A 143,210-nucleotide genomic window follows, 5' to 3' on the forward strand; every position below is an offset into this window, starting at 1 on the left:
ATGAGCTCCATGTCATTATTTGTGAGCTGGCAGCCCAAAGAAAAGTCGGACTACACTCCTTCCCCAGCAGCCCGGTGTTTCCAAAGAGGTTTCAGAACCAGGGAGAGAGGCTGTGCTTATCCACATACTATGGCTCTTACCCCGGCAAGGCTGGCTCCTTGCCACTTAGTGAATCTCAACCCCGGAAGTGACCAGGTGGGACACTACTGAAATGGCCAGAAGGGGATTCAGCTACAGATCAGCTGGGAGAAGCCAGCTTGAGGACAGAGTGCAGCCTTGTAGGACAGGCTGTGCAAGGGGTCTCTGCGGCCACCATGGCCAGTAGAGTAACGATCTGCAGGAGGCAAGAAGGTAATTTGTTCCAGCACAACTAAGTAGCCAGTGTTGGTTCCAACTTCAGGAGTCTGACCCTCAAATAGTTTATTTTAGGCATATTTAAGCACACTACAATTTGGTGTCAATTAACTTTATCCCATATGCACAATGACGCTTAAGACATGATGACATCAAAACTCTTTCTGTACATGTGACATTTTTCATAAAGGTGGATTCTACAGATGGACAAATTCACAGTAAGGGTCTGAGGGAGAATCCAGTGTGGTGTTGTCCTCAAAGACAGCACAAAAGGTCACCAAGCTATTAACCATGTCTGCTCCAAGTCTTCTGAGTGGGTAACAGGTTATATATCCCTTCCTTCGAAGGAATAACCTTGTTAGCATTCCTGCTTCCCTAGTGCTTCTCTGTGAGCACACGGGCCTCTGTGCCTCCTGAAGGCTGTGCTCTGCGCCTGAACTGAGTGCACTGCCTTACAGAAGGGGCTGTGGATCTAGCAGTTAGGTGGCTAGGATAAGGATGGATGCTCTGCGATCACACACCCTGTGCCATGTTCCAATGTTCTGTTTTCCTTGCATATGATTTTGGGACCTGCAGGCTGGGATGCTCCACTTTGCTAGAATCACTGGTTAATATTCACTGAACTAAAGACTGTAGAAAACAAGATGGAAGAGAAAGATGAAGAGAGAGGTGGCCTTATCCACTACCCCCACCCAACCCCCATTCCTGATGAAGCTGTGGCTCATCTCTTGACCACAAGCTGGCTGCTCTCAACATACCACAAAGTCTCTTGACCTGCCACTCTGATCCATGTCATTCCCCAGCACTGCTCTCTAGGGCACCCTGGCCCCTTGGCAACTGATGTGCTCCCTCTGGTGTGACCGCCATCCTTGTCACCACCACCACTGTCATCCTAGGAAGTCACTGAGGCTCCTCCACATACAGAACTCTCCCTCTGGCTTTCCCCCATTCCCAGCTTGTCAGTTTCCCTGCCTCCTCACAGCCCTCCCTATCCAAGCCCCCAAAGTGTTCTTTACTAGCACACTCTCTAGACCCCTCTGGCCCCTTGTTTCAGGCTCCCACTGCTTTCTCTTTGCTCCATTAGCTACCTGCACTTATCTTGCAGTGCTCAGACACAGAAATGACAAACCCTGGCTGGAAAAGGTGCCTCAGCAGTTAAGAGTACTGGCTACCTTTCAGAGAACAGGAATTAAGTTCCCAGTACCTATATTAGGTAGTTCACAACCTCCTGTAACTCTAGCTCCAGGAGATCTGGTGCCTTCTTCTGGCCTCTGAATGCACCTACACCCACATGCTCAGATACACACACATACATATACAACAAAATTTTTGAAAAGATGTCTAAATCCTGAACAGCCTGCTAGAGGGGCTTGATTTCCTCTAACAACATGTCCCTGTCTGTGCTCCGAACACCTCCCAAGACTTCTGCACTGCTTTGGGGGAGGAAGCATGTTACTGAGTTGAACCTGACTGCAAACTGTCATGGATCTGGATAAGCACCTTCAATTTCTCCTCCAGCTCCTGTGCCTGCTTCCTCAACTCCTCAGCTGACTTCACCTTTGCCCCTTTGTGCAAACGCTTGGATTCTTTCACAAGTCCAATCACATCCCCAGTGAGGGACACACCTGTGGTGGCTACATTCATGACCCAGTCTCTTCTGCTCATTGCCAGGGCAGTGCCCCTATAGGCTTTCTTCACCTGATTGTCTCTTTGGGCAGAGATGCCCCCTATGGTCAAGAGGTGCTTGGCACTGGATGCTAATGCAGGGTTGGCTTTGGTGAGCTTGATGACATAGATGTTCTGTTGAAGGCATCGCAGGACTCGGCAACAATTCTCAGATAACTCATAGACTTGGGGCTCTGAATGAACCACAGCTTCTGCAACTTTCTTCACTTTGACCATGCTGGTTGCCACCAGGTGGCTGGCTCTCATTTTGGCTGATGACTCACTTGTGTAGTCCACAATACCAGTGGAGACACTAGTCACAGCCGCCGCTGCTCCCAATCCCATCCCTGTTGCCAAGAGCACCAGACTGGCCCCAGCTGTCACAGGTACCAGAGTAAGGCCAAGGAGGGTGAGGACTCCAGAAACAGTGCTGGTGGAGCTGGCCACCACCTTGGAGATGGTGCAATCCCTGTGAACCTTGTCAACTTTATCTGCAAGGATCTGGAGCTTCTTAATGTGCCCCTCGAGTTCCAGTTGCACCTGAGGAAACATATCCACAAAACTCTCCATGTCCTGCAAGTCACGTTGAAACTTGTCTTTGTCTTCCTCAGCCATGTTTTCTGTGAGGGCATTGAGAGCATCACGCAATGTGTCTGCATCAGCTCTGTAACAGGCATCAAGGGATTAAGAGAGAGAGTTTACTTATGGATTTAGGTCAAGGGTAGAGTGCTTGTCTAACATGCATGGGGCCTGGGTTCCATGCCCAGTGCTATAAAATAATAAAACAGATGGTTTGCTACAGGCTCCATAACACATGACCTGTGCAAATGACAGCATGCTTTCTGTGGCTCAGGAAGGATTTTATAGACACACAGATTCTTTCTTTTGATGGTGAAGGCTTGGTAATCATAAATTGTCCTTTGTAAATGAGGATAATTAGTAAAAGACATGTTAAGATTCTCTTGGAGAATGGAGAATGGGTTCTGCAATTAAGACTGCTTGTTGAACTTGTACAGGCCTGGAATTTGGATCTCAGCACTCAGAATTTGGTTAAAAGGCTGGCAATCATCTATTAACTCCAATCCAAAGGATCTGACATCCTTTGTGGCCTCCACAGGTATGTGCATGTACACATTCACACAAACACACACACACACACGCACACGCACACGCACACGCACACGCACACACGCACGCACATACGTAAATAAATTGCCAGCCATTGTGGCACTAGCCTTTAATTCCAGCACTCAGGAGGTGGAGATAGGCAGATCTCTGTGAGTTTGAGGTCAGCCTGATCTACATAGTGAATTCTAGGACAACCAGAGCTATATAGAAAGACCTTGTCTCAAAAATTAATGAATAAATTAATAAATAAATAAATTTGTTTGTTTGTTTAAGATGCTCTTGAGATTAGAGGGATGACTGAGCAGCTAAGAGCACTGTTTGCTCTTCCAGAGTTCCCAGGTTTGATTCTAGTACCCACATGGGAGCATACAAATGCCTGTTCTAGGGGTTCCAATGCCCTCTTCTGGCTTCTGTGGGCACCAGGCACACACATATACATGCAGGCAAAGACTCATACATATAAAGTAGAAATAAGGTTTTAAAAACCTTTTAAAAGATGTTCTTTAGGGGCTGGGGACTAGCATAGTAGGTAAAGAGCTTGCCTAGCATGTGTGAGGCCTTGGTGTCTACCGCTGTATAAAATCAGGCATGGTGTTACAAGCCAGTAATTCCAGTACTTGGGAGTCAGAGGCGGGAAGTTCAGAAGTTCAAGGTCATCTTTGCTTATGTCTGAGTTCAAGGCTAATATGGGATATATCAAACCTTGTCAAAAAAAATAAAAGATGTTCTTAGTGTCAGGCATTTGATAAAGATGTTTTCTTACTCAAGGGTAACACTGTGGCCATCAGCACATGCCAGGGGTGAGGATGAAGTGACGAGGAGGGGAATGGGGACTGTGCTGATGAACACAAGGAGGCAAGGTTGGAGCATAAGTCATCCTTAATTCATAGAATGTTTGCTAGTGTTGTGAAATGCCTTCCTTTTGCCCTCAGCTGCTGAAACACAAGCAGTAGGCCAGGTCATGTCCTCCCAGCCAAGACTATCTGCATCTGGCTAGGACTTTGGCAGGAAACTCATCCAAACTGAGCAATTCTGTCTGAACATTCCAAGTGTGAAAGGCTTCAAATGATGCCGCATGGAAAACTCCACAGTTGTCTTTAGGGGACCGGTCACACTCAAACACAAGGGTGCTAACAAGAGCATAGAACATTAAGATGTTCACTAGGTATAAAAAGTATAGAAGTGTGTTTCGCTTTGAGACTTGGATCTCATTCCCACAATGTAGCATATTGAAAATATTTTAAAATCAGGAAAATTCAGGATCCAAACCACTTCTGTTCCCAGGCATGTCCTCTTTAGGGTGCTCAGGTTTAACCAAGCAGTGTGTGGTGGGGGCTTTGGTCTCATTTCTGACCTCCAGGGAACTGGAGACTAAAGGCATTGACCTCTGAAATGAAAGATCTGGGGTCAGCCTCGAAGATAGTGTATGGTACAACCTTTTGGTGGCTCTCAAGTTCACTGAGAGACAATGGGACATTCCCAAAGCACAGTTATGGGTGTATCAAAGATGCTTTGGAGAGAATTAGCACATGAACAAGGGCACTAGGTCAGGGAGGCACATAGTGAATGAGGCTGCACCGTCCATAGGCAGGGAAGAGAAACCAAAAAAGGGAAGAAGTGCCTAACAGCAGGAGACCTGGACAACTCAGCCTCGGCCACAAAGGCCTTCCAGGCTCCATCTTCAGTCAACAGCAAGCGCAGATCTTCCCTACTGGCTCTGTGCTGGAGGTACTCAGTGACTTCCTCAATGAAGTTTCTGCCCCCTAGTTGGAAAGGAAAGTGAAGTTAGAGGACAGAATGGAAGAGCTTGAGTGACAGTAACCACAGAGTCAGCTTTCCACCCTGAGCTGGTCCACCTGAGGAGGCAGGACAGGGAGGAGGTGAGTCCTGGCTTTATTCCCCAGGAAGGGCACTGGCATTGGAAGAGTTTCTGAAGTCCCCCTTGGGTCTCCCCTTCTCTGTTCTCAACTTCTCTTGAAGGAACCAGATCCTCACCCAGCCCCCTGTTTTAGCAGCCATGACAGGCTGCAGAAAAGACCCAGCAAGACAAAGGCCCCTGACTCAGCACATGTTGCTTAGTTTCCAGCCTCCTGACCTTGCAGGGGCTGCCCTAGTCACTAGGAGGTCAGACACCCTCCACGCGGCAAGGAACCAATCAGAAGTTAGTTGGTGGGCTCTGGATGTGCTTTAAGGAAAAAGTGGCCTAACAGTGACATGTAGAGCTTAACAACTGCTCTGGGAGGGCCTATAGACCATAGCAACCAGTTAACCAATCAACACAGGACAGGTTGCCCAAGCTTGGAAGCACACCAATCCTGAGACTGTTGCATACCCCTAGACACTTCCCATACGCTGCCCAATAAACTCCCCCCACCCACAGTTTATCCGGGTCCTTCTCACTCCACCTGCCATGTAGAACGGATGGAGGGTCTGAATTAATGGAGTTAACTCATTAAATAATAAAAGACTCTTCGCTTTTGCATCAGAATGGGTCTCTTGGTGGTTTGGGGGTTCAGAATTTGGGCACAATACTCTACACTCAGTAATGGGGGTCTAGGCCACAAATGAGAAGAAGCCAGACAAATGTAATACCTGAGGAGCCCTCGCAGGTTGATGGGTCCATGGTGTCAACTGCACGGTCTCTGGTCCAAGCTGCAAGGAGGAAAAACCTAGCCATGCAATGAAAGGGGAACAACTGTTAGAAGACAAGCAACTAAGGACTGTGCCCCTCAGGTCCCTTCCAGTGTCTGGCAATTATCAGTATAAGGATTCAGGCATTATGCTGCCTGCTCCTGTAACCTGGCAGAATGCACTCAGGCAGTACCCTGGTCAGCCCAGGTACAAAGGACCCCTTTAAAAGAAATACCCCTGCCCACTTGTGCTCTCTGTCTTGCTGTTCTCCTGGGACAGACAGGACTTCTTCTGTCTCCTTCTTCTCTTCTGTCTTCTCTCTGTCTCTGTGTCTCTTTACACCTTTTTTCTTTCCTTTCCCCTCAATTCCTCTTTCTAATAAAACTTTCCACTTAAGCTCTGTCTGCCTGGCATGTTTGTCCTTCTGCCTCGGTCAACCTCCCCACCATGGAATCCACCAAGGTTCCCCTTGCGCTTTATCGTAACACTCAGACTTTATCAAAAGTGTTTCTCTTCCATGGGTTCCACAGAAAGCAACGAGTCATCTGGCTCTAACTGCTCATCCCAAGGCCCCTGCTCCATCCTCCCACTCTAGTAAGATCAGGTGATGACGAACCTATGGGAGATAACTGAATTTGTACACAGAAGATAAGATGAGAAGGGTTGCTCTGGCAGCAATCCGAGAGCGGTAACACATATGTGAGTTAATGATAGGGACTGATGTTTATTGTCTGGGACACACAAGGCTCCCTAGACATACACTTCATTAGACGACCACACACGTGCCATGAGATGAGAAGCATTGTGACCCCATCGTAATGGAGAAGGAAGACCATGAGGTTAGCTCCCATCCCCAGTCTTCATAATAATGTTAGAGCTAGCCCATGAACCCAAACCATTCTGAGCCATATCTCACCCTCTGGGGCCCTGCCCTCGGGTTCCTTAAACATCCAGCAGGATGCCTTCCTGCCCATGTACAGTCTATTGTGAGCACTTCCCATCCACGGCAATGCCTGTGCCCTGCAGGGTACAAATTCACCAGTGCCCCTGGGCTCCCCCAAGGCCCACCCACACATTCCTTGCTTCTGCAGGATCCTGCATCCAATCAAGCCTCAGAATCCTGCCACATCCCGTCTCTGTTTCTGTACTTGCTCTGGGCTGTCCAAACCCATCTGCCATCTTCCCTAACGATTGGACCTCATATCATAGCCAACCCTTTGTGTAAACAGTAGTGAAAAGAATGAGCTCCTTGCATAGCACTTGGCCTGCATTTCAGAATATTTCCCTCAGAGCTATGTGGAGGGCTGGCAAGATGGTACAGCAGACAAGAGTGCTTGCAGCTAAGCCTGAGGAACAGAGTTCAATGCCGGGTCCCACAGAGTAAAAAGAGGGAGCTGACTCCTATAAGTTGTCCTCTGGCTTCCACATATATGTGTGTGTGGATGTATATATGCATATATGAATATAGATACTTGAAAAATCTAGGCTGGTGTGGTGACCCAGCACTCTAGAAGCAGAGGCAAGTGGATCACTGTAAATTTAAAGCCAACCTGGTCTACACCAAATGCCAGGCCAGCCAGGGCTACACAATGAGACCCTATTTCTAAAAACAAACAAGACAAAATCTAAAAAACAAACAAACAAACAAAAAATACTTTTAAAAGGTAAAAAGAAACGGACTTCCTTCCTAGGCAGAAAAGAAAGCTAAAAGTTAAAAGCAGTTGTATTCCACTGGGATGGCCTAAGCCAGTGCTCAGTAAGAACTGTTTCTTATGGTATTTCCCAGGCTCAGAGAGGCCTGGCAGAAGCAGTGACAGGCCTGGAGATGTCCCACAAGTAACGCCATGAGATGAAATGGCACCTCCCTTCACAGTCCGAGTGTTCCTTTGCGACCTTTATCTTCAGATTTGATCCTTCTCGGCTCTGCAGGTTCACTGAGGCACATTTGGTTCAGCACGCCATTATAAAGTTCCACCAGGTACATTTAACCAAGACTTGCCTAGCTCCTCACACCTCTTCGGGGCTCAGTCAAGGCACTGACCAGCTGCCACAACAGAGCACCCCAGTTCCTCAACAAGCAACAAAAGGAGGATGCCCCAGAGCTCCTAGAACCTCTCAATCTGTTCTCAGCAGGTTCATTAATATTCTTTCCCCTCATAACCAGAGAAAGTCTTCTCTGTTCTTTGTTACGCTTTTTTGTAATTATTCACTCCCTGCAAGGCAGAGAAGCTTACACACAAGGAAAGTCCCCCTTCTTCAGCGTTTGGCCCCTCAGTAAAGCTCTGCACTGACCTGGGCGTGGGCCGAAGCTGGGTGCTAACGTGGACACGGTGAACCTCTTGAAGGGGCCTGTGGCTCAGTTCATAGGAAGGCTGTTCCAGGAAGAACAGAGGCCACACTAGGGGAAGTGGAGCCAGTGTTGGCCCTGCCCTACTCCTGGCCAGCTGTGTGGCCCTGATAGGAGCCCGCTTTTCCCCTAGCTGGGGCCAAACCATGTTCAGCAAATCTTCCCCTGGCCAGTTAGCTTGGGCCATCTTCCTTGGGCAGGGAAGGAAGGAGTGAAGACAGCTTGCTCCTTCTAAGGAGTCCTTGATGACCTCTCAGGGTCAAGTGGAAGCCCTTTTAGTCAGCACACCAGTCCTTGAGCCTGCTGTGGCCCCTCCCTCCCTCCCTCCCTCCCTCCCAACTATGCCCCACTTCCACCATAGACCTTCAAGACCTCAGTGACCAAGACACATCCATGTCTTTGCTTTGGCTGACCCTCCCTCTCTAGTGTTTCCCCAAATACATAGTGAGACACCTCCATTCTGTTCTTGCTGCTCCCTCACTTTCCCACAGTCTCCATGGCACCAGACTCCCAAAGACTGCTGTCTCCTGCTCCCACTACAGAGACTCCAGACCCATCCCACTGGTGGGCAGTGGCCTCCAGGGGACAGTTGCATAGGTGATCTATCCACCAGTTTAAAACATAAGGTCTTGATGGATAGGGTGGAGACCACTGACCCATTTGCTGTGAGACTGAAGCACCAAGTGTAACCATTAAAAGCCGCATTAGTGGCAGAAACCTAGAATTCCAGCGCGTGGGAAGCTGAGATGAAAAGATGGTGGATTTGAAGCCAGACTAACGGGGAGCTCCAGGCCAGCCTGGGGTTCCTAGGGAGATGCTGTCTCAACAAAGTTCTGAGTTAGCCTGGGCCTCTTCACACTCAGTCTCTCTCTCCATGCCCATGATCTGTCTACCCAATGAGCTTATGATGACAGAGCTGGGATGGATCTGTGGTTAATGTTTGGCAATGTGCCCTCTCTCGGTCCCCACACCTGATCCTCTTGCCCACCGAGGCACCCAGAACAGCTTCTGCTTTCTGCCTCCATCACCCACAAACTGACACCAGAAGTCAGGGGAGATGCAGGCCTGTGTGTCCAGCTAGCCAGTCTGGACCCCTTGGCAAAGCACCTGGGACCTCAGTTTCCCCCACAGGACCTGAAACAGAATAGATGTTCAAAGGAGGACTGGATAACAGCCCTCTGGGCCCTTGTATCTCAGGAGCCAGACTTTGTCCCCATCAGATGAGCAGGGGCAGAGCTAAGACTCAAACTGATAGAGACAGGCATTCTGACATGTAATCCCTGACAGCCCCCCTTTTGCTTATGCTTATTTGTTTTATTTTCTGTATTACACTTCCATCAAGTCTTTCCCCTTTATCAGGATTGACAAAACTACTGCAAGGGGCAGAACCAGGTAAATGTCTATTTGAGCAGCTAGTCTGCAGTGATGATCAGAGTATGGAATAGACCAGAACAGGTCTCTCAAGCAGTCTTAGACAGACTCACTTGGTGGGATAGGGCATAGATGTCTTGAGCTCCAGAAGCACCCAGAAATCTGAAGATCTACTACATAACAGCTCAGCTTGACTAGTGCCATCCAAAACAGTCTCCCAGATGTCTGCCTACAGCACAGGGCTTGTCATCTCATCCCATGAAATAACCCTAAAACTGTGGTGCGAGTCAGGCAGAATGCCAGCACCACCTAGTGGATGGTGCTGGGGCCAGCAGTCAAAGCACCTGGCCACCATGGTTACCCTGATACCTGCACACACTAACGAGGACAAGCTGAACACTACATTGGATGGCCCAGAACAGGCACCCACCTCTGCGCTGGTCTCTTTCTCTAAAGAATGCAGAAAGGGACAGGGATCTTACAACTAAGCATGTGACATGGGGCTTCTGAAGTACCTAAGCAGTCAGCATAGACAAACCTGTCAGGACTGCAAAAGACAGAGAAGGGAACCATATCCCTCACCAACAGCCCTAGATGATGGCCTGGGAATGGAAAGGACAGCCATTGCTCTCAGCCACCACAGCCTGGCCACTAGCGTTATTCAGGAACTGTCCTGTCTTTGCTCGGATAGAACATCATATCTCCAAATGTGTCAGCTTCAAGGTTGAAAACTAAGTATAAAGATGACAGGGTCTAGACCATGTGTGGTGGTTTGACTGAAAAATGGCACTATTAGGATTGGCCCTGTTGAAGGAAGTGTGTCACTGTGGGAGTGGGCCCTGAGGTCTTCCATGCTTAAGCTATGCCCAGTGTTACAGCTGACTTCCTATTACCTGTGGATCAAGATGTAGAACCCTCAGCTCCTTCTCTAGCACCATGCCTGTCTCCATGCTGCCATGTTTCCCACTGTGGAGATAAACTAAACCCCTGAACTGTAAACCAACCTCAATGAAATGTTTTTCTTTTTAAGAGTTGCCATGGTGATGGTTCTCTTCACAGCCAAAGAAACCCTAAGACACCACGATTACCAAACTTTTGTGTTGCGACGCAGAGAACGCTGCCCTCAGTTTGGTGCACATACCGTCATCAGGAGCATCAGGCACTCCCAGTCAGTGCCATAGACTCCTTCCTCCTGGGAGAAAGGTGACCCCAGCATGCTGAAGAAGAGGCACACCTGAATGAGCCCTGGGCCCATGACAGCCCAGCTTCTTTGCCTGCATGGAGGTTGAAGGCTCTTCACTTCTCAGGCTGTAAGCCCCTAGTGCTGCCTGAGACTTCTCAGCTGGCCCAGACATTCCAGGGCACCTTCTGCTATGGACAGACACACAGACACCCAGACACCCAGACACCAAAGAGTAGGACACAGTTCTCTTTATTGTGACGCTCAGTGGAAACATCTGTAAACCAGCTTACTGTAGTGGTGACAGCTGCGACACATGCTAAGGCACTTATATTATATATATATAAAAAAAAGGGGGGTGCGGGTCCCACTCACTCCTATGTGACAGCAACTGGGACTTGAATTCAGAGCTTTTCCGGCATACGTAGCTTCACGATTTGACTTTGTTTGGTTCTAGGGAGTTTGTTCCCTTTTAAAAAAAAAAAAAAAAAAAAAAAAAAAAGCCTTCTTGACTTAAGGGAGTCTAAACACACCAATTACAAAACAGTGAGGTGCACAGAGAAATTCAGCAACCAGTGTAGACCATTGTAGAACAGGCTACTTTCTTCTAAACACAGTTCCAGGAAAAAGCAGTGAAAACACCTAGAACTGTAGCCCTTATTCCAAGAAAGGAAAAGAGGAAAAACCTTTTTTTTTTCTCTCAAAAACATCCATGTGGAAGGCAGATCTGAAGCTATAGCATTGGCGGTGCAGCTCAGCCACCCTTGGCCCTGGTCCTAGGAGAGGCACAAGAGTGCATGGTAGGTCCCAGCTCTTGGATATTCTGGCTGCAAGTCCCTTAACCATTAAATATATTTGGTCCCCTAGAGTGCTGGGAGAAGCCACCGGAAGGCTGTTGGCCTTTCCAGTGTGGCCCTGATGCCCTGTCTGGTTGCCCCGGTGCCGGGATAGTCTGCCCTCGGCAAGGGAGGGAAGGGGCATTGCACTTGACACATTTTACAATCGGAAGGGGCAGAGGCACCAGTGCTACCCGGAAGGGAATGGGGAGAGTTCCCCGAGTGCCCCTGTTCTGCACCCAGCACAGAGGTGGAAGCCCTGGACTGCTCCTTCTGGATCAGGAAGGGCCCAGGAAAGGGGCCAGAGGGCAGGTGTGAGGTCACCATGTGTGATTGCCAACAGCAGAGGAAGGAGTGGGGAGGAGCTGGCAGCAAAGGTGGGGGAAAGGTGACAACACTTCTAGAGGGCCTGAGCTATTAAAACCTTTATCTAAAGAAAAAATAGATTCATAGAAAACTCTTGTGCCCACTCCCAGGGCTGCCCTCCTTGCCCACCACCTGTGCTTTCAGGCAACTGGGGCAAAACCTTGCTGGTCACTGGGCCTGGGCCAGCCTGGACTCTTTGGTATCGGATTCTTGAAAGGTATGGAGGACTATGCAGCAGAGGAAGCCAATGCCCTCAGTAAGGCCTGGGGGTCGGGGGTTGTCAGGGTCAGAGCAGTCTCAAGGCAGGGGTGTGGAGGGGAGGCGGAGCCGTCTGTCTGTTGTCTCAGGCAGCAGAAGATCCTATTCAGCTGGCTTGGCCTCAGCCCCGTCTGCTTTGCCATCAACCTCCTCATCTGAGCAGTCGCCAGTGCCTTTCCGGACAAGTCGGCGGGTCACCACAAACGGCAAGTCTCCACGCCTGTGGAAGGGGCAGAAGCAGTGTCAGCGGGGCCCAGCTAAGGAGTGATGGATGGGCAGCCCGGTGTGCAGATCTCAAAGTGGATCTTCAGAGGAACTCCTGCCAGGGGAAGTGAGCCAGGCAGCACTCTCAGGAGAGTGGACCATCAGAACCATCACCAGCCTTTTCCTGCAGGTGTCTTTACCACAGAACACCAGCACAGGGAGGTTGAGTGGAGGCAGGTGGCACTGTTGCAGGGTGAGTGCTGAGTGGCAGAACACATGCCTAACACAAGTTGGACCCCAAGTTCCATCACAGCACCACAAAACAAAAAGATGTAAGTAGACCCGGAACCTCAGGGAACAGCTGTTCACACAGGAGTCGGGGCATCCTCTGATCACATTAGAAAACACAGATGAAATTCTCATGAGAGTCTTATTTTCATACTTTAAAAAACATTCCCTCTGATTGGAGGAAGAATGGAGACTCCCCGAGATCTGCTGCAGCCCAGCAAAGTTCTAACACTGACAGAAGCCTTGCTTTCCTTCCCGCTGCATCGTGATGCCAGCATTCACTCTACAGAAAGTACAGACCCTGGGCCAGAAGGCCTCCAGCAGCCAACTCAAAAAACCCAGCATGGAAACACCCCCATTAGGCTTTGAGTTGCAAGAGCATGGACTGTTAAAATAGGCTTGGAAAAGCCAGGTGGTAGTGGCACACGCCTTTAATCCCATCAGAGACAGGGGCAGGTGGATCTCTGTGACTTTGAGGCCAGCCTGGTCTACAAAGCAAGTTCCAGGACAGCCAGAGCTGTTACACTGAGAAACCCTGTCTTGAAAAAACAACAACAAAACAAAAGGCATGAAATGAACTGCCAAGAATATGCAGTTGATTCAACAGCCTGGCTAAGCCCCAAAGGCAAGAAGACCCCGGCAGGACACACTAGGGTGGGTACCCTCTACATCGGTCACTACGCACCTCTTCCTTGTACACTGGCTCTGGAAGGAGATGACTCTCTGAAATGCACTCAGAACAAACTACTTGAGAAAGAGTAAGGTCTAGGACAGGAGACTGACTCACCTCAATTTGTTCTTCAGGGAGCTGACTTCCCGGTTCATGGCATCGGCTGTCTCTGTGGCATCTTCCAGCTCACGCTGCAGCTTTCTGCGTGAGGCATTGGCCCGCTGGGCTTCCTCTTCGGCCTCCTCTAGCTGCCGCTTAAGCTGCTTCAAGCGGGTGGACGCCTTGTCGGCCTGCAGAGACACGTGGCTAAGGTAAGGGGCCCTGAAAGAGCGGCCCACCTAGAGCCAAGGCTCTGTCTGAGCACAAACCTGGTCCTTGAACTGCTCGGCATTCCTCCGCTCGTCTTCCACCTGCAGCAGCACATCCTTCAGCTTCTTCTCGGTCCGGCGCACCTGTTTGGAGGCTGCCTGGCGCTCCCTGGGCACGACAGACATGGTGACTGAAAGGGGACACTCTACCAGATGACACAGCCAACTCCACTTCCTGGGGCCACACGGAGGCCTGGAGACCGATGCCCTAATCTTTTCTGGACACCTCTGGAGGTGTCTTTTCCGGACACCCAGTAGCTGCCATCTCAGGATGGGACCTGGGCTGACCCATGAGACCAGTGAAGGAGCCAGCCTATGGAGAATCTGAGGCTTGGGACCCAGCATGGTCCTCATTACTTCCAAGTCTCAGTTCTGAGCCCCAAGACAGCTAGGCAGGGTCTCTCACTAGAACAGCCCACAAAGCTCCCAGTTCTGGGTGTGGGCTATGGGTTCCCACCCAAACTCCATACTTCTCAGAACAAATGAAGACTGCTTGTGAAGCCTGGAAGACAGAGCTCATTCCTGACCCGACCGGCACTGACTGCCCTCAGTTTGGGTGGGGTACCTACTTGGTCTCATTGTCCAGCTGTTCCTCCAGCTGTGCAATCTTGGCCTCCAAGGCAGCAATGGAGGCCTTGTATTTGGACTTGACAGCACTCTCCATCTCCTGCAGCTTGGCCTTGAGCTCCTTGTTCTGGCGTTCGAGCTGCTGCCGCGCATTCTCGTTCTTCTGAGCATGACTGCGCTCCAGGTTCAGGTCGGTGTTTATCTGGTCAATCTGCAAGAAGGCAGTACGGTGACCTCAAGGGAGGGCTGGGGCCCAGCTGCATGGACCCTCTCCTCAGACATCAGAACCAAAGAACACCCCAGCTCTCTCAGAGAGGAATCTACTCATGAACAGGACCCAGAAACTTCTGAAGCCTGGTCTTGAAGCCACGGGTCAGAGGCATTGTGAGAACAGTGGACACTCATCCATCCTATTTCTGCCCGCCATGGTCTGCTGGACCACAGGGAGCTCAGGCAAAGAGTCTTGATCCCAGTATGCAGGGTCAGCGGCCACCACGATGCTCACCTGCAGGTTGGCCTTCTTCAGCCGGTCGTTGATCAGCTCTGTGTTACCCTGCTCCTCCTCCAGCTCCTCCTCCAGCTGGGCAATGCGGGCCTCTAGGCGCCGCTTCTCCTCCAACGCGAGTGCCCTGGAGAGGACCCAGAGACGTGAGGGCTTGGGTAACTGGGGAGGCCCTCAGACACCCTTGCTTGTGCTTCCTCCCTCTGGCTCACCCTTTGCCACTGCTGTTGGCGATCTCGTCAGCCAGCTCGTCCCGTTCCTGTTGGGCCTGGCGCTTAGCACGCTCAGCAGCTGCCAATTCCTGCCACAAGGACCAAGAACATAAATGACTGGGACCAACACAGCCTTCAGCGCCGCATGTCCTCTCTGGCCCTCAGCACATACCTCTGTTCCTCTAGCTCACAGGGTCAATTCCAGCCCGAGGCACCTTTAGGCATGTGTTTATAAAGCCCCTATGCCTAAGTACTTGGAGCCAAGCCAGGAGCCAGGGCTATAAACAGGAACCACCCAGGCCTAACAGGGACAGCTTGTGTGGACAGACCTGCAGTACTGGTCCCCTGCATATGGTCAGACCAGATACTGAGATGATTAATGAAGCAGGCTTGAGTGCAGGTTAGAGTCCAGGACTCTGCCACTAAGGGCAGCAGACAGACTGTAGAAACCTCCAGAGCACCACGCATGACGGTGACAATGGAGGGAGTTATCCTACACCCAGTAGAAGAGAAGAACCATGCCAGAGCAGAGGGTCTGACCAAGCATTTCATAAGCCGGCGGTGGCACTTTGTGGGAAGTCCACCACCCCACCTGTCCCCACCATGTGCTTCATGTGTCACCAAAGCAGCAGCCCAGGGGGCACTCAGGACCCTCCTTGCCATGTGCAATCGCTGTAAGCTTATAATCAACACACCGCTTCATGGGATGGACTGGGGACTAAGCAGTCACATTTTCTTTTAAAAGGTGGGGAGTACTGAGTCTCATCCTTGTCCCCATTACACATGTTCATGAGCATGAACGCATACACCATGCCATGCCAACTGTGTGGCTAGGGCATGAGCCCTGGAAGGACCCCTCCCATTAACTCCTGCCAGGAGGTAGCTCAGCTTTTCTGCCCTTCCCTTCTGGGCTGAGGCCTACTAACAGGAAAAGGCCCCAGGCTGCCCCCTGCTGGCCAGGAGGCAGAAGCCCCGTGCCCCACAGCTGGCCCACCTCCTGCAGCTGAATCATCTCAGCCTCCATGCTCTTGAACTTCTTCTCATTCTCCTTGGCCTGCGCCAGGATCTCCTCTCGGGAGGCGCGCGTGTCATCCAGCTCCCGCATGCAGTCCTTCATCTGGGCCTGTGTGCAGCAAGAGAGTCTGGCGTCTCCACCTACTTCACACCCGTGGGGACCTCTCTGAGCCTGGGACCATTTTGGCCAACCTCTTTATAAACAGGCAGAAAAGTAACCAAAGGCAAGTGGCTCTGCACCTGGATCCTCCTCCAAGGACTTACACAGCATTTCTTAACAGCAATGACCCCTGGATACAGTGCAAACTGTCCTCCTTACTTCTTATACTTTCTTTTGACTGTGGCAGCCATGACACACAGTCACTGACCAGGTGGTCTCAGGGACAAGACAGTAGGCATGCTTCAAGCCAGGTTAAAGAACTACAAGGCAGAAAACTCAGTCCCCTCTGTCATCCTCCTGACATCTGTTCCCAATCTGAAGATGCTTTTCCTTCTGCAGACAAATCTCACAATGGCATTCTCAGAGGCAGAGTGTGACTTCTATTATAGGTGGCTCTTAAAAATGCCACCGAACTGGCCCATGTGATATCTAATCTTTCCTACTGCTGACATGCTAGGCATGGTGGACCACTCAAGAGCTGTTTTGATTAATGTTATCTTTAATCACTGGTGAGTGCCCCAGGCTCTAGGTACCTGGTTTCTTCTGGAAGCCTGCTTTTAAGTGGCCACCATCCCCGACTCTTCAGCATGTCCAGTTACCTTCTCCTTGGTTTAATGTACCCAGGCCCTCTTATTACATTTCCATTCTGAGTCTGAACCTCACCTCTGAGAAAAGCTAGGAGCTCCCACAGACAGGCTCACAAGGGGGCTGGCCCTGACTCCCAGCCTCTACCCAACTCCCCCATTTGTGGTCAACCCAGGTCTGCCTCACCTGGAGCTTCCTCAGCTGTTTGATGGCCTCCTCCCGGTTCTTATTGGCTGTGTCAATGTGAGCCTCCAGATCCTTCAGATCCATCTCCAGTTTCTTCCGGGCCGCCATGGCCATTGAGCGCTGTTTCCTCTCGTCCTCCAGCTCTGCCTCCATCTCCCGTACCTGAAGGACACCAGCAGCTCAGGAGGCAAGGCTCATGCTTGAAGCACTGAGCTCAGATGAGCCAGTTTTGAGAGATCCAGGGGACCATGGGGGCCATCAAAGCATAAAGTAAGTCACTGAGCCCTGGGACATCGGACTGAGAAATGAGGCAGCAGGAGGGTGGTCCAGGAGTCCCTCCCAGGCCCTGATGTTACATGAGGAAAAAGGAGGCAGTTCTTGGTGTCTTTTCCAGAGGTGGGGGGGGCCACACATACCTGTCTGACCAGCTGCTTTTTCTTCTCCTCGTTCTGTTCATCTCGGCCCTGCAGATCCCGCTCAAACTGGGCCTTCATGGCCTGCAGGTTCACCTCCAGACGGAGCTTGGCATCCTCAGTGGCCTGAAGCTCATCTTCCAGCTCCTCTAGTTGGGTCTTCATTTCCTCTACCTGCTGCTCCAAGGCCCTCTTGGACTTCTCCAGCTCATGGACCTAGCAGAGAGCCCGAGTTACTTAGAGGCACAGATAGCAAGGAATCCTAACTAAACTCATACCACACACATCCTAGCTCTCCTGAGCTCAGAACCCTAGCCCAGTACTCACACTCTTGCCCACGTCATCCTTGGAGCTCATGAGGTCCTCCATCTCTGTGCGGAACTGCTTGTTGACCCGTTCCAGCTCTGCCTTCTGCTCCATGGCCTCCTCGAGGGCCCGGGCCAACGACAGTGCCTTTGTTTCCTTCTCACGGGCCTCAGCCTCAGCTTGGTCACGCTCCTCTGCATACTTGGCAGAGATGGTCTTCTCCTCAGCTAGGAGCTGGGGAAAGAGGTTGTACTGTGAGGCTAAGACTGCAGAGCACTGGGTCCTACAGCCAGATACACAGCAAACAGGCCCAAGGCTGCTGCCCAAGGACTGGCTGGCTCCCAGTGTCCTGGCAGAATGAGAGCAAGGATTCCTCTAGCACTATATTAGATCTCTGCTTAGGTTTTTTTGTTATTGGTGGTGGTGGTTTTTTTAAATTTTTTTTTAAAGATTTTATTTATTTATTATGTATACAACATTCTGCTTCCATGTATATCTGCATACCAGAAGAGGGCACCAGATCTCATAACAGATGGTTGGGAGCCACCATGTGGTTACTGGGAATTGAACTCAGGACCTCTGGAAGAGCAGTCAGTGCTCTTAACCTCTGAGCCATCTCTCCAGCCCCCAGTGGTTTTTTAAAAAAAAATTTTAAGATTTATTATTATGTATACAGTGTTCTGCCTGCATGTATGCCTGCCAAAAGAGGACTCTCACCACAAATGGTTGAGAGCCACCATGTGGTTGCTGGGAATTAAACTCAGGACCTCTGAGCCATGTCTCCAGCCTCTGCTTAGGTTTTAAAGACTTATTTTCATCTCCCTCCCTCCCTTCTCTCTCTCTCTCTCTCCCTCTCTCTCTCTCCCTCTCTCTTTCTCTCTCCCCTCTCTTTCTCTCTTTCTCTCTCTCTGTCTCTGTCTCTCTCTCTGTCTCTCTCTCTGTCTCTCTCTCTCTCTCTGTGTGTGTGTGTGTGTGTGTGTGTGTGTGTGTGTGTGTGTGTACAGGTGCCAGCAGAAGCCAGAAGAGTGTGTCAGATTCCATAGAGCTATAGTTACAGGTGGTTGTGAGCTGTCTGGCATGGGTGCTAAGAACTGAACTCAGATCCTCTAGAAAAGCAGTAACTACTCCTCTAACTGCTGACCACCTCTGCAACCTCTCTGCTTAATTCTGATTTATGTTGCCAGGTGCCCCTTTGAAGGGAGCCCACAAACAAAATCACCACCCACCCTGAACCTGGCAAATACTTGGTTCTCAAAATGAACAGGCTCATGGCATTCTTAAAAAGATGCCATCCTGGCTGCTTAAAACCATAAATCCCAGATAGGGCCATCCTCCAAAGATGGCCGCAACCTTTATGCCTGTTCTGTGTGGACCCAACCTTGCTATCCCTTATCCTCCTGCCCTCCTTGTCCTTTTGGCTCATCCTTTACCTGCTCCATGGGTTGGGGGACCTTTTCACAAAGGGCAAGAAAGGCAAAGTACAGTAGAGGCCACTGTGCACAGCCTTTTGTAGCAGCCATTCATTCAGCTCTGCCACTGTATCACACAAAAAGCCAGTGGCAGCATATAAATAAATGTGGCCAGGCATTATATAATGAAACTTTATCTAGAAACACATGAGGCTCAGCAGGTAACTGTCAAGCCTGATGAGAGAAGACAGACTTCTGCTAGCTGTCCTCTGACCTCGACACATGCACTGTGGAACATGCATACACGCAGCCATACCAAAAGGGACCCTGGTGTTTTTAGTCTGTTATACCATCTGGCCCCAGTGTCTGCATCTCCATGGTGGAACAAGAGCTAGTTAAAATCTAAATCCTAACTCCTCTTCTGGTTACTTCCTCCCTGGGCCCCTCACCAAGCTGCAGACTGGGCACCTGGACATGCCCACGCCACTGCCCTGCCTAGGGAGGACATAGAAGATAGAGTGGAAGCCACACCTGGTCAAACTTCTTCTGTTTCTTCTCCAGATTGGAGACGCTCTGCCGCTGGTGGTCCAGGTCTACCAGCAGGTCATCCAGCTCCTGCTGTAGCCGAGTCTTGGTCTTCTCCAGCTTATCATAGGCAGCTACCTTCTCCTCATGCCGTTGGCTCATGGCTTCCAGATCCTTCTGAAGCCTCCGCTTCGCCTCCTCTGCAGTTTCCAGGCACCCGACCCCATCCTCCATCTTCTTCTTCATGTCAGTCACCTGGGCAGAATGGGGAAATTAAGCAAACACCCACACTGGCACCTAGTCTGGACATCCAGGAACAAGCCTGCTGCACTGTGGGAATTTCAGGGGTTCAGCACAGTTTTGGACCCGCCTCCATCACTTCCCTCTTCCCAGGAGGTAGAGGCACCTGGGCATGGAGGGTGGCAATCTGCTTCTCCAGGTTGCGTCTGGACTCCTCTTCCTCCTCCAGCTGCTCTCTGAAGGAGTTCTTCTCATCCTCCATCTGCTTGAGCTTGGTGCTCAGGCTCAGCTTCTGCCGGTTCTCCTCCTGCAGCAGCTCCTACTCAGAGGACAAGGGGGACACTGAGGAGGTGCAGTGACACAGCCTTGAGCACACCACAACCAAGATACAGGATGAAGAGAGGATATGTGCTCAGAGTGTCTGCAAACAAGGCACAGCAGCTAGGGCTCATGGACTTTCAGGTCCTGGCACTGTCCTCACCTGTGTGTCCTGAAGCTGGGACTCCAGCGCAGAGAAGTCCTTCGTGAGCTTGCTGGACTTGCTGTCAGACTGATTAAGGAGACCAGTCACACTGTCCAGCTCCAACTGGGTAGGGAAGAGAAAGGCAAAGGCTGAGTGCCCAGGACTGTTCTGGAAAAGCTGGATTGCTCTTGAGTTGAACCATGGAGGCCTGGCTGAGGAGCCAGTATGAAGAAGCATGTTCATGGGGCAGCAGGTGAGAATGGCCCAGGCCCAGGAGCCAACAGAAGCCTCACCTGCAGCTTGGTAACTTTGTCAGCCAGCTCAGTGCGCACACGCTCTCCCTCGCTGAACTTGACCTGCAGCTCCTGCAGCTGGGCCTCCACCTTCTTGCGCTTGTGTTCTGAGTCACCTTTGCCCTGCAGCAAGACCTTCACCTCATTGGCCAGCTCTCCTCGCTCATTCTCCAGGGTCTGTTTTGCCTTCTCAAGAGTAGCTTTTACCTGGAGGAGGAAGCAAGGGTGGAATGAGTATCCAGGTTCTAGTACGGGCCTGGTCTCTCTGAAGTAGGTAGATGGAGCCAAGGACTGCTGCTTCTTTCCTGAAGAAGGAAAGCCTTGGTCGCACCTATTCTCAAATCCCTAAGGGTAGGTAAAAATACTGCCAAACTTTCTTCTGTGGATGAAGGGGCCATTCTAGTATATAAAGTTTCATTTGCCACCTGTAGGGATTTTAGCAACATTCATCATACAAAGAAAACTGTTCCTACACTTGACTTCTAAAGTTCAATGCACTAATGTGATGTTCTTTTAAGAACTATCAAAATGTTTGGTGTGGTGGCACACACCTTTAATCCCAGCACTCAGGAGGCAGAGGCAGATGGATCTCTGTGAGTTCGGGGCCAGCCTGGTCTACATAGCCAAAGATACATAATCACATCCTGTCTCAAAAATGTGCAGCTCATAAAATAGATGCAAAACAACTCCATTCCACACAACACTGAGTGAGCTCAGCAAGGACAAGGGTAACAAGACCCTGAGTACAAAGCCATGCTGGGTAAAACCACTAAAGAAAAGATCTCACAGTGCTGGTGGAGGTGTAGCAAGGTATGTTTCTAAATGTTTTAGATTGTCACATGGAAGAGACTTGGACTGCTCTAGCTGCCACCGATAATGATAGGAGCTGGAAGACAAAGGGCAGAACCCGCCTGGAAAAAGCTGCCAGCTATCAACCACCTGGATGGACATCACCAGGGTTTCCTGGTAAGATGTTTGCTGCTAGTGTGTAAGAAGGGTGTCCTAGTCAGAAGAGACCATTGAGGCCCCCTTTGGCTCAGGCAGAAGGTCATGGGCATTCCTTGAGCATTTTGGTATTACAGATGAAAACAGATGCTTTACAGTATGCTCAATTCAACTCAGATAATAACAAGACAGACAGACTAGCCACCATCCTCCTTTATTGGCATGAAAACTAAGGCATGGAGGAACTATTTGTCCAGGTCATTCTGACAAAGTCGCCCCCCCCCCAGCCACAGACACCTGTTCTGATCTCCCCAGACATTGGTATAGATACAGCAAGCCCCATCCTGGCCCTTCCCAGACATAGTGTGTTTTTCCCAGAGTTCCTGTACCCGCTTAGTCTGCTCCAGCTGCTCAGCCAGCTCCTCCACGGCCTGTGAGTGTTTCTGCCTCATCTCCTGGATCTGGGCCTCATGGGTCTTCGCCTCATCCTCCAGAGTCTTCTTTAGTATGCTCACTTCCTGCTCACGTTTTGACCTGGAAAGAAAACACGCTCAGAGTGGAGGCCAAGCATCCCTAGGGGACTGTTGTCCCTTGGTTCATTCCGACTGCAGAGCTGAAAGAGGCAGAACCACTTCACATAGCTTCTCTCTCTCTCCTGGTTTCTCCTTAAAATTGCTGTGTAGCCAAGAATAACCCTCAACTCCTGACCCTTCTGGCTCCATCTCCCAAGTGCTGGATCACAGGTGAGTTGCACCATACCCAGACTCCCACAGATTCTCTACCATTGACCTCCCTCCTTAACCATCCATCCACCCTCAGGCCCAGTCTAGCATGCACACTGCAGAGACTCATGCCTTTGCAACCCTAGTAGGGTCCGTCCTGTCTCATCAGGTCTTCAGCAGGGATCCTAACTCAGTAAACTGAGGAACCATCAGCACACATGCTCCCTGGGTCATGCAAAGACAGGCCAGCATGTGTGTGCAGAGGACTGTGCGGTGCGTGATATATGCAGAGGACTGCACCTTGGTCAGGCCTCCCCAGCTTCACCACCTCCCCGTCCTGCATGGCCCACCCTCCAAGTGGCACACCTCAGCTCCTGCTGAGCAGCCGTGGAGTCCAGGGTGTCTTCCAGCTCTGTCTTCAGTGCCTCCAACTCTTCTCCAAGATCCCGTTTCTGCTTCTCAGCTTTATTCCTGGAGGCTCGCTCAGACTCCAGGTCTTCCTGGAGCTCAGAAATCTGAGCTTCCAATTCTCGAATCTTCTTCAGGGCCATATTCTTCTGGGCAGCTTCTTCTTCCACCCTGCCAAAGAGATCAGTGACATCAGTACGAGGCCACCTTAGGAAGGTGCAGCCAAAGCAGCATCTGGCAGTCACAATCATGAACTAGGGTCAACCTCAGCAAAGCTCATCCATCCAGGGTGTTTGAGAACAATACCGAGGCCAGCCTGGTCTACAGAGTGAGTGCCAGGACAGCCTCCAAAGCTACAGAGAAACCCTGTCTCGAAAAAAACAAAAAAACAATACCATGTGGAGCCTGAGAGATGGTTCAAGAGTTGACAAGAGCACTGGCTGCTCTTTCAGAGAACTTGAGTTCAACTTCAAGTATCTGTATGGCAGCTCACGACTGCCTGTTAACTCCAGGTCCAGGAGCTCTAGTGCCTTCTGCTGGTCCCCAGGTAGAGACAGTCAGTCTCTCTCTCTCTCTCTCTCTCTCTCTCTCTCTCTCTCTCTCTCTCACACACACACACACACACACACACACACACACACACACACACACAATACACACACACACACACATACATAATATATTTATTAAGGAGAAATACCATTTGAGAATGACAGCGAATTATTTCCCTTTCTAAATTAAAATTACCTCAAATATTGAAATAAAGCATTATGTTTCATGGCGACTATAAGTAAAAATGTGGGTATGCTTTGGAATTACATGATTGGGAGGAATTTAGGTCAGCTGGGTGGTGGTGGCCCATGCCTTTAATCCCAGCGCTCAGGAGGCAGAAGCTGGCTGATCTCTGTGAGTTCGAGACCAGCCTGGTGTACAAGAGCTAGTTCCAGGACAGCCTCCAAAGTCACAGAGAAACCCTGTCTCGAGAAACCAAAAAGAGGCATTTAGGTCACCAGCTGTGAGGGAAGGAAGGAGAGGCTGTCCATGTAAGGGCAAGGCATGTATGAGAAATCTCAACCTTCCGCTCAATCTTGCTGTGAATCTAAATTTGCTCTTTAAAAAAATAATAAAAAGAAAATGTGCACAGGGTGGTGAAATTGCTCAGCAGGTAAAGGTGCCTGCAACCAAGCCTGACAATTGAATTCAATCCCTGGGACCCACAGAGTGGAAGAGAACTGACTCAGGCAAAGTATCCTCTGACCTCCCATTTGCCCCCCCCACCCACAATAAGAAAATGTTAAAAAAAAAAAAAAAACTTAAAAAGTACAATTTTTTTTTTACATATGCCTATAGCCACAAAATAAACAAATAAGGAAAGAGGAAGGGGTAGGAAACCAGAGAGGGGAAGGGGGCAAGGCAAGGGAGGGGAATGAGGGATGTGGGTAGGAAGGGGATAAGGGAGAACCACAGAGAATGGGTTGTGGATGACTGTTTTGAAGACTAAACACCTGAACCACACTGTGGATCAGAAGTATCCACCATGGGCTCTTCTGCAACAGGAGCAAACAGCATGCTCATAGCTCATTGCAGCACCAAGAATAGGTCAGGAAAACACTGTACACATGCAACACTGGCCAGTAGCTGGGCCTTACCTGGCCAAGGCAGCCTGCAATTCCTCCTCCTTCTTGGCCAGCTGCATCTTGAGCTCAGCAATCTGTGCCTGGAGCTCTGCGATCTGGTCACTGAGATCCGTGGAGTCTCCCTCCAGCTTGCGGCGGGTCTTCTCCAGTTCCTGCCGCTGCTTCTCCTCCCTGCGGAGGCGCTCTGCCAGGGAGGGCACTCTTAATTACTTGCATGAAACCAAACACTGTGCACTTGTAAAACACAAGGTTTAAAAGGACACCATACAACTATGAGATGGAGGAACAGCTCTACAAGCCACCAAGGCCTCTGAGTCTCCAGAGCAACCCAGCACCTGAAATTTGTTCCTCCTTCTTTCTTCCCTCCACAGCTGACAATGTTCAACAGCTCCTGAAACAGCCGTGCCCAACACACGCCATATCAAAGTTCTGTGCTTATCACTCTTCACACAGACAACTGCCCAGCCATTCAGCAATGAGTCTACAGCCCCGACTTCCAGAGCACCAGATACCATCCCTAAAGCCTGACGGCCTTGTCTTGAGATAGTGGCCAAGCACTGGCGGGGTCCACCTTGCCTATGAGCTATGCACAGCTCGGCAATCAGGGTGGACAGGAAGCTCATGCCCAGCGGGTCTCACCTTCCAGGTCAGTGATCATCGCCTCATGCTTGTTCTTGAGTTTGGCCAGGCTCTTGGACTTCTCCTCCTCTTCCATGAGGTTGGTAGTGAATTCAGCTACTCTGTCTTCCAGCAGCTTCTTCTCCTGGAAGTGGATGAAGAGTATCAGAATACAGTGCTGGCTGAGGACTCACACTTCAGTTCTTTCAAAGGAGGATTCCCTTAATAAGGATTTACTAGGTCCAAGATCCCTCTTAGACCACCTGGCAAGTCACCTGACTGAGACATGTGGGTAAATTCACATCCTCAGATGCTAAACGTGTAGGAGTCCAAGACCTCCCCCGGGTCAGGTAAGAAAGGCTTCTGGGTATCAACTGATTTAGGGGAGGGACAAGTGGTCCTATCCCTGCCACTATAAGAGGCTACCACCTGGTATTTAAAGAGCTTTACCAAGAAAAAATGGTAAGCCTCTCCCCCAGCCTCCTCATTCATGAGAAAACCCTGGTGCCCAGAGGCCTTGGGAACCCTGGGAAAAGCAAGTTACTGCCGAGCAGAGCCCTGGCCCCGCAGGCCAACAGGCGGCCATGGCCCTGCTTTCCCCATGATTGCATGGAACAGCAGGCCCCACCTTAGCCAGTTTGCAGTTTTGGTCTTCCATGATGATCTGATCCTCCTCCAGTTTCTTCAGCTTGGCCTCAGTGGTCACCTTCTCGAGCTGCAGCTTCTGCCGGGCACTTTCCTCCTCCTCCAGCTGCTCCTCAAGTTCCTGAAGGGAGAGAACACATGAGAATGGCGTATAACACTCATGCTTGGCCAGCACTCATTCAGGGAACCTGGATGTGAACTGGGGCACAAGACTGACACAGCTTCACACTGTCCCCGGGGCTGCTTGAGCCAGCATGTCACAATGAGGGCCATGTGCTAAGGCCACCTGCCTGGGGCTGGTGGAGCATGGGACCAAAGAGAGAAGTTCAACAGCCTCGATGCTCAACTGAGTAGCGCTCATCCAGATTTGAGAGCTGCACATTACGAGCTACCATCCCAAACAGCAAGCCATCCACAGGGGTGCCCAAGCAGACAAAGAATAGTGATGTGACAAATGAATTCGTGTGCCTGTCATGTGCCACTGGTGTCCAGAGACGGTGACCCCCCTAAGCAATCTGTGTGTCCTGCCATGTCCCGCCATGTCCCGCCGTGCCCCGCCCAGCAGGTGCAGGCGGTACCTGGATGTTCTGCTGCATCTTCTTCTTCTCTGCCTGCAGATGCTGGCAGCGCTCCTCCTCCTCCTCCACCCTGGCCTCCAGGTCATGGCAAATCTCCTCCAGTTCTTGCTTCTTTGATGTCAGGCGGGCCCGGAGCTCCTCAGCCTCAGCACACAGCTCTGTTTCTGCCTGCAGCTGCTCCTGAAGCTGCAGCTTCTCTGCCATTAGCTGGGGAAAAAAAAAAAAAACCATAGGCAAGGCTGTTCCCTGTGACCTCCTGGCAGGCAGGATGGGACATGTCTCCCAAGGCAGGCAATAAAGACTTGGCTGCCAGTTGATGCACTGTTAGGAGCTGCCCAAAACTTTAGGAGCTGGGGCCTAGTTGAAGCAAAAAGGTCACTGGGGGCACACCTTGGCCCCTTCTTTTTCTCTGCTTCCTTGGTACAATGGGCTGAGTAGCTCTGCTCCACCACACTCCCTCTACCTCCACTGGGGCCCAGAAACAACACAGCCAGTGACCAAGGGCTGAATCTCTTAACCGCCTCTCAAGTCACTTATCTCAGGTACATTGTCACAGCAATAGAAAGCTGGTATACTCTTCAAGCAGCTCCAGGGTGGGTGCTTATAGCTCAGGCTCCCGGCCTCCAAGAAGACCACAGATGAGCTTCCAGCCAGAAGTGCTCAAGCTCCAGCACAGCCCTAACATCTTCTACCCTGGGCCTTCCCTCAAGAGCTTCACACGTCCATAAAATGGGCTGAAGGGTGGACACTTAAACCAGCTCTCCACTCCACTGAGCAGACTCCCTCCAGAGCTTGTATGTATGTATCAGGATGTATGAAGAGATGGGGAAGGCTGCTCTCCCACTGGACTGCAAGCGTTCTCTAAGTTGCAAGCCAGCCTGCCCACTGGTGGCCAAAAGGGGGCAGCACTGAGAACAGCTGAGGTTGATGGGTGGAGCCTCTGAAACCTACCTGAGACTGCAGAGTCTCCATCTCGGTCAGCCTGTTCTCAGCAGCCAAGTGCTTCTCTCGCATCTTTGTCAGTTCCATCTCCTTGGCTATCAGCTCATCCTCATGTCGGATCGAGTTCAGCACGGGCTTGACCTGGGAGAGAAGACAGAGGCAGAGTTAAGGCCAGCTACGGGTTGCCCACCTCTGACAGCTCCTTTGTCTCTGGAATACAAGCTCTAGAGATGACAGGCAACCAGACCTGCTATCTGGGAAGTAGATACAAGCAGGTACATCCTTCCTGGGAGTCAGTCTGGTACAATACTCAAGAGGCCTCTGACCCACTTAATTACATTGCAGAGAAACCATCTCTACGTGTGCATAAAGATGTTCATGGCAGCACTGTTTATAGCACCAAATTTAGGAATGATACACAGAACCATCCCATAGGGAAGAATCCTAAAAACTGATATTGATGGGAATTTTAAATAGAAAGTGCAAAATACAAGGCTGTGTACACAAGTCAAAGCGTAGCTATGTAAGAATGCATGCAGTTTACACAGCTGACATTTACTACAAATGAGAAAAGAAGAGTGTGAATAAATACAAAAGCATCATAGCATTGGTTCAGTGTGAAGGGCCCAAGAGTGAAGTTTTATACTCTTTCTAATGCTTTTAGGTAACATTCTGCAGTTATCATGCAATATAAACTAAAGAAACCAGAACACTTTACAAAGGAACTTTTTTTTTTTTCTTTTTGAAAACAGGGCCTCTATGTAGTGCTAGCTATCCTGGAAATGACCGTGTAGTCCAGGCTGGTCTTGAAATCACAGAGATCTGCCTGCCTCTGCCTCCTGAGAGCTGAGATCAAAGGCATGTGCCACTACACCGAGTATTTAAAGACTGGAGGTATAAAGCAGAACTTCTGAGAGGCTGTCCTGGGGTACCTCAGGAGGCTAGTGTCTCTCACACGGGGCCAGAGTGCTGGGCAGGGCCTCACCCACAAGAGCTGCTCTCTAACTTAGCCAGCCCAGGCACTGCCATCCATAGCAAACAAGTGGTATGGCTGGCACACACTATGAATAGGACCAGGTTAGGCTCACACTGCTGGGCTCTGGGGAGCTGCAGGAAAGCTCGTGATATGGGCAGAAAGCTCTACATGAGCAGAAGGAGGTCGAGCTGCTTGTAGAGCGCCTGGCCAGCGTCTTCCAGGTCACAGCCTTGCAGCACCCACCTTGGTGAAGAGCCTCCACCACTGCCAGTTGCGCAGCCTGAGGTAGGCAGCGCAGTTCCTCTGTAGGACTTTCATGGCGGTCAGCTGCTGCTGCCTCTTGGCAAAGGCCCTGCAGGTGAGGGGCACAGTCAGCAACTCAGAGTGAAGGAAAACACGCACGCACGCACGCACGCACGCACGCACGCACGCACGCACGCACGCACGCACGCACGCACGCACGCACGCACGCACGCACGCACGCACACACACACACAAACCCGCCCTGGCTCACGAGTCAAACACACGACTGGCAAGGGCTCAGGTCATTCAGTCACTCACTGCCCTTCACATTGAGGCACTCACAAGCCTAAAGGACCAACAAAAACCAATGACAGACCCCACTCAGTGCAATATCTAACTATGACCTTGGTCACGATTTCCAACTGTGCCCGGGAATGTGGACTTGGGGTACCCCTGTTCTGCCTTCCTGTCTGAGATGCTGGAGGTGAACGGTATCAGCAGCTAATGCGCTGCAAAAGTGGGCAGTATGGTGTGGGTGTGGGGGTTCCACTTCTCCCAACATCACAAACCAATGCTCATCCTCGGGGCTCACAGCTCACACTGGGACATGCCCTACAGAATAACCAGAGACTCAGGGACTGGGATGTTGCTGCTCTGCCCGCTGTCCTACAGAAGGGGAATCTGAATGCTCTGAGATCACGGTGCCTCCATGGAACATACAACTCCATGAGGACAGGCACAATGGGGCCTGTCTGTCATAGTGCAAAGTAAGGATTACAATAAACAGACATTTGGGACAAATCAAAACTCAGCTGCCTGACTCCCATATGTCCCTCTAAACTCCTTCATAAATTGCCATTTCTGCCCATCGACAAGAGAAATCCAGGAAGCAGAGGAGCAAAAAGAGCTTGGGGCCCATCCCCACAAAGGTTCTGCCCGGCCTCAGAGGCCTTCACCTACAGCTGTCTAGGCACTCCTCAGCAACAGGAGCACACATGAGGGTGTATGGGGTAAGGGTCCCTGCAACTTACTTCCTGGCCAGATAGCCCCGACAGCAGGCCTGGAAGCCAATGATGACATCAGTGATCTTCAGGTCCCGTTCCTCCTCCAGATGGGCTAGCACACCGGCCCGGAAGAACACTTTGCTCTGTCCAATGCGGTATAGGTTGCTGTCAAGCTCCAAAGCTTTGATCTAGAGAGAGAAAAGCAGACCACTGACTGCACCACTCTGTATCGTCAGAGGAATGTCCAGTCATCCCAGCGGTCCTTGGAGGGTGGCTGCACCTACTCTATGAGCCTCTGTCCCAGAACCAGAGAATACAGGATTCAGGGACACTAAGAGGAAGAATAGATAGCATGGAGCAAGGTGACAAAACCAAACTGTGAAACACAGGAGTCCCCTGAAACTTCTTCTACCTCCTGCCTCTGCACCCTTTGTAGTCACACTCCACAAATGGTTAACCAGGACCAGGTCCACAATGATACAGCTAAAAGTACACTGTCACTAAGATTAACACAAGTGCCCTCCTGGGCATCAGGAGCCAAGACCTCTGGAGACCCTGGGACGTACCCTCAACTGCAAAAGCAAGGGGTGCTGTGATTTAAAAAGAAAAGAGGACACAGAGAATAACAGTGCCTCCTTCCCAGAAGGGCTTTGGGCAAAACCCAAGAGTGTCAGAAGCACTCGGCACAGAAGTGAAAGCACCCACTGAGTACCAGGCAAGTTTAATCATCATGGCAAACTTGAGCAACTCTCTTAGAAAGCCCATATGCTAGGGGGTTCTCTCTGCTGTCAACTGACTAAATTCACTATCACCCAGGAGACACACCTCTAGGTGTCTTCGTGAGGATGCTTCCAGAGTATACCTGAGGATAAAATAGACAGGGGACACCATCCTAAAGACTGGGGCAATGAATGAATGATAATGAGTAATAAATAAAAAGGGGAGAAAGGAGAAAGCAGCTGAGTGCCATTCTTCATGTCTCCTGCCTGATGCAGACGCCTCACTTTCGTCTTCCCACCACCTCCTCTTCTCCCCCATAATGGACTCTACCCTCAAACTGTGAGTCAAGACAAACGCTCTCTCCTCAAGTTGCCATTTGTCAAGTACATGGTTCCAGCAATGAGAAATGTAACTAATATAGACAGCCGTTCTGTGTGTGTGTGGGGGGGGGGGTGTTAACAATAAGCTCCCAGTGGCATTGTCAGTAAGTATTCTACATGGGTTCTTAGAGATCTTTGCTGTTATAAAGAAGCTTGCTAGTCTGGCAAGAAGTCCTGGTAGAAAGACCAAAGAATAGGGGTGGAGGTGGCCTGTCCTCTGCCTGCACACAGATCTCTTACCATGTGACAAGATCTAGGAATAGCCATACTCATCTTCCCTGAAAAAGCCAGGAAGGACTTTAGTCCCTGTAGGAGCAGACAGACCACCTGGCAAGAAAGTGGCCAAGGGTCCATGGAGAAGAGGCAATCCAGACCCCAGGGGAGAAGATCCCCCCCACCCTGTCCAGCCCACTACTGGCTGACAAGCATCTGGACAGCAGGCAGTATCCCCCTGCCTCAATTCTTTCCCATCTCAAGCTGAAAAAACCTGTACATGGAAGAATTTTTCTTCCAACACCTCAATTCAGCAGCCCTGTGTCCATGACTCTTGAGCCAGCAAGCAGTGGAATAAGAAGATACATAAGAAATACGGGCAAGGGCCCAGGGTGAGACTGAGCCCGAGTGTGGCTATGAGACACTGGAACCACTGGTCATTAAACCAAAACCCAAAGTGTGCACTGCATGACAAGCCAGGGCAGGACGATATATGGAAGAAAGTCAAGAGGCACAAATTCCAGATGCTGGGCCGACCCCAGGACCCCTGAGTCCTGGTTGTGAGCTGCCATGAATATGCTGAGCACAAGGCCAAAGAAAATGAAACCAAAAAGCAACAGAATGTTCCCCAAATGGAACAAACCAAGTCCTGTCACTATCCTGTCTCCCATGGCCAAGTTCTTGGCTCTTTGTCCTGATTCCAATACATCCCTGACCACTCAAGGCCCTTGAGGGCAGCCTCTCAAGGCACTTAGGAAACCCAGAACCTGAGCACAAGCAGAGAGCACGTAGCACAGGCGTCCACAGATCAAAATGACCATCTCACAGGATGAATACATGAACAGCTGTGACCTAACTGCCACAGGTCCCCACTCCAGGGAACTACAGCAGAACTCACCATGAGCACACACGCCTGCTTCCCATCCATGAAGCCCTTCGGAATGGAGTTAGGAGTAAGGATCTCATACCTGAGGAAGGGGAAAAAAAAGTTGTTCATTCTACCCATTGTTCACTCCGGCATGGACTAGGGACTAATCAAAACTAAGGTCACCCTTGTGATACAGCAGGAGTGTAGTGCTGCTCACCAAGTTCCCAAAGAGGGGTCCCACCCCAGTCACACCCTGCTCTTTCTTTGACTAAGTGGCAGAGGCAGGGGTGAGTCTGGAAAACTCATTTCGGCCACCGGGAATAAAGCTAAGGGCTGTGCTTGTACCCTGCTAATTGCACAGAGACCAGGACATCTGGGACCCAGGGACAGACACACTCTTTGCAGCTTCCCTGGACACTGCAGGTCAGCCCAAGAAATAAATGGCTGCATCATGGGCACAACCTTCACTCAACAGTTACTAGACACATAAGCTCAAATCACTAGCACAAACAGCAAGACGCTGCAGCACTTTACAGCCCTGGCTCCATAAAGTCCCTTCAGTGCCCAAGTGTCTGGCTGCATCTGTTGCTGCAGCCACAGCAACAGCCCATCTTCACCCAGCACAGTGACATTCCTTCCAGTGATAATATGGGGATGACTCTTCTCACAAAAGTGGCTGTGCTGGATTGAAAGAGATGCCTCTGGTACTCTCGGCATTTGAATGCTAGGTCCCCAGTTTGTGACCTTGGGAGGTGACAGTGATGAGTCCTAATCCTCTGAAACTATGAGGCTCAAACAACCCTCCCCTCCTCTAAGTTGTCTTGCCCACTGTGCGTCATCACAGTAACAGCACAGTGCCTGAGACAGTGACGGTACCAGAACTAAAAACTGTCTCTCTGCAAGGCACATGGAACGATGCACAGAGAGCTGGCCAGATCTTACAGTTCACAGACGCTAACACAGCCCCGGCCGAAGTTTCCTTCAGGTAGCCGTCCACCTAGGTTTACTCTACAACTAGCCTGGGCCAAGCAAAGGGCTCAGGCCAGCTCACCTCTGCCGGAACTCCTGGAAGACCACTCGGTTAGGAAAGCCCTGGCGGCAGATGCGGATGCCCTCAAGGACGCCATTACAGCGCAACTGGTCCAGCACCAAGTGAGGGTCCAGTTTGCCAGCCTGGAAAGGAAAGCACATGTGGATGGACTCACTACTGTACCCAGGAGTCAGTGAGAAAAGGGCAGGTGATCCCGCTGGTAGGGACACAGCTTTGTCCTGCCCCACCATGCCATGCCAAGTATCCACACCTTCTTCTCATGGTTGGGAATGATACAGCGAACAAAGTTGGGGTTGGTGTTCCTCAGCGTGGCCATGAGCTTGGCCAGCTGTTCCTTGTACAGCTGCCCAACGGTACGGAACATGCCTTTTCGTGTCTTGAAGGCACCGGGTAGTGCTGTCTCAGACATGCCAGCCACCTGGTCCAAGCCAATGATTCGATCCACTGTGAAAAACATAAAGCCTGTTGAGTTCCAGTGCCACATCGACAGGTCAGAGGACACAAGAGAGACAGACATCAAGACAAAAAGATCAGTCAGTAAGTAAGGAGCTACAGGACCATTCTGCTCAGATCTGAAAAGTGCAAAAGCCTTTGGGTAGGACAGACCTGACCTGGGCAGGAGGTATAGGGGGAACCGCACAGTCCAAGGCATATCTCTAATGCATCTCCAAGACTGATCTTTTACGCTCATGTCCCCTACCTAGCCAACTATGGAAGCCCTACTCCCAGAGAGAATCAATGAAGTTGGTAATGTGTTTGGAATAGAGAGAATTCCCTGAGGATGGCTTAGTCAGTGTGGGTTCCTGTGGTTCTAACTGAAAAAGAAATAGTATCTTGACTTCACAATGAACTTTGTTTATAAGCACTGTGTTAGGAGCCAAGCAAAGGGATCTCCAGAGATGCTCTGCCATTGTAGACAGGGCTCAGAGTATTCTCTCCACATATGGTCCTCCCCAGCAGAGGACTAACAGCAGTAAATGGCAACATTAGGAAGAGTTCTGAAAAACCAGTGCTGGCCCAAAGCATTTCCAAGTTCTCCTTGGAACATTTACACGGTAACATATGGTGCTTGGGTGCTGCACACGAGCCTTCATCCTTTAGACCAACCCAAAAAGACATGGCTCTTGTCTGTATGGCTCCCGCCCAGAAGCAATAAAATGAACTGCTTTTTCCAGTTACCACAAAACCAAACGAACCAAAGCATCAGCCATTGAGATCAGTTTTGAGCAAGAGCTAGGGTTAAATCTGAAGGCTTCCGTGAGTTCTAGGGCAAAGACGGGTTCCTACTCTTGTGTGACCAGATCCCTCTTATTTAAGGATGGTTTAAAAGCAAACAAAAAGCAAAAAACCACTTGCTTAAAATGGAAGCCACAGTGAAGCTGCAAGCCATCTGATCTCAGTACCCACCCCGGGGCCTAGTTTACTGGCCACCAAAGCCTGGGGGTGAGTGGGCTGGAGAAAACACTTGGGTCCTAGAGAGGAAGATGAATGTGATCCCATGGTGACTGGTACCTCTATGTGTCCTGCTGCTGGACTACACAGCCAGAATAAGTGCTGAAGGGTCACACAGCTGCCCTTCAGCAAGAGACACACTTATCTGAACCTCATGCAAGACACACAGCTGTCCAAGCAGAAGACGCAGCCTCTAGGGGGAGCTCTAAGGAGGTCGCCAGGTTTTAATGGTTTTCCCTACATGTAAAACTTCCAACATCTCAACACAGTCCCTCAGAAACCTGGCATTCCATTGAGGCCTGTGCCAGACATAATAGGGATAGGAGCCCAGGGCAGCATAGGGAACAGGCACAGCCAGGGAGGGGGAGCCATGGGGTAAGGAAAATAAAACAGAAACATGCACAGTCCTGGGTACGCCACACAACAGACCCCACTAGGGGCAGCCAGTCACCTGATTCTAGGTGGAGAATGGGAAAGCGGCGATAGAAATAGGCTCTCTGAGTGTTCTGCATCTCTGCAACAGAGAGGTTAAAGCAAGACCCAGGCAGAGGAAAAGGAGAAAAGAAGAGACAGAAAAAGAACAGCTTCAAAGAAACCAGTCTACCAAGGAGGAGAGGCAGAAATTCATGAGGCTTAGAGACTACAGACCTGTGAGGCAAAGGCTGGAGCCACCTGGGGGGGCTGGTCACCTGTGGAAGGTGCCTGGCCAGACAGCCAGCAAAGGCCAGAGGCGCCTCTGCCCTGGAGGACATGGCTACACCGCTGTTCGGGGCAACCTCTCCCTTTCAGCTCAGGGAGATCTTCCTTGTGAGAGCCACAAAGGCTAACAAACACCTGGCTGGTGTCAAGGCCCTTTGTATGGTGCCTGGGTTCACCACACACAGGGAGGATGGGGGACCATGTGTGAGGCAGGGGTGGAGGGCAAAGGACGTACCATCCTTCCACAGCTCAGAGACGAACTTGTCTGAGGACTGGTGAAGCAGAGTGGCAATGTTGTCATTCAGAGGGTCCATATTCTTCATCAGCCACTCGTCAGCTTTATAATCCACCTAACAGAGGCAGAGACTGCATCATGAGTTACTCCGGGGACACAGGCTCTCATAACCAGGGACATGGAAGAACCCTGTGGGAACACCCTCTGACCTTGTACTGCTATCCCCAAGAAGCAGGTGACAAGTGACAGAAGCAATGAGGTATTGACAAGATGTTGTCTACAGTGTTGCAAATGAAAGCCAACCATTAAAAACAACACAAGAATTCAACAAGGGGCAGCTGAGAAAATGATGTCACAAAAAGACCACAGAATGCTGTCTTCTTTAAAGTAGTAAGAAACTAAGCGAAAATCCTTTTTATGTCCGCCACAGAACACACTCCATGTCAACTAACATTTCTTTGTAGTCATGAGGCCAGGAACCTCTGCTTTTCCTTGTCTTCTCACAAGGCCCATATTGTCTATAATTGCATGCAACCGTTCTAACCTTTTACAAATACATTCTCAATAACATGAGGCCTGCTTTCATTGTAGAAGGTCCCAGAACAATACAAGCAGAACGGCAGGCATTTTGGCCTCCCTGTCTCTAGCCCACATGGAAGCTGCTGCCAGTGAGGAACAGAAAAGGGCTTCCTTTTTCCTAGGAGCAGTAGGTACCTGCTGCAAAATCCAGAGCCAGTGCTGAGCAGCCCCGCTGCGCAGACATGGCACAGCTAATTTCATCATTCAGACCCTGGATGGCAGGGAGGGTGTCCCTGCCTTCCATGTCACACATCACAGGGCAGAAGAAACATCCTATGAGCTTCTGTGCTGGGTCTGGGAACCACTGGGAGGAAACATAAGGCCAGGGAACTTTCCTTGGGTAGCTATGCATATAGTGCTTTGGGGTTTATTGTATTTTTCTGGGGAGTTTTAAGAGAGCCACTTCACAGAAGGGGCCAGGCAACACAGGCCAGAAGAGCACAGGAAAAACTCAAGGTCACCACTGAAGAGGTGCCAATTCAGTCCAGACTGTGTGCTCCAGCTGTAACGGAGACTCTGCAGAAATGCAGAGACTTCTGAACAAACAGCAGCTTCTTAGCTCACACCTTGGAGGCGCAGCCAAGGCTGAAGCCCCAGGAGCACACAGATTGGGATGAATGCTAGTCAAGCACAGCTCTACCACAGAGCAGCTGTGTAACCACACGACAATGGCTGCTATCTACAGCAGGGGCAACTCCCTTCAGCTTGTAATTAATGGAAGGCAACTAGCAATGTCTAGAGACAGTGCAGGCGGGTACTACAGCTGGAACTCTTGCAGGAGAGCCAGGTGTGGAAGAAACAGCACCATTCAACACTGCAGCAAGCACAGGCCAGGGGCCGAGAAGCCTTGCCCTAGAGTACTGACCCACATGAGTTCACTTCATCCCTGTCTGCTTCCAGATCAGAAAACAGAAACTCAGAGAGATTAAGCACCTTGTCCAAAGTCACTCAGTTCCTAAATTCTTCAACTCTCATTTCAGCTATAGATTACAGCCACAGCTCCTCTAATTACACCACAGCCTTGACCCACAAACATGTTCCACAGGCTTCCAACACCTTTGCTAGGCCTGAATGTGCTATGAAAGCCACATGCAGGCATACTACTGTTACCTCCATATTACCAGAAACTGCTTGGACCACACCTCCACCCCAGGGCTGCCTGGCTCCTATGCCTAGAGATGAGCCCCATCCTGGCACAGAGCTACTGGCTCCTTCTCCAGGTGCATCCCTCACCTTGCCAGCATAGTGGATGATACAGAAGTCAGCCTTGTCCTTCAGCTGCTTGGGCTTCTGGAACTTGGGGTGGGTGCCTTGCTCCTGCACCACCTTCTCCACGAAGCTCTTGTCGGTGGCTTTGGGAAACCAGCACTCCTCATCTAGCAGGGCCAGGATGCCTGGGGGGCCCGCCTAAAGGAAAAGCAGCAGAGCACAAGTGATCAGGGTCTGCAGCTATGCCCACCCTTGGGAGAATCCAGGCTTCTCACAAAGAGGAGCATTCTCCAGAGGGAAAAAAATAGCAGCATTAGAGAGTTAACCTTAGTTATTAGTCAGGCATTGGTGGCACACGCCTTTAATCCCAGCACTTGGGAGGCAGAGGCAGGTGGCTCTCTAAGTTCGAGGCCAGCCTGGGCTACAGAGTGAGTTCCAGGACAGCCAGGACTGTTGCACAGAAAAGGGGGCAGGTGGGGGGGGTGGGGGTGGGGGTGGGGGTGGGGTGGGGCTGCTTCAGGATGCCTCAGGACTCTGGATTATGCCGGCGAGAGGACGCACAGCAGCAGCTCTGTGGCAGTGGCAGTGCATCGTTCCACCACCACACATGCCCCAAGTGTCTGTTTCTGGGGCACTCGGGAAAGGCTTAAATTACTGTCCCTGGACTCAGCACCCCTATCTAGGCCCTGGCCGCTATACTGTGTCTATACAGCTGCTTAGTAAAGAGATGAGACACCTAAGGTGGCTCTTGAAGAGCAAAGGGCCCAAGACACCCAATAGCCTTCCAGACACTGAACATCTAAGAAGTGAAGGACATCTTTAATCCTTTAGTGTCTGACACTTTGGAGCCAGGTGAGTTCTTGACAACTATAAATTCAATTGAGTAAGGAAAAACAAAACCTCAAAAAGTCAACATTGCCAAACTACACACCCCCTTCCACTAACACTGTTTTCATAGTGAACAGACTTTCTCTGGATCTTCTGAGTATCCAACTTTCCATGTGACTCAATGTCCAAGACACTAGAACCAGACCGTCCAACCACATCAGGAAGTGACCCAGAGATGGAAACAGGTCAGGCTTCCATACAGCACACAAACCCAAAAGCCCAACCAGGTGGCCCAAATTCCACCTGGCAAGAGCTATAAATATCACCTGCCTTAAGGAAGGGGAGGCTTCTTCTAGCCCCAGCCATCTCAAGAGTCAAGGCCATGGGGTAAATGCTGTGGGGGTATGTTGGTCCCAAGAATACAAAATTTGGGTTTTATGTGAATGGGTGCAAAGTTCAGTGCTGTAGCAGGGCGGGGGGGGGTGGGGGCGGGGGGGCCTTACTTCACAAAAGCATGCTGTTTCTTTAAGACAAACAGGTCTGAGGAAAATGGAATGCACGGGCCCAGTCACATCTCCAATCCACCTGACGCCTTTGCTAAGGGATGCACTTGGGCCTCCCAGGCACTGGGTCAAGGGCCCAGGCTGTGAGCTTTCGAGACAACACGAGATCAGGCACTGCAGAGAGGAGCAGGGAGCCAGACAGACCAGCTTGCTCTTACTGGCTTCTCAATGAGGTCGATGCAGGGCTGCAGGTCGAGGCCGAAGTCGATGAAGTTCCACTCGATGCCCTCGCGCTGGTACTCCTCCTGCTCCAGGATGAACATGGTGTGGTTGAAGAGCTGCTGGAGTTTCTCATTGGTGTAGTTGATGCACAGCTGCTCGAAGGAGTTCAGCTGCAGGGAGAAAGACGCATCAGAGAGGCAGGAGATCAGAGGGAAGGAGACTGCAGGGAAGGGATGCTGTGGACCACCCAAGCACTGCCTGTACACCAGCATCCTGCCTGGGATGCTGTGGACCGTCCATACACTACCTGTACACCAGCATCCTGCCTGGGATGCTGTGGACCGTCCACACACTGCCTATACAGCAGCATCCTGCCTGGGATGCTGTGGACCGTCCATACACTACCTGTACAGCAGCATCCTGCCTGGGATGCTGTGGACCGTCCACACACTGCCTGTACAGCAGCATCCTGCCTGGGATGCTGTGGACCGTCCACACACAGCCTATACAGCAGCATCCTGCCTGGGATGCTGTGGACAACCCACACACTGCCTGTACAGCAGCATCCTGCCTGGGATGCTGTGGACTGTCCACACACAGCCTATACAGCAGCATCCTGCCTGGGATGCTGTGGACAACCCACACACTGCCTGTACAGCAGCATCCTGCCTGGGATGCTGTGGACTGTCCACACACAGCCTGTACAGCAGCATCCTGCCTGGGATGCTGTGGACAACCCACACACTGCCTGTACAGCAGCATCCTGCCTGGGATGCTGTGGACTGTCCACACACAGCCTATACAGCAGCATCCTGCCTGGGATGCTGTGGACAACCCACACACTGCCTGTACAGCAGCATCCTGCCTGGGATGCCGTGGACCACCCACACACTGCCTGTACAGCAGTATCCTGCCTGGGATGCTGTGGACCATCCACACACAGCCTATAAGGCAGTACCCAGGATCTGCCCTGCCTCACTCCACAGCAGGATAAGCCCTCTCAGAGGCTGACAAGGCCCTGCTCTGGATGATGTTACAAGACACAAACTGACTTAGCAAGAAGAGGTGTGTTGCTGACTACGTTAATCAAAGTACTAGGATCTGGAAATGCATCTGTGCTCCTTATGAGCAAGAATTAGCTGTGGGCGCCATCTCCAGAACACTGACAAACAGATGAATGTAAGTGACAGCAACAGATCTCTGTGACTCCACTGTGATGTGGAAACACCTGGCGTCTAATACCACTGTGGTCATGCACTACACTCAAGCCACAAGTGGAAAAAAACACAACACTTCACTGAGAAGTTAGTGAAAACTGAAGACTGTGCTTCCAAATTTAAGTTCTCAGCTTCAGTAAGATCTACTATGAGCAACAGATGCAGGATCTCAGCAGCTCTTCCTACTAGATCTCAAAGCCTTCATGGACAGGAACAATGCATGATCCCAAAGTGAAAACTTTGGATGGAAGAGTAAACAATCAGGCACTACCCCCGCAGGAAGTCTCTAGGAGTTTGTTGTGAAAGGCCCACCCCTCTAAAACTGCTGGCTGGCAATGGGTATACACCTATGTTGTTTAAAACACACACCAACAGTGTTCCTTTTCAAAGATTGCCAGTATGAGCATCTATGGGACCATGACAAAAAAAGACTCAGGACCCAAGAAGATGGCAACCGGGAAGCCAAGGGGGCAACCAGGTGGTGTAAAGGGGTGAGCTTACATCAAAGATCTCGAAGCCGGCGATGTCCAGGATCCCAATGAACGAAGCACCCTGCCTCTTGGTCTTGTCCAGAGCTTTGTTGATGCGAAGCACTAGCCAGCGAAACATCCTCTCATAGGTAGCCTTGGCCAAGGCCTCAATGGCAAAGTCAGCCTAGGGACAACATCCAGGGGCACAGAGGTAAGATACAAAGCCTGAAAGCCGCATGCCTCTGTCCCAGCGACCTCACCATGAGAAACAGGTGAGGAAGGTGGAGAAAGCCTCACACAGATTGTGGTGCTGATCAATGACAACAGCTGAAACATCTCCATGCCCGGCAGCAGTGTACCCAGATATTTTGCAAAGACCTTCATTAATACAACAAAGGCATAAAATATATACAGAAGTGGTAAGACCCCAAGACTTGCTTCAAAAAAATGCACGTGGGAAGAAGGGTGAAGACTGACCAAGACTGGCCGTCTGCTAAAGTAGCCTGATGACAGGCACAAAGGGGTCATTCCATCATTCTTTTGTTTTGCTTGTTTCAAACGCTTCATAATAAGAAGCCAGAATTGAAACTAAGTTAAAAGGAAAACAAGTCTGCAGGAGTAACAATCTTGGTGGGTGAGACAATACTGTTGCTGCTTCTCCTGGCTTTGGTGGATTTTCTTAAGTGTTTGTGTAGCATTTTCTAATGGGGGGGGGGGGTGAAGGTTTCTCCTTAATTATTATGGACAAGAACAGTTGGCAACAATTACACACAAAAGCTTTTGAAAACAATGTTCTTGTCTTTCCTACAATGGCCCTGTTTAAGAGTAGCCACAGGCTTACAGCTATCCCCTGGGATCCTTTAGGAGGAGCCTTGATGCCATCTTCCAAGTGTTGGTGCCATAAAATTCTATGATTAGAGCCATGGAGAAAGCCGACAGAAAAGGCAGAGATGCAGCCTGTGAGGGCACCAGGCCCAGGAATGACGAGCACATTTGCCTGGCAGAGACAGGAGCGCCCCTGCTTGTCTCTCAGCACATGTAGCAAGGCAGCAGGTGGCAAAGAAACAGCCACGTGGCCTGAGTTCCAAAGATGATGGGGTGGCTGCCAGAACCAGAAGCCACACCACAGAAACAGTAAGCCTCATCTTAAGCAGAGACAGGATGTGGCATTTTTCTGAACACCAAGCAGCCTACAGGTAGCACTTTCCAAATGTGGACCTGGGCAAGTCCCTCAGTCTCTAATGTTCTCAGGAGGGCCACCCTGATCTTAGCAGTGCTCAGGTCTGAAGAACAGGCCCTATTCAACTATCTTCACATAGTGGGCAGCCCAGATTGGACCTTGCAATACACAGCTGCAAGAACATCTTCCCAGGAAATGACAAAGTCATGTGACACAGAGACACAATAGCATACCTGCTCTTTAGTCTGTGCCTTCTGCACATAGTCTCTGCCCACCTTGATTCGTGGGGTGAGGATACCTCTGGTGAAATCGGTCACGTTGATCCCCAGGAGGTGAGACACCTTTTGAGCAGCTGATATTTTCAAAAAATAAGGAAAGGAGTGAGAAATGGTTTAATTAAATCCATGTGTAGTTTGCAAGCAAAGAAGAAAGGTGCAAAGGAGCAATTACAGTCACTGTGCAAAGGATCTAGGCACAGTGCAGGCCTATGGACATACTGTTTGGCCTCCAAACCAGTGCCAAAGTCAGCCTCTACCCAAAACTAGGGTACAGGCCCACCCAAGACACAGCAGTACAGAGTCCCAAAGAAGAACCCAGTATAAGCCACACAAGCCATGTTGAATATATTTAAGAGACTGTAAGAGAAGACCATGTTGAAAGACTCAGTAACTTAAACAGGAAACAGTAGTGGCTGATTGAGGTGAGTACATGGTATCACGTCCTGATCAGTTCAAGGGCAAGGCTAGAGTTACTTTGTCCCTTAGCAGGAACAGTGTTTAGTTTCAAACCAGGACAAGTGGTTTGACTTCAGAAACAAATGAGCAAGACTCAGGCAGGGAAGGAAGGTCCCCCAGCTTGCTAACACTTGCAGTGTTTTTTACATGTGTACAAATGATACAACCGGAGGGGAAAACAATGCACAGCTTTCAGCCCAGCTATGAGGACAGGTGACAGAACAGAGTACCATAAGCTCACAGCCAGCCTGAGGAATATGATGAAACCCAACTCAAGAAAATCCCCAAAACCTAAAAACAAAACCAGAGGGCTACACACCCACAAACACAGACAGAGTTTGGAATCTCTCTCTGATGACTTTCTCCTGAAAGTGCCCACAGCTCACAGGAAGGCCTGGTATTACCTGTGTTGTCGGGCATGGACGCCTGGTCAGTGTTCCGTTCTTTCTTGAAGACGATATTGCCAAGCTGAAGGACTCCTGAGATGACCCGCAGCAAGCCTTTGGTGTTTGGGAAAGATGGGTCAGAGTGAACAGAGGCTGGAGGAAGCCCTGGTTAAAGGTAGCCACTCTGCAAGGGATCCTTGGCTAAGCATGGTACTTTACTTCCTGAGGAGCCAGAACACCAGGCCTCATCTCATGGTGTGTGGAAGCTACCTGCCTTGGGGCCTCACCACCACTCAGGATAGCCTGTCTCTCCCAGGCCTCAGCTTGACAGCACTATTCAGACACAAAGTCTGACAACATATTCAACCTTCCAAAACCTACATGAAGGACACTTCTGGCCCAAGGTCCACTGTGGCCTGCTTTTATAAATAATGTTTTACTGGGACACAGTTGCACCCATCTGTTTAAAAAGTGTCTGCAACTGAACATAGATGCTCTGGCCTGCCAGCCCCTTCCACATCTTGTACAAAGAGCCAGAGCTCTTTGTCCTTTGCTTGTCTGTGTAACACCTGCGGTTTCACCAAGAGCAAACCCTGAGGCTCAAACCTACTCTTTAAAGACTTCCCTCTGCTACCCAGCACCAAAGTCAACAGAAAGTTATCCGTGGGCCCCACATCTGCTTCAAGGCCTCTAAGGGCAGGCTAGTCAGTCTCACCCCCTCGACCATAGGAGGCCCTGCCCTTACCCATCTGCTCATCCTCTGGGATGCCCATAATCCTCATGGCCTCCATTGTCTCCTGGAACATGTCCTTGTCCTGCTGCCCAGGGATGGTGACATGCCCATTGGATAGGAAGCGGTATTTGTTGTATGGCTCCAACAGAAGGTCAGCTGGGAAAAGAGGAAGAAAGGCACAGAAAGGTAAGGTATAAATGGCACAGGCACCAGGCAATACTGTGACCTCCAAGACTTGGCGTTGTGAACAGACTGAGACTGGACCACTCCCCTTTCTAATGACTCAGCACATGCAGCTAGTATTTATGCAACACAACCCAAGCTGAGACCACACTTCTGCCTGTGACATACCCAAAGACAGGGTATGCCCCACTTCTCTTCCTTAAACCAAATTATATCTGCAGACCCCAGTGGCATGCAGCCCCACCCCAGAGGGACCCTGACTTACTCTTCAGGTGTTCCCCTGCCCCAGACAACAGGTAATAGAAGATGTGGAAGGTCCGCTCCTCCTTGGCTTGGCGGATGGCCCGAGATTTCTCCAAAAGATCTTCAAGTACGTTAAAGAGCGACACACGCTAGAGGGAAGGCAACCCTCTACCGTACTCCCATCTCCATCAAAAAGAACTGAGTGTCACCAGGAAGGAAGGAAGGCACAAAACAGCAAAGCAGGGCAAAGCCAACTACCTTGCCTCCAGCCTTCAAACGAGCTGCTGGACTAATAGTGCAGCTCACACGCTGGCAGAGCCCTGTCTGCTTAAAGGGACCCTGCTGATGAGTGACAGCAGACTAGAGCACTCCAAAGGCCATAAGATGGCAGGCGCATGGGAGACAAAAACAACAGCCACCATATGGAACCACTCTAGGGCCCCATGAGTGATTGTTCAGTAGTTTCCTCCTAACCCAAGAATCTATCCTCTGAGCTCCATGTCACATTCCTAGCCGGTTCCTCCAGTCAGCTCTGGATATTGTCCCAATGTCACACAAGTGGTAACACAATGAGCCCAAGAAGGGAAGGTACTGAAACCAGGCAGCAGCCCATCCTGAGGGCTGCCACCTCCCCCAAGGCTCCATCTCTCATATTCAGTCAGCCACAAGGATACAAGTCTCAATGTTGGCACCCACGATGTAACCATTGACATCAAAGTTGATGCGAATGAATTTACCCTGAGGAGACAAATACAAGAGACAACTCTCAGAAATAGGAAACAAGGGGCCCCACTGGGCCCTGCCCCTGTACCCAGAAGGCTGAGGAAGGCCAAAAGTTCTGTATTTACAAGCTGAGCCAATATATAGGACATATAGGACAGAAGGCAGAGAGGAGAGGCCTGTAATGGGCAGAACTCCTTCGCACGTGACCTGACCCTGGGAATCAACTGGCCACTGGCATGGCAGGGCACCCTGGGTGCCAACAGACAACTCCTCACTTCCTCCCTGACTTTTCCCATCTTCTGTGAAAGAGGTTACAGCCATCATAACTGGGGGCATGGGGGGAGGGGGAAGCCCATGCTGACAGAAACTTGTACACCAACTGGAGGAGGAAGCAACAAAATCATCCTCCTTGTTTGGGGTGAAGCACCGTGTGGGAGGTCATGGTGTCAAAATATCTGCAGGTCACCTGTGTCCCAAGAGCCACGGCACCACCAGCCAGTACTCACGAATCGTGAAGAGTTGTCGTTCTTCACGGTCTTGGCATTCCCGAAAGCCTCCAGGATAGGGTTGGCCTGAAGCAGCTGCCGCTCCAGCTCACCCTGTAGAGAAACCGAGTCTCAGGAAAGCCAGGCAAAAGTATGGGCTGCTAAACCCAACATGCCAGGAACAGAGGTCTGCAGGGCCCCTGGGAGCTGCTGCTCTAGCCTCCTCCTTCCCCCTGGGCCTTTGGAAACAGATGGATCAGAAATCGACCTGTGAGAAAAATCAACAAGCTACCAGTTCTTGAAACTGACTCTAAGAGTGTCGAGAGTAAGATTGAGAGATAGCGTGACACGGGTCTGTCTCTGGGACAGTCACCCTGTGTACACTTTCCCTTTACATACAAGGAAAGGAGTCAGGTCCACAAAAGACACAAGTTATCCCACCCAGAGTGGAGTCAGCGGTACTGTCTCTATGGGCCCCTATCTCCAACCCTTCCACAACATCAGCTGGGGTCTCCCAGTGGGATCAGTAAGGCCCACTTTAGAGCCCTAGATATTTATCAGTAATTTTCACAAATCCTATTCCAACAAATTCTGGTGTGTGTTGGCTGTCAAAAGAAACCCTCATGAATCGCATCCCTGTGTGGTATAGTGCTTAGGAAGGCAGAGAGCTGCGCTCTTTCACAGACTCAGGATCGAGGCTAGGGAAGGAGGGATATTCTGCTCAAGGTCATCCAGCCACAGGTAAGCAAAACTGGTGGTCAAACTGAAATCTTCACCCCAACCACTGTCAGCCACTTCCACAGCCCCTGCTCTGCTACTGTCCTAACGGGGGAATGTGCCCTGCCAGGCCAGATCAACTCTACAAGCATCCAACAACCTCCTCAGCCAGCCAGCAACAGCCAAGACTGGCTGAGGACACTGGGCCCTATTCCTCGTAACAGTTAGATCCCTGGAGGGAAAGAGCATCACTCCCACCAGCAGGGTTGATGTTTATCAGAAGGGCTGGAGAGTGGCCAGGGCTTTACGGAAACAGCAGCCACCTGAGAGCGATGAAAGGCAACCTGACGGCAGTCCAGTAGATCTCCCAGGAGAGTTGGTGATAGCACACCTGCCTTTCAGCACGAGTGCTGCAGACATAACCTGTCTGCAGGGCACCAGCATTCCCGCACACCTACCACAGACACTACATGCAGCAGCAAGGTACTGGAGTCTGCCAGCGCCCAGAAGTGAACCAGGCTAAGCCTCCTCCCACCACCTCAGCCAAGGCTCCTCCCTTCTGTAGAAGCTTCCACAGCCCATTCAGGTGAGTGGAGGAGTCACTCTGCCTTACTCCTAAGAAGAGGGTCAGCAAGGCCAGGTCAAAGGGCAAGGATGGTTATGCCCTCAAAGACAATTCCACATGTGCACCTGGCACCAAGTCACCTTCCCAGAGGGTACCGGGCTCCCTCCCAAAAGCCTTGAGTGGGCCTGCTAGTCAGCCCACAGGCAACCCACTTAGCCCAACTTGGACAGGTGCTGCTCCCCACCCAGTGACACTTCTAACAAAGCAGATGCCAGGCTGCCAGGATGGCTGGCCCATTCCTGTTCCCTCAGACAGAGCCTCTGCCTGCCTGACTTGGAGGCAGAACTCAGGCTTCTGTCTGGACTCACACGCAGCTGCTGTTGGAAAGTGGGCTTGGTGGGTCAAGTGGGAGCAGATACAGAGCCCAGTCCAAGCGGCCGGCGGTGATGGCTAACCAACAGGGCTTGCTTTATGGACATCTAAGTAAGTGGGCACAGAAGAGACTGAATGAAATGTGCACAGTGTGAAATGATGTGCCGGTGTGTGATTCTGTTTGGAATTACTAGTTCAGTTTCTGAAAAGCTTCCCTGGGTGGTATTTCAGCAAGTGGACTCCAACTAGTACATTAAAAAGAGAGGGACAGGGTCACTCCTCAGACTACAGAAGCCCACTCTGCCCTTCCTCTTAAGTAACTTAAGCTCAACTCTAAAAACACACAGACCTAGTCAAGGCCACATGTCCTGTCTGATGGGCTTGGTTATCACAGGGTTTTGTTTATTTTTTATTGGGGGTGGGGGGGAGTCAGTCACTGCAGGTAAAAGAGTTCTCTCCCAGAGATGTCATGACAGGCCTATCGCACTGAGAAATTAGTTGGCCAAGTGTGGAAAATCACAACACAGCTTCAGGGACCATAAACAACTACACTGGTCAACGGCCTTGCTGTGACTGGACACCAGAGGCAGGCAGGCAATCACTCTAGCTGGAGGTGGAGCCAGGCACAGGGTACCCACCACATATTGTGTGTTCATAGCTTTCCTCCCACTATTTCCCTAAACCCCCCAATTATCAGTAAGCCTGAGGCTTTTCTTCCCAGGCATGAGACACATGGGCCCTTTGACTGCTCTCCAACTAGGGTCCTGTCTCCTGTCCTCCAGGGAAGAGACCCCAGTGTCACCCTCCTAAGAATTAGTCACATACCAAGCATTCAATAAATAGCTGGGAAATAGATTTTACTCCAAATTCAGAGACAGAAAAACCACAGCCAGAGACCTCCTAACCTCCCAGCTCTGTTTTTAAAATAGGCCTCCTATAAAGAATGGAAAATGGGGGGTGGGAGGAGAAGAAACTTTATTAGTTTCTAAATATAATTCCTGACACCCTGTGGAAAAAGTCTCAAGAAGCTTGGCATGTTGAGAGTTGTTTCTGGTCTGGTTCCAGAAGACGGTACAAGGATGTTGTGTGGCTGTACCCCAGCTATGCATGCAGAGACATACCCCAACTTCCTGGTGAACACAGTGCATAGGACACCAGTAAGGTGAAGCCAGTGAGGGCAGCAGAGTACCCCTGATGGCCTTGGGGGGGCGCATCACTGGTACTTAGATTTCTCAGGGCAGCCTAAGTGTATACGTAGGGATTCCTCAGCCATGCTCAACCCTAACCACTCTTTTCCCCAGGAAAACTCCAATCTGGGACCTCCCAGTATCTCTCCCAGCTTGTGTCAGGAGATGAGGGGCCAGCCATCTGTAACTGGTGTGGACCACAGAGTGGGCTTGTGGGACTCTGGGCAGGCAGGTGCATGCCCCACTGTGCCTGCACAGGGCACTACACAGGGCACACTGGAATTCAGGCAGGCCTGACGTCCTGAGAAAAGCCAGGTGATGAGGCCAACCAACCCCAGTCAGGAACTCCTGCGTCAGAGTGCACCAGAGGCCTGTGTGCATCACACCCAGCCCTCCTCCCGAGACAACCAGTGAGCCGAGCCTCTAAGAAAAGTTCTAGCTGCAGAAAGTGATGGTGTGTGAAGTGAAAAGCTGCTCAGAAGAATGTACAGAATCCAAGGACACACGATGGCAGAACACGCATTCTCGGTGCAGAACGTGCAGTAAAACGTGCATCTCACCTAGCCAGGACACTGCTGAGTTCCACCAAAATCCACCAAGGGAGGAGGGAAAAAAGGAAGTAAGATGACTTTCCAACTGTCCTTTCCCGGTAAGGGAAGACTGTCCACCCAGAGGCATTTATTCCCAAAACAAAACAAGGATACAGGGATTTGAAGGCAAGTCCTTCTGGCCTCCATTAACCTGAGAACCTTGTCTCGGACTATCCCTTCCAGCCTCTGAGGTGAGTGCATGCGGCAATTAGCTGCCACACCAAGCGTTCTGCTAAGTAAACCCTGGGGGGGGCCCAGTTTTCATAGCAACTTGAGAGTTTGAAGGCCAAGAATGGAATGGACCTGCTACCACCCAACCATTCCTGAGATCACTAAGCTGCTACCTAGGGAGGTAGGGTGGGCCTCTGCTCCATTCCCAAAAGCATTTAAAGTTGAGGCCTCCATTGAAAGCCCTCCTCCTTTACCAACCCCTGCCAAGGCCCAGCAGGGCACCAGGTACTCACCTGGTCCTTCTTGCTCTTGTGTGAGGATGCCACGTGTGCCAGGTACTGGATGACTTTCTTGGTGTTCTCTGTCTTGCCTGCTCCAGACTCACCCCTGCCAAGAGAGTTGAGGAAGTCCTCGGTAAGATGTGGCTATGTCCTCGGCTTCCATCCCTCTTGCCCTCCTTTCTACCACTCTGCCCTTCTGTGGGTACCCATGAGGGAGGCAACAGGAAGAAAGGGAAACAGCAAACCAAATGTGAAGCTCTGGAATCTTCTCAGTCTGCTTCCCATGGCCCACTAAAGGCCAACAAAAGTTGATTCATAACCACTGCCTACCCTGGTCACTTGGCAGCCTTCAGAGCCAAATGTTTTAAGACATCAGGGGGAGGCAGCTGTTGACCTGGGAGCCAAAGGCACTTCTATGTGTTCCCCTGAAACATCCCTGGGAGGTGGCTTTCTTATTAAGATGAACAATACCCAGTATCAGCCTAAACCAGATAAAGAAGGCCACCATTCCCAGCTGGAAGACATGTGCCATGCTGGGAGTACTGGAAAAGCCAGTTGGTGGCTCTTGCTGAAACTTGTGGTGGTCTTCTGCTGTCACCCACCCACAAGTACCACTCCTTTGAAAAAGGCTGACAAAAGCCTTAGTTGTGACACAAAAGCTTACTGGGGAGTACTGGGCAGAAGACTCACAGCCCTGAGTCCTGTCTCAGGGCAAGAGGAGGGGCCTGAACTGGGAATGAGCCTATCAACCCTCTTTCAACAGGATAAAAGTATTCTTTCCCCAAGAATAAGAGCAGGGATGAGTTCAATCCCCTGTACCACAAACAAAAATATCTGAGTGATAGATAAACAACACACACACACACACACACTTGTATACTCATAAACTCTCTCACGAGAGAGAGAGAGAGAGAGAGAGAGAGAGAGAGAGAGAGAGAGAGAGAGAGAGAGAGAGAGAGAGAGAGAAAACACTTACGTGCACAGAATGGACTGGTCTTCCCGGTCTGCAACAAAGAGGACATCAGGTTACCTTTGGCAGGAAGAAGAAACCTGCCCCTTCCCACCTCTGTGAAGAGTTGCCAAGACAAGGGACAGAGACCTAAATGCTGCTCTGAAGGGACCCTTCCAGGCCTCTAACCTGGGCTGACTATACATCCCTCAGGAGGAGCCTCTGTAGTGTCCAAGTCCCAGAAAGCTGCCTATCCCAAGTCCAGGCTGTACACAGACTGCCCATGAATATCAGAAGAAAACGCCCAGGCCAGGCCAAGCTCCCAACACTGTCCATAGTTAAGCAAGGAATACTGTTCAAGGAGTCAGAAATCAGAGCAGGCAGCATGACAAGACCTAGCTTGCAATAGGACAGTCCCAGTATGGGACACTGCCTCACAGAGACAATGAATAGCCTTCTCTGAGCCCCATGGACTCCTCCATGTTGTGGGGCAGCACGTATGTAGAGGACTCATGTGAACTTGCCTACATGGTGCTTGGCCCATGCAAGGCACGCAATGATGACAGGATAGGGGAGCCAGTGATGAATGACAGCCTCTGACGGTGTCTGTGACACCAGTGGCAGGAAAATCCAACAGCCACCCTAGCTTCATGAACCACTCAACAAGGAGTGATGTGAATGTTCCTCTTTGCATGTGGGGACAACTGTCCAATGCTCTGAAAGCTAAGCTGGGTGGTCACATTCCAGGACAATCTGCTGACCCAGGGTGGTGCTATTTGGTAACATCTGAACTACGATGAGGTCCTTGACTGTGGATCTCCACAGCACAAGGTATACTGGCAACTTACTCCCCCCTTTGTGGTTATTTTGATAAATGTAACACATAAAACAGACTTGGTGTTGAGCCTGTGAGCACAGTAAGCTCCTAAAGGGCCACTATCAGCAGTGATGGGGGGGGGAGGGGGGCAGGAGAACCAATCAGGGGGAACTGGTGGCTGCTGGTAGAACCAGCACTGCCAGACAGTAGATGCTAGCCATTCATGAAGGGCACTCCTGGCTCTCGCTCCGGCTCAGGGCCCCATGTGACAAGGTGCTGGAAGAATGACTCATGGCTTTCTGTGTGCGTGTGGCCTCAGGACATGGAATTAGCCATCCAACACCAGACTGACCAGGCAGATGACCTGCCCTCTGGCAGGTGAGCTTTCCAGCCAGCCCAATCTCAGCAGCATATAGGGCTGAGTATACACTGCCATACCCACTCTGTCAACTGGCTGAGCAGGAGGAAGACTGGACTCCAAGATAGGAAGCCGGAAAAGGAAGCCTCACACCCTACAAGGGCAGCAGCTGTCCATGCTCTCAGCTGCAGCCTTTATCCTATCTCAAGAAATGGCCACTGAGCCAGGGATTTGGAGGCCAAGGCAGATCTCCTGTGGACTAAAGGCCAGGGTGAACTATATAGTTGAGAAAAATCAAAAGATGAGAAAAAAGAAATTGCCTTGGCATGGGAGTCTGGGGGAGCACCACAGTTCCCACTCACACAAACTATCCCACTTCTGTGAGAACCACTCGTGAAGAAGGCAAGAAGCGGTTGCCCAACTTCCCCTGCCTTTCCAAAAAAATTTGTTCTTCAAGGCTGCTGGACAAGGAGTGACAGAGAACAGAGCCTCAATAAGACAGGCAGGGATACAGGAAAAAGCAGGAGGTGGCTGGGGCAGAGCTGCAAGAGAGCTAGCTATTTTCACCCCCTCCCTCCCCAGCAGCAGTGTGGCCCACGAGGCTGGAGCAAGCATTTCTGTCATCCCAGGCTCTACCCAGCCCCCCCCCCCCCCGCCCCAGTAGCTCCCTGTGGTCGGCCCCAGCCGCGGCTGCAGGCGGGCATGTTTAGTCACCGCTCCAGAGCAGGCAAGAATGTACCTGCGTGTGCTGGCGAAGCATGAGCAGAAAGGGCCTGGTGCTACCATAAAAGGAAACATTCTCCTTCAGAAGGAACTGTTTCCCAGGGCTGTCCGGGCCCAGTCCCTGGATGACTGGAATTCCTTTAACCGTGCAAGGAGGAGTCAGAGACTTTGCTACTGAACGGGAAGCGGGGTGGCCAACACACAGGCATACACACATGGACAAACATGCACAGAAACAGAGACATTTGGACAGCTGTGCTCAGTCCTATATGCACACAGAAGCACACTTGCATACACACAGGTGTGTGCCCTGGTGCACAAGAATGTGTGCACATACATGTAAGCAGGAACATATGAGTGCATGGAGCACACACTCAAGATACTTGTGTACAAACGGACCCACAGCACATGTACGCATCTATGTACGTACACACACACACACACACACACACACACACACACACACACACACACACACACACACACACACGAGGCCTGCATACACTCCAAAAGCTTAACCACCAGAGCCAGACTCACCCACCACCCCGGGCTCTCCCTCCTCTCCTTTCCTCTCCATTTCTGGAGGTTGTTTCTGTCATGAACAGCCCAAACACAAGTTTAAAGGAATCCAAATCTGCTGTGCCAGACTCTGCTGAGCCAGTGCTTTCACAAAAGAGCTGCCAAGAGGCCCCCTCCTCCCTTCAGATGAGGTCCCCAACACTCAACATGGTAGAGCCACCTGCTAGAGGGACTCACACCTACAACCCTTTCTGGATGCTTTTGGTCTACCTCCTGAGCTCCTGGTCAGGTAAGGCAGGAGATAGCTATCTGGCAATGTGACAGCCTGCTTTGCCTAGCTTTTCTCACAGCAGTTTGTTAGAGATGTGTTCCTGAGCTCAGAGTATCCCTTACAGATAATGGCATCAGTTCCCGGCAGGTGGTGGGCTCCTGGCCTGAGCCTGCCATCCCAGTGGCAGGGATTCTCCTTGACACTTGTGCCAGCAGCCTTGCCTCCCTCCCTCACACTGTCATCTCAGTGGCTGAGTACACTCAGAGGCCAACTACACGATCAGAGTTTATCTGAAATAATACCCTTTTGTCTTTCTTCTACCCTGGGACCTGGGGAGTTAACAGCCATCAGCATAACCATAGAAACACAGGCTCTGAACCACCCAGGACCCCACCTCAGAGGATGTGGGTTGAGGCAACTATGAGCCTCAGCCGTGGTTTCTAGAACTCTCTTGGCTGCAGCCTTTCCTCAGTCAGAATCTTCACAAAGCCCTGAGCAGAGGACAGTGGCTAGCAGAGGGCAGTCTGATCACCAGCGGCCATACACCCACAGCAGTGAGGAAGGAAGCCTCTAGCTGTGGCCCTGGAGCCCTCGGCCCTACCCTTGACCTCTGGGAATGAACAGGGTCTGCTCTGAAAACCTGCAGAGGTGAATAAAGTCCCACTGAGATTCTGTCCTTAACCACCCCACACTACATCTCCAAGCTCCCAAAAGAGCCTTCCAGAACCACAAGAAAGGCTCTGGTGAGTGAAACACTCAGCAGTCGGGCTCTTCCCATCCCTGACTTGACTTTAACCCAGAAGCTGAGTCCACGGAATGAGGTCACAGAGCTGATGTGGCCATCCTGAGCAGACAGGTTTCTAGCTAACTCAGGAGAATGCCTGAGGCCTGGCTGCAGGTGTTTTACCCCAGGCATTTAGATTCCTACACATATGGGGGGTGGGGGGATATGCTATGGCTCACTTCCTCTGTGAGAGGAGCTATGGCTGATTCTTGTCCATAAAAGGCCGTGAGGCTTGAGACTACTAGCACAGTGGTGACATCAGCCAGACAGGAAGTACAGGAGGAAGGGTGCAGGCTGCTACTAGAAGTGACTCATGGCCAGGCTCAGAGTGTACCTCCTCCCAGGAGGAACTGACATAAGGCCACAGCTGGGTGAGTGCCCTACCAAGGAACCCCCATCCCCAGGTAACTGGGTTCTCTGGGGCTGAGAAGCAGATATGGTCAAGGGAGGCCAACAGTGGAAGGCAACAGAGTAAGTAGGCAATGTGCCTTCCTGAGTCGGGACCATGACAAGCAGCCCCCCTCCAAATGTGCTCTGGGGAAATCACACAGTAGACCTGAGAGTGGCTGACTGTGTGCAGACTGTGTGGGCTAGGTGACTTCTGCACTGGGTCACCCTGGGAAGACGCTGAAACTCCAGAGTCATGTCTCTGGATACCACCTGGTGTCAGGAAGTCAAATCGCAAAGGACTATGCAAAGCATATAAAATGCATATCAAAAGTAGGAAGGCCTTGGTGTGGCCTGGAGATAAGGTCTCAGATCCTGAGGAACCTGGCGATTTGACTCAAGCAGGCCTTTTTTCCAGTAAAAGCACCTACAGAGGCCAGAGCCATGCATGATGAAAGCGAGCTTTTGAACAGTTCTGATGCTTTCTTCCCACCCACCCCAAGCACAGCCTGGATGACACACACTTGGGAAGCAGACAGAAAGGTGAGAATAAAGGGTGCAAAAACCACCTCCACTTCCTACTTATTAGCAGAAGTTGCAGACAGGCTGAACAGAGGTCTTCAGAAGTCTCTGGCAGGCAGCCCTTTAAGAAGGAAGCCCCTTGCCAGGGGCCCTTAAGCACACCACTGGAGTCCAGGCCGCACAGGTAGTTGCTCACTCAGCAGCAGTCCCTGCTAGAAACAGATGGACTTGTCTCCGTGTCTGTGCTCCTCAGGGAGACCTGGTCCAAGAAGTCTGGCCCCAGGTGCAAAGGGCAGGAGTTAGGCAGCCCTCCCTGTCAGGCCCAGGATGACTGGAACAAAGCTCCAGGGATGACTCGACCTTCACTGTGCTAAGAGAGAGTGAGACCCCCAAACAAGCCTTCTCTTGGCCAGATGCACCAACAAAACTCGGGTGCACAAGGCTGAGGGAAATGTTCTGGACTGAGCTCACCTGCCACAGGCGGCTCCAACAGGCTTCTCTGGCTGGAAATCCAAAACCACCTGAGTGCCCACTGCCCCATGGCAAATGCCTTCAGGAAGCACCCTAGCCAACTCTGCCTTGCTCAGTGGAAAGGGGGGCCTTGTTGGATCCTGGACAGAGAGTGAGGCGCCATGGGTAACAAACAGTTCTGCAGAGCTGTGCTCTTGGGGAAGGAGCAAAAGGAGAACAGGACAGAAACAAAGACAGACAGATGGGAGACAGACAGACACAATCAGGCAAGGCTCAGAGGTAACTGATGCCCAAAGCACAAGCACTCAATCAACTACCCCAGGACAAGCTGGGAACACCAGTGAGAAGAGTGGCAGTGTGTGGGGTGGGCTTCAAGATGCCCAGATCTCTAGTAGCCTTGCCAGTCTAGTAAGGGGTATGCTGCAGGCTGCCAGGAAGAGCATGCCACAGGAGCACAGCTGCACACCCTCTCCTTTCTGCTTGGGCCTTGGCACTACTGTATTTCCAGACCAGCTGCAGGTGTACAGACAAGACTATGCATGAGCAGGGGTAACTCCCCTAAGCTATACTGCCTGGATGCTAAAAACATCTTAGGTCCTTGGAAGTCAACCCTGAGCTGATACCGTGGGGTCAAGACTACAGGAACTTCCTGTGTACAGGCTGCCCACTTGTTCATCTCTCACTGGCTTCAGAGAATTATTTTTGTTTTCATCTGATAGCTTCGCTCCAGAAAGCCAGTGGGGAAGGAAAAGTGTCTGTCTTCTCTGATCACAGCACTGTCTAGTCCTAGCACACCAGGCCACAGTGCCACTGCAGTCTCTGCCAACACTTGGGAGAGCAGGACACACGCTGGTACAACAATGCTGACGGCAAGCAAACATGGGCTGCCCACTGGATCTTACAGGTGGATCTTTTTAAGGTGGGTTTGCCTGTATATGTATCTATGTGCCTGGTGCCCTCTGAAGCCAAAGAGGGCATTAAACCCCCTACAACCGGAGTTACTGACCATCTGTGAGCCACCATGTAGATGCTGGGGACTCAACCCTGTCCCTCTGGAAGAGCAGCCATTGCCCTTAACCACTGAACCATCTCTATATATATTTACCTTTTTTGAGGGGTTAAAGGTGGATGGACTCACAAAATCATGGGGTCAAGTTTCCAAGTATTCTCAAAGTATAGCTTTGTTGGCCCAGGTCAAAGCTTGGAGGGAGGGGGGAACACCACTGTTGAGTTAGATGGAAACCATAAAGCTGAGTTGTGAGAAAGGATTGTTCACTGGGCTAGGGATTCAGCTCATCAGAGTCACTAGGTCATGAACTGGGCTCAGTCTCTAGCACATGAAAAGAAAAGAAACCAACCAAAGGACCTACATAACATACACTCCTCTTTAAAAAGAAAAAACAATGAAACTGATGAGACTATAATAAGGTAGTTCACTCCAGGAGCAGACCTGCCATCAAGGGAGCAAGCAGCATGGAGCAGCCTCCTAGCTCCAGAACTGTGGTGGAAGTAGGTGGGAGGCTTGTGTGCCTCAGTGTCTCTACTGGCCCACCAGCAATAGAGATACACATGATTGGGGACACACAAACACACACCTGGAACAAAGTGGCATTCTCCTAGAAGACCCACAGAGGCCATTACTACTGCAAGGCTGAAGCCCCTCTGGAGATACAGTGAAGTTAGTCTACGCCTGTGGCTCTGAGACTAAGAAGCACCTGGGGAAAGTACCTGCTCATTTGCCAGTAGTAAACAGGCTGGAGGGGGTGTCAGGACTGGGCACTGGGAGGGTCCCATAGAGGCTATGTATTCAGTCTCCTACTGCCCCTTCTCCAGGTACCTGCAGCACAGGCCAACACTGCCCTACAGCCACTCCTGAAACTCTTTAGCCTGGTCATGTTAGTTGCATCAAGTTGAGAGGCAGAGAAAAACAAAGACTCTACCATGGTATATTGTTGTGTGTGCCATACACAGCCAAGCTGGCCAATTAGCAAGTGAAAAAGCGAAAGTCCTACTCTATCTGATCCTAACTCCATATTCTTCCCAGGGACAGCTCTCAAGCCCTGATCATAAGGCTTCACACTACAGCTATAGCTGAGGGGCCCAGCAGACCCTTGGCTGTAGCCTACAAAGTGCTAACTGGTTTTCTAACCCCATGCCTACTCCAGCAGCCCTCAAAGTTCCAGGGCACACTGCCTCCTTGTGGGATGCTCACTGATCTCAAGGAGCTGGAGCATCTGGTACTTCTGGGTATCATTCAGCAATCCTCTAGGCAGGACCTGTGTCTGCATAGGTAAACAGTCTACAGTGCACAGCACATAGGAAGCATGAGGCTAGCCCTAGCAAGGACCACATCACACAGACATAGGGCATGCCCTCCTCAGGGAAGCCACACTGCCTCCTAAAGCACACCGTGGGGCACAGGGCTGGCTCCACACCTCCCCATCAGACAGTGAGGTCTTTGTGTGAGAAGGCTGGTCAGGATCAGGCCTCCTGGCCTGCACATTCCTGCTTAAGTGGAGCCATCACATCTGTGGCTTCCCTGCTGCTCCAGTTCCAACTTCCACTCAAGACCCAAAATACTCTCCAAGCCTAACAAGCTGAGGACTTTTCCTGAAGAAGACCCTGGAACCAGCTGGTCCCCACTTGGGAAGAATTCCTTCCAGGACTAGCCAGAAAAGAAGAGGGGCAATAGTAGCCATGACTTCCTGTTCAGAAACTCAAGAGACCTAGTTCCCATGGATGCATCTGAACCCATCCCTTCCCCTGTGAGCCGGGAGACCACAGTAATCAACCACTTGCAGGGCAGCTTCCACAGAGAAGCCAAGCAGGGGTGGAGAGGAGGGTAGCACAGTGCAGGGGGCAGGCCTGCAATGCAAGCCCTGAGAGTAAGCCAGACCTGGCTCTGAGCTAATAAGCATAGCTTCTTTTCTACCTGCATTTAGACAACTGAGCTCAAGGCGAATTCTCTCACTGACCAGATGAATACTCACTCTAACCAATAAGGGCCCCAGAGAAGGCCCTTTCCCCAGTCCCAAGGGTCTGCTGCCTGACCCCAACATGCAGTCCCTGTGCCTGCCCTGGGATGCACCTGCACCCTACAAGCTGGGGGCAACAACACAAGTTCATGCTCTCACCTGGTTCCTAAAGCTGAAATGCTTCTTAATAACCAAGATGGCAAAAATAAAACAATGGAGAGCCCGAGTTAGAGTGGTAAGATGACCGTGCAAACACAACTTTAATTAAGCCCAAAGCTGGAGATTAAAACAACAAACAAAGCTGTGCAGGCACGTCTGGGCTGCACCATAACCACTTATTAACACAGGCAGGCCAAGGTTCCCATGGTCTCTAACTCCACAGTGCCATACCAGCCTCTGCAGCCACAACTTCCTTGAACTCCAAAGATACCTGACACCTGTTGACACTGCACTGGCACCAGGTATCAACAGCAGCAGCAGCAGCAGCTTGCCTTGTTATGCAGCCCTGGGTCTGTCAGCAACATGTCTTTTCTACCCATCTGGACTGCCAGGGCCTTCAGGAACAGGATAACCCTTTTGGTATCCTGGACATTTTCTATCACCTGTTTGTGGGGCCTAAGCCAGACACCATACACTCCAATGCCATATCCTGTGCCCATGGCAGACAATACTAATCTATTCCAGAATTCTTTGAGATTGCGTTTCAAACCCTTGACAGTACAGGGTCCAGACAACCGCTGATTAACCAGAATTAACAGCCAAAGTAAAATATATATGTAAAACTTAGTCTAGGGATTTTCAACTGGGGACACTCTTGTCCCATCAGGCAACATCTAATGGGAGTGGCTGAGGATTTCTCTGTCACAACCAGAGAGAATGAAAAGAGGCCAGGGTACTACTGTGCATCCTACAGTATCCCAAATGTCATATTTGAGAAAGCCTGGTTTAATCTGACAAATAGGTAAAGTAGTTTACAATCTACCATCCAAACCAGGATAAAACTGAAAGAGCCACAGGCAGTGACCAAGACTATATAGGCAAACCACAGCACCAAAGGGTTTGAAAACAAGGAAGGGCCCCAGGAGGGGTCAAAAAGCTTGTCTCATAAAAGTCCTCAGACAAAGCCACCAACTACCCTATTTGGCAGAATAAATGCTAGTATGTCATAAGCCACAGCCAACTTAGGAAGGAAATTTTTTGTCTAGTTCTTGGGGGAGGAGAGGCAGAAGAGGAACCATCTGGCCATACCTTTTAAGATATGGGGGACAGCAAGCCTTCACCCCAAAACAGAGATTAAGAGGCTCCAACAGCCTGAAGACCAAAGCTCCACCTACAATACCTGACTTAGGGTATGAATCCAGGGTCCCTTTTGGAAACACTCTCTACTAGTGACCCATGGTGTCTGTCACAGGCAGGGTTGTGTGAATAACTTCTTTCACACCCCAAGAACAAGAAGACAACTACTACTAAAGGCTTTGTGGACTCACTGTGTACAACAAGGAACTTTTCAACAGCTTAGAATGCACTTAGTAGGTCTACCTGGGGGCTAAAGAGTTCTGGCAATCTCAAAGCAAAACAGAAAGCAAAGTGGGGGCCTCTCAGGCTGAGGGTGACCCCAGCAACTACACAGACCATTCCTGGAGAAGCACTGGGCTTGGAGGTCTCCACATTGACAACCAATCCCTCCCCCTGGTCTTGTTCTAATGGTCCAGGCCAGCTCTTTCCCTGATGAGGCTGCTCTGCTATGGACAAGACACATCACTTTATCTCTTTCTCTTAATCATTTCCAATCTATGTGACCTTCAGAAATCCTTCCTCAAACTTTCTCCTTTCGAAAAAATGAAATCTGGTTAACTCTCTTGGGAAAGAGCCCACAGGTTATGTGATGAGAGTCGGAGAGCCCAGCTCCAATGACTAGCTGCTGGAGCCACTCTCCATTACTCGCCCATGATTGCCTAGAAGGGGGCAGCTGAAACCCTGGTAAAGAATGAGAACACGCCCTGCTCAGGAAGACCCCAATGCACTTCTCACACTGCGCTGCTGGAGAGCCAAGGGAAAGTGACTCATAACCTAGAGACAGAAACTCAGACTCCTATGGAATCTCACAAAATGTTCTCCCACCAGACTGCTCTCATTAGCACTTTCAAACAGACATCCACTTTAAAACCAAAGGGCTGGCTTTCCACAAGGAATCCTGATAGATGTGAACGAAAGCCAAAGGCTAGGCCAAACTTGCACTTCCTGCCTAATTAATAATCTGACTGAGAAATATCTTGTACACAGAACTGGGGGCAGAGTGAAGGGTGCACACTGCCATTTAAACCATTTAAGCAAAGCTAATATGAGGGGCATCACCACTGCTGCCCAGATGGACTGCAACATTTAAAAAAAAGAGAATGCAAAAGAAACCACTACCAAAACAAGCTGGCCCTTCTCTTTGGGAGTCGAGCCTGAGTTTGGACTGCATAGGCCTGGGACTTGGCAACATTCTAAGTATATAAGGGCAGTATGGGCCTGGTCCACACTAAGGAGAGAAAATAAAAGTTTAAAATGCCCGAATCCAACAAAGCATTGCCTGGGTCTGATGTAAAGCTGGTGTGAGTCTTCTCCCTGGGGAACAGAGGGCTCCAGAGAGTAGCAGTGCCTTGCCACTGTGTGCAAGCATTGTGTGCAACCATTGTGTGCAGGTGGAGCAAGTGTAGAGTTCTGAAGCAGAAAGACCTGCCTGCCAGAGAAATGCATGGAGCTCCCAGAGTTGGCAGGGGTAGCAGAGGGAGGGGAGGGTATGAAGGTTCTTCATGTGTCTAACTCTAACCAGTCTTGAAAAGTGGTCAGCTGGCAGGCAGAGGCTCTGACAGAACAGAATTTAAGAGGCCAAGAGTACGAAGAGTTACAAAGCCGAACCTAAGGCTAGAGCTGTGAAGGTAAGAAGAAAACAGAACCAGAACAATAACAGAAAGAACACCTACAAAGTGGGTGAAACCAAGCATGGAGAAGCACAAGATGGGAGGCTTCTGAGTTCAAGACCATCCTGGGCTACATAATGAAGGGCTGTCTCAAAACCCAAAGAACAAAAACAAAAATACAAGCGTTGACTGGGTTGTGAAAGGTGGTGAGGACAGGAAAGTGTGTGACAAGTGTGTAGCTTCTAGTAGCCACATGTGAAGACAGACAAACTGCTTGGTAGTGATCAGGGACAGTACCAGTGTATAGCCAGGCACTGGTGGCAGAAAACACTCTAGTGGCTGAATGAAAGGCCCAGGGCTGAGGATGAACCTAAAAGGAGCACCCACAGGCAGGAGCAAGAGAACCATGGAGACAGCCAAGTAGATGGGGAAGGAGGGAGTCTAAGGAAGCAGAGGGACACCTGAAGGAAAGGCAGGGATTGGGAGACTACCTCATACCAGGGAGAGGGGAAGAAGGTAGGAACTCAGAAGTATGGAGGTAATGGGTGACCTGCCAGTCAGTCCAGCCAGGGTGTGGTCAGGAGGAGAAAGAATTAGTGAGCATCCACCCAAAGCCCTTTACTGTGACACAACAGAGAACACAGGCAAGTGGAGAGTTACAACCACCAGGTGAGACTTCGAGTGCACTCCAGCATATTACCAACTGTGTGCGAAGAACCACACAAGGGGAAAAGAGGGAGAAAATGAGGAACTGATAGAAAGACCTAGAACAGAAGCAAAAACTGATATGGGCAACTCTTAGAAGGATGGGTACGTTAGAAACAAATCAGGAAGTGGTCTTGAAAGTTTCTAGAACAGTCTATCAACATATAAACTTGTCCTTTATATAGCCATTGGCCCTGGCTCTTATATGATGATACAACAAGCTTCTATGATGTACTGCCCCATCACCAGCCACTAGAGGAATGGGACAGTAAATGTGGATCAGCTCTAGGTGTCCTGACACCACAGGTAGGGATGAAACCCCTAGAAAGGCCAGGCGATGGCCTTAGTGCCCCAAAACACTCACCCTGCATCATGCTCCTGTAGGCAGTATCTGTGATGGCGTAGATGTGGGGTGGCATCTCATGCCTCTTCTTGCCCTTGTACATGTCCACAATCTCCTCTGAGTAGATGGGCAGGTTCTTATAAGGGTTGATGACCACACAGAACAGGCCTGAATAGGTCTACAGAAAGCAACAGGAGGCAATGGGTTAGCAAGTTTGAGTGTCCCATTCCCAAGGCCACAACTCAGCCTAGAGAGAAAGTGCTCTCTGGTGCTCCCGCTCCTGCTGGCGTACTAACACACAGGTGGCTGCTGGCTTTGTATGCTGACAAGTGTGCATCAGACAAGGTCCATATAAAAACATACAGGAGTCCAGTTACAAAACTCAGATTCCACTAGGTGGTGGTGGCGCACACCTTTAATCCCCCAGCACTTGGAAGGCAGAGGCAGGCCAATCTCTGAGTTTGGACAGGCCCCATTCTACAGAGTGAGTTCCAGGAGAGGAAGGGCTATGTGGAGAAACACTGTCTTGAAAAACAAAAAGCAAAACAAAAAACCCAGATTCTAGGACAATAAGAGATGTGTCTATCATTGTGAGAGATGCACAAAGATAAAGGATTCAACTGTATCTCAGGAAACTGCAAAAAAGCACAAGTTATTCTATACCGACACAGGCGCTCCAGCCTTCTAACACTGGGAAAGCTCACCCTAGGTCCTCAATGGCTAAATTAGCTCATGCCATGTATGCCTGTGCAAATCCTTCAAAAACATAAAGGCCACTTTTGGATCCTCTGAAAGCCTTCTCCAGGGGCAGAAATTCAAATTGTCAAGACCCTTAATGCCAGACACCTACAACATGCCCAATGTTCCAGGTCTGCTTTGACCTTTAAAAACAAAGCCCTGGAGTAGATACCCTGAGTTCAAATCCCAGTTGGGATGTGGGGGTGGGGTCCTAACCCTTCTTCCTCCACTTCCCAATCTGTAGAAAGAGCATGGATAGAGGTTGGCACCTTGCTGCATGGTGAGGAGTAGGAACACACCAATGTGGAGAGCTGCTGTTTGAGACTCAGGAAAGCTGCTGCCTTACACAGCTCATTCCTCCACGTTTCTGGAGGAAATGCCCACAATGCCTTGTGACCAACTCTAATAAATTCCCTGCTCCTTCCAAACACACAGATGGTGGACTCTTAACCAGCACATGAGAACGGTCCCTGCCAAGGGCACCCAGGGATTCTCAGTTTGGAAGACAGGGCTGTCTTCAAACAGCAATAGCAACCTCAGCACTTATCTTCTTTGGAAAACAATTTCATGCTGAAACGAAAGCTGAGGAGTGAGGCTCAGCACCCCAGACTCCACACCAAAACCACCCCTTTCTGCTAAGGGACAGTCAAAGGTCACAAGGCATGATGAAGTCAGGCCTCAAGAAGACCAAGGCCAACCTCCTTGGTCTGGAGGGCCAATTCTCCAAACATCCTTTGCTTTCCTCACTCCATGCTCCCTGTGTCTCCACTGCACAATTCTATCCCCTGATCCAGGAGCAGCCCATCTGGGGAGCTGGTTGTGGCATGCATCCAGCCCCTTCCACCTATACTCTCTCTAGTAGACTGTAAGGCTCAACTCAGAGGTTTACACAGAAGCCAGGCATGAAGACAGGGCTCTTCCCCAGCACTGACCAATGGTTCTCCTTGGAAATGTGAACAAAAGCTAGGCTGAGGACAAAGCTCAGAGGACCCCAACACCTAGATGCTGGTCAGCTGCTCTCCCGAGGGAACCATTTGTACCCTAACCAAGTGCACTGGTGTGCACTAGGGAGAGCGGCTGACCCAGACACTAAGGAAGACTTCCTTCTTCCCAGGGGGTTGTGGGAGTAGGATGGGGGGCTTCGGCCAAGTGTTCTCCTTCCAACTACTCTATTTTCAAGGGATCAGGAAGGTCAAAGCAAAGAAACCTAAATGTTGCACTGGCTTGGGTCCTGCAAAAGGAAAAAGAGAACAACGTCATCTTGTGGTATCCTCTGTGTGAATGCCAGATGGCATCAGGTGGGGATAAGATAGAAGGCCAGAAAATAGTGAGGTCATCCCAGGATCTCCAAACAATTGGACTTTGTTCTCAGCCTTGGAGAAAAAAACCTATACTCTATGATCTCCAGCCTGATAAAAGCCAAGGACACTTGGTCCCACATATAGGGTATGCCACAAAGCCAGATGTTTGAAACAGCTGGCAGAAACAGAAGGGGACAGAGGGTCATTAGAACCATTCTTTTGGACAGCTGGATGGGCAGATGACACTGCAGAGGGCTCTAAAAGACTCCGGGCTAACCCCTCAAAGCCAAGGACACTAGCCAACTGAACCCTGAGAAGGGGCACACAGCTCAGGTGGGAGGAAGGAGCACATTAAATGCTCGTGGAAGCACAGACACTGAGCAAGTGGCTCTGCTCCCACGCGGCCTCACCAGGGAGTTGCTCCATTCACAGGCCACAGAGGCTCTTTGTGCCCAATCGCCCCCTGTCCCAGAGCCTCACTTCCCCCAAAGGAAAAGACAGAGCAGCTGTGGTGCAGAATTGGCTGTGCCACCCACAAAGCTGGGCAAATGCAGTATGAAGGTTCCTGAGGTCACAGTGTGGAACCTTGCTGCACAAATATAGCTGTAAGGGAGTCTGCAGCCCTGTCCAGCCAGCTACCAAAGGGATGCTCCCTGGGGGATGGTCTGTGGCAGGGGAACCTACACAGGACAGCAAAGGAACCAAGCCAAGAGCTAATGCCAGCCACCAGAGCTCTAGGGGAAAAAACCTTGGCTTTTGCACACCACATCCACCTACAGAATGAAGCCCTGCATGTCACTCACAAGGGTGCAGAGACTTAACACTATGTACTTTGACAGCTAATATTGCCTGCGTAGGAAGGAAAGACCGCTTACAGCTAGCTAGAGGTAAGAGCAAGTGGCTAGCCTGTTTCTTCCCCAGGAGCTCAGTTAAATGGAGACACCAGTAAGAGGCCAAGTAGAGGGCTTTGACTTAAACATTGGCAGCCAGAGTCCAGACCTGGTGCAAGCTGAAAGCAACCTGGAAGCTTTACAGAGGAAGTGAGGCTCTGCAACACCATGTGACATAGTCAGCAAGCGCAGGACGTGCACAGCAGGGTGAGACCGGCAAACGGGGCACATAAGAACTGTCTATGGCAGATTCAGATATGGATTTTGTGACGGAGAAATGTCTAAGTCCAAGTGACAGCGGATGCAGCATCCGGTTCATCTTGAGAATTTTAATGATCCATCATAAAATAAATGTTCTGTTTCCAAAGAAAGAAAAAAGGTGAACCTGGGGCTAGTACTAGAAGGAACCCTGTGACCTCAGAGCCTATAACAAGGAGCTGGGGAAATGCTCCCTCTCAACACTGCCCACATAGTGATAAAACTATGCATCCAAAAACATCATAGCCCAGTAGAAGAAACAGACTCTGGTCTTTGTGTACTTAGGGCCTTTGCTCACACTGCTCTTAGGACTTAATGCCACTTTTTTGTAGGACCTGGCGTGGAATAAGTACTAACTAAATATTGGTATGTCACCATTCCATTCTTGGCAGCTCAGCTCTGTTCTATGTGTAACCCCTAGGAAAAGAGGCTCTACCAAGCCAAAAAAAAAAAAAAAAGTCTTAAGTACCAAAATGGGACTGAACCAAACTAGTGGCTATTGGGGTTGCCAGGTGGTCCAGGAAGAACACAAGGGAGCCAGGAGACAACAGCACTCAGAAGGAATTTACTATGCTGGCCTGAACCCACATGTCTTCACAAAAATCTGAAGTCAGAGGCTAGGAGGTGGAAGCATGTTCTTCCTACATGTGGCCAAAAACAGGGTGGGCAGGGCACAGAAAGGGTAATGTCACAGAACACTCCACCAGGATGTACATGTGCAACAGCTGTGAGCATCTCACCTGGCACTCCTTAAAGCCCTCCTCTCACCCAGCTGGCTGGAGCCCTGGCACCCCACCCCCACCTGGCCACTTACATAGATGAGCCCCGAGTAGTAACGCTCCTTGAGGTTGTGCAGCACTGAAGCTTCGTTGAGGCACGTGAGCTCTGCCATGTCCTCCACCTTGGAGAACTTGGGCGGATTCATCTTCTGGATGTCATCCTTGTTCACCTTCACCTTCTTCCCATTCTCCACGAGCTCCACGATGGCCTCCTCGCCCACCTCCTCCTTGAGGCTGGCCGGTTCAAAGCCATTCTTGTCAGAAGGCACCCATACCAACTTCTTAGCAGCCCAGTCGGCCTGGGCCAGCGGGTTATTGATGAAGTTTTTATCCACATAGAGGTACTTGTCTGCAGCCTGCTGGGCCATGGTGACTTATGGCCAGGACCTAGGAAGAGGAAAAGTGACAGAACATCAGCCACAGAAGACCTCTCCCTGCAAACGCTCATACAGTGAAATTCTTTTTAATTTAAAAAATGTATTTTTCATTTTACATACCAACCCTAATTCCATATTCCTTCCCCCCTCCGCCCCTCTTCCCCCACAATGCAATGAAATTCTACATAATCAGACTTAGCGATTTCCAGAATTTTCTTACTCTACATATCTGAGAGAAAGCAAGATTTGGTTAGAAATTAATAAGTAAGTGTATCACTCTATGATCAGCACATATGCAATTCTATAAACAGCACTACCATGGGTAGGGATGAATTAAGAGTCTCCACAAAGATGGACTCAGCCACAGCCCACCACTAAGATAGCAGAGCAACCACACCATTGAATACACCAACAATACAGAATGGCAGCTCTCTACAACTGCACAGTGACAGAAATCAGAACCAAAGTCAGGCCCTGGGCTAGCCCATGAAATGAAAGGGAACAGGAATGCCTAATGGGTCAGGGGGACAGGAGCGCTTGTGTGACTTGTTCTTTTCAAAGCTCATTTGAAGAATAAAGATGAGAAGCTAATACTCCTCACAGAACCACAAATGGCATGGGCATCCTTATGTAATATATATTACATATTGCATCATTATAATATATATTACAGACACCTGTCTGAAAGCACAGTTCTCTGGGAGCCAAGGGGTGTGCAGAGAAGCTCAAGGACTCCAGGTCCTGGTCTATGGCCTTCCCGTGTTTAGCAAGGCGGTGCTAAACACCGCCCAGAGACACAGGCTGGATCCCTGGAGGACTGTTGCTTTTGGCTGAATCAAAACCAGGATCTGAAACCTGGTATAAGGCACTGGGTCCAAAGCCACCAGGGGAAGCAACCAAAAGCTAGAACAAGTAAGGGATACAAGTAAGCCCTGCTCTGTGAGATTAAATCTGGCCATCCTACTCTGGAAAGCCACAAAGTTCCCAGATTCAAACCCAGAGTTGCTCAGCTTTCAAGTTTCCTGATTCCAGCAGAGAGGGACTTGAATGTCAAAGAGGCTGGAGGCTTTGGCTGCCCAGGCCTCCATCTCTGGCTTGTTAAATGGTTTCCAGACCTAGGCTCAGGGGCTCCCTGCTCTCTACACCAGAGGCTGTCTTCCGGGAAACCAGGTACTCCCAAACTCCCTCCCAAGAGGGAAGCAAGTTCAGGGAACCCTGGCAGCCTCAGCAGCTCCCTCAGCTGGTGGCTTTCCTTAAATCTAAACCCAGCACCAGGAAATTTGGCAGTCCTTGCACCCACTTAGGCCCCTGCACAAGGCACCATCTACCTTGCAAGGACAGCTGAAGAGAGGCCAGGGCCAGTGTCAGCTGGTAGCAAGCAAAACATAATCAGGCAGCTGTAAAGTGCCTTCAGTCTTCTCTGTGGAGTGCATGCTAGAGTGCCAGCCAGCACTTGGTCCAGGCACTGTCAATTTAGACCAGGCCACTGGGCAAACCTTCTGTCTGCCACAGTAATCCCCAGTTGTCTTCTACCTCCCAAAAGGCGCCTGACCAAGACTAACGGTCTCCCCACCACATCCCTGCTCTGCTCACAAACCACTATAAACACAGAACCCAGGCTTTCATCAGCTGCTGGTTCCCAACTTTTTCAGAACTCAAACTCAAAAGGGGTGTGACAACTCCATCATTGCACTCCTCCAAAATCCTAAGTATGTGGCAGTTTCACTACATGCTTATAGGCTCAGCACTTGGAAGGCTAACCTGCGTTAGCTAGGGAAACCCATCTCATCCAGTGAAGACGCCTGAGGGTACACTTGAGTCTGTACCACTGCCCTGCACAAGATCCCTACCCCAAGAGGTGGGGCAGTTAGTTGTAAAGTGTCTACCACCAACATCAAGTGTGCTGCCTCACTGCCCGCCTCTCTAGAAAGGAGCTTTTATTCTCTCCAGTTCACAGAAGGGGGAACAGGCTGAGAGAGAGGGGGTGTGTTACTGTTCGGGATCCCCAGCTCAGTCATGCAGTGGGGTTCGAACCCACATCTACCTCTTCCTCTGTGGCTGCAGTCCTAGACTTGTGCTGCAATTGTCACAGCGCAGTGGGGGAAGGGGTCAGTGTATATGCATATTCTTAACATTTTTTTAATAAAAAAAATCAGTCTCTGGGAGCTGGAGAGATGGCCTAACTACACACGATTGTGGCTCTTGCAGAGGATCCAGGTTTGGTTCCCAGAATGCACATGGTAGTTCACAACCATCTACGTAATCCAGATCCAGGGGATTCGATCCCCTCTTCTGACATCCATGGGAACCAGGCACAACACACATACGAAGGCAAAACACTGATATACATAGAATTTTTTTTTAAGCCATCTTCTCTCTTTTTACTGGACCCCTCTAACTTTGACTCACGGGAACACTTCTCATAGACAGAAAAGAGATTCACATTTACCTCCCTTACTTACTGCATCCATTTCCCTACAGGCTGTTGTGTTTATCCCAAAGCTTCATTTACAAGTGATCTACTAGTTCTACTGGTGCTAAGAGGGCTGGGACTCAAACCCAGAACACTTCTTTGTGGGTCACTAATGACTGCATAGTAATCCAAAGCGGGTTTTGTTTGGTTTTGAGTGACATAGCTAAGGAGAGGTATCTTGGATTTGGTTTTGTTTTGTTGTTGTTGTTGTTGTTGTTGTTGTTTGTAGTACCAGGAATTGAATTGAGCCCGGGGCCTTGTGCATGCTAGGTAAGCATTTACCACTGGGCTAGCCCCCGAACGATACAGTTTTGATGGGGTTCCCTTATTGCCTGTAGGTCCCCCTTGCAGTGAGCTTGCAGCCACGCCACTTCACGCACCGCACCGCATGCGCATGGCACCGCTAGAACCTGACCTGGCCAATGCTGCCTGCTCTGGCACTCACTCACAGGATGCTCCTGCAGCTGCACTGGGTTCCTCCTCAGAGGGGCTGGAAGGCAGCACTCAAGGAGTTAAGGGACGGACACAGCGGCTATGGCCCACTGGAGACTGGGTCGGGCTAAGCCGCTCTTCCCCAGCTCTTCCCCAGCAGCTTCCTGCCGGTGCCCATCCAACTTCAGAAACCCAAGCTGTTGCCTTTTTAGGCCATAATCGAGCAGGACACACCAGAAGCTAAATTAGGACTCTCAGGAAATGATGAAACTGAAAGCAAAGAGGTTGACCAAAAACCTCTCCTTTAACCCAGAATGCAATTCCTTCACTAACTGTCTCCCCAGCTTCCCCCTCAGCATCCACTAGGTTGTCTCCTCCACCCCCTGGCTGCTTCTCCTTTTACTTATTTGTGTGTTTATTCAGAAAGCAAATTGCTGGCCCAGTAAAGATGGAAATTATGCTGGTGGAGACACTGTGAGCTTTTCCATTCCTAGACAACCGGACTAGTCTACCGTCCTCCAAGGCCAGTTCCAGGCTGGCAGCCTCAAGTTGTCACAGTCGGCATAAAGCCTCTGTTCTCCAGATTTGCTAATGAGTACTCAATTTCCACTCCATCCTGGCAGTCATTCCAGAAGGAATATTTCATCACATCCATTTTATGGATGAGGGAAACTCCAACAGGCCTCAAATTCCAGTGTAACTTAGACCTGTGTGGCCTCCAAGCACTGTGTCATTTCCACTTGAACCAACTGTATGTAAGGACTCAGGCATTATACTGGCCTGCTCCTGTCACCTGACAGAATGCACACAGGTCAGCCCAGGGTTCCATGATTGCATACTCTGCACTCAGGTGCAAAGGACCCCTTTTTAAAAAGGCTCCTGCCCACTTATGCTCTTTCCGGCCATTCCCCTGGGGCTGACAGGACTTCTTCTGTCTTCCTCTTCTGTCTTCTCTCTGTCTCTGTGTCTCTTTACCTCTTTCTTTTACCTCTCCCCCACTTCCCTTTCTAATAAAACTTCTCACTTAAGCTCTGTCTGCTTGGTGTGTTTGTCCCTCTGCCTTGATCAACCTCAACAGCCATGGAACCCGCCAAAGTTCCCCACACGCTTTATCGTAACACCAATGTTACCCTAAATCACAGAACTATGGGAAAGAAATGGAGACGCCCCTGGTGAGGCAGACATTAGGGTGTCTCCACAAGCTAGGAGCCTGGCTCCCTGTCCTACCTTGCACAGGGACTCTGATCAAACACGAAAACTGCCAGAGCTAAAAAGTAAGGTGATAAGTGCAGCCGGATTCAGGAGTCACCAATGGCCTAGAAGGATAAATCCAGTGCTGGCAGCTTCCACTCTGTGTTATGGTCTGGACCCACTCCACAAGGCTCAAGCATCAATGGTTTGGCCCCCAGTGCAGAAATGCTCAGAGGTGGGAAAGAGATTGGATCGGGGGTGTCTTCAGTAGATTCATAATTTGATGTCTTTATAGGGAGGTGGCAGAAGCCATTTTCAGAGGTGGAGCCCAGTGAACTCGGATCACAGAGAGAGTGTCCTCAGAAGTCACAAGATATTCCTTGCTGTCTCTGTACCTCCTCTCTGCTATGAGGCAAGCAGCTTTCCTCCATATGCTCCTAGCTGTGATGATTCTGTCTCATAAAAACAAAGGTAGCAGAAGACAGACGAACCCCGCACCTACGAGCCAAAGCAATCAATCTTCTCTTCTTTAAATCATTTCTTTCCAGTAACTGTGTGTCCTCACACATAGCTGAGTGGCACTCACTAGAAGGCCTGGTCCACCTTAATCTGGCTCCCCTCAATCTTCATTCCCCATCTCCTGGGGAACACAGGTGAACACGCCCCTCCTCCCTCTCTTACAGCTATTGGTTTCCAGGTCAATGAAATTATCAAGGCCTGAATCCCACCATTAATGACAACGGTTCTATAAAAGGAAAGGCTCTAACAACCGTCAAAGCCAGAAGCTTCACTTATCCAATGAATAAATACATATTTCAGGATATACACATAAAAAGTCACTGCAAGCCGGGCGTTGGTGGCGTACACCTTTAATCCCAGCACTCGGGAGGCAGAGGCAGGCGGATCTCTATGAGTTCAAGGCCAGCCTGATCTCCAGAGTGCCAGGATAGGCTCCAAAGCTACACAGAGAAACCTGTCTCAAAAACAAAACAAAACAAAACAAAACAAAAGTCACTGCAAAGATGCAAAAGCCCCAGGGGTTTTACAACAGAGAGGACAGACTGCATACACAGCTCCCTGAGGTGTCAATATGAACAAAGGAGGGCAGACAAAACAGAAAGTAGTTTTCTCCAATCTTGGTCACTGTGTTCCCAAACCCAAATGCAGCAGGTGCCCAGTAGACAGATTTGATGACTAAGGAGGGACTGCTTGCCATGCACCCTGGGGCCTGACAACACCAGATACCACTTCATACTGCTTTCCCTATGCACAGGTTGTTTAATTCCACATCTGCTCCTCAAATGTAAGCATACTGTGGAACACTCGCTGTGGGGGGAAGGAGCCATGTCAACTGCCAGCTCCAACACAGACTCAGTGAAGCAAGAAGCCAGCAGAAACAAGAGGAACAGGGACTCAGTAGGAGCTCGGGGGCAAGCACAAAGGCTATGAAGCCCTGGAAGCCAGTAGAATACTGACAACTGATGGGGAAGGAGAGGGGTGGTAGTTCTCAGGGTGAGAAGAGAAGAAAAAGGTAACACACAGCAGTGATTCCTAAACACAAATGGTATGCTTGGTTAATTTAAGGCAGTCTTCTACCGCCGTGCTTTTCTGAGGCCAAATCACCCTTGGTGGGGCTGACCTGTGCAGTGTTAAAAATGTTTAGGCACATCCATGGACTCTTGCCAACTGTATGCCAATAACATCCTGTCCCAGTATAACAATCAGAAATGCCCCCAGACATCACCAAAGATGGAGGAGTTGAAAGGCAAGCTGCACCTCAACACAAGGAAAACCCTCCCTGGCTCTGAGGTGCCTGACCTTTGTGATCCAGGAGTCTGGCTGGCACAGAGCCCAACGGAAGAATGCACTTGCCTAACATGTGGGAGGAGGACCTATGTTCAATCCCTAGCGCACAAAAAGAAAAAGAAACCACACGTCACAGAGCTGGGTGTGGTGGCACACACCGTTAATCCCAGCACCTGGGAGGCAGAGGCATGCAGATCTGAGTTCAAGGCCAGCCTAGTGTACATAAGTTCCTGGCCAGCCAAGGGGACATAGCAAGACTGTCTCAATAAATAAATAAATAAATAAATAAATAAATAAATCAGAGCACTGCACAGGTCTCTACAGAGAGAAATCACTTAAAATTATCCTCCAGGAGCCAGAAGTTGAAGCCCCTGTGTCCAAAGAAGGTAAAGTTCTGAGGCTAATAATGACTCTAGGACTCAAACAATGAGTATGGATGGCACTGTCACCAGGAAAGGATTGTCCTTTATATATACTTTAAGGGATTCACTGATTGTCTGCACTTTAAGTTCCTTGGCAGGGGGATGAGCATGGCAGAGTGCTTGTCTAATACACAAAGCTGGTGTTGTCTAGTGTTCAATATCCAAGTAAGTGAATATTCTACATATCCTAATTCTAGAATAACACAAAAGATGTGGTAAGCTCCCTCGAGGGTACGAAGCTCCCTCAGAAACTCCAACACAGGAGCGCAGACAGTTCATACACAAAGTTCACCAGCATCAATCAATCGAGGGAAGCAACAGAAAACAGGTGGCAGTGGGGAGGGAGGCAGGAGGGTAGGAATTGTTCCACATCAGTGCCAGCTCATCCTATCTGCAGAATTCCACATTAAATGCTATTTAGTGAGTGATATTGTGGGACAATCAGGATTGTCCTGGCTTCCTATCTGGGGTACCCAGATCTCAGAAGAGAGTACTTCCCTTCCCACTCAGGCCTCTCTTCCACACTCCAATTCATCTATAACCTTCCAATGAGCTCCTCCACCTGGAGGAGCACTGTATCTGAACTCTCCACCTCCCATGTCTTGTCTGGGTCTCACCAAGAGACGAATGAGGACTCCATCACCAGTGCCCTGTGTACCCACACTTATCCCTAGTCTCCTTTCCAGCTCAGGGCTCTGCAACTCACACTCCTACTTAAACATTCTCCTGTTTTATAGACATTACTGGTTAGGTTCAAACAGATTCCCTTACTCCACACCTTCTTTAGAAGAAGCTGAATCATCTCAGCTAGGGAGGAGACTGCCCTGCCCGTCCCCTCTCCACTGTCCATCCCAGCTCTTCATGCCAACTCCATGTTCATGGTCCAATCTGCTCAGGGCCCCAGAGTTCCCAAGAGGCTGTTTTCTCTGCATCAGGAAACCCTCAGATCTCAGCTCACGTGTTCCCTAATGTAGCAAAAAGATGTCCTGTTTGATGGCCCTCCCCTCTATGCCCTGGGTTCATTTCAGTGACCAACTAGTCAAACTGTAATTGCTTACAGTTTCATTTGAGGACAGGAATTGGGTCTCAACCATCTCAATTCCAATGTGTAACACAATGTGTGGCCCAGAGCAGGCACTCAGCTAAAATTTTCTGAATGAATGAATGAATGAATGAATGAATGAATGAATGAGAAATGGCCAGAAAACCACCCAAGCTTTACAAAGGGGGCCAGAGTAGAGAGGAGAGGAGGGAGCCTACTGAAACAAGGAGCGAGGGACATGGCTAGCTCATCTTTAGGAAAACTAAGCCATTCGTGGGCTGACCGTCATATACTCCAAACAGAAAGGGAGAGCATAATTGGGGATTCAATCTACAAAGAAAAACAAAGAATGGACATAATTTACTGACCCCACTCCCCAGAAGCTTGGCACAGGTCTGAACTATTTTCTAGAACCTTCTGGCCTCCCCAACTTACCAAGGCAAAGTTGGACCTACCAGACCAATACACCAACAAGGACACTGATGAGCACAGCCTGTGCTGCCTTTGGGTGCTGTAGATACTGAAGGGCTAAGACTTCAGCAGCTGTCAAGTGAGGGCTGTGGCCATCAGCCTTGCCCATCAGTCTTCCGTTCAAACCCCAAGAGAAATGCTTGGAGTACACCAAACATCCAGAATGGGTATGGTGTGGGGCCAAAAAGATCAAGGGTTGGATTCCAGAATGTTGTGTCTTCTGCTCACAACTCCTGTGACCTGAAAGCTATTAACACCTCACACTGCTGGCTTTTCAGAACGAATCGGGGAGGGGCAACTACAGGAGCTGCAATTCATGCTCCAACAGAATATTTCACATTCTTCTGCTTTGTGCTGCTCCCAGAGTGACTCCTCGTTTTCCCTAGGAAGGGTGCCTGTGACTACGCAGGTTCTGCCCTCCCCTTAGAGAACGTGTACACTACCATAGCCTCCTGCAGAGTTCTGATGCAGGCAGAAGGAAACCTGCCTAAATTCGTCAAATTAGACTTGGCACTCAGGAAGATCCTGTTGGGGAAAAGACTGCTCCAAGCTGATCTGGGAAATACTGACAGGATGTGCGCAAGGGCTTTGTGCAGGGCTGTGCTAGGCGAGCTGGACCAGAGCCTGGCCTGGCACTGACCACCTGTTTGTTACCAAACCCTAGGCCTCAGCTTTCACACTTGGCCGCTGTTAGGCTCAAAGCAGACAAAGGGGCTGGCATAAACACCTAGGACAACAGCTATTTACAGGGAGGGTCCACAAAGGGGCCACTCTGCCACAAGGCCAGCCTCACAGTAGCCTCTCTAAAGCAGCCCACTGACGTCGGGCTGTGAAGAGGTGGAGGCAGAGCTGCTGAGCACCAGGAGGGCCCCTTCCCCCCACCTCCGGAATGTTGTTTGCTTACGGGAGAAGCTGGGACCTGTTTGTATTAGCAGTACTCCAACCCAGGCCCAAGCTGATGCTCAGCAGATAAGGAAACCAGACCAGGGAAGGACCCAGAGGAATTCAGCTGAAGGGCTAAGAGCCCCAAGCCAGCCGGAGGGGCTGCCTTCCCCATAAACTGAGACATGTGGTCCGAGGTCGTTTTCACAGTGCCTGAGCCCAGCAGAGGACACCAGCACAGATCTCAAAATGTACATGTAAATACAGACAAGTTTTATTTTGCCATTCAAAAGAAAAATTCTTTTATTCACTTTTAATGTGCATTGGTGTTTTGTTCTGCCTGTGGAAGGGTGTTGGTTCTCCTGGAACTGGAGTTACAGACAGTTGTGAGCTGCCAAGTGGGTGCTGGGAATTGAACCTGGGTCCTCTGGAAGAGCAGTCAATGCTCTTAACCACTGAGCCATCTCTCTAGTCCCAAAAAAATCTTTTTTAAAAAGGCCCGAGAATTTCCTGTGTAGATTCTGTACATTAAAGGTGGGATGAATTCACAAGAGACTGTAGGCGGGTCACCAGGGCCAGTTTAAGCAGGATCTTATCAGCCACTTAGGAATGTGGACTCTAGGGACAGTGGGGGAGGGGGAGATGACATCACCAGCTCTGTATTTTAGAGTTCTCCCTACATACTTCACTGAGGGGGTGGCCACACATGGACCTGGCAAGGAGGGTACTTCCAAGCTAAGGGGGAAAGCCCAGCTTCCAGTGGGGGAGGGGGTGTCCAGCTCCCAGTGCAGGCAGGACAGGGGACTCAGAGAATCCAGCTCCCATGATAAAAGCTGCCAAATTTCACCTTCTGACAGCTCCCCCAACTATTTGGAGTTCAATAGTTGTAGCCTCCCAGATGGCAAGTGGCCAGGGTTCTGTGTAGATATTTGCAGTGTCAGGGACAGTCCTTGTATAATAGCATGTATCATGGGAACTACAGTACAATCTTACTGAGTCTCCCCGAGTAAGACAGCTGTCTCAGGGCCTCAGCCTGAGAACCATTTCTAAATGAATGAATGAATCAGTCAGTCAGGGCAGAAAGCAATGAGCCACTCCCAGTAGCGCATCGGTCCACCCTAAGGTCAAACTGCCCACACGGGCCTCTGGAGCCCAACCCATCGCCCAATGCCTTTGACAATCTTTCCCCTTCACTCCATGAGCCATGGAGTGAAGTGTCATTCTTCACATCATACCCCCAACCCAGCAGCCCTATGACCCCACCCAAAAGTCTTCGAAGCCCCAGGCACAACCCTCACATAGCAGCCCCTTCCTATCTAATAACTAACACTGTGGTATGAATTATCCTTGCCCTCTTCTGCCAGCTCAGTCCTGCCCCAGAACCTGGACTGCTCTGCTTTTCAGGGACACAGAACTGTTTCCTCTGGTCCTCTTTACAGACAGGTTCCATCGAGGAATTGCTGTGGGAAGGACCAGAACTTTTCAAAACATTAGAGTACGTCTTCTGGGATCCTAGCAGACCTGAGCAACCATTCCAAAGACATCTCATCTACAGCTAAATTCTCAGGACAGAGGGAGGGGAGGGGGGAAGGGGAAGGGGAAGGGGCATAGAGGAGGGGAAAGGGGTCAGGCTGTGGTGGCATAGGGCTTTGATCCCAGTACTTGGGAGGCAGAGGCAGGCCTGATCTACAAAGAGTTCTAGGAAATCCAGAGCTACTACCAGAGAAACCCTGTCTTGAAAAATCCAAAAGAAAGAGTGGAAAGGGGAGAAGGGCAGGGAAGGGGGGGGGCAGAAAGGGGTTTCAACAACAGGTTAGGCAGCCTTGGCCCAGAGCTAAGGTCAGACAGGCAGCAGGCAGGGCTGGAGCTGCAGATAAGTCATTTACACTGGCCTCTGGCTTGGCTTTTAATTGGTTCAATATTTGCACAGTGAGATCATACAGGAGCCTCACCTGCATGTAATGAGCCTTCACTCAGTCCAGGAGCTATAGGGAACCAAGTTATTCCAGGAAGAGGTACCCCACACACACACACAAGCAGAGTGAGGCAGTGGCTCCCTCCCCTTACCCCTCCTGCTTGTCCCCATCCCTCACCCTCAGATTTGAGAGGTTGACAAACATTTCTGGGTTGCTTTCTCTGGGAGCTGTTCCCACGTGTACACCAGTGCACTCCAGCAGACAGCTTTTCCCAGTTTGCTGCCCACGAATGCATGGGGGCAACTTGGAGCCCTTCAGACAGTAAGGTTCCTTCCTTCCCCTTGGTTCTGCTGAGAGAGGGTTTTCTCTCCTCAAGCATGTGAGCATGGTTTGCTGAAAACCAAAGCAGAAAAATAACCATCCTTGAAAATTTTAATTATATGCCACTGTCTCAGTGGAAAAGTGCAGAATGCTGGTCTCCAAGTCCACATCATGGATGACTGCTGAGCAATGCAATCCAGGATCAGAAACAAGACACCCTGGGGCCTGGTGGCCTCACTGGCCCTTCAGAAGGCACAGGCAGGGGGATCTATGAATTTTCGGTTAATGGAGTCTCCATTCCAAGTTCCAAGCCAAGCTCCTGTCTATAAATAAATAAACTAAATGATTTCTGAAGATCACTCTACCTGGAACCCACCAGACCTTCACCAATATTATTTTCTCTTAGTAAGGGTTAAAAAATTGTTCATTTTTTTTTAAAAATCTTTTATTTGGGGATGGTGCTAAAAATTCTAACCCAGAGTCATATACACACTTGGCAATTACCACTGAGCTACACCTCCAGCCCCTAAAAACTATTTTATTTTTTTTTAAAGCTGACTTATAGAGCCACTTGGCCATACAGTCTCCACCTTCGATTCCTGCAGGGCTCAGGACTCTGGTCACCACTAGGCCCTTGCTGGCCAACCCAGGTGGATGTTGACTAATGCCTGACCTGAACTGACTAAAAGTGGGGAATACCTTCCTTTCCTAAAGGTCAAAACTCCAGTTCAATAAAATACCTCCCATTTCCTCCCTCTTGTTCTGTGTATAAGGATGTCTGGGGGAGCGGGGAAGGGGGAGGCAAGGTGTCTGTGACAGAGACCAATGTCTAGCTCCACTAATTTCTACCTTTTCTGATAGTCTCTCACTGACCCCAGAGCTGGCATTTGTCTAAACTGGCTGGCCAGCAAGCCCTGAGATCTGTCCTGCAGACTCTCATAGCCACACACACCATCTGCCACACCTCACTGCCTAGATATCAGTGTGACTACATGTGCAAGCAAAGGCCATACTGCAGAGACAGACTCTGGGACCACAGTGAATCACTGTCGCCATACCCCCTCCACCTTACAGCATGACGTACACTAATCTTTGTTGGAGACACAAGTGACAGTCCCAACAGTCCCCTGAACTGATCCAGCAGCTACTGGGGTGAACTGTGATCATGAGCACCATCCCTGAAAGGGAGGCAGATGCAAGCACAGTATGTCTTACAAGAAACCAGACTTCGTCAACAAGCTGATAACTCACAGGAAACTCTGGGCCTCTCAGCAATCCCCACCACACAGCAGTGACCTGAGAAGCACAAAGGTAAGGAGGGTGTGGCAGAGCTGTCCTGCCCTGTCCCTGTAAGGCCTAACTCAGAACCACTGTTGGGAATAGAGAGTCCCTGTACCAATGTCTGCTGGCGCCCCAGACAGGCAGCCCCTCCCCCAACAGTGGCCTCCTCAAGTCACTTGTATTTCTCTGTCATGGCTGAACTCACAATGAGTCAGTCATAGACGCGGCACACTTCAGGAGCTTGAAGTCACATCCTGCCTAACCCAACTCAACATGATTTATTCCCCTCCAAGAAATTCTTTCCCAGAATTTTGTCAAGAGCTCTAGTCAGAACTTGGCCTTGAAAGAGGCTCATTTACAGGCTGGTCTCCAGTAGCAGATCAGCTCGAACCTGAAGGAAGGAGAGGCCCCCAGAGCACCTCATCCAAGGTTCTCCACCACAGGACACACGCACACATTTTAATTTTTTTTTTTTTTGACAAATGCCAGCCAGCTTCATGAAATGATGGCCACATGCTGTGTGTGCACTATGTGCACTGACATTTTCCACTGAGTATACACCAAATCAAACTGCACTTGGGCAGAGGAGATCAAGCCACTTGCCTGATCAAGTCCCACCTTCTACTGGACCAAAGGGAACTCCAAGTTCAGAGGCAAAGGGGGCTCCAGCCTCTGGCAGGTCAGAAGGCAACAGCAGACCAAAACCTGCCTCTTGCCAGACATATTCATGTGGCTTGCTTGATCCTGCCAACCTTGACCAAGCCAAGGCAGAAATCATGGCCCCTCCCCCTTAAACAAGGGGCTCAGGAAGCTCAGAGGTACCTGATTTGCCTAGATATGGGAGCTTTGGAGCATTTAATAATCAGGAAAACAGAAGATGGATGTGGTGTATATACCTGCAGCCCTGGATCTTAGGAGACAATAAGACAAGTTCAAGGCCATATCAAAACCTTTTTGTTAAAAAAACAAGCCTTTAACCCCAGCACTTGGGAGGCAGAGGCAGGCAGATGTCTGTAAGTTTGAGGCCAGCCTGGTCTACAGGGCTAGTTCCAGTACAGCCAGGACTACACAGAAAAACCCTCTATTTTTTTTTTTGGGGGGGGGAGAGCAAAAGCTGGAGAAACAGCTCAGGGGTTAAGAATGCTTGCTTAGCCAGGAGATGGTGGTGCACGCCTTTAATCCCAGCACTCAGGTAACAGAGGCAGGAGGATCTCTGAGTTCTGAGCAAGTTCCAGGATAGGCTCCAAAGCTACAGAGAAACCAACCCATCTAGAGCAATGGCCTGTAACTCCAGCTCCAGGGAAACTGCCACCCTCTTCTGAGGTGGTTAGACTGCATTCCTTAACCTCCTGCCTCTCAAGGAGGATGATCAAAGTAGGAGTCATGGAGTGAAGACCATTTGCTTCACGCATAAGACAAAAGATAAAATAAAACAACAATTCCTAGTTACATAGTTATTCCTGTCTAAAGGCAGGCCAACCACAACTGCCCTTGAATAGGGAGCTTGGCTGGCAAGAATGACTTCGCTGTGTCCTTCACCAGAATCCTGACTGCCCACAGAGAACTGCCCCTTTGTCTGAGCCACAATTAGGCTCCAAAGTAACCAAGGCTGTACATAAGAAAAGAAGCAGGGGCCCTGCCCTAGGGACATTCAAGCCAGGTCATCCTGTTCTGGAGCAAGCCCTGTACCCACAGCCCCCATACACATATAGATAGATAGATAGATAGATAGATAGATAATAGATAGATAGATAGATAGATAGATAGATAGATAGATAGATAGATGATGGCTGGGGGTGGGGAGGTGCCTGCACTTTGAGTTTGATCCCCAGGAACCACACTATATTCCACACAAGCTCTCACCTCCATACATACATGTACACTCACAAACACACACACAAAACACCTGGATACATACACAGGCATGTGTATAACAGATACATAAACAAATACATACACACAAAGATGCATTCCCAAAGACCTGGATACAGACATATAGAGACATGAACACACAAAGACCTAGTTGCACACAGACATGTACAAACACAAACATGTGCATACATGTTTGTACACATATACACTCACAGACATGTATATAGAGACATATGTAGAGATCTGTGGGCATAGATCTGTGTTCACAGACATGCTCATAGGCATGTACAAATACAAACATGCACAGAGTCGGCAGCACAGAAATACTCCAAAAGACGCTGGGATCACGGTAGAAAGTGATGCTCCTGAGTTGGGCTCTCTGGATGTAAGCACAGTAGTCTCTGCTGTCTGGGGGAAAGGCTGTGAATAAGCTATTTAACCACTCAGAATTTCCCCAGAGCCCACTTCAAAAGAATGCGTGACCATTAACCTCATCCTGCCTGCCTCCAGAGCAACTGACCTTACACATAGCACCCCCCTCAGGTTAACTTCTGTTTGTATCCTGTTTTGCAAAAGAGACAACTGGTACATGGCCTGCTATTGGTGTCTGCATCCTGCAATCTCATTCTGGGCTCCAGGGTCCTGAATCCAACCCTTTTGCTCCCTGCCTCCTAGGATGCATAAGGCAGTGGACTCATGAAGCCATTCCGAAAGGATCACAGCAAACACCAGATCAGGAAGAAGAAAGCACACAGGTAACTCTGTGTCAGCTATGGGTCTCTTGTCCCATTGGTTCTCAGGCCTGGCACTGACCTTTCCTGCACCACAGACTCCCGTTCCAGTACCTTTGAACTTGATCCCTCTGAGGTAAGACTGCTGGGAGGGGAAGAGAGTCATCTCCTTACTGCAGCTCCTCCCAGCTGTCTCAAAGGGGCCACATAAAATATACAGGAATTTAATAAGCCTGGAATTGTCATGACTCGAAACAAACCACAACCAATCCGGAATGTCCCTGTCAGTGTAGACACAACAAAGCAGCCTGTAAAGCTGGGAGAAGCCTTTGAGTCCCACCCAGCGTCCAGATGGCCTGGGCACCCAGATGGCCCCAGCATCCAGACCGCTAGTCAGGTCCACAACAGAGGACCACATTCTTCACATTCTTGTCTGAAAGCCAGAAGAAAGGGGGTGGATGGGACTAGGAGTGGGGGCTCTCTATTTCAACCTAAAGATAATTAAAGCCCAGGACTAGTTTTCCAAGGGAAGAGGGAGGCCCACCCCACCACAGCCTTGGGCATCTTCACACAGGGCTTCCAAAGTGCATGATACTGCAGGGTACGTGATAAAGCAGAGAGAGACATGCCACTAGCCAGCATCCCCAGAATCCTCACCTTCAACGCACAACACACAGCTAAGAAGCAGCAGGAGAGCCTCTGCAGCTCTTCAGCTCTTCCTCTGTGACATAAGGTTGGAAGTTCTAGCCAGAGAAGCCTGGAACTCACCACCTGTGGCCAGCGCTGGGGAGGAGACAGCCAGCTTGAGCAGCATAGCACTGGTAGGGTAGGGAGGGCTCCACAGTGGGATATTGAAGCATTCCCCCTGAGCACTCTACATCTACTTCCTCCTCCTCACCCTAACAGAGACAGGAAACAGCGCAGGCAGGCAGCAGGCTGTGGGCAGAAGGCAGGCTGAGAACAGCATGCTGGTGGGGGCCAACAGGAGGAGGCATGGAGAAGAGAAGCAAAAGCTGGGTTCTCCAGAGAAAGCAAGCTAAAAATATCTCTTCCTTCATAACTCTACCCACACCCCTGCCGACCACATCTGCCCTGGCCTGCCCACGCTCACCTGGTACCAAAAAGTCAGTAAGCAATTGGAATCCAACAGCCACCGGGACAGAGAATCCACTGGGACAGAGATGGTGGCATGAGAAGGTGGGAGAGGCCATCAGAACAGAGAGGCTTGATTCTTAGGTTCTCAACATGCCCAGCTATAAAATGAGCCTTCTGCCGGGTGTTGGTGGCGCACACCTTTAATCTCAGCACTTGGGAGGCAGAGGTGGGCAGATCTCTGTGAGTTCGAGGCCAGCCTGGTCTCCAGAGTGAGTGCCAGGATAGGCTCCAAAGCTACAGAGAAACCCTGTCTTGAAACACCCCCCCCCAAAAAAAAGAGCCTTCCTTGTAGGAAACTTCAGCCACAATAACCTGGATGTGACTTCAAGTTTCATACAGTCATAATAAAAGAATTAATATACAAAATAGATTTTTGTATGTGCTGTGGTTTATGTATGTGTTTCTGTGTGTGCAAAGGGCAGAGATCAACACTGGTGTGTCTTGTCTTCCACACTGCTCTCTACCTTACCTTTACTTTATGTGCATGTGTGTTTGCCTAGATGTATGTGTATGCACCACCTGTGTACTGCACCCATGGGATCCATAAGAGGCACTGGACTTGCTAGACCTGGAGTTACAGACAGATGTTAACTGCCAAGTGGGTGCTGGGAACCGAACCCCAGTCCTCAGGAAGAGCAATTAGTGCTCTTAAGCTCTGAGCCATCTCTCCAGCGCTCCACATAATTGGTTTTGTTTGTTTAGTTGGTTGTTTTTTTGGTTTTTCGAGACAAGGGTTTCTCTGTGTAGCCCCAGCTGTCCTAGAACTAGGTCTGTAGACCAGCTGGCCTCCAACTCAGAGATCCACCTGCCTCTGCCTCCCGAGTGCTGGGATTAAAAGCGTGGGCTACCACTACCCAGCTCCACATAATTTTTTAACACAGAAATTTGTCACTGGTACTGCAGCTCCCCAAGTAGGCCCCAGGAATCTTTCTGTCTCTGCCCCCCATGGCTGAATTATAGGAAGGCACCAGTATATCTGACTTGCCTTTTTTTTTTTCAATGTAATTGCTCAGGATCCAAATTCAGGTTTTTGTTTTTGTTTTTAAATTATTATTTTGTTTTGTTTCAGTTTTTGAGACAGGGTTTCTCTGTAGCTTTGGAGGCTGTCCTGGAACTCACTCTGTAGACCAGGCTGGCCTTGAACTCACAGAGATCCACCTGCTTCTGCCTCCCAAGTGCTGGGAATAAAGGCATGTGCCACCACCACACGGCCAAATCAGTTCGTCAATGCAAGTACTTTACCAACTGAGTCATCTTTCCAGCACCTGAAAAAGTTTTTTTTTTTTTTGTAACAGGAAAAAAATGTAAGTGATAACCTGCAACTGTGCTGGGCAAACTATATGTAAATAAAATGCAAAAGAAAAAAAAATAAGGCTTCACTAAGCAACAAAACCCCTTAAGGTATTGTTTCTTTTCCTAGCTCCACAGATTAGGAAAGAAGAAGAAGAGGAAAAAAAAAAAAAAACCCACAGTGGTCACATAACTTGCAGGTGAGAGAAAAGGGATTGGGTCAAAAGCCAGAGTCCCTACCTATTTATGTAAGTAAGTACTAGGGAGGTCCTAAAAGTAAGCCTATGTGTTTGACCCAGTCAGGTACAAACATGTTCTGTTTCCACCATGGGTCCACCATGGGACTTTAAGGGACTTCACAAGGACCCTGACCATAAGACAAGACCAGAGTGGAGCCAGCACGTCCGTTGAGTAGGTAGGAGTGGTGCTCCAGCCGGGCTAAATACTCAGCACAGAAGCTTTAACAGCAGCTACTCAACAATGGCCAACCCAGGGACTTCCAAGTGTTCTGAACCTCTTCCCCACACTGCTGAGGCACACCTCAACTGGCCATACTCAGCACTAGGTGGAACAGCCCGACCACCAAGAATTTGATCTGAAGTGGAAAGGGACACTGAGGGCAGCAGCACTGGGATGGGAGTTAGAGTACCTGCTGTTTGGAAGTTCAGTCCAGACTGCTGAAGGTACAGCCTACAGAACACCAAGACAAGAGTCAGGTTTAGGAGTACAAAGGGAGTGGTTGCTTGGTTTTGTTGGAGACAAAGTTTCAGTATGCAGCCCAGGCTGACCTTTACTGAGCTCCTGGATGCCCAGCTAAGACATACTAACCTGTTTACACTTGAGAAAGTGGGGATCAAAGCAGACTAAGTAGTAGGAGTGATTAGAGCACCCCCTCCCAGCACTGGGGAGTCAGAGACAGAAGCGGGTGGATCTCTGTGAGCTCAAGACCACCCTGGTCTACATAAGAATTTACAGGCCAGCCAGGCCTACATAATGAGACCCTGTCTTGAATTAAAAAGAAAAAGAAAAAAAAAAACAGAAGTGCTCATCCCCTAGGCCTGAAAAGGATCACCAGAATGTCTGAGTTACACTGAGCTCCTCTGATGGCTGAAGACACACCTCAGGTTGTCATGCACAGTGGAAACAGTACCTTGATAAAGGTGATTAAGTCAAGTCATGGTCACTGGAGTAGGCCCAAATTCTCTATGACTGGTGTCCCCCTAAGAGATTAGGACACTGACACGCTGAAGCACATGAGAACACAGTAAGATGTGCCAGCAGCCCCACTGTCACCTTGACCTCCAGCCTCCAGAACTGTGAGAACGAACGCCTGCTGCCTAGGAGCCAGTCCGAAGCACTTCGTTGGAGCTGTTCCAGCAGCCTCGCGAGTTTCCCTCTCCTGTGTATAGTATAGACTAACAACAGCAAACTGGCTCCTGTGGCTGCCATCTGCCTCCATAGCATGAGCACTACAGGGGTGACCAAGGATGTGTTTAATGGCATAGTCCCAGAACCTACAACAGCCTCTAATGCAAACCCAGCCTTCTGTTCACAGTTAATGAACAAATGAGCTGGATAAAAAGTGGAAGCTAAGCAGGGCGTTGGTGGCACACGCCTTTAATCCCAGCACTCGGGAGGCAGAGGCAGGTGGATCTCTGTGAGTTCGAGACCAGCCTGGTCTACAAGAGCTAGTTCCAGGACAGCCTCCAAAGCCACAGAGAAACCTTGTCTTGAAACGCACCCCCCAAAAAAGGAAGCTAAACTCAGCTGCCGCCCCATTACCCCCTCCATGTTCCACTTTCCCGTCCCACTTTCTAACCCTTACATTCCCTTCTCCCACCTCCAATATGACAGCTAGTAAATAATGTAAAATAGTATAAACTCAATGATAATCTTTGGCCTGCAATTACCAAACAGCAGTGTAAACAGGAAGTGAATAAAGATCCAAGGGAGGACTGGAACAGCAATGTAAACAGGAAGTGAATAAAGATACAAAGGGGGACTGGAGAAAAGGGGCAGCCGTGAAGAGCACCTCCTGCTCTTGCAGAGGATGCAGATTAGGTTTCCAGCACCCACATGGTGACCTATAACCATCCATAACTCCACATTCAGGGATCCAATACCCTCTTCTGGGCTTCCTGAGCACCAGGCATGCATGTAGTACACATACTTACATGAAGGCAATGCATATAAACTAATCTTTTATAAAAAAGGCTACAAAGGACCTCATCCTAACTAGGAGCATCATAATCCACCAGCTGCTGGACTCCTCCAATTACTTTTTATTAGTAGCAACTTCAACTCGTGTGTGAAAAGAAAGCTAGGTTAAGCCTCGGATTGTGTTGCTTTGAGTAACCTGGAGGGGAGGAGGGGGGAGCATTGAGAACCATGACAAACTTCAAACCCAAGAGGCTTGGGGCTGATGCAAATACAAACTGCAGGATGGAGAAAGGACCCAGAAAGGTAAGCAAAGACTGCAATGCCGAAGTACTCCTAAGTACTGTCAGCATTTCTGGGGCCCAGTGGGGCAGGTGGCAACAAGCTTCTGGCTCTTTCCCAAGTAACAAGTTAGCTCTCCTGCTCTCTAAGAAGACCACACATTTCAGAAAGCCTTGAACTGGGGTGGGAACTGAGGGGAGGGGGCAGAGAGCTAAGCACAATGCCTTGCCTGAGGAAGGCAGGCACCAACCATCCTGAAGCCCAGCTGCCCTACAAATACTTCCCCACTAGAGATAAAGGATCAGTTCAAAAGCTGTCACTGGGGTTCTGAAACTTCCTTTTTACAACAAGTCAAACTGTTGCAACTTATTGCTACAATTCTTACAACATCTCAGGAGCCTCAACAGAGTCCTGGGCCCCAGGCAAGGTATAGAGATGTTTTCTGACCTCTCCATCCTCATGGGTGGGGCCCAATACCCTCTTCCTTCCTCACCCTCCCCCCTTTCTCACTACCCTCAGCAGTCTAATTCCTACTTAGTATGGTCCTCAGCAGTGACTACCCTGTGAATAAGGCCCCCTGGAGACTTTTGGTCCCTCACCTCTTCCTGACCCAGGTCTTGTAAACTGTACTGGTACACACACGAGACAGGAGACACTATGGCTGGGAGGCAGAAGGTGGAAGACCTTCCTCCACAGAGCCTGGAAAGGTCTCCCAGCTCTTGGCTCCAGTTCCTGAGCTTCCTGACAGCTCATGAATGACAAAGTGGTTTGACCAGCTTTCTATGAACTGGACTGGGCACCCAACAGTCCTCAGCTGCAACACCAGAAGACAGTGACCATGTTCCTAGGCCCAGACCTGTGCAGCCTAGTGATCTCAGGCACCAGCATCTTGATGTACAACCATCTCTAGACAAGACTTACAACAGATGTTCAAAAGCTATTCCTTGAGTGAATACATTTTAACAGTCAATAAAACCCATGGTACTTGCCAGGTCTTGGTGGCCCACACTTTAATCCCAGCACTCGGGAGGCAGAGACAGGAGGATCTCTGTGAGTTCAAGGCCAGCCTGGTCCACAGAGCGAGTGCTAGGATAGGCTCCAAAGCTACACAGAGAAACCCTGTCTCGAAAAACCAAAAAAAAAAAAAAAAAAAAAAGGTACTTTCTGACAATGTGAATAATAGTTCTACCCCTCACTGGACAATAACATGGCTGTCAAAATACCCAGTGTGGATAATGGTGCAACATAGGAAACTTCAGATTACAGCACTAAGTGAGAAATCAGAGTAAACAGTATCTGCCTGGGATTTGTAAAGTGCATACAGGTATGTGCGTGTGCATGTGTATGCCACTGATGGGGTGCTTCTTGCCAGCTTTGTTGTCATACTTGTGCTGTAAACAACAGGCCCCTAGTTTTTCTTTTTAGCTTTAATAGGACACTTTCCAATCGCATTGGTTGTTTCTCAATAGTCCATGAAAATCTCACCTCAAGTCCTTTGGCTGGGTATCATGTGATGTCTGACCACCCAACCAGAGGACATGGGCAGTCTGCCCAGCACCCAGTCAGAGTTAATGACCTGGGAGTGGAATGCAGCACTCTGCTTCCCAGGAAATGGTGCAAGGATGCAAACCTCCACAGGCTACCTGGGCCTCTGAAAAGGCTAACTAGGACCTACCAAAGAACCTTTCACCACTCCTATGAGTCACAGGGCCTTCACCAACCTGAATCACTTCTGAACAAAGCTTTGGCAGAGCTAAAATGCCTAAGAGCACAGTCCCAACCCTGCTCCCTGGACACGTCAAGCCCTGTCCTCTGATTATGCCATCAGCTCAAGTGCCACCTCCTCTAGGCAGCCTTCTCAGACTACCCAAGGGCTGATCCCTGTATGGGCTGAAGACCTTCGGCTCCTACAAACAAGAACCACACTTCCTGTTCCTCCATTCTCCCAGCACCTGGCCTTGGGGTCCAGCTTTATACACGGGAAATCCATGTTATCCAATGTGGTTACTGAATAACTAAGGGTTGGATATGTGGACAAAGCAAAGAATTCAACAGTGCACCATTCACAGGCATCAGAAAGAGCCCAGATGTTAAGACAGCAATGGGCTTTTCTGGTCATGGTCCCCAGTGGGCAACACTGTATCCAACAGCAAGTTATCCTGAACTTGACTCCATGCTAGTAGCCATGGCCCTCTCACCTGCCCTCCCTCCCTAAATTCCATACTCATGAAAAAGTAGCTGCAGTAAATACCATGGCACAGGAGGCCTCAGTGAGTAGCCAGCAGCAATGGGGATGATGGTGCTCTTTAATGAGCTCACAGCCAGAGAAGGGGAAAGTCACAGGAACCAGTCCATCCTCTTCGAAAGCCAAGCTATGTATACCCACAGTGAAGGGCGTTGGCAAGGCCACAGGAAGCTGAATCGGCCCCCTAGCTTGAAATCTCTGTAAGGGAATTCCTCAGCAAAATGAATGAGTTTCCACTTCTGAGGGCAAGTAAAGAATTCATCAGCACATAGCCTGTTACATACAGTTGCTCAGGAAAATCTTACCTCTCTCACTAACAGAATTGTGACTCAACTCAGATACCCAGATTCTTGGGCTGCTACTCTGTCCAGCCTCTTCCTCCTGTGCTGGCCAGTGTTATGTCAACCTGACCCAAGCTAGAGTTATCTGGGAAGAATAAACCTAAACTGAGAAAATACCCACCAATCCAGACTGGCCTGTAGGCAAACGTGTGGGGCATTTCCTTTACTAACAATAGATATGGGAGGGCCCAGCTCACCTGGAGTAGGGCAACCCCTGGGCAGGTGGGTCTGGGCTGTAAAAGAAAGCAAGCTGAGAGAGCCAGGAGGAGAAAGGCAGTTAACAGCACTCCCCCATGGCTCTGCTTCAGTTCCTGCCCTGACTTCCCTTTACAATAGACTACATATATAAGCTTTAAGGGGGGAGGACACCCTTTCAGCCCCAAGTTGCTTTTGGCCGTGGTGTTTTAGCACAGCAATGGAAACCCCTAAGACAAGCACCATGGAGACCTCATCTGTGTTCAAGCAGCAAGGACTGAAGCTGACACAGTGCCGGGCACTATGCTAAGGCAGTCAACAGAAAGGAGAGCGGGCAACCTTTAGCTTCCCAGGCCTCACACTCCAGTGAGCTCTAAGACTCCTATCCCTCACCCCCATTCTGTCCTAGTTAGGTCAAGTCACTGGAAGTGTTCCACGGTGCCGCTCTTCATGTTTATCACACAGGAAGCTGCCTTCTCCAGCCCAGTGACTTCACATAAAACACAGGAAACACACACAGAGTCGACATGAAGGTGCCTCTGCTGCTTTCTAGACCCTTTTTCTTAATGCTTACCCAGCTCAGCTCAGAGTAACAAGCTGAGCTGTACTGTATAAGAGGAAGGCTACAGAAGAGACTGGCCTCCATGCCTACACGCCGGATCCTTCCTGCATCACTTAGCTACCACCATACCTTCTTACCAAGGAGCAGTTTTGTGGGATAAATCTCTTTAACTTGAACATGTATTTCCTACAATCTGAGAAGTGATGTCGAAACTAACATAAGGGTAAGGAGGGAGGAAGATGGGAAGCCATTTCACAGCTGCCATGTCCATGTCACAGATGGGGAACTGAGGCAAACAGCAGGAGATGCGATCAGAGTCCAGTTCCATATCTGCCTGAAGCCAAAAACCTTGGCTTCTTCCTTCAACAACAGCAACAAAGATAGATAGAAACCAGGAGTGACTCTCTGCATGAGCCCTTGTCAACATGGGAAGAAAAAAGTTATTTCTTTAAAAACTACCCAAGATGCCTTTGACTCAGACATTCTACAAGTCTAAGCAAATTCAACAGAAGGGGACTTTCTGTTTTGGTCTGCTTTTTTTTTTTAAAGATGGGGTCTCCCTGTGTTGTCCTGGATGGAAGGCCTGGAACTGACAGAGATAGATCTGCCTGTCTCTGCCTCCTGAATGCTGGGGTTAAAGGTATGCCAACATTCTCAGCATTGACACCAATGGCTTTTTTTTTTTTTTAAGTCAGGATCATTTACAGTTAGAATCAATATTCAGAGACTGGGGATAGTTGGGGGGGGAGGGAGACTGACAGATTCCCAGTAATTTTCCCGGGGGGAAAAATTAAAAATAAAAACAAGAGCCGGGCATTGGTAGCACATACCTTTAATCCCAGCACTCAGGAGGCAGAGGCAGATGAGTTCCAAGCCAGCCTGGTCTACAAATCGAGTTCCAGGACAGGCCATACAGAAAAACTGTGTCTCCAAAAACCTAAATAAATAAATATAAAAAGAAGAAATTCTAAGGTCAAGTTTCCAAATTGTAAATGTCCTCTTGGTCAGTGACATCCTCATAAAGAAAGAAATTTGCCTATGGCTATCTTAACACATAAACATTATGGACAGGTGTCTGGCCCACTGGAACCATCCAGGTCGGTCTTCCAGGGAGACCCCCTTTTTCCTTTGCAAAGCACCATAAGGACCTCGAGTTCCATCTGAGAGGCCACAAGGAAGTAACTTAGGGCATGGAAAAGACCAGCAGACTTTACCTCTACAAAGTAGAAAGGCTGCAGCCCAACCTGTCCTGCCAGAGCCTCACCTTCACTAGAACTTCCTTCCAGAGAGCACTGCAAGCTCCTCAGCCACAAGGGAGAGTCCTGGCATTCACAACCAGAATGAAGACAGCTAGAGACCTTGGCCAAAGCCAGAAGCCTCCTTCTCCAGCCACCTGCCCAGTGCTGAATCACCTCAGGCTTGGAAAGCTGGTCAGAGTGGAACCTGACTAATTCCAGCACAATGCTGCCTCGGGTCCTTTTTAAAGAGGTTCACATCACATCCAAGAGGAAATGCCACACAAGCAGCGGCCTTCAATCACCTGCCCATGTGGTGGCAGGCCTACTTTAGAGCCTGGCTCATTGTATGTGCTCTAGGGTGACTCATGCCACTCTTACTTTCCACACTGTCTGGCAGGGCACAGGTCCTGCTCAGAACTCTGGGAATCTCCTCCTCAAACTTCACTAGGGAACCATCTCTAGTATCCCCACACCATCCAAGACTGACATCAGCCCTTCCTAAAGACAAAGGCCATGGTCCCCCAAGTCCACATGTCCCTTTGATCACATTGTCTCAAGAACCTGAGCTTTTCCACTGCTAATGCCTGAGCAATAACTGGGGCAGAGTGGAAAGGAGTGTACTTTTGAATGCTATGACCCCAAGTTACAAAAGAAGGGGACACACACCTTTAATTCCAGAACTCAGGGGGATGTCTATGGATTTAAAGCCAGCCTCGTCTACACAGTGAGATCCTGGCCAGCCACAGCTACACAGGAATACCTTATCTCAACAACAAATCCATGCAAGCATCTTTTTCTCATAGCCAAAAGAGAAATCACCGCCCCCCCATATTTCCCAGGCTGGGGTGGGTGATGGGATGATAAGCAGAACAGCACATCTGTCATGCTAGTGAGATTGAGGCAGGTGGAGAAAAACAGGACTCAAAGTGTTCTAAGCAGAAGAGCAAGTCAGTCCATTTTTTAAGCCCTTTCCACCTCCACCAGGTGTGATGGCACAGACCTTCGATCCCAGCGTTCAAGTGGTCAGGATTGGAAAGGCAGAGGCTAACCAGAATCTACACAGTGAGATCCTGTCTCAACAAAATAGCAGAGAATCGAAGGGTTTCCCACAAATGGGAACACAGTACCCAGTATCTAGCTGGCTGTGCTTTTTCATCCCCCTCAGACAGCATGCCCTATAAGTACATAGAGATTAGCCTGTCTTTTAAGGGCTACAAGGATTTCCGCTGTACAGCTGTGCCATGATTAACGTGACCTTTCTAATGGACAGAGAGCTTGTTTCCTGCCTTCTTCTCTGACAATGCCACAATGATTATCCTCAGACATTTCCTTCTGCACAGTCAAGTTTATCTGTGGGGTAAATGCCTAGAACACAGTTAGAAGGGAATACCCTTCAGCAGATAGATGCTGTCAAAATTACCCTTGAAAAAGAGTTGTCCCCAGAGCTGGAGGAATGGCTCAATGTTTAAGAGTGTATAGTTTTTCTGGGTGTTGGTAACGCACACCTTTTATTTTACTCCAGCACCTGGGAGGCAGAGACAGGCGGATCTCTGTGAGTCCGAGGCCAACCTGGTCTCCAGAGCTAGTGCCAGGATAGGCTCCAAATCTACACAGAGAAACTCTGTCTAAAAAAAAAAAAAAAAAAAAAAAGGTGTGTAATTTTGGCAGAGGACTGGAGTTTGGTTCTCAGTACCCACATCATGTGATCTCAACTGTCTGTAACTCCAGCTAAAGGGGAAAATCCCATACCTCCAGCCTCTTCTGTCACCTGGACTCATCATCCACACACATCCACACACAAACACACACACACCCATCCATGGGGAAGCACTCAAATGGGGAAGCAGAGGTATTTGGAAGGAAGTCCCTCAACTGTAGTTTCCCAGACACCCCTGTATATAAACTGTTACAATCTTATAAAGAACGTGGTACTCTCTAACACAATCAGACCGGTCTTCTAACCAGCACCACAGCTAGAGGAAGTCAGGTCTCCAGGCACACAAGTCTGGTGTTGTTCTTTCCATATTACCTTTGTGAATTGCCTAGAACATGGAAAACCATGTTTTATAAAAACACAAAACAAAACCGCACGAAGTATGAGCAACTTCTGCCTAGGCAAGCACCTCAAAACAAGCCATTTAACCCACACTCATAAGCAAGTGCACCCAAAAGTACTGACAATCTTTTTTTTTTTTTTTGGTTTTTCGAGACAGGGTTTCTCTGTGTAGCTTTGGAGCCTATCCTGGCACTAGCTCTGGAGACCAGGCTGGCCTCGAACTCACAGAGATCCGCTTGCCTCTGCCTCTGCCTCCTGAGTGCTGGGATTAAAGGCGTGGGCCACCAACGCCCCGCTAAAAGCACTAACAATCTTAAAGCCACTATGTTTTTGATTTTTTTTTGCACCGCCCCCAGATGACCCCAAGCACCCCATGATACATGAACCCCTTTTTAGAGGTAGAGAAAAAAAAAAACAAAAAAAAAAAACAAAAAAAAACACTGAGTTAGGACCAAGGAAAATGGTCTACCCTCCACCCTCACATAACCACCTAGTGAGGCAAGACTAGTAACATCTACAATTAAAGTAACAAAAAGATGTACACAGCCATGATATAGGAGGCCCTTTTACATGATCACTCCTCCTTCCAGTTCTTGCATTACTTCTGTCGAGTAATCTGAAGATCCCCATGTTCCTGATGAGAACACTGAGGGGCTTTGTGGGAAGGGCTAAGATTTGAAGTCTGCCTATCACCACAGTTCATGTTCTTTCCCTGACCCACTCCCTATTCCCAACTTTAAAAATGGGATTCTGGGGCCAACTCAGTGGATTAAAGACTCCTGCCACCAAGTCTGAGTTAGATCCCAAGGACTCACATGGTAGAAGAATCAACTCTCCCAAGATAGCTTCTGTCTGTCTGTCTGTCTGTCTCCTTCTCTCTGACTCACACACACAAACTTTTATTTAAAACAAAAATTTAAATAGAAGTCCATGAGACAGTTACCTAGGCAACTGTTCTGTAGTCACCAGAGGCCCTGAGCCCAGGGGCTCAGAGCACCAAGGGTTAAAACTGAGAGGCGGTGATTCTCTGGGGCAGCACAAAAGGAAAATGTACTTCCTGCCCCTGCGGGGAGGCGGAGATGCTGTTTTATGCTCAGTAAATTAGGACGGTTGTTTAATTAAGAGAACACACAGATTTTGTTATTCTAAATATTTTTGGAACATGATGCTTGGAGGAAGCTGTCAAGGCAAAGATTTTTTTTTTTTTTTTTTTTTTGCCCTTGCTTTAGCCTCCCCCCTCCCCTAAGAGAAGAAAAACAACAGCTAACCCCTCCTTCTCCTTCTGAAATAAAGATGTCAAACTGGTAGGGACTGTCTTAAGTACTTTATTGACGGATTAGTGAGAAGAGGAAGTGAGCAAAACTCCAGCCAGCCCCATTTCTAGCAATACCCCGCTGACTATGTAACAATGCTGCATTTTTTTAGTGTGCTTCTCTAAGAAATAAGAGATTCTTGTTTTGTTTTGTTTTTTTTTTATCTAGAGCAAGACCAGGCAAAAGGCTGGCTGTGATTAACATGCATCCTTCATTCCACAAGAGAGAAGCTGCCCTATCTCCAAACCCTTTGGTTAAAAGTTCAAAAATTAAAAGAAAAAGATAAAAACCAGATAAACCAGAACCCTGTCCTTCCTTTCCTCTCCTCTCAAGCCCTTAAAACCAGCAGCCCCACTGAGTCCCTTCCCCCCAGAGCGACATAATGCCTCCCTACAGAACTTGCTAATGCTGGTTGGAGGGGAACCTGGGTGTGCCCACCTGCCCTGCCAGGACCTGCTGGGTACAGGAACAAAGTTCTGGAGTGTCACCCACACCGCACACTGGCTCTCAAACTACACTAAGCAATCTCTCAATGCTTTTAATTACTCCCCAATTAGCCATTAAATGACTCCCCACTTTCCTTCACCACGTGCTTGCCTCAGTTTGCCAGGCTTGAAATGTCTTCCTTCCTCATGATGGCTTCCCTGTGTGCCCTGGACAACAGTGGCCCCCTTAACCTAGGAATTCCTTGAGTCCTTTGTCTGTGGCTTGTTTGGGATGCAGCACAAGCTGCCTTTGTATCTCAGTGTGCCACTGTTGCTCCTTGAAGCCTTCATATTTCCCCAGGACAAAAATCTCTTCAGGAGGCCAATAAGCTCTCACAAGGTACTCCTATGCTTCACTGTACCTTTCTGGAGTTCCTGTCATCTCCACCTCACACTAGAGTCACCTACTGATTTGTCTCAGCTCTCCCCTAAATGCCTGTGGGCAGGGACCAGGTCTTACTCAACTCACATCCACCCCACCCCCACACACACCACCTGGCAAAGTCCCTGGCAGGAGAAGCCAGTTAAATATTTGCTCAATTACACATTTATAGGCCTTTCCCCCACCCATAGCAACCTTGTATATAAATTGACTAATATTGAGAGATTGTCTAAACAGGCATTCAAGCAGCCTTCCTAAACAAAAAGAAGGTAGGCAGGTGAGGTTATCAGCCTGGCCTCTAGACAGTGAAGTCAGAAATTGCTACAATGTTGCTGAGAACAAGAAAGGGCTAAAATTCTTCCCCTTCAACAGTTACCTTTTTTTTTTTTTTTTTCTGTTTGAAAAAGCTTTATTTTAACTTGGTTCAAGACTTGGGAGGGGCTCCAGGGTGGAGCTGCTTGAGAAGTTCAGGTGGAGGTCCTGAAGCTGGCAGGGACACAGCAGATCAGGGAGCCAATTAGGCGAGGAGACCTCCTAGTCCTGCTTGAGAGTCACTTACCCAGAGATGGCTTGGGCACGCCAGTCTACTTTGACTAAAACTATGGGATGCTAAACGAATTTGCGTGTCATCCTTGTGCAGGAGCCATGAATCTGTGTATCGTTTTAGTATGGGTGCTGCCGAAGGGAGCAAGCAACGGTTACTTTGAAATCTTGCTAAATCCAGAAAAACCGCTCAGAGAACGAGAAGCCACTGGACCTCTCTACTGCCCAGCAGAAGTAGCCTCCGGGTCTCCAACACCTGGTACTTTCCAGAAACCTTTTCCCTAACACCAATGGGTGGGGCCTCAGGCACCCGCCCGGGCCCACCCTACCCTCAATTTCACTACTGGCCGCAAGCAAGTCCTGGAGGGTTCAGACTCCGTTGCCTGTGAGGGATGAGGACCAAGAGGAGCGGCGTGCAGTTATGCCCTGGGCGTGGCTCCAGGACAGGATGGGGTGAGGACCCTAGCACAGGGAAGTGGGGGATAGCTTCAAAACTCCACCTCTAACCCTAACATAAAAGATGCAGTAGCCCGGCCTGGTCCTAAAGTCAGGGCCAGCTCCCAGACACTGGTCCGGGCGTGGCATCTCTGGGTGCAGTGGAATCAGGTGCACGCCTGGGCCGCCCGACGGCTGAGGGCAGACCCAGGCCTTTTACCTTCGGGCAACAAAATCCCAAATTCGTTAGAGGACAGACGGGGGTCTTTCCGGCGCCCTGGGTCCCGCGGCAGCCGGCTCCCCTTTTCCCACGCACCCAGAGCACCCCTCCCCGCCCCCTCCGGTCCTCAGGACTGCCAGGCGAATGAGGAAGTCCGTTGCATAGGGCGGAAACGGAGCCGGGCGCTATGTCTGCGGCGGGACTGACGGATCCTGACTCACAAGGACGCCCTGACAGCTGCCAAACGGTCCCTGGCTGCTCGTTACCTCCCTTTGCAAAACTTACGAGGAGCCGCTGCCCTGAACCTGCACCCTCATCCCCGTGGGCTCCGTCCGCAGCCCCGGGATTGCGGCTTCCCCGAAGGGGTTAAAAAGTTTGCCCGAACCGCCAGTCGGGTAGGCGGGAGCGCACAGGGGGCAGAAGCAGGCCGAGTTCCCAGTACCCCAACCGGGAAGGCTCCCGGCGGGGCGGGGACTGTGTCCCCCCTGGCTCCCTAACCCCGAGGCCTTGCTGCCTAGCGCCCCTCGGGTGAGGATGCGGAGCCCGGTCCCAGGCGTTCACGCCCGACCGCGCCAGAGCCGGCTACGAGAAGGCCGAGAACCACAGGGCCGCCGGCTCCAAACGCCCAGCGTATAGTCGCCACGCGCGCGCGCTCGGCAGCTCCAGGGCGGGACACACCGGCAGGGCTTGCTCACCTGAACCTGGGTCTGCCCGGGGAACAGACGCTGGTTCTTGCGAGAGGACTTTCTCGAGCGCTCGGGCGGCGGGGTGGGGCGAAAGCGAGACTCAAGCTACAGCAGGTCAAGTTCTTGAGCCTTCCGTGCCCTGCCCAGGAACCGCGGTGATCTGCGCGCCTCACCGCACCCAGCTCTTCTGAACGCCGCCCGCCCCGCCCTTCCAGAAGAGGGCGGGTCTGAAGCGCTGCCGCCGGGTCGGGGGCGGAGCTCCCGGGAGCGCCCGCCCCCTCTCCACACCGGCGAATCCGGCAGGAGCCTGGCCTAAACTGACAGATTTTCGGCCTATAAGCAGATAAGGGACGAATGCCAGCATAGAGGGATTCATCCTCCCCACCTCCGCCCACCCCACCTTCCTCGCGCTTCCTAGGCGGGAGCCCCGCCTCGTGGGGCGGATCCAATGGACAGCCAGGTTACAGGACGAGGATTGACGTGAACTACATCCAATCAAAAGTGGATGGCTCCGGCGCGCTGGGTTCCCGGTCCCGGCTCGGATGCGCAGCTTGGGCCGGGCCGAGGCGGGCAGGAGCGTGCTGGGAAGGTCTGAGGCTCTGACACTCCGCCCCGCCAGCCGTGTTTTCCCTTCGTCCTGTCCTACCAGGAGAACAGATATTAAGTACCATATATGGGAAAAGTGGTATTTTACATAATTATGATGGCTGTGGGGGCGGGTATGGCTTCAACCCTGCATTCCGTGTGGGCGTCCTGAGTTCGATTTTGGAGCCTGCTCACGGCAGTCCTCCAACCTCTGAACCTTTGCTTTGGCGGGTCCCGCTGCTTGGAATGCGATCTGAGCCGCGCTTTACCTCTGAGTAATTAACTCCGACACATCCTCTGAGATATTTGTCGCTAAGTTATTTTAAGGGTATATTGCATTGATTTTAGTTACTAACCATGAGAGGATTTTTTTTTCCGCACGTCTCATTTAATCCATCAACAATCTATCCGCACATTATTTTCAGCCCCGATTGTAGGTACCACTATCACCATATCCGTTTTCGAGTTGTGTTCATTGATCCGTATGGTCGATCCTGCAGTACCTCCTCAGTCAGTGGGGATAGCTTTTAATCACGTTGAGAGAGCAAATTTCTCGTCATTGCTCTTAACTGTTGAACTGTTCTTGCTAACACAGCTAAAACAATCTTTCCAAATGAACTTCAGGGGAAACTTACATTCTAAAGACAAAAGACAGCTTTAAAAAAAATTGCAGCCCAGATGATAAATTATTATTACCAACACGCATTAAAGATTGCTTCCTAGTTGATAAGCAAAATCCAAATGCTCCAAAAGGAAAATGGCTGAAAACAGCCAGGATTAGTGGGTGGCACACCAGAACTCAAGAGAATGAGGTAGGATGAAGACAATTCAAGACCAGCTTGAACTACACAGACAAGCAGTTCAAATGTGTGAAATAAACAGCCAATAATTACTTTTAAAAAAAATAGCCAGGCATTGGTGGTGCCGCCTTTAATCTCAGCACTCAGGAGGCAGAGGCAGGCAAGATCTCTGGGAGTTCGAGACCAGCCTGGTCTACAAGAGCTAGTTCCAGGACAGCCTCCAAAGCCACAGAGAAACCCTACGTAAAAACAACCCCCTCCCCCAAAACAAAAGAGGCTAGGAATATAGTTCATTGATAGAATATTCACCAGGCATGAGTAAGGCCTGGGTTCAATTATCAGTAACACACACATCCACACACACTCACATCTTACTAAGGAAAGGACAGACTTTAAAAGAGAAATGCATCATCATCAGGCATGACTTTAATCCTGGCACTCAGGAGGCAGAGGCAGGTGGATCTCTGTGAGTTCGAAGCCAGCCTGGAGTACAAAGTGAGTTCCAGGACAGCCAGGGTTGTTACACAGAGAAAACCCTGTCTTGAGAAAGAGAGAGAGAGAGAAGTACATCATTAATTATCACACACACACACAAAAAAAAAAATACACTTGAAAACAGTAGGGAAGCCTGGCTTGATGGCACACACCTGTAACCTCAGTCACTGCAAGTTTGAGGCCAGCCAGCTTTGGATACATAACAAGACCAAGTCTCAAAACCCACCACCCCTCCAAAAGTAAACTATGATGCCATAGCAGCGCAACACACCCTTGAGTGTCTGGCTAAAATGAAAGTGCCCAGCATAATGAACGATAGGGAGGAAGTGGAACTCATCAATCGCTTTAGGATCATGTGTCTCTACAACCACTTTGAGAAAATATGTAGGCCAGGCATGATGGCACACACCTGTGATCTCAGCATTGGGGAAACAGCAGCAGAGGAATCGAGATGTCAAAGTTATCCTTGGCTACATAGTAGGTTTGTAGACAGTCTGTGCTACCTGGATCCCTGTCTCAAAAAAGAAAGAGAAAGCAAGCCAGTAGGCTTTATTTACTAAGGTTTCCCATATACCTCAAGAGTCAGCAGTTCTAGTCTTAAGTATATATCCAACAACAATAAAATGACTATTTAGATCCATCAAAGGATGTACAGAAATATCCACAGAAGCTTAAAAGAGCCAAAAGGGAACAGCAAAGTGGCTCAGCAGATAAAGGTGCCTGCTGCCAAACTTAAGTTCTGTTCCCTGGAACCTACATGGCAAAGGAGAGAACCTACCCCCACAGGTTGTCCTCTGATGTACACAAAATTTTTTTTTCAATGTTAAAAAAAACAAACAAAAAACAACCCAGGTTTGGTGGCACACGCCTGTAATCCTAGTGCTTATCACTTGGGAGGTAGAGGTAAGGTAGATCTCATGAGTAGCAGGACCGTCAGGTTACTTAGTAAGACCCTGACCCCCCACAAAAAAAGTAATAGCAAAAAAGTCAATCAATATAAAATGTGTGTTGCTCATGTCCATAATTCCAACACTCATAACACTCAAAAGACTGCAGCAGACAGTGAGTTGGAGGACAGCCTGGGCTACATAGTAAAACCCTAACTTAAAAATAATAATATTAATAATAATAATTGCTTTATGACCCTGGGTGTACTTTACGGACAAGTGCACAGCAATGACGCACAGAGCATAACAACCACCCTGGGAGGGCCTATGGGCCATAACAACCAGTTGGCCAATCAACACAGGGCAAGCCCTCCAAGCCTGGAGGCACACCAATCATGAGCCTGTGCATACCCCTAGACACTCCCCTTATGCTGCCCTACAAAATTTCTCTCTGCAGTGGTTCAAGCTGTCTTTGCTAGCCATCCGCCATGGCAGGTGGGTGAAAGACCCAAGCATACATGGCGTTAGCTCATTAAATTACAATAAAGCTTCATGCAGTTTGCAGCAAAAAAATAATAATAATAATCATAAGTGGATAAATTGGTCTACACTCAATTACTATGCAGATTTAAAAAGAGAGAGAGAAAAGTCAACAGCCCCATACCCACCCCTACAAAGATCTAGAAACTCCCAGGAACTCAGTTTCCTTTTTTATTTTTTCCTCTCCTGCTGCTTCCTCCCTAGCCTGGTGACCTATGTGGATGGACACAGCAGAATACAGGTTCAGCTGCTAGGGTTTCTTCTGAATGGTCTTGACCTAAGCTCTTCCAGAGATGCACATTGATAGAATTTTTTACTGTGTGGCAGGCCCCACAATATCATTCCCATTCTGTAGATGAAAAAAGTGAAACTCAGCAAAGTTAACTCTCCATGTTCACCATCTACTAAGCAGTAGAGTTGGCATTCACACCAGGCAAGTGCAACCAGCTGCCCAGGCCCTCAGCGCTGTGCTGCCCACTGTGCTCAGCACTCAATGTTCTTTTCTTCGCAGCCTGCGACTCCTTTCCTAGATTTCCAGCCAACTCTGCCACCTGCAATTGTATCAGCCACAGAGGTAACTGCCAAGTCCCTGTTCCACCCAGGCCTCCAATGTAGTAATCTTTTCTCTTTTTTCTCAACTTTTAAAAATTGTAATAAATACTCTGAAGGAAACTAGTCAGACTGCTAGAGAGAGATTTGCACATCCATATTTACTAATGAGCCAGCCTGGATGCCCATCACCAGATGTGCTGGGTATACACGATGGACTTTAACCTTAAAGAAGAATGAAACAAAATGATGCCATTCACAGGGAGGTGAGTGGAACTAGAGCGCATCATGTTAAGAGAAATAAGTCAGGCCGAAAAGACAATACCATATGTTGTCTCTCATATGCAGAATCTAAGTTTAGAATATAAGACTTGTCGCCAGATATGGTGATGCATGCATGCCCATAAGCCCTGCATTTGGGAGACAGAAGCAGGGTGATTGGGAATTTGAAGCCTACTTTTCTAATTTCAAGCAAGCAATGAGTCTAAAAGGTGGGGACAGGGAAACAAGGAAGAGTAATAGAGGAAGAAAGACACATATTGCATACTTTCTCTTTTTATTAGTGTGGTGTGTGTGTGTGTGTGTGTGTGTGTGTTTGGCTTCACAAAATTCATTTTGCTGCAGAAGAAGACACAGCCCAATTCTCTAAGAGCCTCTGTCCTGCTATTTTGATGTCTTCAGTGAATCTCAGACTCCTAGACTGTTGCCCTAGGCCCCCTACAAGTATCTGCAACCCCTGAGGAAGCCATGTCTCTTCTACATGACCTTCTGTCCGAGCTGCTCACTGCCCTATGAACCAGCCCCTTCTACAGTCAGGCCACTGCCATACCACTGCTTTCATCTTCTCTCTGATGATTCTGACTCCTGGGCTCCTACCCATCCTTCAAAACTCCAACCCCCACTAGAAAGAGACCTTCCCCTCTGCTTCACCTTTGACATGTTTGTGTCTCTGGCAGGACTTCTTTTTTGTCGTGTTTCTGTCTTGGGCTAACTGAGGAGAATCCAGACTCTGCCTATATTGAACTATTCTGTGCCTCAGTTCTCACTGTTAAGATGGGGCTTGTGGGGCTGGAGAGATGGCTCAGTGGTTAAGAGCACCGACTGCTCTTCCAGAGGTCCTGAGTTCAATTCCCAGAAACCACATGGTGGCTCACAACGATCCGTTATAAGATCTGATGCCCTCTTCTGGTGTGCAGATGTACATGGAAGCAGAATGTTGTATACATAATAAACAAAATCTTTAAAAAAAAAATATGGGGCTGGTGATAGTCCCTGCCAAACTGGGTTGTTCTGAGGATCAGGTGACTTGCTACATATGTCAATGGAGATGGACAAGTGCAGGTAGTGCCAGTGTTTGCTAGGACTGGGAAGATGAAGGCTCCTGTCTTACTGCTTCCAACAGGTCATTTTCTACTGTCCCAGTGCAGTGCTGCCTAAGGACTTTTTGATTTGCCAGACTACATGCCAGGTGCTGGGATTCACTGACAAAGTAAGGCATGCTCTAAGAGTCTTATGCTTGCAACACTTGCAAAGGTGGTTCAGGCAGGGTGGAAGAGAGCATGCAGGTGAAGGGCAGAGGGGGCTCACTCCAGGCAGGACACACTGACACAAGGCCAAGACAGAGGAGATACAGCCTGTGCAAGATGAAGGGAAGTGACATTCAGATGGTGGTAAGTCCTAGAAGGTCCAGACCCCAGCTGTGCAAATCAAGGCCCTTGGACTGTGACATTGTAGCATCAGCCTTACTTGTAGGGGCTTTGTAGAAACAGGAAGTCCCAGGGCATGGAGGTTGAGTGTAGCAACAGAGTGCAATGAACACACAAAAAGTCCCAAATTTGAAACCCAGCAATATGCCGGGTGGTGGTGGTGCACCGCCTTTAATCCCAGCACTCAGGAGGCAGAGGCAGGTGGATCTCTGTGAGTTCGAGAGACCAGCCCAGGACAGCCTCCAAAGCCACAGAGAAACTCTGTCTCAAAAAAACAAAAAACAAAAATGAAACCCAGCAATAAATACATAAAGAAAACTAAAGCTAAAGCCAAGAACTGAGAAGAACCCCGAGCCATTGAAGCCAAATCTACTTGCTATCTGTCTCTAAGTCCTGAGGAATTCTGAGAAGCAACCAGCATTGGTGACCAAAACCTGTTGGAGGCAGAGGCAGGAGGATTGCCACAGGCTTGAGGCCAGCCTGGACTATAAGTAAGTTCCAGGCCAGTCACAGCTACCTGGGAAGACCCTGTCTCAAAACAACAACAACAAAAAAAAGCAATGAGTTTAATCTGAGGAGATCCCACTGTGTAAGACATTAGGATCTCTACAGAATTGGGGTACAGCTCAATGGTAGGTCACTTGCCTAGCATGCACAGGCATGGGCAAAACTAACGCAGGCCTGGTAGTACATGCTATGATGCCAGCATCCCTAAGGCTCACAAGTTTAAGGCCAGGCTGCGATACATAACAACAGCCCATCTGAAAAAAACTTTCAAAGGTCTCAAATTTCTAGAGGGAGTTAATTAAAGCAGTGAGTCTAATATTCTTTCACACCATTTGTTATTTACTCAGCAACCACCGAGCACCAGCCACAAGGACCATGCCTGCCTCCCGTGTCCCTAGAAGGGCGACCACTCATCAGTTCTGTCACTAGCATTCAGTCAACAAATATGATCAGTATTTCTAGCTCAATGGCTGGCTCCCGTGCCTGTTTGGTCACACTGCCTGGAGCACAGCTCGGTCTCCATGCCTTCATGCTCTTGCCCTTCCCCTTGTGCCTTTGAATATGGATCTGCCTCCAGGGACCTCTCTGGATCCTCCCACCTGGCAAGGTGCCCTCCTCTTGGCTCCCACAGCACCCTGGGCTCCCTGCTATCATAACACTAACACTCTTTACCCCTCCAGCTTACCTGTCTCCTGATAAGTTTCCTAAGGACACATCAGTGTGTGTGTGTGTGTGTGTGTGTGTGTGTGTGTGTGTGTGTACATTCATGCGACCCAACATGGAACTCAGAATCTGAAAGACTTCCAATAACTCTCAGTATAGTGAATGAATAAACAAATAAGCCAGTAAAGATTGCAAGAGTGCATATGAACCCACTACATTATGACACGCTGGTGAGTACAATTCTTCATTTGTGTGGGCCCACACACCGGTGCTGGGAACTAAATTCAATAACATGCTGCTGGCTCCTCTAAGCAGGTTTATTGGGATATAACTTCCATTCCACAGATTTCACTCACCTGAAGAATTCAATTCTGTAGGTTTTAGTATGTTTAAAAGTTACGCAATCATTATCTGCTTCTAGAATATTTTCATCAACCCCCCCAAAGTAACCCCATGTTCATCAGCAGTCCCTCCCCATTTCCCCAACCTTCTCCATCTCACCCCCATCCCTGTCTGGAAGTAGACAACCACTAATCAACTTTCTGGATGGATTGGCCCCTTCAGAACATTCCACAGAAATGGCATCACAGCGTGTGGGCTTTTGTGTCTGGCTGCTTTTATTTAGATTAGTGTTACAGAAACATGATTGCATCAGAGCATCTGTGGGTATCTCACTCTTTCCTATGGCCGAATGGTATCTTCTTCTATGGAGATACCATATTTGATTGACCCATTCCAAAACTCCAGTAACAAGTAGGCTACATGAAGGTGTACAGCAAAGAGATTTTGCAATCGTGTCTTCATGATGCCTCATTTCATCTTGGTGTTTACTGTTCAAGGAGGCTTATGCTAACCTTCTTTTCACAGATGAGTAAACTGAGGCCTGGGCGACATGTTGAGACTTGCCAAACATCCCAGGCAATTAAATGACATGGGAGGAATGCTAAGTAAGCCCTTTCCTTTGTGGCACTCTGCTTCCCTCCCAGGTCTGGGGTGGGTTTCATTTCTCTGTTTCCCTCTTAGACCCACTTGAACATGTTCACCTGGGTGTGTGCTCCGGAGGAAGGGAGTCGAACCTATATTCTATCTGGTTTGATTGATTAGTTGATTGATTGATTGATTGATTGACTGATAATTATGTATGTGTGGGTATCCAGAGGCAACCTTCTCACTCCAGAAGCCCTTGACCCTCCCATCACCCTGCAGAAAAGGGGCCCCAGCCACCTGCCCCTGTGCCACCCAGCCCTTCCCTCACCACTTCCTTCTGCTTGAGCCATCTTGCCACACCCGTGCTCTCTACCTGCAGAGAACTTGAAGTGTGTCCCCATTACAGTGGCTGTGATACTAAGGCATGATTGACCTCTTCTGTGTCTGTTCCTCCAAACCTGGCAGGCTCTCATGAGCTGCCATTGCATTAACTCAGTCTGGAGCGGTGCGATGAATGCATTGTACTGTTTAATGACAGTGCAATGCACTGGCTGAATGTTTTCCAAAAGCCATTTGATCCTAATAGCCATGTGAGGTGTGTCTAATCTCCTTTTTATAGCAGAAAAACTGGACACTCAGGTGAAGTTTACAACCCAGGACTTCAGAGAGAGGAGGGAGGGAGAGAGGGAAAGGAGGAAGGGAAGGAGGGGGGAAGAAGGAGATGAAGGAAGGAGGGAACACAGTCTCTTGTCTCTTGGACCACTTCTACCAGCGCACTGCCCTTCCCTCCCCTCCAAGGGTAGTGTGTGTCCCCACCAAGAAGCAAGTGTCAAATTTAGAATCAGAGGCTAGGAATGGTGGCCCATTATTTTAATGTCAGCGCTCAGGAGGCAGAAGCAGGTGCTTCTCTGTGAGTTTGAGGCCAGCTTGGTTTACAAAGTGAGTTCCAGGGCAGCTAGGGCTACACAGAGAAACCCTGTCTTGAAAAATGAAAGAAAAAAAAAAGGAAGGAAGAAAGGAAGGGAGGAAGAGAGGGAGGGAGGGAGGGAGGGAGGGAGGGAGGGAGGGAGGGAGGATGGAATTGAGAATCAAGCCTTTGGGAATGAATAACTTAAAAAAAAAAATGGACAAGGGAGCTCAAAGCTTCATGCACCCAACTGCCCTATGGTCTCCTTATATTCCCACATCAGAACTAAGAGAAAACTAGGGCTGCAGTGGAATTTATTGTCAAAGTGTGTGTTTAGCAAAAGAATGGGGTTCATCTTCAGACGCCCACCCCCAAAGAAAAAGATCAAAAGACAGGGGAAGTGGAGAGATAATGAGGCTGAGAGAGGATATGCTCAGAAAGGTTACATGGTTCACAAGAACTTAGCAAAGAGGGCGGAGCCAGGTTTCAGCCCACAGCCACTGCACACCGCCCCACCCTGCACTCCTTGGGCAGAAGTCTCAGTTTCCACAAGGAAGCTTTAAAAAGAAACGAAGAAAGCAGTCGCTGTCCACAGCATCTTGAGAGGAACAGAAAGGATAAGGATGCTAAATTCCTCTTGATTCTGATGGTGAGCCAGATTCACTCATTGCTTGCTATAAGACTAAGTGGGTCCTCCCAACTGGAAAGATGAGTCATCCACAGGCTGCTCTAGTGGATTTTGTCTGTGTACTCAAGCAATAAAATCATCTTAAAAAATGCATAAAAATGGTGGAGGGAGGCTGGACATATGGCTCGGCAGTTAAGAGTACTTGTTCTGGCCGGGCGTTGGTGGCGCACGCCTTTAATCCCAGCACTCGGGAGACAGAGACAGGCAGATCTCTGTGAGTTCGAGGCCAGCCTGGTCTCCAGAGCGAGTGCCAGGATAGGCTCCAAAGCAACAGTGAAACCCTGTCTCGAAAAACCAAAAGAAAAAAAAAAAAAAAAAAAAAAAAAAAGAGTACTTGTTCTGGCAAAGGTCCAAGTTTGGTTCCCAGCACTACATGGCAGCTCAGAGTTGTCTTTGATTCCATGCCCTCTTTTGCCCCCTGTGGAGAACCAGCCACAAACATGCAGGTAAAACAACCACACACATAAAAAAAAATAACAATAATTTTTTAAAATATGGCTAGATCTTCACCGTGGCAAAATAAATAAAAAAATAAAGAGCAGCTAGGCGGTGGTGGCACACACCTTTAATCCAGCACTTAGGAGGCACGGGCAGGTGGATATCTGTGAGTTCGAGACCAGCCTGGTCTACAAGAGCGAGTTCCAGGCAGCCTCCAAAGCCACAGAGAAACCCTGTCTTGAAAAACCAAAAAAAAAAAAAAAAAAAGAAAAAAAAGAAAAAAGAAAGAAAGAAAGAAAGAAAAAGAAAAGAACAAAGAGAAGGAGATGGCACACCTCAACACAGGGCAGGAAGGTAATGTAACCACCTTGGAGACAAGCATGGCAGTTCCTTCAGGGATAAAAACGGAGTTACCACAGGAGACCATTTGAGTATCTTCTCCCAACTCAGGTAGAAATTTTATTGCTAGGAGATTAGAAGGTAAGGCTTCCAAGAAGTGCATACCTGTGATCTCAACACTTGAGAGACTGAGGCAAGAGAATGGACACAAGTTTGAGGTCAGCCTGGGCTACAGGGTGAGACCCTGACTAAATAAAAAGGTGATACCAGGTATCAACTACTTTTAATCCCAGCACTTATGACGCAGAGGCAGACAGATTCTGTAAATTCAAGGCCAGCCTGGTCTACATAGTGAGACCCTGCCTAAAAAAAACAAAAACAAAAACTGGTGATTAGCTCTACTCTCATGATTGATTGAGACCATTATTGGTCACCAATTGAGTAGGTAAGGGCATTGTTTGGGAAGGGAATCTGTTTTCGATGCCTGATGTGCCCCTCCACATGGGACACAGCCAGCAAAGAGGTCTCTGGAGATGCTGGTGCTTTGATTTTGAGCTACCTGCCTTAAAGGACTGTAGAAAATAAACGTATTCTTCCTTTTCTTTTCTTTTTCTTTTTTTTTTTTTGAGACAAGGTATCTCTGTAGCCTTGGATGTCAATATGTAGACTAGGCTGATCTCAAACTCACAGAGATCTGCCTGCCTTTGCCAACCCAGTGCTGGGATTAAAGGCACTGCTGTTACATCTGACTTTAAATATATATATAATCTATAAATATGTAAGTGTTTGAGTATTTTGTCTGTGCACCATGTGCATGCCTGGTGCTCCAGGAGGCCAAAAGAGGGCATCAAATCCTCTGGAACTGGAGTTACAGACAGTTGTAAGCTGACATGTGGGTGCTGGGAATTGAACCTGGGTCCTCTGGAAGAGCAGTGAGTGCTCTTAACCCCTGTGTCATCTCTCTAGCCCCCAGAAGTTTCTTTTTTAATTAAATTATTTTAATTACATCTATTTACGTGTGTGTGTGTGTGTGTGTGTGTGTGTGTGTGTGTGTGTGTGTGTATGTTCAAGCCAAGGCATGTAAAGTTGGAGAACTACTTGAGGGAGTTGATTCTTTGCACCATGTTGGTTCCGAGGAACAGAGTATTGTTGCCAAGCTTGGCTGCAATCTCCTTTGCTTGCTGAGCCATCTTGCTGGCCCTAAAGTTTCTTTAGGATAATGAACAGAACTCCAGTCCAGAGCAGCCTGGACCTGGCATCCTAACATCTGAGTGGGAATCTTAGTTCCCCCACTTACTAGCTAGGCTAAATTAAAGTTACACAGGTAAGAAACCCACTATACATGGCCTGGCATGATGGAATGCTCAGGAGACAGGCAGACCTCTGTGAATTTGAAGGCAGCCTAGTATGTATAGTGAGCTCCAGACCATCCAAGGTAACATAGTGAGACCCTGTCTCAAAACAAACAAACTTTTCCTTTCTTCTTCTCTTCTTTCTTTCTTTCTTTCTTTCTTTCTTTCTTTCTTTCTTTCTTTCTTTTTTAAATAGAAAGAAATCCAGCACACCAGGTTTAAGTTGTTACATGTGTTAGGTTAAAAAAAAAAAAAAAAGACTACTTCCTAACTGTGTGATCTTAGGCTAAGGCTAGTCACTTGACTGTTTAGTTCTTAGCATTCTTCATCTATCAGAAGAATAGTGTGAATCAGGTGTAGTGCCAAATACCTCTAATCCTTGTATTTGATAGCTGGAGGCAGATGGATCAACAAGGTGAAGGCCAGTCTTGGTTACATAGCAAGTTTGAAGCTAGCCTGGGTTACATGAGACTCTGTCTCAAAAAAAGAAAAGAAAGGAAGGAAATAGGGAGGAAGGAAGGCAGGAAGGGCAGGAGAAAGGGAGGGAGGAAAAAGAAAAGAAATGACACCAAGCTAATGCGTTTGATCATCCAGGAAGATTTACGGGAACACAGTTTATAAACTGAGGAGGCCTGAGTTATCTTGACAGTTATCTTGACTAAATCAGAGAATGACTTTCTTGACTTGCAGGATTCTGGAGGTCAGAGGCTCAGGACGGAGGGGCCCAGAGGAAGAGGGACAGAGACAGCACCACTGTTGCCCAAGAGAAGCCCCTCAATCTCAAAGTCATTCAACCACGGAAATGAGACAAAACCATCCAGGGCAGTTAGGCAAGAGGGGGAGGTGCCTGGCAGGAAGCAGGAGACTCAGACTGAGTGTCTCCCAGTGAACAAGGGCCAAAGTATCAAGCAGCCTGGAGCAGGCCCAAGGGACAGAGACAGCCCTCCTGTAAATATCCTGGACTCAACTTGGGGTGCTTCCCAGGGCTGGAGAGTCCCACTCCACCTACAGGGTTTCTACCAGTGGGTCCCTGTGGCTTCAAAGGGACCTGATAGCAGCTGACATTGATAGGACTAGCAGAACATCGCGTTGGCTTCTCATATCTGCAGAGTCTACATCATAACTACAAAATAAAGTGTCTCTACTGAACACATGGAATTTTCCTTATTATTCCCTATGCATGGCAGCTTGTCCTGGGAGTGAGATGGGTATATGAAAAGCTCAGCCCAAGGTCACATTTATGGTTAAGAGTGAAATAACATAGGCCAACGAGATGGTTCAGTTAAGAGCTCTTGCTGCTCTTCCAGAAGACCTGAGTTCTGTTCTCAGTACCCATATCAGGCAGCTCACAACAACCTATAACTCCAGTTCTAGGGGACACGATGATCTTGTCTGGCCTCTGTGGGCACCCATACACCTGTAGCATACACAGAGAATCAAACACACATCCAAGTTATTTATTAAAGGATCATATTATATATAGTCCTCATGATGCACCAGCACGGGTACATTGGCTGTTACTACCCTACCTATTGGGTGGAGACATAGACTAAGTAGATCAAGAGGCTCCCAAGGTCACACTGACAGGAGCTAGATCAAGAATTCCCAGCCACAGCCGGGTGGTGGTGGCGCATGCCTTTAGTCCTAGCACTCAGGAGGCAGAGACAGGAGGATCTCTGTGAGTTCGAGACCAGCCTGGTCTACAAAAGCTAGTTCCAGGACAGCCTCCAAAGCCACAGAGAAACCCTGTCTTGGAAAAAAAAAAAAAGAAAGAAAATAAAAAAAGAAAGAAAGAAAGAATTCCCTTTCTTGAAGTTCAGAGCTGCCTCCCACAGAAGCAAAACTCACTTGGTGTGGCTTCCAAATGTGCACTACTGGTTAGAATTCAGCTCAGTGACCAGAGGAGAGGCCATGCTGGCCATTCCTGGGAAATATAAGGTCCCATGCTTACTCCTTCCAGGGCTGTCGGTCTCCTTCTACTCTGTCCACTGGGATTCAGTATTCATTTTCTGGGCTCTGACAGGGCACAAGGGGTGCTCCATCTTGCCGTCTCCAGCCAGGAGTGCTCTTGTCTCAACTGATGGTGCCTCACATTATCCACTCAAAAGTCAACGAACACCACTTTCCAGGGGAGGCCTTGCTACTGCTGTGGCCTTCCTTTTCTTCCTGCTCCTGTCACTGGCTGACAAACTGTGCTCTCTGCCAGGGTATCCACTGTCTTCAGTAGATGGGGACTTCCAGCATTGGCTCCTTGCCCTAGTTCTAGTGCAGAGACCAGCAGCTAACAGACAGCAGGTGCTCCATACATGTCAAATCAAGAAATGACAAGAAGCAGAAGGAGGGCCTGAGAAGATGGCCCAGTGTTTAAAAGCCCTTACTGCTCAAGCATGAGGACTTGAGTCCAAATCTCCAGGACCCACGTGAAAAGCCAAGCTTAGTCATGTACTCCTAGGAGCTGAGACAGGAGGATTAATGTGGCTTGATGGCTATCAGTCTAATTCCAGCTTCAGTGACATACCAGGTATCAAGGGAATAAGGTAGAGAGTGATAGAGCAGGGCACTTGAACACTTCCTCTGGCCTCTACATGAGTGTGCACCAACATCTACACTGTGCATATAACCACACACACACATACTGTATACATACATACATACATACATACATACATAGAAATATCAGGGACACAATGCTGCGTGTGGAACTGAGCTGAAGAACTAATAGGAAGCAGAGAGGTTATGTGGATAGAATTTTTGTTTTGTTTTGTTTTGTTTTGTTTTGTTGAGACAGGGTTTCTCTGTGTAGCTTTGGAGCCTTTCCTGGCACTCTCTCTGTAGACCAGGCTGGCCTCAAACTCACAGAGATCACTTGCCTCTGCCTCCCAAGTGTTGGGATTAAAGGCATGCGCCACCACCGCCTGGCAATAAAAGCCTTTTTATAGATTTATTTTATTTATCTTATTTTATGTGTATCACTATTTTTCTTTTGATTATATCTGTGGATAGAATTTTCACAACTGTCCTCACCTACATACAAGATTTCCTAGACAATTCCAATGAGGAATGGGGGGAAAGAGACACCTAAGAGATCTCTGAAGATGAGAACTCCTGGTGGAAGGTCCACAAGAGCAGACTTAAGGGAAAGGCTGTAGGGACAGGGAAAAATGGGTTGGGCACAGTGACCAGCTTGTGTGGCTACAGCCTTGGGCTCAGGGTTCATGGGCATGTGGGAGGGAGGTTACAGTTGGTTGCAGAAGGTATTGAATGACAGGCGAAGTTTGTAGTTTATAAACTAAGAATCGGGTGGTTGGTGCACACTTTTAATCCCCACACTTGGGAAGCAAAGGCAGGAGGATCTTTGGGAGTTTGAAGCCAGACCGGGCTACATAGATAGCATCCATCCAGGCTTTCCAGGGATGTATAGCGAGACCTTTTCTGAAAACAAAACCAACCAACAACAGCAAAAATCTGTGAAGATCCTAAGGAAATCTCTCTATGTCTTTTCTAGACCTTTTGGCTACTATCAAGTGTATATACACGCACATGTACACACAAGCACACAAGGTTTGGTGAGTCCCCATGGTTCAAAATGAAATCTGCCTCCTGTGCCTACGCTCCTGTCCCCAGAAGTAAACAAGTAATGGGGCTGCTCTATTCAGTCTTGCTCCAGTCAGTTCACACTCACAAGGAGCGGTCAGGGTGCAGTGGCCTGACTCTATAGAGTCTGGGCCCGCTGCGCCTAGGTATCTTTTCTGCAGAGGTTCCTCGGGTTTCCATCCCCAGACAGGTGAAGTTGTTTGAATCCGCCTACTTCCGGCGCATGAACCAATAGAGAACGTGTATGTAAATTATCCCGCTCTTACAGCCACCAATGGTTGCGAAGGCGCAACAGGTTCGCCAGGTTCCGGGTTTCCGCTCTGAGTGAGCTGGCGTGGTTTGGTACCTTCGCTCACCGGGATAGGAGCGATCCGGGAATCAGGAGACACCAGGACGGTTGGAGAGAAGCCCTTGGAGCAGAGGGAGGCGGGGAAGAGGCTGGAGGCAGCTGCCTGACCTTGGGCCGTCCTGACTGTCCCCGCCCTGCCCCTTTCCTGCCACGTGCACTCATGGGTGGACCTGGCTCAGCTGCTGGCTGGCCTGTGTACAGGTTAACTGTGTGACCTTTTGAAGTTTCGGTTTGGAAGCTAGAAAAAGGGAGTAACAACGCTCTTCTAGTCCGTGCGTGAGGAGCCGTGGGCAGGCCGAATGAAAGATGCTGCAGAGCTCCACTTTTGCAAACCATTGTGTTTGCCAGTCATCTGTTGAAGACTGGACGTGGAAAAGGCACTTGGCTACAAGCCTGACGTCATACTTTGATCTCTGGAACCCACCCTCGTGAAAGTGGAAGGAGCGAATCGACTTCTTAAAATTGTTATCTGACCTCCACACGTGCGGTGTGGAATACACACACATACACACAACTGTGTAAAAAGAATTTAGGGTTAAAAAAAAAGTTAGCTCTGGATGAGTGGCATGTTGTGTGCCCATGAACTCACCGCTGCAGTGGCTGCTATCACAAGACTCCCACCCATCAACATTCCATTCACAGTGGGGCAGGGGCTCATAAGGCCCTCCCCTCCCTTCCCTGAGAAGCTAATGTTTGTGTTACCTTTAAAGTTACAGTTAATGTTTATTGGGAGAGGGAGGTCATATTCCTCAATGGTGTAGCCATAGGTAAGTTGCCCTTGCTCAAGTAAATCACCCATCTCCTCCAGGCAACCCTAATTAAATACAATGGGCAGCAAGACATGAAGTAAGAGAGGAACTTGTTGGGAAGTAGGGCTTCAGAGAGGGAGAAAAGAGGAGAATAAGCAGACAATGATGAGTGTGTGTGTGTAAAAGTGTAAAAGAATAAATTTTTTAAAATTAAAGGAAAAAGTAGAAGCCCGCTGGAGCATGATGGCACACACCCTTGTCCCACCACTAAAGAGTCTGGTGGATCTTAGGAATTCAAGGCCAGCCAGGGCTACATAATAAAACCGTCTCAAAAAAAAAAAAAAAAAAAAAAAGAATGTAGGTCAGTGGTAGAGTGCTTGCCTGGCATAGGCAAGATCCTGGGTTCAAGGCCTGGCACAGCAACCTGAGCATGGAGCATGTCTTTGGGTCTGAACAAACCAGCATGTGAATGCCGGTGTTGCCAGTTGCTTGTGGTAGGACCTGAGGTACATCATAACGCCCTCTGAATCTTGCTTTTCAGCACTGAAGAAAGAATGGCAGGAGGTGCTGTCAGGATTACAGGACTGTTTTCTAAGGCACAGGGCCAGGCTGAATGTGGCTTGGACCAAGGGGCCTCCCGGAGCTGCTTTTCGTCATCCATCTTTCAGATGCCACAATGCCTGGCAAGATGGTCAAAAGTCTTAGGTGGTGTGAGACACATTCATAAACAGAAAAGCGTGATGTTAATTAGTGGAGTGTGACATGGCTGACACATTGGAAAAGCATTAATGCTAGCTCCAGCTCTGTCTCTTGTGTGCTGGATGACCTTGGGCAGGTTATTTCTCTCGTTGGAGGGTCCATTTTCTTTCTCATAATGCAGCACCATTGGTAAGATGGTGTATGGGAAACACCTACACCATATCGGGCACACAGCAGACTTAATTAAGTTACTAGAAATTCTTTCTTTAAATTGCTATATTGTAGCCGGGCATTGGTGGCTCATGCCTTTAATCCCAGCACTCGGAGGCAGAGATATTAGGATCTCTGTGAGTTTGAGGCCTGCCTGGTCTACAAAGTGAGTTCCAGGACAACCTCCAAAGCAATACAGAGAAACCCTGACTCCAAAAACCAAAGACCGAAACAAAACATCGCTGTATTGTTTCCTTGTTACTCCTACTCAGTGGAGTTAAATTCTATTTCAGAGTGCTGGAGAGATGGTTAAGAGTACTGGACACACTGGCAGAGGACCTGGACCAGGTTTCCAGCACCCACATGGTAGAACACAACCATGTGTAACTTCACTCAGTTCCAGAAGATCCAATGTGTCCCGAGCGATAGTCTTGCCGGTAAGAACCACACAGGACATTCGGATCCTTCTGCAGGAAAGCTTTAATGCGTCTTGAGAGGAGAGCATAAGCTTACCAGAGCGGAGACCCCGAGCCAAGAATCCTGTCCCCTAATAAAGTCTGGCAACCGCCGCCTGGGACGTGTCACCCTATGATTGGCTGTAGCTCATCGGACCATATGACGCCACGGAATAGGCAGAGATCAAGGAATGGAAAGTTACCCAGCGCCTGCGCGCATTAACTTGTTTACATTCGGTGCCTGCCGGATGCAGGCGCAATCTTGTAATGGAGAATGCAGGGACGGCTCCCTACACCAATGCTCTCCTATGGCCTCTGTGGGTACCAGGCACATATGTGGTGTACAGACATACATGCAGGCAAAACATTTATGAGAAGAAGAAGAAGAAGAAGAAGAAGAAGAAGAAGAAGAAGACGAAGAAGAAGAAGAAGAAGAAGAAGAAGAAGAAGAAGAAGAAGAAGAAGAAGAAGAAGAAGAAATGTTTTTGTAGCTTCGGAGCCTGTCCTGGAACTAGCTGTTGTAGACCAGGCTGGTCTTGAACTCACAGAGATCCGCCTGCCTCTGCCTCCTGAGTGCTGGAATTAAAGGCGTGCGCCACCACCGCCCGGCAAGAAGGAAAACCTTTATTCTTCAGTAATTAGAGTTATTCGTTAACTACTAACTATGTGCTGGGCACTTTGCCCATGAAGTTAGTGTTATCAGAAAATTAGGGATCCCTTTTGCATTCCTTTTTTTTTTTTTTTTTTTTTTAATGTGCATTGACATTTTGTCATGGGTTTCAGGTCCCCTGGAATTGGAGTTACAGATAGTAACTCCATGAGCTGCCATGTGGGTGCTGGGAATCGAACCCAGGTCCTCTGTAAGAGCAGTCAGTACTCTTAACTGCTGAGCCATCTCTCCAGCCCCACCTTTTGGATTCTTAGACTTGTTAATAAATGAATTTAGAAGCAAACTCAGAAGAACCCTTGCAGATGATTTGGGTAGAGTTTGAGAAAAAGCCATAGTACAAGCAAGCTGTAAATCTCAGAAACTGGTGCGTGAAAGGAAATGGAGAAGAGGAAGAAAGTAATGGGTGTGAGATGGCTCAGTGGGTAAAGGCACTCACCACTAAGCCTGATACAATCTGCGTTCAATTCCCAGGACCCACAAGGTAGAAGGAGAAAAACTCACTCCTGCAAGTTGTCCTCTAACATCCGAGGCTGTCTTGACATGCCCATGTCACTCCCACCAATAAACAAATATTAACTCTTTCAAAGAAAGAAAGTTATGACTTTTAAGTTAAGATCCAAGAAGACTTCAGTGCTCAGCAATGGCGGTCAGCAAGTAGCTGTGCAATGAAGGGAAGAAGGTGTCAGAGAAAGAATGAGAAAACCCAGTGTCATAGAAAGCATGTTTGCTTGTTTGTTTGTTTGTTTTCGAGACAGGGTTTCTCTGTAGCTTTGGAGGCTGTCCTGGAACTCACTCTGTAGACCAGGCTGGCCTTAAACTCACAGAGATCCTCCTGCCTCTGTCTCCCGAGTGATGGGATTAAAGGCATGCGCCTCCAATGCCAAGTGCATGTTTAGGCTTTTGGCCACTCTCCAAAAGAAGGAGATAGAGAAAAAGAAAAAGGAATAGTTACTCTGCAGAACTCAGAAAAGAGGCCAGGCTGCATGGCAGAGAGGTTTCTGGGAAGAACAAGTACATTATCTCATTAAAGGGATAATTATTCCTCCCATCTCCTTAGTGTTGTGCCCAAACTCTGAACTCTCGAATCACCAAGAGACCCGATCCGATGCAAAAGCAAAGAGTTTTTAATTTTATGAGTTAACTCGGTTCCCCTGTCCATCCAGCACAGGGGGTGAAGCAGGTGGGACCAGGCAGGGCACCCTGGACAGCAGTGGGACAGGGAATATATTGGGGTAGAGCAATGGGAGTGGGAGGGTCTGCTAGTTGCTTAGCAACAGTCTCAGGATTGGAGCATCTCCAGGCTTGGACAGCCTGTCCTGTGTTGATTGTTTAACTGCAGCTGCAGGAGGTTGCTGTGGCCTATAGGACCTCCCCGGGGGGTTGCTACACTCTGCATTCCACTGTTACCATAAAGCACATCCAGAGTCTGCCAGCTAACTTCAGATTGGTTTCTTGCCACATAGAGGATATCTGGCTTCCTAGTGACTAGCACAAGGTTGGGCAAGGTCGCAGGCTCAGCACATGTTGCTGAGTCAGAGGCCTACCTCTTGTTGGGTCTTTTCTGCAGGCTGTTATGGCTGACAAAGCAGGGGCCTGGGTGAGGGTTTAGTCCCTTCACTTAGCATGTCTTCGGCTTTTGGGGAAAGTAGATTCCCGTCCTGGTGATTGACAGGCCAGCTGGATTAACCGCCTATCTTTTTTGTTTTTATTATTATTATGTATACAACATTCTGCTTCCATGTATATCTCCACACCAGAAGAGGGCACCAGATCTCATTATGGATGGTTGTGAGCCACCATGTGGTTGCTGGGAATTGAACTCAGGACCTCTGGAAGAACAGTCGGTGCTCTTAACCTCTGAGCCATCTCTCCACCCACTCCTATCTTTTTTATTTCTTTTTATTTTATGTTTTTTTCTTTTTAGATTTATTTTACGTGTACAGGTAGTGTTTTTCCTGCATGTATGTATCTGCACCATGTGTTGCCTGGTGCCTGCAGAAGACAGGAGAGGTGGATCCCCTTTAACTGAAGTTACAGATGGTTGTAAGCCATGGGTGCTAAAAATTGAACTTGGGTCCTCTGCAAGAACCACAAGTAGCCAGGCTATGGTGGCATAGGACTTTAATCCCAAAATTTGGGAGGCAGAGGCAAGAGGATCTCTATCTACAGACTGAATTCCAGGACAGCCAGGACTACACAGAGAAACCCTGACTTCAACAAACAACAACAAAAGAGTTGGTCCTGGGGGTGGATCTTAGATTGCCAGGCTTATTGATAAGCACCTTTACCCACTAAACCCTTCACCACACCTGGATTAACTCTGGGGGGAGGAGACATAGTACATAATGCAATATTTTTTTTTATCTTTGCAGCAGATCAGAATGTCATTTCTCCACCCAAGTCCAGAAGTATTCCATTCTTTTGACCTGGAGGCCAAAGGAGGGGCAGCTAGGATGCTTGTAGTGTTGTAGTAGGTGCTTCTCAAAGCACCACGAGGGCCTCAGCCAGCTCAGCTACCTTATACTAGAAGAATATATGCTTTAAAAACTTTTTTTTGAAAGAACAAGAAAAAAGAATTTAATGACTGTAGTTTTATGAAGTTACTGATATAGCTTTGTGGTAGAGCACGTATATGGCATGTGTGAGGCCCTGGGTTTAATTCCTAGCAAAATACACACACACACACACACACACACACACACACACACAGTCACACACAGTCACACACAGACACACATCAATACATTATAATATCTCAGAGAAAGCATACTGTTTCACCCCTCACTAATCTTTTCTTTCATAATTTTCTTTTTTCCTTCTGGTTTTGAAACAGACTCTCAGGTAGCTTAACCTGGCCTTGAACTTCTGATTCTCCTGCCTCCACCTCCCAAGTATATGACCACACCCAACCACAATTTTCTTTCTTGTAAATAAGCTTTAGAATATTTTATCAACTTCCAAAGGCATTTAAAGTGGGAGAAAATGGCCGGGCTGTGGTGGCACACGCCTTTAATTGCAGTACTTGGGAGGCAGAAGCAAGCGGAACTGTATGAATTTGTGGCCTGTCTGAAAGAGCTAGCCAGTTCTAGGACAGGCACCAAAGCTGTACAAAAAAACCCTGACTCAAAAAACAAACAAAAAACCAAAAACAAATAATAATAATAACAACAAGGTGGGAGAAAATGTACACCAGAAACTAATCCAAAAGTTATTATGAGCAAACCATACAGAGTTTTGCCACAATAAGTAAACAATTTCTTATGTGCCAAGAAAGTGAATGGGCAATTCATAGAACCTATTCAAAGTGAAGCAGAAGCTGTGTAGAGTGTCTGCCTGTAATCCTAGCACTTGGGAGGTAGAGGACGGAAGTTAAGCAGGCTGAGGTCAGCCTGAGCTAAACCAAAACGAATTAGAATTTGTTGTTGTTGTTATTGTTTTTATTTTATTTTGTTTTATTTGGTTTTTCGAGACAGCATTTCTCTGTAGCTTTGGAGACTATCCTGGAACTATATCTTGTAGACCAGGCTGGTCATGAGTTCACAGAGATCCACTTGCTTCTGCCTCTCTGGTGCTGGGACTAAAGGCATGTGCCACCACTGCCCAGCCTAGAATTGTTTTATCACTGCCACAATTTAAGTAGTCTCGGGAATCTACAAGCCCTCAAAATCATGTAAAAATTAAAATACAGATTGTAGTAGAGGTCCTGATCACTAAAACTTAGAGATAATTTTTTATGGACATTGTATAAAATTTAAAAACAAAAGTGGAGGGGTGGGTTTTTCATACATCAGAGCTCAGCATATAGGCCAAATCTAGACTACCATGGTTTGTTTTTGTATGGTCCATGAACTAAGAGTGTTTTCTACATTTAAAAAAGACAAAAGTGGACCTGATAATATAGACCTGTAATCTCAACTACTCAGGAGGCCGAGGATGAAGGATTCCAAGTTCAATACCAGCCTGGACAATGTAGCAAGGCTGCCTCAAATGTATAAAGCTTTAAGAAAGCTCCGGAGGCTGCATCTCTATTGCAAATTGCAAACACTCACACCTGTCTCTGCAGCTCCGGGTATGGCTTCCTTGGCCTCATAGAAAAAGCTTTTGGGTCTCTGGTGGAGACAGAGATCTCTGGTGATAGAGAAGAGGCTTGTGGGGAAGCATGAGTTGTGGGGAGGAGCTGGGGTGCTGGTGAGTAACCTCTCACCACACATCTTCTGCACCTTTAAAATGTTATTGTGAGGGCTGGAGAGATAGCTTAGCAGTGAAGAACACTGGTGCTTTCCACAAGACAAGGGTTCAATTCCCAGCACCCACCTTGGTAGCTCATAATTGTCCGTAATTCTAGTCCTGGTGGATTTGATGTTGTCTTCTGACAACCCTGGGCACCAGGCACTCAAGTGGTACAGACAAAACATACATATCCAATAAACAAACAAACAAACAAAAATTTAAGAAGTGTTATTGTGAAAATGTTTTTTATTTGTTTTCTTTTTGAGATAGGATTTCTCTGTGTAGCCCTGACTGTCTTGGAACTCACTCGGTAGACCATACTGGCCTCACAGAGATCTACCTGCCTCTGCCTCTCTGGCTCTGGGATTAAAGGTAAATGCCACCATTACCCAGCATGAAAACATTTTTTTTTTTTTTGGTTTTTTTTCAAGACAGGGTTTCTCTGTGTAGCTTTGGAGCCTACCCTGGCACTCTCTCTGGAGACCAGGCTGGCCTTGAACTCACAGAGATCCGCCTGCCTCTGCCTCCCGAGTACTGGGATTAAAGGCGTGCACCACCAACACCCGGCGGAAACATTTTTTAAATATTGTTTTCAATGTAAATATAATGGCTGTGAGATGGTTCAGTGGGCAAAGGCTCTTGCTGCCAGGCCCAACAGGCTGAGTTAGAACCTGGAATTGGTATGATGGAAGGAGAGAACTGACCTCTAAAAGTTGTTCTTACTTTCATACATGTGCCAGGCGCACACACACACACTCAGTATAATCAATGTAAATACAAATTATGTACAATATAATGAATAATAAAAGTGCAATAAACCCAAAGTTAATTTTCCAACTCATAAATTGGATGAGACGACTAAATGTGACCTGCTGTCTCCTGGGCTGAAATTCATCCACAGAAAGTTAGAGTCATGTTTTGCTTCCAGGTTCACCAGGAAAACATTCAAGCTCCCTCAAAGGTCACCTCTGAAGGACTGACCATGCATTGGTATAAACATTCTCCCAGCCTCTTAAGTCACAGGCTATGGAAGGAAATGAGCTGTTTGCAAGTTTTGCAGTGGATTTCCCCATCATCAGAGGTCTTCAGGGTTGACTCACTCCTCCCCTCTGGGCTTTCCCTGACACTCCGGTAAGGTAAGGAGAACACTCCCTAAAGGGAGCAACTCTCCCTTCATCCTAAAGCCCTATATGGGCATCTATTGCCATGGACTGGGAGCCACTCACACCGCTGGCCTCAGACAAGTGTCTGGTTTCTCCTTTGCTGGAACCCGGAGTGAGCCCAACTGCCATACTCCACACTGGCAACTGTATTCCACTAAATAAGGGAGGGAAGGAAGTGTGCTAGCCAAGTCCCAGGCTTTCTCCCTGTGCCTGTCACGGCACCCTGCAAATTGGGCTGCATCTTAGTTGGGTTTACTATTGCTGTGATGAAACACAATAGCCAAAAGCAGCTTGGGGAGAAAAGGGTTTGTTTTACCTTACAGGGCCACAGTACAGTCTGTCACTGAAGGAAGTTAGGGCAGGAACTCAAACAAAACAGGGCAGGAACCTGAGGCAGAAACTGAAGCAGAGGCCATAGAGGGGTGTTGAACTCTCCCATGATAATCATTAAAAAAAAAAAAAAAGTACTACAGGCTTGCCCACAGACCAATCTGATGGAGACATTCTCTCCAATGAGGTTCCCCTCTTTCCAAATGACTTTAGCTTGTGTCAAGTTGACATAAAACTAGCCAGCACAGACTGGGACATCACTCATTAAGCAGGGGAGAGAGGCTGCAGCGTGGGACTCTACGTTGCTTTCACTCACATCACATTGACTGGACTCCATCCAGATACGTGTGTCCAGTTCATCCTGGATTTTGCTCTATGTGAGCAAACTCTCGCCTCCTGACATTGGACTCTCGCCTCAGTGGGAAACAGCTGAGGATAGAGCACTGAGGTCCAGAGGCAACACCAGCCAGATGACTCATGTTTATCACAGGACTTCTGGGAAGGCCAAGTGTAAGATTCTGACCCTGTCTCTCTCAAACTGAGTCTACCAGCAACAAGAGTTATAGAACAATGTTCCAAAGGGCATTCTAGGACCTCAGGGTCTGGGATGTCCTCCCCAGGATCTAAACTGGGGTGTATAGTCAATTCTGCCTGAAGTCCACTCACTACTACTCACCTCAACATCACATCAAGTTTGCATCCCCAAGCCCAGCATTATCATCCTGAAACAGAAAGATCCTGCTCACATATGGGACCTACAATACGAGTCTCCTTATACTAGGGTCCTAGAATAGTCAAAATCTTCCCAACAAAGGAAAGGCAGGAGGATTGCTGCAAGCTCAAGGCTGGCCAGGGCTACATAGGGGAGATGATGCAAAAAATACAAAGCAAAGAACAACATTATAGTTGACATAGAGGCTGGAGGGAGCATGGTGGTTCCAGGGTGGAAGGAATGGGCCTGGGACCTATTGCTCAACTCATATTGGGTTCCAGGTTTGTAAGCTAAAAAGATCCTGGAGACAGATGAAGTAACAGTTAAGGACAGTGTACAATTCCCAAAGCCAGGGACCCCTAGACATTCAAAGTTGATAAACTGAAAAGAAAAATGTTTTTGAGATGAAGCCTTTCTGTGTAGCTCAGACTGGCCTGGAACTTGTAACCTTATTTGTTTGTTGTTTATTTATTTATTTAGCTTCTGCCTCCTGAATGCCAGGAAGACCATTTCTTAAAAAAAAAATGTAGCCCAGGCTGCCTTTCACTATGTAGTTAAGAATGACCTTGAACAACTCCTGATCCTCATACCTTTATCTTCTGCGTGCTGAGATTATGTACGTGGACCATCAGTCCTACCCTTCCATCCTCACCCACATCGTATGCAGTGCTAAAGATCAAACTCAGGGCTTGATGTATGCTCAGCAAGCCCTCTACCAACTGAGCTGCATTCCCCTCCATAACCACTCTTTTTCAAAACTTAATGGGTGTGGTAGAGCATTCATGGCAGAAAATTTTCATTTTAAACAGGTATGGTGATATACATTTGTAATCCCAACACTCCAGAGGCCAAGGCAAAAAAGAAATAAAATCTTTGGGCTAGCCTGGGCTACTGTTTGAGACAGTCTCAAACAATAGAGTGGTCTTTGGAAACTACTTACTCTCAAATCCTAACTCTGATGCTCACAGGATGTGTGGCCTTAGTTAAGTAGCTTTCCTTCTCTGTGTCTCATTTCTTCTATGCAATAAGGATATTGGTAGCATCCACCTCAACAGTGTTCCAATTAACATCTAGGACAAAGCATGTCCTTAATATCATTAACTACTATTATTTCCACATTAATTACTTTGGAGTGAGGTTGGCAGGAGCAGGGAAAGCAATAGCCTACTTTTCTCTGAGGTCCCAATATTTTCCTCAGCATTTACCAACCCAATGGCTCTGGGTGGCCCAGGAAAGGGTAGCAGAAAAGACAAGAGAACCATGCAGCTAGACTCTAAGCTGCTGTGTGACTTAAGACCAGTAAGTGTACTTGTCTGTGCTAGTATTACCTGTCCACAAATCAGGTAAACTCCTTGTTAGTATTCAGGCATCTGCATTGGCCTGTCCTTGGAGTTCTGATAGGGTATGTCCTCAGCTGCAGCCACTAAGAGCACCACCTGTGCACATTCACTATGTACCCTTTTAAAAAGGCCTCTGCCCACCTCCCATCTTTCTCTCTCTGTCTGCCTTTCTTCCACCACTCTTGTCCCCAGGGACCAGTCTCTGCTCTCCTCTCTGTCCCTTTTTCTACCCCTTCTCTCTCCTCTTCCAATAAACCTATGAGAGTTCTGTTATGGCGGGACTTCTCTTTATGGTGTTTTTTAAATTACAACACTCCTCCTATCTTACAGGCAGAAGTCAGGACTAAAAGAATCAGTAGAAGTGACCACAGTTATGCTCTTTACAAAACTGTCCCTATCTTCTTTTATTAAACTGGAACTGGGGGGGGCAGAGCTGTGCTGGCCCCTTTCCAAGGCTGTTGCTAGTCTACAAAGGACCAGAGAGTGCTGTCTCCAGGGACTACTGGTCCACGTGACCAGGATGAAAGTCCTTAACAAAAGGCCACCCTGGTTTCTCATGTTGTCAGAAGAAGCCTTTTGCCCTCCTCTCAGAGCCTCAGCTGGGGGGTCAGGGAGATACCCAGAGTGATAAACAAAGGAGAGAAAATAAAATCCCAAACTTGTTTACTCTGAGATGAGACAGCATTGCTTCGGGCTGACCACAAGGGCATGTGTGTATAGAAGCAACATGTCTGGGGACATTCTGGAATTCCACAAATTGCAGGGACAAGCAAAGGCTTCTGGGGCCCAGGACAGGCAGAACCAGGACTCCACCCTGGAGGACCCTCCTGGTACCTTCTGATTCCCAGTGGGTTTATAGCCAGGAGTCCCTGCCACTCACTCACCCAATGTCAGCTAACCTGAGCCAACCCTTTCAATGTTCCATGTTGCTCGGGTCCCTATCCACTGGCCCTTCCTGTCTGTTTCTCTGCTCTGTAGGATGCTACCTTTGCTCATCCTCAGTTTGACCAGTTTGACAGTTTAACTCCAACTTTTTTTTTTTTTTTTTTTTTTTTTTTTGTCAAGACAGAGTTTCTCTGTGTAACCCTGGCTGTCTTGGAACTCGCTCTGTAGACCAGGCTGGTCTGAAATTCAGAGATCCACCTGCCTCTGCCTCCCAAGTGCCAACTCATCCTTAAAATTGTTTAGAGCCAGAGAGATGGCTCAGTGGTTAAAGGCAATTGCTGTGAAGCCTGATGACCTGAGTTCAATGTCCAGGACCCACATTGTACAAGGAAACTGACTACTGAAAGTAGTCCTCTCACCTCCACATGGGCTCTGTGGCACACATGTGCCCCAGAAAACACACACACACACACACACACACACACACACACACACACACACACACAAGTAATAGATTAATAAATACATTTAAAACAGCAACAAACAAGATAACTATTGAGGCACCTCATCTCTTGAGAACCCCTTGCTAGCCCCAATGCCTTTATTGTCATCACTGAAATTCCACAATTCCACATGAGTTGCTTGTGATCACTGACTCACAAGTAAGGCCAGTTTCATGCCATCATGTCGTGGTCAAGGATGTGGACTTGGGAGCCAGCCTGTCGTGTTTGGATCTTAATATCCCAACTGAATGAACTTGAGTAGCATCCCTTTATCTTCTATACTTCTTACCATACCTCATTTATGAACTGCTGGGGATCAAACCCAGGCTTCGTGCATGCTAGCCAAGCAGTCTTCCAAATGAGCCACTTCCCAGCCCTTTTAAATTTTGCTTTGCTTTTTAGAAGAGATTTGGAGGTATAGAGATTGTTTAGTAGTTAAGAGCACTTGCTCTTCATGCAGAGGACCTGAATTCAGTCCCAGCACCCACATGGGGGTTCACAACTGTCTGTAACTCCACTCCAAGGAATCCAATGCCCTCTCTGGCCTCCATGGGCACCAGGAATGTATGTGATACATAGAAAAACCACCACCCATACACACAAAATAAAAATAAACAAATCTGCCAAGTGGCTTTAATCCCAACACTTAGAGGCACAGGTAGGCAGATCTCTGAGTTTGAGGCCAGCCTGGTCTACAGAGTTCCAGGGCAGCCAGGGCTACACAGAAAAACTCTGTCTCAAAAAAAAAAAATCTTTAAAAAGACTTTATTTTTAAATGTGTGTGTACATGGTATGGTATACTGCATCAGATCCCCTGGAGTTGGAGTTAAAAGTAGTGTGAGCCACCCAAATTGGTTGCTGGGAACTTGACTGAGGTTCCTGTCTAAGACCAATACATCTAGTACCTTTTTTTTTTTGGCTTTTCGATACAGGGTTTCTCTGTAACTTTGGAGCCTGTCCTGGAACTCACTCTGTAGACCAGGCTGGCCTTGAACTCACAGAGATCCCCTAGCCTCTACCTCCTGAGTGCTGGGATTAAAGGCATGTACCGCCACCACCGCCCAGCTAGCCCCACTTTTTAAAAAAGATTTATTTTCATTATGTCCATGTATATAGAAAGTATGTGCACATGAATGCAAGTGTCCACAGAGGTCAGATATGTAAGGAGTTGTAACAAGGGCAGTTGTAGGCAACCTGGTGTGGGTACTGGGAATTGAACTCGGGTCCTCAGGAAGAGCAGCCAGTGCTCTTAACCATTGATCCATCTCTGCAGCCCCTCCTTTTATTTCGCCTCTAAGGAGTGAAGGGGGCTGAGGTGATGTAACCTAAACCTGCAGTGTGTGGTGATGGCCTCTGGTGCTTTGTGAATGTGCCCTTGGCTGACTCTGCTTCCTCTTCTCTCACTCCCATTCAACTTCCCCTCACCAAATACGTTCAAATCTTGTAAATGTTCCTTTATGTATCTGGGTTTGCATCCCCAGGAACCATGTAAAAGGGGTTTAGCAAGACTCATTTGTAATCCCAGTACTAGGAAGGGGAGGGAGGATCCCAGGGCCTAAGCGGCCAGGCAGTCCAATCAAGAGCTAGTGATTCAGTGAGAGACTTTGTCTCAATAAGGTAGCAACTGAAGAAGCCACCCAGTAGGCCCTGCTCTCTGCATGAGCATACACAAGCACACCCCCCCCCACACACACACACACACGCGCGCGCACACACGAATGCATTCAAACACATACATTGTACTGGCTAGCTTTTCTGATTTTGTTTGTTGTTTTTGTGGGGGATTGTGTTTTGTTTTTGGTTTTTGTCAACTTGAGTCATCTGAGAGAAGGAAACCTCATTGAGACAATGCCTCCATCACACTGACTTGTGGGCAAGCTTGGGAAGTATTGATTAATGGTTGATATGAGTGAGTCCAGCCACAGGAGGTGCTGTCATCCCTGGGCTAGTGTTTCCGGGTTCTATAAAAAAGCAGGCTGAGCAAGCCATGAAGAGCAAACCAGTAGCAGCACTCCTCCATAGCTTCTGCTTCACTTACTGCCTTGAGTTCCTGCCCTGACTTCCCTCCATGATGAAGTATAACCTGGGAATAGAAAGCAGAAACAAACCCTTTTCTCCCCAAGATGCCTATGGTCATGCTGTTGTATCACAGCAATAGAAAGCCTAACTAATTCACACATGTGTGCGCACACACACACACACACACACACACACACACACACACACACACACACTCTCTCTCTCAGTCTATTTGGAGCTCCACCTGTGCTAGTTGCCTAACCTGCTGTGTCTCCTTGTCACCCAGCTCCAAGTGGGTCTGCTTCACTTTCTCATTAAGAATGCTGCAGTGTCTCTGCCCACACTTCCCCAAGAGTAGAACTTTAGGTCCTGAGACAAGCTCACTCTTCAGCCCAAATACTACCCAGTTGCTTTCCAGAATGTCTGTTGAGATTCCCACTTCCACAGTGTCCTGGAGGCTTCTCCTCTTCCAACATTGTCACCAACAGTTGCAAGTATTATACCTTGTAATTTGCAATGGATCTGAAGCTGTAGCTCACTATATTGATCATTGCTAGCTTCCTGTCCATCTTCTCTGCTGGAGGATAAGTCTGTAAATGAGTGGCACCCAGAAGGCACAGCCGCATGGCTCACATGGGCAACGCCCCTCAGCACTAAGATCAAGCCCATGAGGACCAGGGATTCTTAACAGAGAGGCCCAGGGGGACCAGAGATTGTACAAAGTGACCTTTGATTCTTGGTACTAATGCCCCAGTACAGTCCCCTTTTGGGTCGAAAAGGGATAATATAGGTAACTATCTTAGGTTCTATTGCCAATAAGATAGCCTGACAAGGCCATTTATGGACCTGGCGGTGGTGCTACACACCTTTGATCCCAGCATTTCGGAGGTAGAGGCAGGTGGACGCCTGAGTTTGAGGCCAGCCTGGTCTATAGAGCAAGTTCCAGGAGAGCCAGAGCTACACAGAGAAACCCTACCTCTGAAAAATAAAAATAAATAAATAAAAAACAAAACCAATTTGTAGGAGAAAGGGTTTTATTTCAGCTCACTGTCAAAGTTCACATCATCATTTTGGGGCATCATGGGGGTGGAGGCAATGCGAGCGGCAGAAGGAACAGGAGTGAGACAGCTGGTCACACACATGTGATAAAATGTACACAGCTATACACATGCACACACAGACAATGCATGTTTGATTGTCAGATCTGAGTAAGGGCTGTGGCTTGTAGTGAGTCCATTTTCTGGGTCTGATATCTTTTTTTATTTTTCTTTCTTTCTTTTTTTTTGGGGGGGGGTGGGGGGATTAAAGACAGCGTTTCTCTGTGAAGCTTTGGAGCCTGTCCTGGAACTTGCTCTGTAGACCAGGCTGCCCTCGGACTCTCAGAGATCTGCCTGTCTCTGCCTCCTGAGTGCTGGAATTAAAGGCATGTGCCACCACTGCCTGGCTAAGGCTTACCCAGCTTTAAGTGGGATCTGAGCTTAAGTGAACTTAAGTCCTTGTGTTTGCATGGCAAGTGCTTTATCCACAGAGTCGTCTCCCGGACCTGGTCACAGGTTTTCTGCTGTTTCTGTTTAATAGTGAAACTGTTAACTTCTCACTGAAGAAGGTGGATTCCCTACCGCCAGTGCCCATGACCCTTTGGTTAGCTTCTGCCTACTCAGAGAAGCTGTGTACTGTGGCTAGTGTCCTCCAGAAGCAGCTCTTGACCTGCTTGTGGGAGTTTGGCACTTAGAGCCCAGCCCTCAGGCCACCAGGGAGGATAAGCAGGAGCTGTTGTGTGTCCTGTGTCCTCCACTCCCAGTGAGTGGAGCTGAGGGCACCTGCCTTGAAAATTGCTGGAGCATACACTATGCTGCCACTCCCTTCCCTAAGGTGCCCTGACTGATCTCCCAATTGCACCCACATACTCAAATCCACTTCCCTCAAAACCAAGTCAGAACTCCAGGGTCTGAGAAACAAAAGCCCAGCTGTGGCCCCAGGAACAGAGTGTTGGTGACCTGTACCCCTGTACCATTCAGGGGAGTTTCCAGAGACTTGGTCCTGTCTGTACTAAGCAAGAAGAAAGCATAACGGGAGGGGAGTCTCCTGAACATAGACACAAGGCCCAGAGTCCTCAGGCGACAGTTCTCGGTCTCTGTCCTCCACAGTCACCTTTCACCCCAAACCACATCCCTCCTTTGAGTACTAAAGTTGCCCAATAAGAATTGTGGTCAGTTTTTTTATCATGCTTGTGGAGGAGGCAGTGGACACTCATCAGTCCCTTCCAGTTCCCAAGGCCCCAAATGACTTCCCTAAGGAGGACATCCCAGTTTCGCTGGGGACTACTTCAAATAACTCCCAAACCTGAACCAGTGAGTCATGAAGGTAATAGCTCAACAGTGTACTCAGACCATGTCATCTGCAGCAGAACACAGGCTGGACATACAGCCTCATGCTGCTGCCTGCAGCTGCCTGAGATCTTTGCAGAGATCTCTGTTCTGTGAAGCTGGGATTCTTTGTTTTTTGTTTTTGTTTTGTTTTTTTGATTCAGGGTTTCTCTGTGTAGCCCTGGCTGTCCTAGAACTCCATTTCTAGATCAGGCTGGCCTCGAGCTCAGAGATATGTCTGCCTCTGTATTCTGAGCGCTGAGATTGAAAGCGTGGGACACCACCAACGCCTAGCTGAGCTGGGATTCTTGACTTTGCTGTAGGAAAAAAAAATCAGGACAAATTGGTATGAGGGTGGAGCTGGAGTTTATTAGGAAGAGATCTCTTTTAAAAGATTTCCTAGGACAGGCAGTGATAGTACATACCTTTTATCCCAACACTTGGGAGGCAGAGGGAGGCTGATCTCTGTGAGTTTAAGGTCAGCCTAGTCTACAGATTGAGTTCCAGGACAGGCTCCAAAACTATACAGATGGGGCATAAGCCACACCCAGGTTCTGGTGTGTTCAGAGTCCTACTTAAGGAACTCCTCAGTAGCCATGTAAAGGATTTCTGTGGCTTCTGAAGTCACATCTGAGAGCTTCCTAAGGGGCCTCTTTTTCACTTTCTCTTTTTGAAAATGAAATGACAGGGTTGTTCCTCAGGTGCCTTGTACAAGATTGCAACCTGATGAGAGTCCTAGGAAATTACATATTGACAGGTTGGAAAGGAAAAAGGCCATACTTGGCCAAACTTGCTCATAAAACATTATTGGCCATAGACCTGTAGACTCTTGTGTACAGCTCATTGACATATTCTAACATTCTTATTTGAAATATCTTCTTTTGTGTGTGTGTGTGTGTGGGGGTTTCGAGGCAGGGTTTCTCTGTGGTTTTGGAGCCTGTCCTGGAACTAGTTCTTGTAGACCAGGCTGGTCTCCAACTCACAGAGATCCGCCTGCCTCTGCCTCCCGAGTGCTGGGATTAAAGGTTGTGCCACCACCACCTGGCTGAAATATCTTGATATAAAAGGAAGAACCATCTCCTCATAGACAAACTTCACTTCAAGTTCTGTTAACTATGCTGAACTCTTTATTTATTAAATTAATTTATTTTTATTTTATGTGCATTGGTGTTTTGCCTGCAAGTATGTCAGTGTGAGGAACTAGAGTTACAGACAGTTGTGAGCTGCTGTGTGGATGTTGGGAAATCAACCCGGGTGGCAGCTGGTGTTCTTAACTGCTGAGCTATCTCTCCAGCCCTTGTGCTGGAAATTTTTTTTCTTTTTCTTTTCTTTTTTTGGTCTTTTGAGACAGGGTTTCTCTGTATTGTTTTGGAGGCTGTACTGGAAATTGCTCTGTAGACCAGGCTGGCCTCAAACTCACAGAGATCTGCATGCCTCTGCCTCCCAAGTGCTGGGATTAAAGGTATGCACTACCAACACCCAGCTGTGCTGGAATTCTTAACTACCAGCAGCAACAGACTTCACCCAGACTCTGGGACCAGGGGACTCCCTTCCCTGCAGTTCTGTCTTGTCTCCACTATGCCCTGATGAGCACCAGGCAGCAGGTTCTGGAGAGCACTAGGGAGTAAGTCCAGCTACCAACACATGATGAACCTCACCCAGCATCACTGTCTTTATGGGTATCTTCTGAGTTCTTCCAGAATGTCCTTCACCAGGGTCAAGACACAGGATATGCTGGGCCTTCACAGACCACAGACTATAAGCAGCAGTATGATTATATGATTCCGAAGACTTTCGAGGCCAGAGCCCTGTCCTAACTCTGGTTGTGTCTCAGAGTAGGGCAAGGACCTGATGCATGGATTCTAGCCAGGTAGTGATGGCCACGCCTTTAATTCTAGCACTTGGGAGGCAGACGCAGACAGATCTCAGTTAGAGGCCAGCCTGGTCTACAGATTCAGAGTGAGTTCCAGGACAACCAGGACAGTTACACAGAGAAACCCTGACTCGGGGGAAACAAAAAAGACATAGATCCATCATCCCATCTTCCTTAAAGACTTGGATCCATTATCCTATCTGCCTTAAACACCTTCTTCCCAACTTAACTACCTTGTGCATCTTCTTCGATGGAGTAGGCATGCTGTCTTTGGCTTTTCCAGCATTCCTTTCATTTTCTTCTTATATGCCCAATTTCCAAGTGGGAAACCAGTCTCCCTGCTCCACTGTGCTACATTTCATTCCAGTGAAGCCCGACTTGGCACATGACCAGGGCTTGACACATGACCCTGGAGTCAGTCAAACAGAACTTTTCATTCATTTAGCTATGGTCAAGAGGCTCAAGGCTGAGCAGGTGGCCTAATCTATGCTTTTATAGTTAACTCTGGACTTTGTCCTTCAGTTGCTAAACAGATAGAATATAGTACCTTATCTCCAGGCCATTTGTGCCACTGTGGAGGGGGGGATGCCCCTTAGCCTGGGCCCCACAGAAGGGAAAGTGAATGGAGACAAAGTTCTCATAATATTGCTCACCCAAGCACTAGGATGCCATCATGCCTGAAAGTAGAGCTCTACCCCAGGATGTTGCCCTGATGTGAAACAATACATTCCATTGTTTCTTTGAGCTTGTTGAGTCTAGTTGCTGTCAAGAGGCAAAAAAGAAAGTTCTCTTTGGTGCACATATCTCTATAAATATAAAGTCCAGTAATACCTCTTGTGTTAGTTAGGCTTCTATTGCTATGGTAAAGACCATAACCACAACCAAAAGCTTACAACCCTGAGGTCACACTTGTTCACTGAGTGAAGTTGCAGTGCAAAAACTCAAGGCAGGAACCTGGAGGCAGGAACTAAAGCAGAGGCCCTGAATAGTGCTGCCTACTGCCTTGCCTTCTATGGCTGGCTCAACCTGCTTCCTTATACAACCCAGGACTACCTGCCCAGAGGTGGCACCGCCCACAGTGGGCTGGGCCCTCCTATATCAATCACTGATGAAGAAAATCCCCCACAGGCCTTGCCTCCAGGTAAACTGATAGAGGCAACCCTTCAGTTAAGGTTTCCTCTTCCCAGATGGCTCTAGATCTACCTAACCAGCAGGCCCTCTCAGGGTCACCTTCCTTGGCCCACAGTGGGTCTTCCCTATGTCTGTCCCTTCCACTCAGCATCTGCTCCTCACACCCCTCCTGGTCTTTTGCATCTCAAACCTAAGTAGTTCAACTCAGGCAAGGCTTGAAGCACTCTTCAAAAAGATCTTTTAGAGAGGCATAATGACACATGCCTGTAATTCCAGGACTTGGGAGGTGAAAGCAGGATGATCAAGATCTACCAGGATTACATAAGCCCCTGCCTTGAAACAAACTAAGAAACCCATCTGGAGAGACGGCTCAGTGGTTAAGAGCACTGATTACTCTTTAAGTTCCCAGCACCCACATGATGGTTCACAATTGTAAACCTAGTTCCAGGGGATTCAGTGTCTTCTTCTGAACTCTCCAGGCACCAGGTACTCACATGGTACACATGCATACATACATACATACATACATACATACATACATGCAAAATACTCATATCCATAAAATAAAACAAATAAATCTTGAGGCTGGAGAGATGGCTCAGCAGTTAAGAGCACTGCTTGCTCTAGCAGAGGTCCTGAGTTCAATTCCTAGCAACCACATGGTGGCTTACAACCATCTATAATGAGACCTGGTGCCCTGTTCTGGCATGCAGGCAGAACACTGTATACATAATAAATACAAATAAATCTGTAAAAAGAAAAGAGCACTGGCTGCTCTTGTGGAGGTCCTGAGTTGAATTCCCAGCACCCACACTGTTCATAATCCCAATGGTTCACAACCATTATAACTCCAGTTTGAAGGTACCCAAGGCCCTCCTCTGACCTCCACAGTCACCTGACATGCATGTGGGTATGCATGCTACATGCAGGCAAAGCAGTCATAAAATAAGATAAATAAATCTAATGTAAATTTTTAAAAGAAATCTTAAACACACACACAGGCAACATGGCTCAGCAGATAAAGTTGCTCACCATGCAGGTCTGACAGTTTGGTTGTGAGCCTAGCTTTTAACGGCTGAGCCATCTCTCCAGCCCAGGTCTGACAGTTTGAGTTTAATTCTGGATCTTTTTTGTTTTGTTTGTTTGTTTGAGACAGGATTTCTCTGTGTAGCCTTGGCTGTCCTGGAACTCTCTCTGTAGACCAGACTGGCCTGGAACCCACAGAGATCTGCCTTCTTCAGCCTCCAGAGCACTGGGATTAAAGGTGTGCACCACCACTGCCTAGCTAATTCTGGATGTTAATGGTAGAAGGACAGAAATGAGTCCTGCAAGTTGTTCTCTGACCCCCATCATACCTGTGAGTGCATATTACAAAAATAAAATAAAAGCCTTTATTTTTGTGTTTGGTTTGTATCCAAACCAGACCAAAGCAAACCAAAAGTACATTTTGAATCAAACTGCATAAAGACATGGCTCAAAGCAAGGGAGTTCACTGGGGAGCACTGAACACCAGCTGGTGTGGGAACCTTATCTCAAACACTGCTCCATTAACCTGCAATCCCCACCCTGCCTCTGTGCCAGCCAGTAGGCAAACTGAGGCAGCAATTTTCATTTAGGGGACTCAGGTACAAAGGGAACTCTTATGGCTTAGTGGTGGGGGTGTAGGGGTATGGGGAGGGGCTAGAACAATGGTTTTCAAACTCTAGGGAGTACTCATTTCTCCTGGGTGGCTTGTTTCATTTTTTGTGGCACTGAAGGTTGAACTGGGGGGGGGGGCACGACACGACTGCACCCAGCCCTGGGCATTATTATTAAACAGACTGCTCTTCTCCCCTACTACCTCCCTGCGTTTTGTTTGTTTTGTTGTTTGTCTTGAGAGCAAACTCTATATAACTGAGGTTCACCTTGAAGTTTTGAATCTCCTGCCTCCACATCCTGAGTGCTGGGATTACAGGTGTGCACCACCACCACGTCAGGTTTATGGAGTGCTGGTGATGGAATCCAAGGCTCTGGCCCCAGTCTCTGATTCAGCCAGTGGATACTCTGATGTGAGTTTGCATCAGACGTTCCTGTGCTGCTGGCCTAGCATGAGTGAGGTTCTGACTGGATCTAACATTGAAGGAGAGACCACAAAAGTTCTTGCGTTTGAACTTTAATTCTTCAAGTGGCGGTGTTGAGGAGCGGGGATCTAGTTGGAGGCATTAGGGCCAAGGTGTGGAGTCAGGCTGATCTGTAAGTGATGGATCTTAGCTTCCCCATCAAGCTCCCATTCTTGTTGCCTCTATTCCAGCCCTTAGTCTCCACCTGTCTCTCTGTCTTAGAAGTGTCCTCAGAGCCTAGAACTCTGTGAAAATAGGACTCTCCTCCCCTGTCGTGGCTCTCCCCTCAACCCTTCCTGCTAAAGCACACTTTCCCCTGCTCTGTGCTGTCTGTCAAAGCAGGTTGTTCTCTAGTAAGATACTCCACCCCACGCCCCCACCCCAACCCCAATTGCTGGTGTCACTCCTACCTGCTGGACTAGCTGCTTTCTATAGTGAGTTGAAGCAGGACCCTCCCCACAAGGCAAGCGACGCCAGTGCCATGCTCCTGGACATCCCAGTCTGCACAGTCATAATCCCGAACAAACTTCTCAGGATCTGTGTCATAGCAACAGGAAGTAGCCTGCTAGTTCAAGTGTCCACATCTCCATGCGCTCTTTGTATTGCTAACAGCATTCTAATTGCTGGTCTCTGGGTCACACTTTAAGAACCACTGGAGAAATGGTATTAAGGAAATTACAGAGCCAGCAAAGGCACACTCCAGCTAGCCCAGGGGAAGATCCACCCAGCTACTGCTGGGTGTGAGGCCACAGAGCCCTAATACTAGATAACACACTCGATCCACCACTGTGGCTCCCAAAGGCTTAAGCCCCTGCTCGGGAACCTAATTCTGCTGAATATTCTGAATGGTATAGCCTGCCCTGTCCCTGCAAAGACAATGGGAATAAGTATGAGAGGTCCCTGCCCACCCTAGGAAGGGCATCCAAATGTGTCAGGCAGCCACAGGGCATCAATTTAGTATGCCCATTTGACATGTGACAGGAAAAATGGTTTGTGGTGAGGAAAAATGTTATTTACAGCCCTTCACTCCCAACTAAGATGGTAGATCCCTAGAGGGAGTTGAAGACCTAGAGGACAGAGATGTAGACAGTTAACCTTCCTCCCAGCATTCCTTCTGCTGGCTGACCCAGCCCAGATGCCTCTGTCCTTCCTCGGCCCTCCATTTTTCTGTTACCTTCTCTCCTCTTAGGATCTCCTTGTATCTCCTTTGAGTTCTCTGTCTTTACCTCCCCCTCCTTACTGATCCTTCCTCTTTTATCCACACCCTCTTCCTCCTCTCCTCTGCCCCTCTCTTCAGCCTCCTTCTCCAGGCTCCCCAGGCCCATGGGAACTGCAGTTCCTCCAAACCATCTTCCTGCTTCAGAGTGCCTCACACCCACCCATCCTCTGAACAGCACAGAGCAGGGGAAAGTGTGTTTTACCAGGAAGGGATGAGGGGAGCGCCATGACAGTGTGTGTGTGGGATGGGGAGCCCCATTTGCATAGAGCACCGGGTTCTGAGGACACTTCTAAGACAAATGGGCTGGGGTGGAGGCAGCAAGGATGGGAGCTTGTCGGGGAAGCTGAGATCAACACTTAGGGACCAGTGAGCCTGAGAACCGGCCCCAGCATTCAGGGCTTTTGCATTTTTTTTTTTTTTCCCCCAGATAGGGTTCCTCTGTGTAGCTTTGGAGTCTGTCCTGGAACTTGTTCTATAGACCATTCTGGCCTCAAACTCACAGAGATCCACCTGCCTCTGCCTCCGGAGTGCTGGGATTAAAGGTGTGAGCCACCACCGCCTGGTTTCTTTTGCATATTTTTGTCATTCAGAGGAGGGACCATGAAGGAAAATATTAGGAAGCAGCTCCACACAGAGTTCTAGGCTGCCATTGCATGACCCCTGGCCAGGTGTATGAACGTGGACCCGAGCAAGCCTCTGCCAGACTGTTTCTTCATGCGTAGAACAGAAGCAAAGGGCTGAGGGTAGAGTTCTGTTTGGGAGCCTTTGCTTAGCCCTGGGTTTGAGCCCCAGCCATAAAACTTCAAACATGAAGTAAAGCCTGTATGACAGAGTGCATGGGTTGAGTTAGAAGAGCCAAAGGGAAGAGGGAACCAGCATGTATGGATTCCATTTGCCACAAATGGCCATGATGTGGATGGCTAGAGACGACACAGAGGTAGCTCTTCAAGTTCTAGAGGGCAGAAGCCCAACATGTCAGGACTAGTCTCTTCTGGAAGTCCTAGAGAAAACTAGTTTCTTCACCCTCTACAGTCTCTTGAGATACCCGGTCCATCATCAAAACCTTGCACCCCTCTGATCCATCCCCTGTGATCACATCTCCATGTCTTTCCTTTTCTTCCCTCTTACAATTCTAAGGGTTTTAATTTATTTTGAAGTAGGGTCTCATCATGTATCCTGGGCTGACTTTGAACTCATGATCTTCCTGCCTTAGCTTCCCCAATGCTTAGAGTACAGGCATGTGCCACTATGCCCATCTTAAGAACTCAGTGCAGTGGTGGTGCACACCTTTAATTCCAGCACTTGGGAGGCAGAGGCAGGTAGATCTCTGAGTTTGAGGCCGGCCTGGTTTACAGAGTGAATTACAGGACAGCCAGGGCCACACAGAGAAACCCTGTCTCAAGACAAAACAAAAAGGAAAATGAATAAAACAACTGTGATTACACTGGATTCACCCAGAAAAACCAGGAAATTCCCCTATTTTAACAAGGTCATGTGATTAGCAGCCTTGATTCATCTGCAGCCTTGATGCCCCCTACTTTGGGGCATGATTTGACCTACTTTTCCTTGGATGGCCCACAGGTCCCAGAGAGTAAGACATGGCCATCTTTGGGGGCCATGTAATCTCCTCAGAAAGCTCTCGGAGGTTGGGGCCCTGGATCATTTTGATCTTCCCAACATGTGTCTGGGGAAGTATGTGTGGTGGCACTTAGTGTTGTTAACCCATTTTACAGATGAGGAGTTCTAGGTCACCTTTGGCTACCATTCTTACCTTAAGAAGCTGATGTTCAAGTCCCAGTCTGGCTTCACTTTCGTCACAATCCTCCCATAACTCCCAGGATATCGTATAAAAACAACATAGTATTTAACTCCCTTTGTTAATTTGTGGAGCCCTCCCTATTCACAGCACACAGTGCTGAGGGTGGTGGGAGGAGCCACAGAGCATCAGAACAAGGACTTCGTGGCTAGAATCCGTGGGATGACAGCGGTGAGGAAGACACTGGGAAAGGTCTCTGAGGTGCGTTAGGCTCCTGGTGTGAGCACACTGGTTTCCCCAGTGTGTGTCCTGAAACGAGACTCTCTCCTGTGTAGAATGAAACTAACATCACCCACCTCTTGCATCGATTTGCCATGAGGAGTCAATTAGATAGCATGGGAAAAGCTTGAAGTAGGTATCCCGAGTAAGAGCTCCATCAAGACAGTTATATTTTTATAATTAATTAATTAATTAGGTTGGTTTTTCAAGACAGTCTTTCCCTCTGTAGCCCTGACTGTCCTGGAACTCACTATGTAGACCAGGCTGGCCTCAAACTCGAATGGGTTCACCTGCCTCTGCCTCCTGAGTGCTGGAACTAAAGGTGTGCACGATCATCACCTGGCTCTAATTATTATAATTATCTTTTTGGAAGGGCTGGGGATAGAATCCGAGACCATACACCATTATGAGTCAAGCCACTAAGCAACAGCCCCAGCTCTATTTATTTCTCTTTTGAGACAGGGTTGTGCTATCCGAATTCAGTGTGTAGTTCAGGCTGGCCTCAAACTTGAGAACCTTGGGCTGGAGAGAGGACTCTACCAGAGGACCCGGGTTTGATTCCCAGCACCGCACCGTCTGAGGGCTCACTACTGTCTCTAACTCTAGTCCTAGGGGATCTGAATGCATCTAGAGCATCTAGGATCTAGACTCTAGATTCTAAAGCATCTGAGGGATGTTCTCGTCTGGATTCTGTGGGCACCAGGCATGTATGTACTGCATAGACATCCATGTAAGTGAAACACTCATGCACATAAAATAATAACAATGATAATTATAATAAAACTCTTGAGCTCTTCCAGCCTCAGCTTCTCAAGTGCTTGGATTATAGGCTGTATCACTGTGTCTGTTTATAATTATTGTTATATAGATTCCAACCAGAATTCTGGGTCACACAGCCAGCTGACTGACACTGAAAGCATAGCCTTGATGTGAAAGGTAGGGAAGCCTGAGCAGGGAGCCAAAAGACCAGTGTGGGAGCCTTGTTGTTCCCTGCCTGGTTGACTGGTGAATCCTAAGTGCTGCTCCACTCAGAACCTCCGTGTCTTCATCTTTTCAAGTAGCAGATGAACCATGCATGGCCTCCTGGCTTCTGGGTGTGTGTAAGGATCAAATAGCATTAGCTGTGTAATTGTATTCAGCAGATTGTAAAGAGCCTTGTATAAGACTAAAAGGGTGTGGCTCTGGGTCACTGGGATGAATCAGCAAGCACTAGCTAAATGTGGAGTCAGTGTTAGTATTCCGGCATCTGCAGTGGCCTATCCTTGGGGTTCTGACAGGAAATGCCCTCAGCTGCAGCCACTAAGAACACCCCCTGTGCACATTCACTACGTTCCCTTTTAAAGGGACCCTACCCTCCTCCCATCTCTCTCTCTCATTCTCTTTCTCTATGCTTCTCTGTCTGTCTCTGTCATTCCCCCCCGTCCCTCCCCTCTCTTCTCTCCAATAAAAAACCCCTCCAGCCGGGCAGCGATGGTGCACGCCTTTAATCCCAGCACTGGGGAGGCAGAGGCAGGCGGATCTCTGTGAGTTTGAGACCAGCCTGGTCTACAAGAACTAGTTCCAGGACAGCCTCCAAAGCCACAGAGAAACCCTGCCTCGAACCCCCCCCCCATAAAAAAAAAAAAACCAAAAACCCTCCACCCAAGCTCTGTTACAAGGAATCTTTCACATGCTGTTTTTTGTTTGTTTGTTTGTTTGTTTTTTTAAATTACAGCAGTCAGGTTAACCTGCATCTCACTATAGACCTGAGTACCTACTGACCTCAGCCTGATTAGATGGCCACCTTGAAACCTTAGAAAAGGGCTTTAGAAGTTGGCTGATCTTTTCAGTCAGCCAGTCATTAGTAAACCACCACTCCAAAGTGCAGAAACTGAGCAAACTGACATGAGAAAGGGAGCACTCACTGCTGTGTCCTCTGAAGCCCACCCGACCTGGCTCTGCAGATCTGCCTGGTCTCCTGTTTTCCTGTGTCCTTCCCCTCACCCATCACATAGTCCACAGCCCTGGGCCTTCTTGTCTCCCTTACATATCCAGCTCACTGCTCTAACCTACACTTACACTTTTCTGCCCCCACCCCCTCCCCCTAGAGGTAATGAACTTCCTGCTTGAAATCAGGCACTCTGGAGTTCAAATACAGCTCCTGCACTTATCTGCTGTGTGACCTTGGATGAGTTACTTACCCTCTCTAGCTTCAGCCTGTTTGTCTGTGGTGTGAGCAGCAACGGAGCTGTGTGAAAATGGGGTGTGGCTAGCTTATGCAGTGCCCCACCCTGTGCTTGAGCTCCAATCCTCCTTTACTGAGGCCCAGCATAGAAGTGGCCCTATATCCCCCACTCATCCACGCTATAGGGATGGGATGCCTTCTTAATGCCAGGCTAGGCTGGGCATCTGGGAGAAACCAGGCCAGGCCTGATCTGTGGATAACCCCCTTCTCCTCGGCATCCCCAGCTTCCAGCTCCCAGGGTTGGGTGGGGTCAGACCTCTTCTGGCAGGCCCCAGGTTGTCCTGTGCAGTTCTGAGGGACCAGTCTGACCAACAGTAGGGTGGGAGTTGAGAGCCAGGGAGGGCAGTCAAGTTCCCACTTCATGTGACTTCTCTGGGTCTTGCTGGTGCTGACCAAGAAGAAAAGCCCAGCCTTCTTCATGAGGAATGCAAAGAATTTCTTAACACCACTAAGAAGGAAGGGGCAGAAGCCTCCTCTCCCAGGCTCCAGAAAGAGCCAAATTGTTTACTAAAACCACAGAGAGGTCCCAGGGTACCCGAGGGGGGTCTGGGGAACTGGGCAGGTTTCCTGGGTCTGACTGCTGGTGGGGGAGGAATCAAGACAGTTAACCAGGGGGATGGATGGATACCTAGGAGGGAGGGCAGGAGCTCTGTGGGTCTCCTTGGCTATGGGCTGGTCTGGGTGCATGCCCACTGCTGGGACTCTGGCTTTCCCAAGCCTCTTTCTTCTCTCTCTTCCAGCTTCTCTTGCCTCAGGCTTCACTGGTCACATGCCTCCTTTCATGGGCTCTGTTGGTAATAGAACCTCTCCCCTGCCCCCCACCAATCTTCTTCACTTCTTACAAGTGCCACAAGTTGGGGGGTGGGGGGGTGGTGTGCTCCATGAGGGCAGGGTCTTGTCTTCTGTAGAGTCCCTAGAGCCCAGTGAAGCCTCAGGGTTCATTAGGTGACTTGCTTTTCCAGCAACTCTGGATCCACGCTCTTCCCAAGCTCCAGGCTTTGTCCCTGCCTTTCTGTGTTTCTGGTCCAGTACTGCTACTCCAGTACTGACTCCTGAGTTTGCTCAGCTGCCTGGGGGCAAGGAGGTGGGAAGTCTGCACTCTACTGCCTCTGACCCACAGCCAAGGTCAGTAGGGCTAGCCTCCTATCCCTGGAGGCATTCTTGCAACACAGGCCCTAACCCAAGGGCCCAGGCCTTCTGGACTTTTCTGGGACCGCCTTTCCTTTACCCACCATGGCATGCTCTAATTAGTCTCCCAAATACAGACCTCACAGGTCAGTTTCCCAGGGCTCATGTATCAGTCAAGCGTCAAGCAGGGACTCAGAACCAGTAGGTCAGTCACACAGAGATAGAGATGGGTAGGGATATGGGTAGAGGAACCAAGATAGAGAATGCAAAGAACTGGAGCATGTCATACAGGCCAGGAGGAACTCCCAGTCCTGTCCACCCCCAGAATTTCTTCCCATCCCAGGGTCCTTCACTCACCCCCATCTACAAAGCCTCTTTGCCATGTAAGGCAACACACCCATAGGTTTCAGGGATAGGATTCATCATTTTGGACCATGATTGTACCCACTACAATCCCCAGGACTCACAGCTGTCACCATTCAGCTGTCTGGTCAGGCATGGTCTGTGCTGGGGGCAGGGGAATGGAGGGAACAATGGCGGCCCTTGCCCTGCTCAAAACCATACATGGGACAAGGGCAGCCACAGAGGCAGGCCATTGGGCTAGGGATAGAATGGTGATCTAGTGGCAAGGAGGGGGAAGAGCTGAGATTGACTGTGTGGAGGGAGGAGAGTCTGGTCTGCTCTCACCAGTCCGGAAGACTCCTGCCTGCTGTGGTTGGGGATCCTCGCCTCTGGCCTCTGTTTCCTCTCTCCCTTCACTGGCAGTGAGGAGGGAACATACACAGACACATAGGAGGGTGTGGAATGAAAAGGCACAAAGTGTCTCATGAAGACATTGTCCTCCTGGGGCCTCCGTACAGCCCCGAGGCTGTTCATTCCCACCCATTATGTCCTTTAACAATAGGGTCCAGGTGAGCTTGGGAAGACAGGAGATGTCCAGCTCTAGTGCCTTCCTCCCCGTCCACTGACACACCTCAGAGACAAGGCTGGACTATAGGGGAGACCCATAAAAGGCTCGTTCTTCTTCACCAGTGGTCAGTAGTCCCGCCCCCTGTAACTCCCACACCCCTGTGAGACAGGGTCTCATTCTGTAGGTTAGGCTGTCCTAGAATTTGCTATGTATCTATCCCAAGATGGCCTCCAGAGGGATGGGATGCCTGGCTCCTTTGCCTTCTTACCTATTTCACATACTACGTATGGAACCTAAAGTCTCATACATGCTAACCAACTATTCCCCCACCCCTATTTCCTTTCTATTTATTTATTTACTTACTTACTTATTTGTTTGTTTTTCAAGACAAGGTTTCTCCCTATAGCTCTGTCTGTCCTGGAACTCAGTGTGTAGATCAGGCTGGCCTTGAACTTGATGTGTAGTCAAGGATGACCTTGAACTGATCTTCCTGCCTCTATTTCCTCAGTATTGGATTGGAGGCCTCACCACCACAGTGCTGGGGATCTCACCCAGGGCTTTGTGCATGCTGAAGGGACCAGCTCCCCATTTCGGCAGCCATAACAGTAGAACACACACTTGCCTGACCTTGTCTTGGTCACTAAGGTCAGATGCCTGCCCCTTTCGGCAGCCATGACAGTAACACGTGTTTTTCTGACCTTGCCTTGGTCACTAGAGGTTAGGTGCCTGCCTTGTGGCAAGGAACCAATCAGAAGTTAGCTGGTGGTGGTATGCTTTACGGCTCTGGGTGTGCTTTACGGACAAGTGCACAGCAATGACACACAGAGCATAGCAACCACCCTGGGAGGGCCTATGGGCCATAACAACCAGTTGGCCAATCAACACAGGGAAGCCCTCCAAGCCTGGAAGCACACCAATCCTGAGCCTGTGCATACCCCTAGACACTCCCCTTACGCTGCCCTATAAGATCTCTATGCAGCCGCTTTGAACTGTTTTTTGTAGCCATCCGCCATGGTGGATGGATGAAAGACCCGAGCTAACATGGGGTAGGCTCATTAAACAACAATAAAGCCTCGTGCAGTTTGCATCAAGCTTTCACCTCTGCCTGGTGATTGGGGTGACCGTGGTCCTGGGCTGAGACCCCGAAGTCCTGAGCTTTCCAAGGTCTTACAATGCTGGACAAGGACTCTACCAGCTGAGCTATAACCCCCACTCTGTGTCTTTACTCTGTAACAGGACAGACTTTGCCAGAGCCAGGGTCAAGGAAAGAGCCAGAGTAACCTGAAATGCAGACCCTGGGTTCAAATCCTGACTTCACCAGAACGGCTTGTCAACCTGTAGCACGCTCCTTTCTAGGGTCAGATCTGGATAATTTCCTGCCCCCACACACCCATACATCCTCACCCCCCCCCACACCCCGCACACATACCCACAAACACATACCTACACACACACCCCACACCCCCACAAACACACAGATACACACCCATACACACACACCCCAAAATCCATATCTACACACACAAACACACCTACACACAAACACACCCTCACACACACCCTCACACAAACACACCTACACACACACACACCCTCTCATACACCCTCACACAAACACACCTACACACAAACACACCTACACACACACACACACACACACACACACACACACACACAACCTCTGAGCCAGAGCTCTGTCTTCCAGACCCACGTCAGTGTTCACCCAGATTCCAGAGGGACCTGGCAAGTGGCAGCAGCCCCATGAACATCTCCTTTCTTTCCTCCAACCAGCACACACAGTCAGTCTACAGCCGCTGGGAAGAGACTCAGAAAGATTAAGAGAGTTACCCAAGGTCACACAGCTAGTAAATGTCTAAATCAACACTGACTCCAGTTCTTTTATTTAACTTTCCCATTGTGACACAAAATGGCTAAGGGTGGTGCTGTGGAGGCAAGGAAAGGGACTCACCAGAGGGGAAGCCAGACAGTGGGATGAGCCAGGAGGAAAGGGCTGGGGAGTAACTGTGAACACCAAGGTCACAGGAGGGACTGGCAAGGACACCCTCCCCCCCACACACACACAAACACCTCCACTTCTTCCAATGAACTACAGGGCTAGAGTGTCTGTGAGTGCTGTGAGTCTGGGTCTGGGTAAAATAAAAGTGGTCACAGGTCGAGGGCTTGTCACAAGCCCTTGGTTTTCTCATTAGAAAAGCACATACCACTCAAGGGTCCATAATCTAGGTAGAAGGGTCTGAGGCTTGGAGCTAAACATGTCTGGGTTAAAACCGCAACACTACCACTTCCCAACTAGTAAACAGCCTGGCAACCAATACCGTGGCCTACCCCCAAGCCTCAGAGTCCAGCTCAGGGGACCAAAACTGACCAGAGGATCTTCACAGACCCACGGTGAGGCTGCTGTGTTGTTATTTGCTACACCCATCACTAGCCTAGTGTCCTGAAAATCAGTCTAGCTCTGAGGAACCCTGGCTAGGAAGCTCCATATACACACTGTAGCATGTGCAAGCCCACACATAGATGCACGAACACATACACACGCCCATGTATGCACATGCATGCACACTCGCAATATATAAATGCAAAACAAAAATAAAATAAAATGCTGGGTGTAGAAGTGAACACCTTTAATACCAACACTCAGGACACAGAGGCAGGCAGAATTCTGAGTTGGAAGCCAGCTTGGTCTACAAAGTGAGTTCCAGGACAGTCAGGGCTACACAGAGAAACCCTGTCTCAAAAAAGAAAAAAAAGAAAGAAAGAAAGAAAAAAGAGAGGAAAGGAGGAAGAGAGATGGAGGGAGGGAGGGAGGGAGGGAAGAAAGGAAGGAAGGAAAGGCTAGGGTGTGTGTGTGTGTGTGTCTCCCCCCACCCCACCCGCAGACTAAAGCACTTATCCCGAAGGCCCCTACAAAGATTTTTTTTCCAAAGGAGATGGGGCAAATGACTCACCAGTGCAAGGAG

General features: G+C 49.0%; 2 protein-coding genes and 1 pseudogene across 3 annotated transcripts; all 3 read right to left on the reverse strand.

Annotated features, from left to right (window-relative positions):
• Positions 1–1,806: 1,806 nt before the first annotated feature.
• Positions 1,807–5,770, reverse strand: LOC100764446 (apolipoprotein L2-like). Its single transcript, XM_035439176.1, has 3 exons — positions 5,740–5,770; positions 4,784–4,910; positions 1,807–2,683 (listed from the first exon to the last, which is right to left on the reverse strand). The coding sequence occupies exons 1-3, from the start codon at positions 5,768–5,770 to the stop codon at positions 1,807–1,809; spliced, it is 1,035 nt and encodes a 344-aa protein (XP_035295067.1).
• A 5,142-nt stretch (positions 5,771–10,912) lies between these two features.
• Myh9 (myosin heavy chain 9) lies at positions 10,913–96,153 on the reverse strand. Of its 2 annotated transcripts, XM_027403917.2 has the most exons (41): positions 95,963–96,153; positions 65,187–65,538; positions 61,207–61,363; positions 49,432–49,459; positions 48,468–48,561; positions 44,594–44,686; positions 44,039–44,102; positions 43,387–43,485; positions 42,951–43,094; positions 42,224–42,319; positions 41,319–41,437; positions 39,937–40,089; positions 38,215–38,388; positions 36,690–36,863; positions 34,878–34,992; positions 32,742–32,935; positions 32,492–32,613; positions 31,471–31,540; positions 29,287–29,447; positions 28,256–28,364; positions 27,046–27,177; positions 26,095–26,301; positions 25,500–25,637; positions 24,893–25,016; positions 24,266–24,437; positions 22,575–22,787; positions 21,876–22,020; positions 20,542–20,748; positions 20,267–20,371; positions 19,952–20,104; positions 19,552–19,800; positions 17,633–17,845; positions 17,309–17,521; positions 16,893–17,054; positions 15,942–16,070; positions 14,948–15,036; positions 14,739–14,862; positions 14,236–14,444; positions 13,667–13,775; positions 13,416–13,588; positions 12,239–12,356 (listed from the first exon to the last, which is right to left on the reverse strand). In XM_027403917.2, exons 2-41 carry the CDS (start codon positions 65,517–65,519, stop codon positions 12,239–12,241), a joined length of 5,883 nt encoding a protein of 1,960 aa, XP_027259718.1. In that variant the 5' UTR covers positions 65,520–65,538; positions 95,963–96,153. The 2 variants fall into 2 exon arrangements, with proteins under 2 accessions (XP_027259717.1, XP_027259718.1); XM_027403916.1 differs by lacking the exon at positions 95,963–96,153 and having other exon boundaries at positions 10,913–12,356; positions 65,187–65,519.
• LOC113831436 lies at positions 94,665–94,758 on the reverse strand (annotated as a pseudogene).
• Positions 96,154–143,210: the final 47,057 nt, after the last annotated feature.

Source organism: Cricetulus griseus, chromosome 2, assembly GCF_003668045.3.
Source record: "Cricetulus griseus strain 17A/GY chromosome 2, alternate assembly CriGri-PICRH-1.0, whole genome shotgun sequence".
NCBI lineage: Eukaryota > Metazoa > Chordata > Mammalia > Rodentia > Cricetidae > Cricetulus > Cricetulus griseus.

Bases quoted from the DNA above. Each gene is read 5' to 3' on its own strand.
- LOC100764446 (XM_035439176.1), bottom strand. From the start codon at position 5,770: ATGGACCCATCAACCTGCGAGGGCTCCTCAG. The intron at 4,911-5,739 runs GTATTACATTTG...CTTTCCAACTAG, and splicing joins AACCTGCGAGGGCTCCTCAG to GGGGCAGAAACTTCATTGAG. The intron at 2,684-4,783 runs GTCTCCTGCTGT...TGCCTGTTACAG, and splicing joins GCCGAGGCTGAGTTGTCCAG to AGCTGATGCAGACACATTGC.
- Myh9 (XM_027403916.1), bottom strand. From the start codon at position 65,519: ATGGCCCAGCAGGCTGCAGACAAGTACCTCTATGTGGATAAAAACTTC. The intron at 17,055-17,308 runs GTATGTGTGGCC...GGTGTCCTTCAG, and splicing joins AAAAGCAGCTGGTCAGACAG to GTACGGGAGATGGAGGCAGA. The intron at 13,589-13,666 runs GTTTGTGCTCAG...GTGTCTCTGCAG, and splicing joins CCGAGCAGTTCAAGGACCAG to GCCGACAAGGCGTCCACCCG.